This window comes from Schistocerca cancellata, chromosome 8, assembly GCF_023864275.1.
Source record: "Schistocerca cancellata isolate TAMUIC-IGC-003103 chromosome 8, iqSchCanc2.1, whole genome shotgun sequence".
NCBI classification, from domain to species: domain Eukaryota; kingdom Metazoa; phylum Arthropoda; class Insecta; order Orthoptera; family Acrididae; genus Schistocerca; species Schistocerca cancellata.
Genome location: NC_064633.1, coordinates 257,375,179 through 257,519,357, shown reverse-complemented (window position 1 = coordinate 257,519,357; position 144,179 = coordinate 257,375,179).

Below are 144,179 nucleotides of genomic sequence, written 5' to 3'. Positions count from 1 at the left end.
TCTGTCCTTCCGACAATCATATCTTTTTCGATGTCTTCACATTTTTCCTGCAGCTATTTCGTCTTAGCTTCCCTGCACTTCCTATTTATTTCATTCCTCAGCGACTTGTATTTCTGTATCCCTGATTTTCCCGGAACATGTTTGTACTTCCTCCTTTCATCAATCAACTGGAGTATTTCTTCTGTTACCCATGGTTTCTTCGCAGCTACCTTCTTTGTACCTATGTTTTCCTTCCCAACTTCTGTGATGGCCCTTTTTAGAGATGTCCATTCCTCTTCAACTGTACTGCCTACTGCCGCTATTGCTTTTTGCTGTATCTACAGCGTTAGAGAACTTCAACCGTATCTCATCATTCCTTAGTACTTCCGTATCCCACTTCTTTGCGTATTGATTCTTCCTGACTAATGTCTTGAACTTCAGCCTACTCTTCATCACAACTATATTGTGATCTGACTATATCTGCTCCTGGGTACGTCTTACAATCCAGTATCAGATTTCGGAATCTCTGTCTGACCATGATGTAATCTAACTGAAATCTTCCCGTATCTCCCGGCCTTTTTTAAGTATACCTCCTCGTCTTGTGATTCTTGAACAGGGTATTCGCTATTACTAGCTGAAACTTGCAACAGAACTCAATTAGTCTTTCTCCTCTTTCATTCCTTGTCCCAAGCCCATATTCTCCTGTAACCTTTTCTTCTACTCCTTCCCCTACAACTGCATTCCAGTCGCCCATGACTATTAGTTTTTCGTCCCCCTTTACATACTGCATTACCCTTTCAATATCAAATGGTTCAAATGGCTCTGAGCACTATGGGACTCAACTGCTGTGGTCATAAGTCCTCTAGAACTTAGAACTACTTAAACCTAACTAACCTAAGGACATCACACGCATCCATACCCGAGGCAGGATCCGAACCTGCGACCGTAGCGGTCGTGCGGTTCCAGACTGTAGAGTCTTTAACCGCTCGGCCACTCCGGCCGGCTTTCAATATCCTCATACACTTTCTCTATCTGTTCATCTTCAGCTTGCGACGTCGGAATGTATACCTGAACTATCGTTGTCGGTGTTGGTCTGCTGTCGATTCTGATTAGAACAACCCGGTCACTGAACTGTTCACAGTAACACACCCTTTGCCCTACCTTCCTATTCATAACGAATCCTACACCTGTTATACCATTTTCTGCTGCTGTTGATATTACCCGATATTCATCTGACCAGAAATCCTTGGCTTCCTTCCACTTCACTTCACTGACCCCTACTATATCTAGATTGAGCCTTTGCATTTCCCTTTTCAGATTTTCTAGTTTCCCTACCACGTTTAAGCTTCTGACATTCCACGCCCCGACTCGTGGAACGTTATCCTTTCGTTGATTATTTAATCTTTTTCTCATGGTAACCTCCCCCTTGGCAGTCCCCTCCCGGAGATCCGAATGGGGGACTATTCCGTAATCTTTTGCCAATGGAGAGATCATGATGACACTTCTTCAAATACAGGCCAAATGTCATGTGGATACACGTTACGTGTCTTTAATGCAGTGGTTTCCATTGCCTTCTGCATCCTCATGTCGTTTATCATTGCTGATTCTTCCGCCTTTAGGGGCAATTTCCCACCCCTAGGACAAGGGATTGCCCTGAACCTCTATCCGCTCCTCCGCCCTCTTTGACAAGGCCGTTGGCAGAATGAGGCTGACTTCTTATGCCGTAAGTCTTCGGCATAATTGAAGCTTTGCGTGCCTACTACAATTCCTGCCTCGTTCATGACCATCAGAATGGATGAATTTCCTTCACTGAATAAGCCCGCTGCTAAATAAGATCCTAATTCAACGACTTTTGGTCCGTAGTGCAAGTGTTTAGGAGCTAATCGCCAAATAGTGGAATTAAAACTTTCATTCGCATTTTGTGTGTGGCCCCGAAACGTCTCCCCAGTAATTCATCCCTTGATAAATCTTCATATATTGGAAGAATTTCCTTCAAGACATCGGGGCGCAACGGAGCAGGTTGAGGTTCATGTTACATTCCGAGGGCTGTTCGTTTCTGCCACTCATAGTAGGTGTGTTCTCCCTCTGGGCAATACTCATGTCGACGATTTTCATCCGTGGAAATCATATGACAGTATGTCGCCGTAACAGGTATTTCAGATCTTGCACACTATTTGTATGTCTTCCAATCTCTAGTCCATATTAAGTGCTACGCTTTTTTCCCTAATGACTGTGTTTGCGTTTTCCACCACGCTTTATAGTTTTTCGAATGTTTCGGATTCGAGTCCGCATTCTCTTCTGGACGTGATCTACACATTCGCTTTTTAAAACTCTTTTCTATGCTCATAAAATCTAAACGAATGCGGATTTCGCTCTGTAATTTTGACAGCGTATTCTTGGATAGTTAAGCTAACGATTTATGCAATGGAAACATCGCAGTTTTTTTAACCTCCTAATGTGGTCCCCCCACCCCGCCACACCCGCCCCCCCCCCCCCCCACCCCTCTCATGTCCGTTGTAAGGTTGGAGGAACGCAACACTGTAACACTTCCCATTGAACCATGTCTAGTAAAGCACTATCTGGTTCCAATCTACCTTCAGGGTGATGAAAGCTTTACCTTAACAAATTGTGAATAGAATACAGCTGTGCTGTTTTGTTACTCACGCGTCATAATTACGGAATATTAGTCTATGGCTCTTTAGAAGGATCTACTGAACACATTCGCGCGAAAAACAGCACACATGCTACTCTTGTGAATCACACACACTTATCTTGCAACAGCGGTGACACCACAGCACTGCAGCTTTAGTATTCTTTGGGCTTGTTGCAGCTTTAGTAAAACGTTAGGATCATTTGATACTGGAATAAAAGCTCACACCTGTCCATACGAAGAAAAGCGATGTCCCAATCAACAGTGTGTGGTAGTAACCATGGAAACCTAAATTGGGATCTTATTTCATACCGACGTTGAACTATCATATTGACGCACCCTTTCCACTTTAAAAAAATTGTTGTTTATGAACGAACACTTCAGTTTCACGTAATCGAAGCTTCTCTGTATCTGAATTTGTAGGATAATAGAACATATTTGGCAGACCGTGATTCGAACCCGAAATTCCTAATTATCTCGAGCAGCCTCTTTCACTATTAGGCTATCTGCCCTGATCTCCAGCCCTGACTCGAACTTGAACTGTCGCTGATACATCCACCGACACGCAATGACGTCATTTCAAGTCATTGCATCATCTTATGTATTTCATCCCCATAGATCTATTAATTTTGAGTGCATTTAATTCATTTTCATGTGTGTGTAAAGTCCCTTAAAATCTCACACTGAATTAAATATCAAACGAACAGGCAAATTTCATTATACAAGATTGCAGGGAATGACATTAGGGAATGTAAAACCAATTACGGTTTTAAAATTTCATCACTTTCGTCTTAACACCTATCTCTATCTTCTAAACTGGCTGTCTTCTTGAAATTAAAGTCATTTCTCGATATGAACGAAATTCCGAGTCCTAATAGATGATGTAACCGCAGAACATGGAATTCTGCGTTTTGTTTATATTGATTTATTACTGATTATAGAAAAAGAGAGAGAGAGAGAGAGAGAGAGAGAGAGAGAGAGAGAGAGAGAGCTGTCAGTATCTATTTCCTCCGAACTGAAGCAACAAGTTTCAGTATCTCCCCTTCCCCATCCAGCCCCATTCTGCACTGCTAAATTTCTCCGACATTCCTGTTCCTGGCCTAGTCTGTCAACATTCTGTTCCGCCTTTTATCGTAAGAGAACAAAGGGAATACTCGAAACTAATCCCCTCTCTTCCTTCAGCCTCGACTTGTCGATTGACAAACTAATCTCCGGCGAGGACCATTCATGCGGTCAAAAGCTGAGGAAACAAAGGCTGACCGTAATCCTTTTATTAAGGGTTCCCGCACACAAAGGGCCGGAAAGTACTTCTGGTGGGAATTAAATAAAGAATAGAGAAGACTTTGGCGAGGGGAGAAGAGGAGTGTTCTCTTCCTCACAGGGCCGCTGAGAAGTTGTGTAAACACCAAGCCCACTCAGTGATAACTAGGTCGATGTGGAAAACAGCGGACAGTAAGCTTGGCACGAAATCTACGGAAGTGAAATTATCGGCAATCCGTAATTGCGTTAGATTCCCTAATTATTTTCGAGCAGAGAATTGACTTCTAGCAAGGTTTGATCTCAGGACTGAATGCGTTTGTCATGACTGACTTCATTAACAAGAGCTACAAATATGTTCAAATATATAAGCAGACTTCACAAAGGAACCGAATTTGAGGTCAATGTAATGGAATAGAATAGAATATAAAGCAAATCAAACGACAATGGAGGACGCGCTAGCCGAGAAGAATTTGACAGAGCGCTGAAAGACCCACTTCGAAAGAACTAAGCCGAAACGAGGCACCTGGAGTAGACGACATTCCCTCAGAACTAATGATATCCTTCGATGAGTCTACCATGATTGGAGTATGCCACCTGGCGTGCAAAAAATGCGAGAGAGGCAAAACACCCGAAGAATTCGAGAAGAACGTGGTAATTGCAGTTCCAAACAAGGCAGATGCTGACGTGTAAACGTTACAGAACCCTGAGTTTAAAAACTCGTTGTTACAAAACGCTGACACGAATTAGTTAAAAGAATGGAATGGCTGGTAGACGCCGATCTCGAGGAGAATCAAGGAACACTGGTAGTATGACGTATTTTACAAGACAAGTTCCAGAAAGGAAAATTTACGTTTATAGCATTTGTATATTTAGAGAAAGCTTTGACAACGCTGACTTAAGATATACAAATTCTAAAGGTAGCAGAGATGAAGTGCTCAGAGTGAAAAGTTACATGGAAGCAGTCTGTAGCTTAAAAGCGGGTAAGACAATGTGGTTACCTATACCCCAAATTATTCAATCCTTATATTGAATAAGCAGTAAAACTAAAAGGATTTCGAAAGGGTAATAACAAGGAAAAGAAATTCCTTAACATCTACACTACTAAATAAATACGAGTCGTCGTTTAACGTTGTTACCAAATCTCTCGAAATGCCTTACCAATTTACTTTAAATTTTTATACAACACTACAGAACCGTCGGAAAGGCAGATGTTGTCATCTTTTGATAATTGTAATTTACAAATACACTTACATACTACTGTAATTATCAAGGTAACTACTTTGTAGTCAAAAACCTAGAAATGTATTTTTACTTCACATACTTTCATGATACTGTTATAAACACTTGAAGACTGCTTATTTTCTGTACTATAATGTGAAGGTTTGTGTTAGAAACTGCTGCGAGAAATAGAATGTTATTCTGCGCTCTACTGTTAGAACGTTCGGTTTTTGTTTCCTTACTCGTAGTTCGTTGTAACTATGATAGCAAAGCCATTTAAACTATTAGATGAGTTGTTTCCCTGTGCCTATTCTTTCTCAAAATCGTGTACACAACAATTTTCTGTTTTGCTTCTTACTCCCTGTCGGTTTTCACAGGAAACAGGGAAGTTGTAGAATGCTACTATGGAAACAATTTGCTGTAACAAACAATTAACAAGGCTCAAGGCCAGGGAGAAATGGGAAGGAAACATGGATAGGGGGGATGAAATGGAGAGAGAGAGAGAGAGAGAGAGAGAGAGAGAGAGAGAGAGAGAGAGGGGGGGGGGGGAGAAGGACAGATGGCAGGGGTAGAGGGGGGGCGGGGCAAGAAGGAAATTAGGAGGTATATCCAAATCCTATATACGTTTAACGTCATTTCTTTCCTTTTTAGTCGTTACTTAACTGCGTCGAAATTCATGGAGGTATGTTTTATCTTGCAAATAAAAGGCAGTTTGTGATTCGCTTTTTTATAAGCATCTTCAGTGGCGATTTCCAATGTTGCCAGTGAGCGAAGAAAAGCGGAAATCGGCCATCTAGAGTACGGGGACCGAGAGAACACACTGAATATGCTTCATAAATAACAAGAAGCGAAACGCGTATGAGAAAAAACAACCGCTTTTCGTTAAGTTGCGAAGACTGAACATGCCTTCATGAAAATATTCAGCAAATTGTAAAGCATTGCCTGGTCCGTACTCTGAAGTAAGTGTACATGTTAAATGTCTTTTCTGAAGGTATTCGTCTGGGAATTTGCCCGTAAGTGAAACGAATGGGAAATAGCACAGACATTTTTTTAAATATAGACAGAACGAGTAAGTACTGGATAGGTACTGAATCGAATGGGGAGAGTAAATTAGTGGCACAACTTGACCAAAAGAAGGAGTGTTGACAGGACACATGCTGAGACATCATCAAAGAATCGGGGACAAGGCGACAATCTTACATGGAGACCAAGACTTGACTACAGTAAACAGTTATGCACAGATGGAAAAGCTTCCACAGGACGTACTGGCGTTGAGACCCTCATCGAAGTCTTCGAAATAGTGAGTACATGTGCAAAATAATACGGTGAGAACATTCTCCTGTTTCGGCTAGCAGAGCACTTCATAAATTAGATACCTTGAAACTATTTGGCATTAAATAATTGAAACAAGAAACAGTGCCGTTAGGGAGTAGTTAAATCTGTGCTTTACGGATACAGCTTATTTGTCACTGCTTCGCAAACGAGAGGTACGAGAGGTGCGAGATGGACGTGATTTTTGTCCTGACAACTTTGATATCTTCCATAATCAGCCCGGCCTGTGACATTTTACCCTCGATACTATGAACGCAAGGTGACAAAGGAAGCTTCAGTTTAACGTCACGTCAACATCCTTTTCATTAGGGACTGAGCAAAAGCGCTGTGTCAACAATAGAGAACGAAATCTGCCTTGCCGTTTTGAAGGAACCATCCCGGCATTTGCGATTTATGGAAATCATGAAAAACGTAACAACAGATGACCGGACACGGGTTTAAACCGTCGTCCTCCCTAATGCGAGTCCAGTGGGCTAACTACTGCGCCCCCTCGCTCGGTGAATTATCTTTCTGACAGCCAGCCTTGATACTGCAAAAATATTGATTTTGTGTATTGTTTCATACTGCATCTCTACGTGAGTTGGAGAGATGTGCGAAATAAACATGTCAAACAAGGTTTTCGCAGCTGTAGTGTTCTGTGCGATTTCTTCAACTGAATAAAAACGAACACCAGACCATTGTTTTGAATGGTTTACCACCAACAAATTGACAGTAAGCTGATAAACATGCGTGAAAAACTTCAGTTGTGCCGTTCCTCCTTGGGAAATAATCCGAATGACGTACACTGTAAAAAAAAAAAAAACAAAAAAAAACGAGGTGAACCAGGAAAGAATTATCTGAATGGGATGGAAATCGGTCGATGTACATATACAGAAACAAATTACAATTTCAGAAAAATTGGACGATTTATTCAAAAGAACGAGATTCACGAATTGAGCAAGTCAATAAGGCGTTGGTCCACCTCTGGCCCTTATGCAGGTAGTACTCTGTTTGGCATTCACTGACGTAGTTGCTTCATGTCCTGAGGGATATCGTGCCTAAAGTCTGTCCAATTGACAAGTTAGATCGTCAGAATATCGAGATTGTTGGAGTGTCCTGCTCATAATGCTCGTAACATTCTCATTTGGGGAGACAGATGGCGAACTTGCTGGCCAAGTTAGAGTGTAGCACCAATAGAAACACTCGCATTGTGCAGACGTGGATTATATTTTTTAAATACACACATGAAAAAAGTTTGGCATCACCCCAGTTCCCAGAACTCGGGAAGATGCACGTTGACTGGATATTTTTTCACAGACACAGTCCCTTTAACTGTTCAGAGGTGTCACTAAACCCGCCCAAAGATGTAAACAACCTTACACGAGCAGCGCTTATTAGACGGAGGGGGTCCGACAGCCATCAGTTCCATTCATACCACCAGGAAGGAGGTACACGGCTCGTGTTGTCTGTATTTGAACCATGCCTAGACGGTCTATACCACGGTTCGAACACCCCCGCATTGTTACTTTGTGCCAGAAGAGCTCTCAAAGAAATGTCCAGGCGTCTCTGAGCGAACAAAAACGAGGTTGTTCGGACATGGAGGAGATACAGAGAGACAGGAACTGTCGATGACATGCCTCGCTCAGGCCGCCCAGGGGCTACTACTGAAGTGGATGACCGGTACCTACGGATTACGGCTCTGAGGAACCCTGACGGCAACTTCACCATGTTGAATAACGCTTTTCGTGCAGCCACAGGACGTCGTGTTACGACTCAAACCGTGCGCAATAGGCTGCATGATGCGCAACTTCACTCCCGACGTCCATGGCGAGGTCCATCTTTGCAACCACGACACCATGCAGCGCGGTACAGATGGGCCCAGCGACATGCCGGATGGACCGCTCACGATTGGCGTCACGTTCTGTTCACCGATTAGTGTCCTATATGCTTTCGTCGGAGAGGTGTTTGGAGGCAATCCGGTCAGGCTCTATACCTTTGACACATTGTCCAGAGAGTGCAGCAAGATGGAGGTTCCCCTGCTGTTGTTGGGTGGCATTACGTGGGACCGACTAGCCGCTGGTGGTCATGGAAGGCGGCGTAACGACTGTACGATACATGAATGCCGTCCTCCGACCCATAGTACAACCATAACGTCAGCATATTGCCGAGGCATTCATCTTCATGGACGACAATTCGCGCCCCCATCGTGCACATAGTGTGAGTGACTTCCTTCAGGATTACGACATCGTCTGACTAGAGTGGCCAGCATAGTCTCCAGAAATGAACACTATCGTACATGCCTGGGATAGATTGAAAACGGCTCTTTGTGGACGACGTGACCCACCAACCACTCTGAGGGATCTACGTCAAATCGTCGTCGAGGAGTGGGACAATCTGGACCAACAGTGCCTTAATGAACTTTTGGATAATACGCCACGAGGAATACAGACATGCATCAGTCCAAGAGGACGTACTATTGGGTATTAGAGGTACCGATGTGTACACCAATCTGGATTACCACCTCTGAAGGTCTCGCTGTATGGTGGTGCAACACGAAATGTGTTGTTTTCATGAGCAATAAAAAGGGCGGAAATTGTATTATTTTTTATCTCTATTCCAATTTTCTGTTCAGGTTCCAGAACTCTCGGAACCGAGGTGATGCGAAACTTGTTTTTTATGTGTGTAAGCCCAGTAAGGGTTGCCATTAAAGAACGACAAAACGAGTCTTGCAGTATCGTCGACGTAACGCTATGGTGTAAGTGTGCCGCGGGCAACAACCAAAGGGGTCCTGCTATGAAAAGAAGTGATTGTTAACGTGGGGGCAATGGAGATTGTCTCTCAGGAAAGCGTCTAGCGAATTTTTATCAGCTTTTTAAGTAGATACGTTTTCTTCTATTTCTGGAGGATCTGGCAGGTACAGTATTCTGTCTCGCTACAACAACCTTGCATTCAGTATTTCCTGCAACCGGGACGACCATCGACCTGGTGTAACAACGAACAGGATTCATCGGATCAAGTGACACGTTTATATTGGCCTGTGTTCCTAACTTCCTTATTTCGTGTCCACAGCAGTTTTAATTTACGATGTCGCTGGGTCATTACGGGAAGAAGTCGTCTGCTGCGGAACCACCATGATAACGATTTGCAGTTGTGCCTTGGCCTTTAACACTTGTGTGTGCACCAGCAATGTACTTTTGCAGTCAGATTTGCCCCACAACGCCGCCTATCGTGCTTTTTGAGTGAACAAGTATCCCACCTCCACTTTCTGTAATGAAGTGTGGACATCCAATATCTTGTCGCTACCTCGTGGCGTCACCGTGCTTCAACCACTTTCCGTAGATGCTTACAACTTTAGCAAGCGAACAGCCGATCAAATTCGCCGTTCTCGGTATGATCGTTCTCAGGAGACGCGCCATAACGATCTGCCTCTTTTGTCAGTTGACCTCCGTATTTCTGTCTCGTATAGTAGGTAGATGATTTCCCATCCTTCTCTGCTCCGCTTGTATACCCACGCTGTCTTGTACCGTTTGTGTCCGTTCTCGATGTTCCCTTTTTTTTCCTGCTGCATAATCACAGTTGTTTGTGGCGATACGTTGCTGTTGCCACGGAATGCTTTCAACGGAGGTGCCCTCTTTTCCGCCGCACGCACCACTACACTTGGCGCCGACAAAATGCGCCCACTGCGCTTAAGTGCCGGCGCAGGCTGGAGCGGGCGACGTGGCCACGTGTATGAATACGTTTAACCTACTCGCTTGCATTATTCAGGACCTGCCTCACCTTCCACCAAATCATAGCCTAAGGCGCCCAGACTATTAGATTTTTAAGGAAGTGCACTGACGCATCTCTGAAGGTTACGAATCTCTCTTCCAGTATTTCTATGTAGACCGATAACCTCAGGGTCATGCAGGTTATAATCATTTTGCAGTACTTCATTGAATTAAATAGTATGGATTGCTACTGCAATGGTATGTTAGCTGTCTTCACAAACAGATAGCTATCCGTGTTGTCAGAACGCCGTTTGGAATAACCCTTCCGATCTGTTTCGGAAACAGCCTAGGATACAATTCAAAAGGCATTTACTGTTAAGAGTGCGCGGGAATTTTATCAATTCAGTTTTTAATGCAATTTTAAATCCCTGTGCCCTGTTTTTATATGAGAAGGTTCATTGGTTGGTTGATTTGGGGGAGGGGGCCGCACAGCGAAGTCATCACTCCGATAGGAGGATAGGATAGGATAGGATGGGGAAGGAAGTCGGCCATGCCCTTTCAAAGGAACCATCCCGACATTTGCCTGAAGCGATTTAGGGTTATCACGGACAACCTGTATCAGGATAGCCGGACGCGGGTTTGAATCGTCGTCCTCCCGAATGAGATTTCTGTGTAATAACCACTGCGCCACCTCCCTCAGTACGTAAAAAACATTTTACTGATGTCTGAGCAGTATGGATGACAGCTTTTCTTTTTAAGTAAGTGTACAATAGTTCACACCAGCAACCACAATGCGCGCATACTATACGAATCACGTCGTTCATTTAGTTACTGGGTTTATACTCCCTCCCTGATCTTTCATGTGTAAGAGTGACTAATGTATTATCTCTCTTTGGTTTAAACGTTGTCTGAATGTCTGCGCCCTCGTAACAAGCAGGAATTCCTTGTTTCGGATGTGCTTCATCCTCTTCAGCGTCTTGACATCTGAACGTAGTTGGTTAAGTCTGCTGCCAGTTACCATAGTTTTGTTGACACACTGCCAAGCTTTCTGTATTTTCTTCTCTTCTCGCCGTCCTTTAATCGACTACGTTGTGGTTTCTTGTTGGGTATGCGGCAGTATGAGTTATCTGGAGACTCATAAGTATTGGCGTTTTTATCTTCTTTTAACTCGCACGTTATTTGCCCCATTGTTATGTGCATATCAGAGATACCACCATTTCTAGGTTTAACGTATTTTCAGTTTAACAATTCACAGGAAGTCGCAGTTTTAGAACTTCGTTACTTCGTTAGTTTCAGAACAGTAACAACAGATCGCATGCTATCTAAAAATACTGCTACTACTACTACTACTACTACTACTACTACTACTACTTTACTGAACAAATTGGCAAAGGAAGTGATCACAGATCCATTGTAGGATATACTACTGCACACAAAAAAAGGCAAACGGAGAGATACTCTTGAATCCGTGAAAACAGCATAACATAGTATTAAAATTTAAATTTTTCAGGAACTTCCTAGCGAATGAACCCTAGGGCGCGAACAGGGTGACTGAAAAAGCATCAACACCCTTTGATGTTTCGGATAGCGTTTAAATTGCGTCTACTAGTTTTGAATAGTCCCCATTTGCTCCAACCTCTACACTAGAGCAAAAATTGCGGTCGCGCTGAACTACGCTTGGGTGCAATCACCTTCAATGGGGATGCAACCACACTCTGTCCTTGGAGAGAAGGCAGGAGATGCGAACGGTGTGTAAGGTCGTGAGAAACATCTACCTGCTGCCGATCGTACTATGAACTATCGTTTCCGACCGTTAAATGCGTGGGAATGAATATCCCACGGATGATTTAATTTACGTCCTTTAAGCCAATCCAAAAGACTTTTTGTTTCGCTTCTCAGCGGCGGTGTGTCTGAAATATTTTCCTCGGCCAGCCGTATGAAAACCACGTTACTTCAACGCTAGGTGTCGCGGTTCTGACCTAGAACGAAGGCGGCGAAATGTGGGTAAGAATACTTTGACGACGTTGTCATTGTGTGGTTTTTTTTGTGGGGTTTAAGGGCGCTCAACTACTGAGGTCATTAGCGCCAAGTCACAGTTATTAGAGCACAGGGAATCTAGTAAAACTCAAGGGGAGGGGGGACACCAGAAAGGCTTGACAAAGACGCAGATAAAATAAGTAAAAAAGTTAGATGTCTTTGGACAAGCCAGTCAAAGTTATAAAACGCAGAACACGAGCAGCTGCTCGAGCGTCATCAGCTAAAATATCCGGTAAAGTAGATGGCAGGGACAGGACAACACGAGATTGACTAAACCGGGGACACGACAATAAAACATGGCGCACTGTTAATGCCTGACCACAAGGGCACTGCGGGGCTGGGTCACCGGAGAGCAGGTATCTGTGGCTAAACCGGCAATGCCCAATCCGCAACCTGGTCAGAAGGACCTCCTATCGCCGGGATGGTCAGGAGGAGGTTGTCCAAGCAGCCGGGAGCGGTTTTACTGCCCGGAGCTTGTTTCCTTGGAGGGATGACCAAGCATCCCACCACAACGACACAAGCCTCTTACAAACGTCCCCACGAATGTCAGATGACGGGACACAATGGGAGGCTGGCCGAGGCGGGAGGGGGAGGACTGCAGCCTCGGCCGCAGCATCCGCAGCCTCATTCCCAGGCACTCCTACATGTCCGGGAACCCACAGAAAGCGGACAGGAGAACCATTATCAGCGAAAGAATGAAGGGACTGCTGTATCCGTTGAACCAAGGGATGGACCGGATAGGGAGCTCCAAGGCTCTGAAGAGCACTGAGTGAGTCAGAGCAGAGTACATACGATGAATGGCGGTGGCGGCGGGCATACTGAACGGCCTGATGGAGAGCAAAAAGCTCGGCCGTAAAGCTGGAACATTGGTCGAGGAGCCGGTATTTAAAGGTGGCGGCCCCGACTACAAAGGCGCAGCCGACACCATCGGCAGTTTTGGAGCCAACGGTGTAAATAAAGGTGTGACCGGCAAGTCGAGCACGAAGTTCGACAAACCATGAGCAATATACTGCAGCCGGAGTACCCTCCTTTGGGAGTGAGCTGAGGGCGAGATAAATATAAACCGTAGCCTGGAGCCAAGGTGGTGTCGGGCTCTCACCCTCTCTGAAGGTGGTAGGGAGGGCAAAATCCAATTGTCGAAGCAGGCGATGGAAGCGGACTCCGGGGGGCAGCAGGGCAGACACATACAACCTGTACTGACGGTCGAGAGAATTGGCGAAGAAGGACTGGTAAGAGGGGTGGTCGGGCATGGACAACAGCCGGCAGGCATACCGACACAGCAGTACGTCGCGCCGGTAGGTCAATGGTAATTCGGCAGCTTCAGCATAAAGACTCTCGACAGGACTAGTGTGGAAGGCTCCGGTTGCAAGACGTAACCCCCGATGGTGGATGGAGTTGAGACGGCGTAAGAGGGATGGCCGAGCAGACGAGTAGACGAAGCTCCCATAATCCAGCTTCGATCGGACTATGGACCGATACAAGCGAAGCAGGACAGTGCGATCCGCTCCCCAAGATGAACCACTAAGAACTCTGAGGACATTAATGGAACGTGTACAACGGGCCGCTATATAAGAGACATGCGGAGACCAACACAGTTTCCTGTCCAACGTGAGCCCCAGAAACTTTGTTGTTTCCACGAATGGGAGAACAACGGGACCGAGATGTAAGGATGGAGGAAGGAACACGTTATGTCGCCAAAAGTTGATACAAACCGTCTTCTCTTCAGAGAACCGGAAGCCATTTGCCACGCTCCGTGAGTATAGGGTGTCTAGACAACGCTGAAGGCAGCGCTCCAGGAGGCATGTTTGCTGGCCACTGCAGTAGATCGCGAAGTCATCGACAAAAAGAGAGCCTGAGACATCAGGTGGAATGCAATCCATAATTGGATTGATCGCTATGGCAAAAACGGCTACGCTCAAGATGGAGCCCTGAGGCACTCCGTTCTCCTGGAGGAAGACGTCCGTCAATACGGAACCCACACGTACCCTAAACTTTCGATCTGTTAAAAAAGAATCGATAAAAAGGGGCAGGCGACCGCGTAGACCCCACCTGTGCATGGTGCGGAGGATACCTCCTCTCCAACAGGCATCATAAGCCTTCTCCAAATCGAAACGTTTGGCGCCGTCGCAAAACGTTGTTCATGATGAATGTCGACAAGGTCACAAGGTGGTCAACAGCGGAGCGGCGGCGACGAAAGCCGCTTTGAACATTGGTAAGTAGCCGTCGGGATTCAAGAATCCAAACTAACCGAGCGTTAACCATGCGCTCCATCACCTTACAGACACAGCTTGTAAGAGAAATGGGGCGGTAACTAGAAGGAAGGTGTCTATCCTTCCCGGGTTTCGGTATAGGAACAACGACGACGTCACGCCAACGCATGGGGACCTGACCTTCGGTCCAGACGCGATTGTAGGTACGAAGAAGGAAGCTTTTGCCCGCCGGAGAAAGGTGTGCCAGCATGTGAACGTGAATGCCATCTGGCCCCGGAGCAGAGGGCCGGGACAGTGCAAGCGCACGTTCTTGTTCCCGCATAGTAAAGGGGGCATTGTAAGTTTCCAGATTCAGCGAGTGGAAGGAAGGTCGCCGAGCCTCTTCTGCCTCTTTCCTGGGAAGGAAGGCAGGATGGTAATGGGCGGAGCTTGAAACCTCCGCGAAAAACCGGCCGAATGCGTTGGAGACAGCCACAGGATCAACAAGGACCTCATTACCTGAGGTCAGGCCAGGTACCGAGGAGTGGGCCTAAATGCCAGACAGCCGGCGCAGGCTACCCCAGACGACAGAAGAGGGAGTAAAACTGTTAAAGGAGCTGGTGAAAGAGGCCCAACAAGCTTTTTTGCTGTCTTTGATGACTCTACGGCAATGCGCTCGGAGTCGTTTGTATCCAATACAATTCGCCAACGTAGGATGGCGGCGAAAGGTGCGTAAAGCACGTCGTCGAGCACAGATAGCGTCTCGACAAGCCTCATTCCACCAGGGGACAGAAACGCGACGTGAAGAAGAGGCAGTACGAGGAATGGAACGTTCGGCAGCATTGATGATAACAGCCGTGAGGTATTCGACCTGACTCTCACAACTGAGAAAATCGTGGTCCGGAAAGGTCGCCAGGGAGGAGTAAAGACCCCAGTCGGCTTTTGGTATGTTCCAGCTAGAAGGACGTGGGGATGGGGTGTGGTGCAGGAGACGAACGACACAGGGGAAGTGGTCGCTCGAATAGGTGTCAGAAAGGACATACCACTCGAACCGACGGGCATGAGTGGTAGAACAGATCGAGAGGTCCAAGTGGGAGTAGGTATGAGTAGAGTCCGAGAGGAAAGTTGGGGTGCCAGTATTGAGACAGACAAGATTGAGATGGTTGAAGACATCCGCCAAGAGTGAGCCTCTGACAGGATGCAGGAGAGCCCCAAAGGGGATGATGAGCATTGAAGTCGCCGAACAATAAATACGGCGGAGGAAGCTGGACAATCAGGTGCATCATGTCAGCCCGACTAACTGCGGATGATGATGGAGTGTAGACGGTATAAACAGAAAAAGTAAAGGCAGAAAGAGTAATACGGACAGCTATTGCTAGAGTGGGGTGGTCAATGGGAGGGGATGGTAATAGACATCGTCCCGAACGAGCAACATGACCCCACCATGAGCTGGGATACCGTCCACAGGGGTGAGGTCATACCGCTCCGAGGTATAGTGGGCAAAGGCAATACGGTCAGTCGGGCACAACTTCGTTTCCTGGAGACCAAGGACGAGGGGACAGTGCAGGCGGAGGAGCAGTTGTAATTCCTCCCGATTAGAGCGAATACCTCTTATGTTCCAATGTAACAAGGCCATCGCTAGTCAAAGAAGAGGGGGAATGAGACGGGGAAAGAGCTGGTCACCTCGACGGCTGCGGAGGGCCAGTTTTCGAGGGAACAACGCTACAACCGGCGGGAGGCGGATCCTGTTCCATCGAGTCGTCGCCAGCTGCGGCTGCTGTCCCTGGTGGTGTAGGAGGGGCAGCATCATTTGCCGACGAGAGGCCAGCTGAGCGCCTAGTAGCAGAGTGTCCTAGCGAAACTGAGGACGGCCGGGAGCAGCGACTCTCGGATGGACAATCAGACGAAACGCGCCGGGGTGGAGAGGGGGAGGGAGACTTCTTCTTGGAGGCCTTCTTGGAAGTCCGAGGAGGCACAGGGATGGTGGGCTGGACCCGAAGAAGGTCTTCACGCGCGGGGTCAGTTTTGGAACGCCGGACCTCGGAAGCTGGGGTCGCGAACGTTTCCCCAATGGATGCCTGAGAAGAGGATCGCTTCTCAGGCGGCGGGGGGGGGGGGGGAGGAGGAGAGGGAGGAGGAGGAGGAGGAAGGGTAGCCCCTGGGGCAGAGGAGGCGGGGGCCACGGGGGAGGAGGATTTGGGAGGCGGAGGCAGAGACCCCGGATGGGGGGAGGAGGCGGAGGGGGACAGGATAGGGATGAGGATACCGCAGAAGGAGTGGACGCAACTGAGGCAAACGAAGCGGTCAACGGCACGGGATGGAGGCAGTCATAATTCTTCCTGGCCTCAGAATAAGAGAGACGATCCAAAGTTTTGAGTTCTTGTATCTTCTTCTCCTTCTGATATGCGGGGCAGTCTGAGGATCTAGGCGAGTGGATGCCAGGGCAATTAACGCACCGAGGTGGTGGGGTGCATGTATGTTCCTCACGAAGAGGACGTCCACAATCGCCACAAAGGGGCTCAGCCTCACACCGTGACGACATGTGCCCAAAGCGCAAACAGCGAAAGCAGCGCATAGGAGGCGGGACGTAAGGTCGCACGTCGCACCGGTAGCACATCACCTTTACCTTCTCTGGGGGAACGTCCTCCTCGAAGGCGAGGATAAAGGCCCCGGTGTCGATGCGACAGTCTTTGGGGCCGCGCTGGACTCGCCGGACGAAATGCACGCCTCGGCGCTCCAGGTTGGCCCTGAGCTCCTCATCAGATTGCAGCAGGAGGTCCCGATGAAAAATAACCCCCTGCGTCCTATTTGGTGCTAGATGCGGGACAATGGACACTGGGATGTCCCCGAGGCGGTCGCACGCCTGGAGCGCCGCCGACTGTGTGGCGGAGGTGGTCTTTATAAGAACGGACCCCGAACGCATCTTGCTGAGAGCCTCGATTTCCCCGAAGATGTCTTCAATGTGCTGAACAAAGAACATGGGCTTGGAGGCGGCGAACGTCCCCCCATCGGTTCGAGAACAGACCAAATAGTGGGGGAAGTACTTCGCCCCAAGCCGGCGGGCCTGTCCCTCCTCCGAGGGAGTGGCCAAGGAGGAAATGGCAGGAGTACCAGAACTAGAGACAGTACCTTTTCTTTTGAAAGACTCGGCCGCAGAGCGACCTGATGTCATTGTGTGGCACGACCACGAGGGCATTGTGCAGAATTGTGGTGAAATTTGGTGCCAACGTGACATCACAAACTCACATTATAGCTCACATGCAATTTTAAGCTGTTGCCTATTTTTCCTGTGTGTTGACTCCTTGCTGTTCGAAGCCTCGCCAAGCCCGAGAGTAATGTCGCAGGGCATCACGCTTTTGCACCATTGCAGAGAGAGGTTGTAGACACCTTTGAGTCTAATTTCGAACTTACGCGTCGCAATGGGAGACAACTACACGGTTCCTAAAAGTCATCCTGTGATTTTGTTGCGCAGTGTTTAATACAAGACTAAGTGTAAGTGCATGACGTAGTTCTGACTGAAATATTTTTTGAATGGGTTTCTTACGGATAGCACTGCGGGCAGTGTGGTCTGAATGAAGGCTCCGCTGTAATCGGCCCAGTTGGCGGACAGTATCACGATACTGTCACCGAAAGGTTAAAAACTGAGTGTTGCGTAGCCGAAACGTAGAGCGAGAGAAAAGGTACCTGCCGAGCTATTACGGGGGGGGGGGAGGGGGCTGGAGTATTCATTTGAGAGTGCGATTCAGTTCCGTTTTGTTGCTGCAATACAACTCTACGACAACGCTGAGAGGCAACTCGCCTCTCGTAAGGGAGCGAGGTTTCAAGCAGAAACGTTTTAGACGGCTAATGGTCGACCACGGAGAGGTAGCAGCACGGAGCTAACTGAAGGATCAGCAGAGAATCCGCCAGAAGCTAGCAGAAGGTGGTTTATGAGCGCGGAAGTGGCCGGCCGTCAGAGAAAGTTACAGTACCGTCGCTGCAGAGGCTTACGTGTTATTTCAGTTACGTGACTTGCAAGGGCAACTTCTGGTCTTTTGAAGTAATTGTACGGACACAGTTTCCTGAAGCAGTAAGGACAAATTCTTAAAGCTCTAAGAAATCTGCTTTGAAAATTATAGAATTTTCGAACGCTGTAATGTAAAAAATTTGGTAATTGACACTGTCGGCGTAACTGAGTTAGTGAAGTAGAAGTTGATTCTAGCTTGCGAAATGCCTTTTCGTTAAACGAATAAAGTATAAACGTTAGCAACACTGAAACTTCGTGCGGCAGGAGGATCGAGACGGAAGTTTTGCCTTTTCCAGGCAAGTGTTGTATCGATCGAGCTATCAAAGTACGACTTACGACCCTCCCTCACAGTTCACAATCTCCGATTTCTGATCGCCTACCTTCCAAAATGGCATACAGTAACGGAAATCCAAGGCATGGGTATTTGCAGAAAAATTAACACTGTTGGTTGGAATAGTTGTGCACAATGTAGATGCAATAGGATGAAATCCATTATACCGACAAATGCAGTCAGTCAAATTGTGTCAAATTTGATGTCAGTAGACATAAAGTATGTAAGAAGACGTCAACGATTCAGGTGGTAGGGGGTGAACTCTGAATAACGGCAGTCGGCTCTGTGCGGTGTTAGTGTGTGCGTACGTGTCTTTATTGCAGATAACCAACGCACACCATTAGTGACATTACGTGTTGTGTACATAAACCGTAACTGTGACACTGCCAAGCGAAAAACAGTTATGTGACGAAAAAGCAATAATCGCGACGTACAAGGAAATGGAACACACTAATCGTCGAACAGCCAAGAAGCTGAAGCATTCAATAACAGTAATACATTGTTTCCTTAGACGGGGCGCATGATATGGACAGAACGGAAAATATGGGCGAAGTGGAAAATTATCCAAGGCACAGAAAAAGTAAATTTTGCGCAAAAGCAAGGGCCAGAAACAGTTATTCTTCTTAACTTGTTTCTAATTTACAGCTGCCATGAACTGTCAGATGTGTGTGCCAATTTTTGTTCCACAACTAACATCTTGCACTCAAGAAACGACTCTAGAACCCCGCTCTAGTATCTCAACATAGAAAGGCTAGATTGGAGTTTCCTGAAAAGAAGAAAAAAGAACATGTCATGGGCTGCAGAATGGGATGAAGTGATCTTCAGTGATGAGTAGACTTAATTTAGATGGGCCGGATGGATTTCATTATTGGCGTGAGCTAAGAACACAGCAGAAAATTTGTGGTTTGTGTGTCATGATTTGGGCAGCCTTCTGCGGTAAAGTTAAGTCACGCATTGACTGTCTAAACGCTGGAATGAACTTTAAAATCTACACGGAACTTACGAGAACGTGATGACCTAGGGGACGAAAATCCTATGTATCAACAAGGTAATGTTTCTTTCTATGTTCCTGCTACAATCAAAACGTGGTTTTAAGATAATGATATCTATCTCTTGTCCTGCCCTGCACGTCGCCCCGATTTGAACCCCATGGAGAACCTTTGGGGAATACTTGCAAGGCGTGTTTATCGCAATGGAAGGGACTTTGAAGCTGTATGTCAGCTCAAAAGAAAGATACGAGAAATGGGTTACAGTTCCACTGCAAGAACTGCAACTCCTAAAAAAATCTATGCCTAAGAGAATTTGAGGTAATTGGGGTGAACGGAGGTTGGACAAAGCACTAAGAATCCAGGAACACCAGAAGGCAGAGAGTGCCTTGAAACTCATCTCCACCCAGGAAATGGAACTGGCTTATTTTGTTACTCGTTATGAAAGGAACTGTAAATATATGTTGGTTATGTCTTATGTATGCTTAAAATGGCTCTGAGCACTCTGGGACTTAACATCTGAGGTCATCAGTTCCCTAGAACTTAGAACTACATAAAACTAACTAACCTAAGGACATCACACACATCCATCTCTTAGGCAGGATTCGAACCTGCGACCGTGGAGGTCGCGCGGTTCCGCACTGAAGCGTCTAGAACCGCTTGGCCACCGCGGCCCGCTCTTATGTATGCTTCACCAATTATATTATTACTTTCATGGAAGCCTGCCTTTATCCGATTCCACTAGTGCAGCCACGTCTATGCCTCCTCAGTATCCTTTCAACCTGGAGTGCTATTCACGTGAGATATGCAGGAGAGCTTATGTGAAGTCTGGAAGATATGGGAAGAGACACTGGCCGAAGCAAGGCTGTGAGGGTGGGTCTTTAGTCGTGCGTCGATATATCGTACGATCGGGCATTTGACCGCGAAAGACGAAGGTCCCAGTTCGAATCACAGTTTTAATGTGCCCAGGAGTTCCGAATCAGCGCACAGTTCGTTGCAGAGTGAAAATTCGTTCTTCGAATTATTAATGCTTTTCAATCTTTGGAAATTAAAAAAAGGGGTTTGTCTGTTGGACGTTTTGCAGTTTTGCATCTAATTTATTGCGAAAGTTAACACATCATGCAATTGGCGAGTAAAAACAAAGGTAATTGTCATTAACGAATTATAATTCACGATTTGTTCTATTAAGAGTAAAAAGTATGTTAGTACCAGCGAGATACCACCGACATTACGGTTACGAAACATTTACGATAAGTACTTATCTAGGTATGACTATGTTGTTAAGACACTATTTTCTACTTAATATCGTTTGGTTTTTAGAGCTCTTTTCTGCGTCGTACTACTTTAGAAAATTTATGTCTGGCGCTGACCTTAAAATTCTTGAAGTAAATACATACAGGAGGAGGAACAATGGTTCAGTGTTTAACGTCCCATAGACGACGAGATCGTCAGAGACTGCACAAGCTCGAATTAGTGAAGAATGGGGAGGAAATCGGACGTGCCCTTTGAAGCGAACCATTCCGCCATTTACCTGAAGCGATTTAAGGACATCACAGAAAACCTAAATCAGGATGGCCAGACGTGGGTTCGAACCGTCATCCTCCCGAATACGAATTCAGTGTGCTAACCACTACGCTACCGCCATCGATTAAACACGAGCAGTGCCCTATACATACCGGAGTTTTCGAACTAAATATTTAACTAGGATGTAATTCACACCCAACTTGCTACCTCGAGTCAACTTCAGAGCCTTTTTTATATTAACTGAATTTTCCGCCTGTGCTAGATATATTATGTTCTGATGATAATACTGAACAGGATACACTTTCTCCATGTTTGTGGTTGTATGAATGATGGGAGCTTGGAGGGATACTGTATCTGCATCTGCGTTTTTTTTTTCTGTAAAAGCTGAATTGTCTCTTTGTACTAATATCTATATGTTAAGATCCAACAAATTTATATCTGAGCCTCTCAGCTCCATTGTAAACTGAATTTTCATTTGTTTTGAGTTTAAACCAAGTAGTGATGTGTCTAATTCTCTAGTGGTACCAGTCCATAAACGTAACACATTATCCGCGTAACTGACCCAGTACTTGATTTTGGAATTCAGTTGCAATTTCTGTAGTAAATTTATTTGGAATTGTCCATGAATAGCTCTCAGCGGCCCCACAGCCACAAACGCATTGTTCTCCATTCGATGGTGCATGGTGTCTTATGTTTATCTGAATCAGCCTTTCAGACAAAACTACAGACCATGTAATATACAGCTTCTAGCAATGGCAACGGCTCTGCCCTGACTAGTTAAAAAAATAAAAAAGTTAAACCACTTCTGTACGCTAACCAACAGCAGTCAGTAGACAGACGGTCGCTACAAGAACTGCTGCAAAATCCCATATAGGGATAAACTGCCAACTACGTTGATGTTTCGCAGTTACAGACCTGCATTTTGTAAAATAAACAGCATATCAAACATTTTATTCAATAGAAAGACAAAGTACAACCCTTGGCATCGAGTGGAGTGTATAGAATCACATGCCAACAGTATGGAAAACTATATATTGGTGAGTCAAGCAGAGTTGTGGCGAGTAGGTTACCTGAATGTGAGAGAAGCTGGAGATGAAGTAAGAAAGATTCTATCTGTCGATAATCTGTTAACGAAAAACCTTTCATATGACGTAGAATGTGTCGAGTTTTACATTTCGTTAAGAAAAGCAGAAAAATAACCATTATAGAAATCAACATACATATGGCCCAGAATGCAGTATTAAATGATCAGATTCAGTTCCCATTTCCCCTTTGCTAAATTAACATTTCGTGAGAAATACTGCATTTAACGTGTAAACTCAACTTGGTTTCTCATAATTTGTTAAATTTATCTCCACATAAAAAAGCTTGTTCCCTCTGTTTTAGTGAACTTAATGATTTCTGTGTGACAAAAAATGATCTTTCCCTTTGCAAATGCTCTTTGTCCTTTCTGTATCTTTTGTACAAGTAATATCTGCGTAATTCACAGATCATTTTATCTGTGTGGCCGTTCAGCTGTCACCTTAAGATGGCCTAAGAAGCCGAACGTCTTTCAGTGAAGAAATAAATACAATTTTGCAAATAATTAGGAAATTTTTGTACTTAGTATTCAGGAATTTTCCATTGCACATCCTAGCCAAATACAACGGCATATTTGTAATCAGTACTGATTTGTGTTACTGTGACATTCATACGTAGTCATGGTATGGAAAGCTGTTCTTGAATACATCAAATAACCCAAGCTGCCTGGTGGCCAGTATCACACAGACTGTTCTATTCACGCTGAATCAACGAGCAGCAAGTACGGCCACTCCAGATGTGTTGAAAAGCTGATCACTTGACAGAATGAGACCACGAGAGGAGAGCAGGCAATGCACGTACCAGCGCTTCAAAAAGTCTTCCCATGTTATCTGGATACACAACTCACACTGTCACTGGAGCAGTTGTGGGGAGCATCAACATGCACAAAAACTCCCGTCGCATCGTCGCCGCTACTTAGCGTTTATTATTTTGCTTCGGAACTTAACACTGGGTCGAGGAGTGACCAAATGTCTTCTCTAAAACGTAAATCCGCGTCATTTCTCGGCGGAACTAATTAAAGAATTGCCAATATGTTCTCTCAATAATTCACTTCAGTGGGCATCGGCACTGGGGAAGTAAAAATTTCCTGAGGTTCAGAAGTAACAAGACAGACGTAATAGGAGAATGCTGGCCGCTGATGCAGTAAATTTGTCTATATTACTTTTGTAATTGTTTCCAGTGTTCGCCCGAACCATGTTTCCCTGGATCAAGCATGTACAAGAAAATGATACTGCCATATGAGGGTGTTAAGGGAAGCTGAGACAGTAGTGGAAATACAAGAGACAGCAAAACCTAAGTAATAAAGTTACGGTTAAGATACGAATTCAGCAACGTCTTCCAGTTGTTTCACGTTTAATGAACAAAGGTAAGGTTGCTTATGGATTTACACGAATTTTGTCATCTGAACCCGACGTTTTTATGATTTCATACAGAAGTGACGTTTTAGCTCCGATCTGGTGTATGTATAACACCATTTTTAATGAAACATTGCTCGGCTTTATTCTAAATATGTTCTACCTTCGACGCTAGGCGGGTGCAGCCGCTCACCTATAAAAATGAAGAAGATGGATTTATAGTAAAAATACAGTATTTCTTTTTTGAACTCTAAAGTTTTGTTTTGTAATTATCATTTTAATATATCCTCTGTTACTAAAGAAAGACAGAAACATGAAGTGGCATGGATAAAATTTTTTGCAGATAACTGAACACTCAACTCTGTCTGGATTAAGTCAGTCTGAAGTATCAGTAATTTGCTTTCAACAGCCGCCATTTACGTGGCTGGTCACTCATTACGAATATTTTAAAGTGCTGGTGGAGATGATGTTCGTGTGAAAACACCGTTTAACAATTGAAAAACTGAAATAGCCTTCGGTTAAGCAAATGATACGCTTCATTTAATGTTGATAGATATTTGTGTTGGTAATAAAAAGAGACAAATTGAGTATTTCTTTGTATATGGGGCCCATAGTTGGAAACGAAGTTAACCTTTGTTAGAAAAAGATATACGCGAGCCATCGCCAGTGTGATTTTGGAAACGTTATGTATCGACGGAAAGCACGTCTCTTCCGAAGCAAAAAATTGCAGATGAAAACCCAAATATCTGTGACGCCATCAATGGCGTTGCGACGTCTTCACTTCCGTTGTGGCGTTTCCCGCGTGCTGTATGCCTCGTGCTGCAGGCAGACGCTCCCGGCCCCGCGCGACAGAACGAGTTTTATTGAGTTAACAGACGCCTGCGCTGCGTGGCGTCAAAGGCATTGCCATGCGGCAGTGCAAAGCGCATTTCGCGACAGGCGGAGCTGCGTGGGAGGCTCGGCTGCTCAGGAGAAAACCTGCCGAAAGCCGGCAGTGGCGAGCGAGCCCAGGCTGCATCCCCTTCTCCTCCCCTACCCCTTCCGCCGGCCCCCGCCCGCTCCACCTCCGCCGCGCCTGGCCCTTTCGCCGGGCGTGACCCTTTCGCCTCGCCGTGCCTGGCGCCAAACTTTCCTGTTGCTCTCCGCGCCACCGCCGCCTCCGCTATTAATAACGCAGATCCGGGAAACACGGGGTGCGATGAGGCAACTCCCGAGTCCAGCCATCTTACAAAAGAGCACCAGCCTCCTCGGATCAGCACTCGGCCCTCCTTGTTAGTGAAGAGTTTTCCATTTTCAACGCCGAAAAAAGACGAGGCTCGCGAAACAGCCCTCCAGTGCTAGAGAAGTAGGAAGTCATCTCGGGTCACCTGTACAACAAACCGCTGCAGAGTTGGCTTTCACACCTAGTACTCTTCACTGCATGGCATGCAAGAAGTTCCCACCAGTTACAAAGAAAATGGTTACAACCCGCACTACCGTGAGGGAGAGGAAGTATGTGGCCGGCAGAAGGGAATGGAAGCATTTGACCGGACGACAGACGCTACTTCCCGAGATTGCTAACGCACGACTGCGCGATGGCGCTCGACTCGGAGGTACGCCGGTTCGAATCGTGGCGGTGGAGGAACTTGTCACTACCACTATTATTTGGCCGGCAAAGGAAAGTGGGGTGGTCAAATTAAGTTCCTGGTCACCGTTCTTTGCGTCGATGTCTTGGGTGAAATGCCAAACATGTCCGCAGTGTCATGAAGTGCGAACGAATGGGGACGTTTAACTTCAAGGTCCAACCCATCGCATGGTATTTATTTTAATCCACAGAGTAGGTAAAAGAAGCAATAAATAATTATATCAAAGACAACGTATGTCATTACCATATTAGTAGTGACCGTCTTGATATTGTCACATTGTTTAAGTATTTTGAAGTAATACTAAAAAGCGATGTGAACTGGGACGATCATATTAAATCATCATTGGATGAGGAGATTGTAAGAATAAGATTTGCTGGAAGTGCTCTGAACGATCAGGTGCCTCTGTGAAGGACGTCGCATACAAAACGCTAAGTGTGACCAGTTCTTCAACATCGTTGCAGTGTCTGGCGTCCGTATTAAGTAGGCATTACAATACATTCGGAGTCAATGAAGTAGGTCATCGTACGAAATCTGAGACGAATTGCTAGACTAGTATCAGGTCGGTACAGCCCACGTGAAAGCGTGAACAAAAACGATGGACCAACTTAAATGGGTACCCTTGGAAGAAAGACTTAGTTCTCGCGAAATCCAGTTGGTTAACTATAGAGAACCCGTATCACAGGATCTCTGTGACCATTATGCTGCATCAACGTGTATCTTACATAGGGACCATAATAAAAACGTCAGGCGCGTACAGAGGCATTTCAGCTTAATACTCGAATGGAATGGAAAAGGAAACGATAATTTGGTGCGATGTACCCTCCGCCGTTTGGTATTTAGTGGCAATCCGAGTATTTTCGTACATGAAGAGACGAATGAGTGGTCGTTTGAGAGAGACATCGGACGGGCACTGACGCAGTCTGTGCTGCTATATTCGTGAATTCTTCCAATAGTACTTCGTCTGAGAATATTTGTGATATATCTTGGTATGTATCTGATTCTACGAGAACTGTTTCGTAAGTCCGAAAAGATACTACAAGAAAAACATTTAAATATCAGGTTCTTCTGATATTCTTGTGGTGGGTTTAATGCGGCATCTTCTATCGTCCTTAGTAGCTAAGCTTCTAACCTGCCCTTGAGACCATACGTTTCTCTGTAGCCATGTCCACCTGTAGGATGTTTTTAATGTAGGACACATCGTTGTCTATCCCTGCAACACTCAGTAGTGTGACGCTATGCCGGAGATTTTCAGTGGAAAGTGGACTAGTCTGGATGTGCATCGCTCCTGCATCCTCATGCGAAGCAATCAATTTAAAATCAAATATTTCGGCACACTAGCACTTGGGAAAGAGGTTCAGTGATCTTGCTACGAATACGTCACCACAGCAAAATCCAGTCGTCCATGGACGGAGTCTTAGTAATTAGCAACATCTGGTACTTCAAACCCAAGGCCCGATTTCAGCTTTATTTCCTTCTCGTGCTCTTGGGAACATATGCTCAAGTTACTACATCTAATGGCAAGAATCGCTAAAAAAATTCACAACACTGATTAAAAAATATTGCAATAATATCTACGTTAAAGTTTCCAGTAAAACGCCCTGAACTACAGCGAGGAACTATGGCACAGAATAGACGTTATGGGCCACAAAGATTTGAAAATCTTTGGTTTCTATTCAGTTCTGGGAGAGGTTTACTGTAAGTGGAACCCATAGAAAAGGTCCTACTTTTCCCTAAAATTTTTCACGCAATTGCTATCCAAGTGTTTTTCTGGGTTTTACTTACGAAGCACTTATTGGACTTCCAGTTGGATCAATCCACATCTGTAGCCACACATCCAAGAAGTACCAATATATACCGCCGAGACTGCCGTCAAGTTTGGGTGAAAGACGCTTGCACTTGTCTCTGCTCTTTACGCCTATGCTATGCTATGCTATGAACTGGAGTGTTCAGTCATACATCGATAGAAACCGGTGTTTACGTATGTCAATGATTCTTGCGTCGAGCAACGCATTTTTGTTCCGTAGAGTACGACAGGTCTTGCCATCACAACTCTGATAAACTACACTATTTGTGAAATGGAACATCACGAAGCTATACACTTACGAAATTTATTTTCTTCACAAGACTGCTGGTAGGTGTGTAGGTCCTTCCATAGAAGAAGCTTCGCCATATCGATTGTACAGTGTGTCCAAAAAGTCTTTTCCTGATTACATAAACTCATAACTCAGGCTAGAAATAAGATACAAATATTAAACTGGTGTCTAATTGTCTACAAATTATCAGTTTTTTTTTCACACATCAGTAAACTTCCACATGAGCACCCTTGGTAGCACGTAGCACATCTAGGCGATATTCTATTTCCGTCCACACATTAGCCAACACCACTGGAGGGATCGATTGAACGACTGTGGTTACCCGTTGCCGCAGGGTTTCAAGATCTGGTAAACGTGTTCGGTAGACCTCGTTCTTGACATAACCCCATAAAAAAAGTCTAATGCGGTTATGTCTGGAGAGCGTGGAGGCCAAACCGTTGGCTTATCACTACCAATCCCTCGCCCAGGAAAGGTCATATCGAGATAGGATACGGACGTCCAAACCCCAATGGGGCGGTGCACCGTCCTGCTGAAACAAGACATCGGGGTGATACTGAAGCAGCTGAGGAACAGCACACAGTTGTAACATGTCCAGATGCATTGCAGATGTGATGGTAGCCTCAGCGAAGAAGAATGGCCCGATAATTCGATCGTGCAATAGCGCGCACCAAACATTCACCTTTGGACTGCCTCTGGTGCACTCCATGACCTCGCCAGGGGGTTGTGAACCCCAAATGCGCACATTATGGCCATTCACTACTCCACTGACAAAAAAAAGGTCGCTTCGCCGGAAGAGGCAATTCATCTGAGAACCATCATCGTCCTCAATACGTGATAGCATTTCAACCGCAAAGTCATATCGACGTGTACTGTCATTGGGCAACAATGGCAGTGGAAGTTTACTGATGTGTGAAAGAAACTTTGATAGTTTGTAAACAATTACACACCGGTTTCATATTTTTATCTTACTTCTAGCCTCAGTTATCAACTTATCTAATCAGGAAAGACTTTTCGGACACCCTGTATTTCAGGGAGCTGAGGATTTAACCTACCGATGACTACGTCATTAGAGGCTGGGCATGAGGCCTGACTGGTGAAGGATTGGGAAAGATGTAGGCCAGGGCCACCACCAACGTGGATCTGGATAGCAGCACTGGTACTTCAGCAGCATTTGAAGTACGGCATACTCTAATCAAAATACTGCCTTTTTGGACAAAATGCCTGTTTTATTTTTGAATCCGAGTCCACCTGCCTGTGATATATTAAATTCTCCAAGGCCTGTTACTCTGCTTGGACTTTTCTAACATATTAAACGAGGTTAACGATGAGCTGAAGTAGGCTAAGTAATTTTTTTTCTGCCACATCATGTGTGTCCCCTTTGATACATTAGCTGACGAACTATTTTCTTACTGAATACCTCATATACGAGAACTACATTTCATCTCCTCCCAAGTTGGACGTCGCACTACGCAGGATACAGGAGAAGACCACGGTTTAACGTCTCGCCCACGCAAGACCATGAGCGATGAAGGTAAGTTGTTTCACACGCTGGTGTCTGAAAACCTAGCGGGACATTTAAGAGAATATGAATGAGGAAGTCTCTGAAGGGTTTAACGTCTCTTCATTGTGAATAGTGTAAGCCCAATATTGGTAATGAGAAGCGAACAACGAACCGTAGCTCTTCTCGGGAAGAACTGAAGCTATCATCTAGGACGACTTAGGACAACTACAGAAAACCTTCATTACGTCGATGGGACATCGTTCAAGCCGTCTGTTGATTTATTCAAATGCGAACGAGAGAGTGAAAAAGCAATTATCAGGAAAGTGTTGCCAGTATTATGAGGTTGTTTTCACATAACTCGCCAAATAACGTGAGGGTTTATTCCATTAATTGTCATCGTATTTATGTTAGTTACAGCAGTGGTGCTTGTATTGAGGCAGCTGACCGTACAGATACGTTGTGGAGTCCACAGCTGCATGAATTTACAGTTCCATTAAGTGAAAAACGCGCCTGGTGTGTCCACAGGGGGCTTTAGCGTCCAGAGCGCGTTATTTTTCCGTTTGCAAATATGTTTAAATAACGACACGCGGCAGCGCAGGGACTGTTACACTCCCCACCAATCGGTGAAAAACTTAGCTGCTTGGCCAACAAATTTCATCTGTTATTTAAAAAATCTATCCCACGTCTCTCGGCGCAATTCTGCGGTAACGCACTGTGGTACTGTCAGTACTCGCCGAATTATTGACTTTTACGTACTCATGTGACCCTTAAATGGCTTGGTATTAAGCACCAAGCCGTGTCATCACGTTTGCGTTTAAGTATCTATGGCAAGAAGTGAAGTTATTAAATAATGGTAATTGCTTCCAAGCCGTTTTGAACTAGGTGGTCATCTTAGTTTTCCTACCAATATTTAACTTTCAAATTTAATTACCTAACTAATGAGCTATTTTCAAAAGTTTCCTCGTTTCTCCAGTTACGCGCTCTTTTTTTTCAGAGTTTAATTTCACTCCAACTCCCATCTTCGTTTACAAAATCGCTTGTCGAGCGGCAATGAAGACTGTCTCGCCAGTGAGCACTATTACGGCTTGGTAAGTACCTCGTTACACTTTGAACTGAGCGTTTTTCCGCTTTTACCGTGGAATTTTGTGGCTTTTCGTGTAAGTCTGAGATTACAAATCTGAAGGCGTGGCTCAATCCTGAGCAGATCCAATTTTTTTCAATCCATTCTCTTTTCTTTCATGATGTATATGAAGAATGCTGACCTACGTCTTGGTTCGGCGACCATGTTGAACAGTAGGTCCCCCCATCAAGCAGCAGAGTGTCAGTTCAAAGACCCCAGGGGAAGTAAAGGCATACAGTGTGTAGTGGGTCAATACCAGAAAAGCACTCTGGTGTCCGAACCAAGCTTCGGACCAAGAGCAGCCTTTTTCTACTTTTCCACAGGACTGAGTTGCGAGAATACTGGCAAGGAGACCAACAGTAGGCCTCTTGCAACTTGACGGAGTAACGTCTATGTAACGTCGAACTCATTAAAAAGTGCATGCTGGATGCTGGTAAAGTGTCACTGTCTAAGTGTAAACTAACAGTTTGTGTGGAAGTGTTCTGGACATCAAAATGGAGGCAGACAGATCCGAAAAAAGCCGCCTATACTGTCGCAAAACAGATCCCAGCATTATGCTACTACCAGTAATGATGTAACTTCCCGGACACTCCCGAAACCATCTGAAGATGAACCTGAAAAGGTTCGAAAACCGGTTCATGTAATAAAGCATTATTTAAAAAATGTGACTGGTTGCAGTTGTGTATAACTTATTTACATTCAATATACAGTCACGGTTCTAAAATATCCGTAATGGATAAGCATAATCTCATTAAAAATTAGCTAGAGAAAACGGTAACTGAGGATAACAGTGTACCACACCGGAAAGCGTCCGAACTGTTTCAGGAAAAGCACAAGAACCCTTATTAAATCGGCCCGAATGGAGCTGAATACTGTGCCTTGACCTTCATGCCAGCCCGCACGGTAGATACCGAGATGAGGGAAAACTTCCTTTGAAAATGTTTAGCGTTTTTATAGGACGCAAATGCGCGCTTCGAGGTACGGACTTAGTGTAATATCTTCAGTATACCGTAACTCCGCAATCTTTGACATGCTAAAAGGAGTGTAAGAAGTATTTTGACACATGTTTTGGTTTCAGACATGAGGTGAGACTATGCTAACAAAAAACTGAGTATCATATTCAGTTTCCATGTGAAATACGAATGAAGCTAAAAATACAACGTACAGCGCCGAATAAAATAAAACTCGGTATTGGCTTATTTTGGACGTTCAACAGCTTTCAAGGTCTTTTGACATTTATCATTACTAATGGACAAATTTGTAACATCAGCAACACCTACCAGTGTACTTATATCTGCCTTTAAGTATTTTACCCGTGCAACATGTTAGTAATTAGGCCTGTAACCGTAGGTCCAGTAGGAAGAAAACAAATACGTAGGCGATTTTCAGGTATACAGGGTGCGATATTCAGTACACAGTAACAACAGGTCTTAACTGGCATGGCATCGAGTCGATCTGAGTTTACTTGACAGACCTGAGTACATTATTTAATACTGCTACCACTTTATGCTAGAGTTCCTCAATCTTAGTGTCAGGCAAGTGGTGACGCCCCAATACCTCGGCAAACTATGAGCAGTTGTCAACATGCCAGAGATCACGAGAATGTGTTGACCAATGCAAGAGTCCAACACACACTGTATTGATGTAGCTCAGGGCTTCATGGGCAATATGCTGTCTTACGTTATATTGCTGAAAGATAACCTCGAAAATGTACCACAGCCACGAGCCCTAACACCTCGAAAATGTCGTGTCCGCTGTCCAAATTACCAGCTATGCTTATCACTGGTGACTCTGTTGTGTACCCAATGGCATCACATACCATCATGGCACTTGCTGGTCTCATATGACTGTGCCGAATGCAATTTGATAACATCCATTCTCCTCGAAGTCCCCACAAACAGATGTCAACGGTGTCGTCCTAAGCTGTACCACTACTCGTCTGGAAAAATGAGATGCCACTAATCCACCCACTGTTGTTGGACACACCTCTGTCGACGCACCTCTCCCTGCTGCAACAATGTCGCCGTGCAAATAGCCATGCTCCTGACGATGTCATAATGTCGATGTTACTTGTGTTGCAAACAAGCCTATTTCCTAACTCAAGATTTGTATTGTGACTGGAGGATACTGCACATGTCTCTGGAGTGTGTGTAGCGTGTGCATGCGCGTTTCCTCTCAGGCAACAGTGTCACTGAACACACTATTTCATCATATCTTCCTCCCTTTCCCTCTGACCACTGATCCTCCCCTTGTCTTCTGTCTGCATCTCTCCTGCATCATGCATCTCGCTCCCCCCCTCCTTCAATCTGCCCATAACCACCTCTACCCATCTCAACCTGTCTTCAGCCAACCTGTCTTCAGCCAACCTGTCTTCAGCCAACCTGTCTTCAGCCAACCTGTCTTCAGCCAACCTGTCTTCAGCCAACCTGTCTTCAGCCAACCTGTCTTCAGCCAACCTGTCTTCAGCCAACCTGTCTTCAGCCAACCTGTCTTCAGCCAACCTGTCTTCAGCCAACCTGTCTTCAGCCAACCTGTCTTCAGCCAACCTGTCTTCAGCCAACCTGTCTTCAGCCAACCTGTCTTCAGCCAACCTGTCTTCAGCCAACCTGTCTTCAGCCAACCTGTCTTCAGCCAACCTGTCTTCAGCCAACCTGTCTTCAGCCAACCTGTCTTCAGCCAACCTGTCTTCAGCCAACCTGTCTTCAGCCAACCTGTCTTCAGCCAACCTGTCTTCAGCCAACCTGTCTTCAGCCAACCTGTCTTCAGCCAACCTGTCTTCAGCCAACCTGTCTTCAGCCAACCTGTCTTCAGCCAACCTGTCTTCAGCCAACCTGTCTTCAGCCAACCTGTCTTCAGCCAACCTGTCTTCAGCCAACCTGTCTTCAGCCAACCTCATCAGGTGTAATCCTTGCAATACAGTTCAATAAAGCAGGCTGATACTACTCCCCCAACAAACTTCTCATGCCTGTAGGCAAAATATCACGCACTTTAAAGTTATTTATTTGCTCCTGACATGTAGGCTGCTCTCCAAAGGAACTTGATCTGGCAGGCAGATACTGCTCCCATACATCATGCCTGTCATGCAGCATAGCCTATACACCAGGGTATGGGAAAAAGTTTTTGCTCCTATCTCTGATCCTTTTGAAGCTAGGCAGTTATAAACTCCACAATGTTAATACTCATTAAGCCTGCAGTTTCTGTGCCAAATTTGGTTGGAACAGATCCTGGTACTTTAGAGCAGATACTGGAGATACATATCAACCTAACAGTTGTGTTATCCCCATTAACAGCATTATCATGGAACAATAAACCGCAGTCGCAGTAAGGAACTATCCTACCACTGTCTAATTCCAGTAAGTGCTGGTACATGCTTCTTAGAAAAATCTTAATCTTTTCACAACAAACAACATTCGAATGCTATTTATGTGTTAGAAACCCACTGTTACTTTTCTTTAAATAAAAAATAAGGATGGTGTTAGTACAATCTACTTTATACAGTTACGATGATATGCCGATTATTTACATATCCAATCAAACAGTTTTCTTCATGTTAATGTGATGTTTGGCGATTGCCGGTTTTGTTTATTATTATTTCAATGGCCAGCAATGGTAACGTAATTAGCCTTTCTGCTGTAGGTGAATGACTGAAGGAGTTAAACACGTTTGTGAAATACGACAAATTTTAGATATAAATGACTACAGTCATTTTTGCGTCGAAGATAAACAGCGCATTTGCATGTGATGCAGCTATCAGCAGGCCTCTTTACAGCGAAACTGACAAATCAACGCTCAGTCTGTGGGCTGAGAGGGAGCTGACGCTATTAAGTGAAGCGGCGTACCGCTACGCCGGGGCAGCACTCTCTGCTCCAGTTTCTTCGCAGGTGAAAACTGCTCGCTTGGCCGGGCAGCGCTCAGCTGCTGGGTGGCTGTAGCTCAGGCGGTCACCGCCGCTGCCTTGCCCAACGTGCTGCCGCGGCCGACGTGGCGTGACGCAACAACAGGCAGCTGCCGCCGTATGTGCCAGTTCCCCAATTCCACGCACAAACACAAACGCAGTCCGATCAAGCCTGGTGTGTGCCTAGCGACTGTCACTGGGCTTCGGAGGCGAACAGATAGATCTACTGGGCAGATTACAAATTTAGCACTACTCCCCCCCTCCAGGATAACCAAAGATTGATGGACCTAAACAGTCTTGGTACACTGTACTACCCAACCACGGCATTGCACTTTGTCTCTCGTGGTCATTATTGGGAACACGCAGTGCGTTGCAGTAAACAAGAAACATGTAATTTTTTGGCTGCCGCATACACTGTGTAAGTACGTATAACTTAAAGAGTAAGTTGCCTGGTCTTACAGTCGAGAACATTCTGATGGGCTTCAAGCGCACAGGTAAGTACACAAGCCGATCGAAGCGCCCTCACTTCCAGGTCGACTAATACCTACGGAAAGAATTCGGTTGCCACCCTCCAGATGTGCACAAGCCGCCAGAAGGTAAAGTATGTTGTTTATTTTGTTGTCGTTTATGGCAATGACAATGGTCGTTGTGGTGACGACGCCGATGGCATTGTTGCTACCGGTGACATCTTTGTTGACGCCGGTGGCACTGTTGAGGAAATCGATAAAAAAAATCGCAGCTGAGCCTTAGGGTGTGTTCCTCAGTGCTCAGCAATGGTGTGACCTGATAAGGCATGCTGCAAATAGACTCTAGCAACAGTTGCGCTGGAGTAGCCGAGACGTGTTGTCGGCGATCGTCTTTTGACAATCTGCACATGGGAAGGAAGTTCCATATCGCGGTGGATTCTGCTGAATAATCTACAATTTACTGAGCCCAAATCAGCAAACGCCTGATTTTGTTTTGTTCATGTTAATACTGAGTAGGTCACATAAACCGAGGCCAACGAGAAAGATCGCGTAGCGCGAGCGTGTCAAAACGTGACACGGCATGTCGCAACGACTGCCAGCAGTGGTCTTCGGCGGGGAGTAACTGTTTCAGAACTTGAATAATTCTTAAGTAGTCTTCAAGCGTATGCAAGCTCTCAATAGCACACGACGAAGTTAATACCTTTATCGAGTACCTTTTCGTAAACATACTGATTTCCCGTGGGCCCCGCACGGGGCAGAGCGTTCGCGAAGTATGGCGGACAAGGCAACTTGTTTGAGGTGACAAGCCCGTTGCGGGGCCCATATTTCTTGTGGACCCCGCTGAAACCGCAGAATCCGATATCGTATCAGACGAATAGTACTTGTTAATGAACAGCACAGTCGAAAGACGGCGTTATTCTCGCTAACAGTACCAAAGCGCACCTCCGGTCCTTAAACTATCGAGAGGCAGCCGTATATCAGCTTCTACAGAATTCATAGGCATTTAGTTCCGACAGAGCCCGGTAAAAGCCTTCTCTGGTCTGTACTTTTCTGGAGGAGCGCCCGTCGCCATAGTCTGTGAATCTGGAAAAGGGGCGCAATTGACAAGACAGATGACATTTAGTAGGGATGGGATTCAAACCCCGACCGGCTCTTTCTGAAAGTTCCCTTCATTACCTGAGGCGAAGTTTTATCACCGTTTATTCCCTGAAATATTTTTAATTCGCCTAACGCTTCGACCCTAGTAACGTCGATGAGGCATTAAACATTTCCTATTTTTACGTTTTTTTGGAACGTTAGATTAGCAGTACCTTCAATAATAAATGCAGTGTGGCTCGCTGTCTTACGTAAGCCACTGGCTTTGTATCACTCTCGTGCTTTGTGTGTGTGCTTCGCTGTTAATTTTCGCACATACTTGTTCAATAGTCCTCACGAGGCCGAACATACGGAGTGGTCACCAGGAATCGAACTCGAGGCCTGCACGTCGGGAGTCCGTGAAGCTAACCGCTGGCGCCCTGACATTCTCCACTGATGCACGATACAAGCTGTTTCTGCTGATTTTTCAACAGTACTGAATGTAACTTTTTTTTAGAATCCATAGACGTTACGTCTTTTCTTCCATCAGAACGTTTACTACTTGCCTTCCAGCTCCAACATTTTACGTAGTCAGCAGAGCAGTTCTCCCATCAGGTTTAGCGTCGAAATGCCTTTGTGCCGTTTTCGCTAGAAAGGAAACTTGGAAAAAGTAATTCAAACATGACAACGTAACCGTTTTTCAGATTACAGCGATAGAAATATAACAGCACATGCAGTAATTAATCACAGTTGTGGAGTAATAGAAACAGGTAACATGTGAAACACAAACAAGTTACTTCAGTTCTTTTTGCATGTATCAGGAAATAAATTCGTTGTAATGTTTCTATTAATTTAATCTGCAGCGAAACGGAAAAACTACCCCCGAAATGTTACATCACCACTAAGTCTGTTGAATCATTGGTAAGTTTGTCCCCAACGCGCCGGAACTAAGATAAGGCGTGTCAAGGACAAAGACTTCTGAATATCCAGTTTATGTTTAGTAACGGTATCTCGGAAGAATGAAACTGTTCGAACCTGTCACGCTTTTGTCATCCAATAGAACCAGCACACGTCTGCAGTACTTAGACCAAGCTTCGCTGGCATATACACGCAACAAAATCTTAGTAATCTTTTGTTGTTTGACGTATTATTTATGTAACTGTGAAGCCAATACAAAATTTTAGATGGTCATACCAAAGTGCAGATTCAAGTCAGCCAATATTTCCATTAATCACAAAATTTCAGATTCAACTTAGTGTTCATTAATTTCGAAGACGAAAGTGATTGCGATGGAAAAACAGGTAACTATATTGCTTACTTCACGCTGGAAAATTTAATTTTTTCATTTGTCAACAAGCATTTTTCTCGCTTTGTCGTTATGAATTGTATTACAAAATACAGTAATTCTGATTCTTACGAAGACCTCTGTGCATGGGGTAAACAAAAAATGAGAAAATTCTGTAGAAGTTTTCTTAGTACCCCTTGAGCTTACATTAGTGGGAATCTGTTTTTATGTGCTATACAGATAGCCGTGCACCGTCTTTCAAAAAATGCTTTTTCTCTTACCTCGTAGCTCAATGTGGGAAAAAAAAGCTTGGAGGATGTAGTACATAATACAGTGTTATGAAACCCTGAGTGCAGTGAAATTAATCTGCAAATTAAGTTACGCTTGCACCAGATTGTATTAACTTTTTACATTATTACTTAGGAGCAACAGCCATGAAATGTATATTCGGAATACGTTCATCGCGAGACCGCATCAAAACACTGGAGCTATCACATGTTCTGATTTTCGCTTATGAAAAGACTGAGAAAAGTGAGCTCTAGCACTATGATACTCCATCTAAAGCAATTTTCATTTGCCTTTAGCACGTCACCACAACTTCATTCGAAACTAGCGTCGTCCTCGCCCAATATGAATGAACCAGAGCTGGCCGGTTGCAACTGTCATTGCAAGTTTGGGGTATTGACGAAAATAACTTCCTGAAACAACCTTTTGTAGAAGTATCGACTGACATACTCAAATCCTCGGGCGGTAACTAATAATTTATGTAGCATTCACATTATCTTAATTAGGCGATGTGGTAATTCAGATTCATCACTATTATATATATCTCTCACTATTTTCTGTGTATCTCTCACTATTTTCTGTGTATCTCTCACTATTTTCTGTGTATCTCTCACTATTTTCTGTGTATCTCTCACTATTTTCTGTGTATCTCTCACTATTTTCTGTGTATCTCTCACTATTTTCTGTGTATCTCTCACTATTTTCTGTGTATCTCTCACTATTTTCTGTGTATCTCTCACTATTTTCTGTGTATCTCTCACTATTTTCTGTGTATCTCTCACTATTTTCTACATATCAGTGACTAACATAATGAACACGTACTAGGCCTGAAGTCAGAACCCACGAATAATGTAGAAGGCATGTCCACCGATTTGGTGTTTTGTTTATTGTTGGGCACAGAGCTGAACCGAAAAATACATTCGTAAATCCATTCACTTCAGCCACTTTTGCAAGTGATTTATTACGGCAGTTTTTAATGTGAAACGTTGGAACGCAATTTTAAACCACTTGATTATCACGAAGTGTATAAAACGAACGGCTTTCAATGAGCGCAACGAGATGTACATTCATTTCATCACAGAATGCTCACACGCCATAAACGCAGCTGTGGGAGTGATAACGAGAATAATTCCACGAAGCCTTACGAGCGATGAAGCGGGGCATCAGCGATGCGTACAATGGAATTACCATCCGTTGCAGAGAGGAATATTCCTCTTATTCACAGCTGATTTAGCCGTGAGATTCTGTGAAATATACACAAGGTAGCTATCAAGTTTACGAAAACACAAGCAGATGTTTGAACGTTTCTGTTTTTAGGAAGTCCACGCAGTAACGAAGTACGGTGAATCTGTCATCCTGTCGGAACTATGAGCTCAATAAGAGAACGGTCCCTAGACACCAAGTTGCGATTTTTTGAATTTTATGTTCGATCAAAAGCACATAGAGGTTACATCAGACCATCTTTTCGGAGCAGGGCAGTCACGAGAACGTGGGCAGTATCATGTTTCCTCTGCCTGTGAGACTTCAGAAAAAGTACTGCTACCCATATGATCGATCTGGACATTGAACTATGTTCTCATAAGCGAAGCGATGGTATGCACACAGTAGCCGGTCACTGTAAACTTAGAAGCAGAGACAGCGAAGATTCGTTCGCTCCTAACCAAACTCTTCGTTTTTCAGGAATAAATGATGTAATTATTAGGAATCAGCTATCACTCTGCTTTCTAACATAGGAATCCGATTCATTGTACAAGCTGACAAATGTTCAGAAAATGACGCAACGTTTTAATTCGAACGTGTCTAAGGCAATAATGCATCGAAAACGGGTAATCTGCTTAATTTTTAAAGCAATAGCCACTATGTTGACAGTGGATATATCTGGCGAGGGATAAACGAACCGTCATCTCTTCTATTCGACATCAGTTGTTCAGTAGAAGCTACACAAAATTTTAAGGCATTGTTCTCTCACAGAATCAATCACAGCTAATTCTAGAAACGCAGTCCAGGGGAAAGCAGCAGTTAACCGTTGCTGCTTCGTACGGTAGGTATCTCGTATAACCAGCGAAGCATCAATATCTGTAGGTGTCCACTAGCGTTGTCCATGAAAACTTAACTATAGCGCCAATTTAAATATTCAAGTAATTTCACGCTTCTTATATATTGTGCTGCCGCAGGTTTTAATACTGTGGAGTATGTAAGGAGCATCGCCTCAAACCGTTGTAAGAAATACTTAAATTTCCACTACCGTTCACATTTGAACATGATCATTTCGCCTGTTATTACGACCAGCAAAGGCCATCACATCTGTAATTATGAAACGGTCTTTTCAAGTGGCCAGATCGTAATTCCATAAATAGACGTATTGCATTTAGTCTTACGTTCCACAACACTTATTAACGTGAAAAATTGATGCTGTGACGATGTTTATTTTATGAAGTGCTGTGAAGCCAAAACACGAAATGCATCATATTTATCTGTAGCATTCAGATCACGGGTGTTCTACATACACCTCAATTTTAGCACATCAGAAATCCATGGTAGAATTCATGTATTTTTCCTGTTTACTGCCCTGCGAAATTAACATCAAACGGTCTCGCTGTCATTAAGGAACATACTCCATACGAAGGAGTGTCAATTACAACCACGTCCCACTCAGTTATGATTTGTACTGACGTGTATCATCCAAAAACACGAAAATGAAGGAGGCGCTCTTTGTCAATGAAAGGACAATGTCAGTTGTATTTACAATGGCGTAATTTTAACAAAATTTATACTGTCGTAACTGCGTTAGTAGTATCAGGCCCACGATGTCGCTACACGGATAGTAATACAAAAACGAACTTCGTCATGAGTGAACATTTTTTCCATCACTAAAAACAGTGAAAGTCATAAAATATCATACAAACATGCCTCGTTTACTGTTTAGCATCATGAACAGTCAACATTGTCAACAACAGTTCTTCATGAACCACACAAGTTTCTATTCATCTCAATGAGACACAGTGACTAGAGTTGCGTTCTACCAAAACTATTGTTTAGTAGCTTTGGTACATTACATAAATGATGGCCGGCCGCGGTGGGCTGCCCATGGCGACTCCTACTCTCACCGGTGGTAGCGAATTTGTGCATGGAGAACTTCGAGGAGGAAGCCCTGTCGTCATCCGTATGGAAACCTACTTGCTTTTTCCGTTACGTGGACGACACGTTCGTCATCTGGCCACATGGTATGGATAAACTCCTTGACTTCCTCACACATCTAAACTCCATACACCCCAATATCAAATTCACTATGGAGACTGAAACGGAGGGTAAATTACCTTTCCTTGACGTCTTGGTCAAGAGAAGGGCTGACGGCACCCTAGGTCATGGGGTGTATCGGAAGACAACGCACACTGATCTGTATTTGCACGCAGACAGCTGCCACCACCCTTCACAGAGGAACGGGGTTCTTAAAACTCTACTACATAGGGCGCGCACTATCTCTGACGCAGAGAGTGTACCCCAGGAATTGGAACACCTGAGAACTGTATTTCGAAAAAATGGGTACTCAGAGTGGCAGATTCAACGTGCTCTCCGCCCAACCACTGCAGCACAACCTGTTGAGATGGATGAAGTCACGAGGGAGGAGGTAGGCACTGCATTTATTCCATACACAGGCGCACTCTCGGGGAAAATCGCCCGCATTCTGAAGGAACACCAGGTCGGAACTGTGTTTTGTCCTCCAAATAAAACTCGTGCACTGGTGGGGAGCGCCAAAGATGACCTCGGTTTGAGGAAGGCCGGAGTGTACCAGATTCCGTGTCAATGTGGCAAGTCGTATATTGGTCAGACGATGCGTACCGTCGAGGATCGATGCCGTGAACACCAGAGGCACACTCGACTGTTGTATCCGAGCAAGTCGGCGGTCGCTGAACATTGTTTGTCGGAAAATCACGCCATGGAGTATGACCGCACGAGGATTCTGGTACAGACGTCGAGATACTGGGACAGCGTTGTTAGAGAGGCCATCGAAATTCGCACCAATGACGACCTCATAAACCGTGACTGTGGCTATAATCTTAGCAAGGCTTGGGAACCAGCGTTTGGGTTAATCAAGAGTACATCGAGCAAACGTATAGTTGTGACGACCACGGCGGACAGAGCCATCACTCCGACGTCATCTCAGACGCCGTCGCAATCTGTTCCACCGCGCGACCGTGGCGCGGGGCGCGGACGGCGGAGGGAGCGAGCCGCGGGCGGAGGGTATTTAAATCGGCCGCCGCCGCGCCCGAACCCAGTTCCCTCTGAGCACAGCGTACTGATCTCCGTGCCGGCACGTTCATAGGAGCTCAGTCCGTCAGTTCACTTGATGATGGCGACATGTATGATCGCCGAAATATTGTGCCCGTTGGACACTATAGACCGGCAGCACACCCGTGGATATTTTGATTATGTTTTATATAAGCTCGCAGTATCGAATCGATGTTTGATATTTTTGTTTTGCGTTTTTGGAAGTTTAGCTATTTTTGAGGAAATTGCGTTTTGTAGCGCTATATGATAAATCCGAATTTTTTGTTTTTACTACAACCTTCCTCTGTTCTACATTACAAATCAACTATTTTCGAATAAAACCTGAAACATTCACAATTTTGCTTTAAATGCTGTTGATTTGTAATTGACAGGAGCATAACTGAGTAAAATAATCACGTTCCGTACGTAGCTGTGCTTCATGTACCCTCACACAGTTCCTTGACTTTTGGTTTCTAGGGGAAGACACTGATCGCATACGTAGTAAGAGCAATAGGTATGAGTTGAAGTCCGATAGGCACACGACACACATACCGTACAGGTAACATGGGTACAATCCCAACTGACCGAAGATACTACGGGAACTACCTACGACCACGCTTCCTTACGATGGTCTACAGTAGTTTTACAACTCCAACAGCGACGTATGAGCAATACACAGAAATTTCGACATTTTTTACTCCACCGGAAGTGAGTCGAAGCAAAGAATTACTCAATATAGATTACTGTAATAGGAACGCGTAGGGTGTTGCGCGACACAGTACACTGATCAGTGTTGCATCACAACCGGTTTCTCATCAGTAATTGCCTTCTATCCATGATAGAATTCACGACGTCTTGTTCCCGTGCGGATCCGCAGCCTTTAAGTACTTTATGAAAGGAAACCTCGCCCTTGTAGTGCCGTAATATACGTGTGCTGTATTTAAATCGTACGACTAGCTAAATTCGACCATACGCCATTTTGAAGCACTTAATGGTAAGATTCAAATAAAGAACTTTCACGAGAGCGCCTAGAACGGAACACGTCTTCTTTTTAAAACTATACGTTTGGTAGCCAAAATGTCGCGACCCTGTATAGTGGAAGCAAACGACCACGTCAGCCATCTTCAGGTACTGCGATCAATCTAATTTTGGTCATTATGTTGTGTTAACGACCTGCGAATTAGTTTATGTTTTAGGCCTTTCCTATATTTGTAATAATTTTTCAGCAATTAACCATAATTGTAACCCGTAATTACGTATACAGTAATAAGAACCAATTCATGGATGTTAGTTTCCCTTGTCCATGCAACAGATTTAATATTGTCTCCTTCCTTTTTGTAACTTAAGATGGTTTATCGACTCTGACGAAAAAATTAATCATTTTTTCCCTGCGAAACTATTCATGCAGATAGAGCCATGATGTGCAGCTCATTAAACTGTCGTGGAATCTTTTAGTCTCATTTTCTCTCACTGTGCTAGATTAATGGCGTGCTTTTGTGTGTGAACCGAGTTGGTTTTTTTTTTTTTTTTTTTGCAGAAAAACCGAATCGACAATTCGCTTAACACCCGAGAGTACGCTGTTAGTTGTTGCACGTTGCTACACTGAAAACTAAATAAAGGCGGCAACAATGAGAATGGGCCTACGTACTGCGTGCTTGTATCCCTGAGAATTTCCTTGTCGAGATTCCTTGTACTATGCTTCTGCTGCAATAGGGTTCAAGGAATTCCTCGGGAGTGCGTAATAACCAGTTACCTCGCGAACAATTATCAGCTGCTGTTTCTCCTTATTTCACAGCTGTTTCTGATTAACAGTTGCCGAAAGCAAGAGTTCCGCGATAATTATACGTTAGTGAAGAGCCTGAGAAATGTGCAGTCAGTAACACTGCAGAAGCACCTGTCGCTCTTATTACGAAATTTGCCTGGAGACCCGTCTGCGGCAGGCTTTTCCTATTTAACGCCGCAAATGGACGGAAGACTCAATTGCAAGAGGACATTTCACAATTAGACGCGGACCGACAGTTTCCTCGAGAATGTATCATCTGTTGGTTTTCCATTAATGAACGTTGAACAACAGCGTATAACACGAAAATTCCGCTCACTATACAGAAATGTAACTGCGTAACCAAGCTTTATTTATGTAATAATTACCACTGAGCTCGCCTTCTAACTTGACGAAATTTAACACAGATGTGTTTCACAATAGCAAAGATGAGAGCGCTCGTAGTCCCACATGCATGCATTTTAGGGCCCATGTTTACCTTACGTTTTTTCTTGGAATGATCGTTCCGGTCATATCCCTCAACATCGACCATCACTCCTGGGGCATCCTGCATTCCTAATACTGAACAATAATGGTAGAGAATGAAACTGATGAGGAGGAGGGTAGGGGAGGGGAATCACATCTCAGGAAGTGAAGGCACATAACACTGTTTATAGTGATCTGTCCGCCGAATAGGGAAATTAAGCTCAGCAGCCCCTTGATGTCATTGGAGGAAAGTAGGCTGTCTTGGTGCCGCTTTTAATTCCATCCCTCCTGTCACTATCACCATCAAACCCTAACGTCACACACACTATGCACATACTCAGAAACATTGAAAATAACGCACGAAGAGGGAAGTATCGGATCGAAATGAAATTTATTAGACATAATGACACAAATGAGAGACACACTTGATCCCAAAATCAAGACAAATACGGTGAGTACATGTAGACAAATACAGTGCAGCATCAGTAACGTGATTGACCCTATTTTGCTGCAAAACATGTAGCGACACGGTCTGGCATCGAGTTGATTAGACGCCTGATGATGTCCTGAGACAGATTGGCCCCCAAATCTTTAACAGCCGTCTCCGAATCATGTAGAGAGTGACACTGCGGCATCTGACGTTTCAGCGTCCGACACATGCTGATAGGGGACAAGTCCACGGAGCAGGCAGGCCGGCCGTGGAAGAGTACAACTCGAGATGTATTACCCCGCTGTGAAAGTGCCTCTGGTGGACTATGTAGGAAGGGCCGTCCCAACACTGAAAGGATACACTTAAAAAAGGAACTCTCATGAGCCAAGTGGAGAAGGGCCACTGGGCGACGAGAGAAGAAACCTTTTCAGAGTACGTCAGGGTTTCCCAAACCGTGGTCCGCGCAACACTCGAGTCCCGCGCGAAGTGTGTAACGGCTCCGCGAGAAACTTAATAACCGGAGTTTTTTCCGAAATTTTGACAATACTAACTAAAAAATTTGTTACTATTTTTCCCATTTTAAAAATTTTATTAGCCTTCAAAATAAAAAGTTGTTCCGTTAAAGTATCAGGATTCTCAAAGTGTTGGGTTAGAGGGAAAGTTCGGGAACCGCTGGACCATGTGGCTTCACAACTTCTCGGAGTCTCGCAGCAAACGGTTAAAAAACATGTAAAATGGAACTTAAAAAGGGGCAAATACGAGCATCCACAAAAAGTGCAAGAAATCTTTAAATATTTTAATGAAATGGGTTAAAACAAAATGTAGAGCCCAGCACTGAGTGTTAATTCTGAATTTCTCTTCGCACCTGTTGAGTACAGTTTAAATGAGCAAGTTCAAATCTTGGGCTTTAGTTTTACGTGAAAATTTACTTGCTAAGAGGTACTGTAATTTTTCAGAATGCAACATTCAGTTCCCTGCCAGTTTGCTTATGTGTAGTATTTAAAAATACGCGCCGAAGTATGTGATCTTGCATGATTAGAAGTAAAATTCTGGGCTTTTTATTTAGTGCAATCAAGTGAACAATGACAATTTAAACAAGTAATTGTAATAAGTGTTATACAACTTAAGTTAAAATTTCGGAATAATTTAATCCTTAAACCCGTTTAAACCGATGGGTCCCAGAGACCGAACCTCTTAGTATTTGTGACAGAAAATTCACCTGGTGATTTAAGACTACTGTTTCTTCAATGACGGTATACGTAAGTCGTAACAAGATGACACCTCTGGTTTCAATGGGCAGGGGAAATTGACACTAAAGCTTCAGCTACGGAAATAGAAGTGGTTAAACAAGTAATACCCGCGTGGATCGTTGTGCGTAACAGCATGCCAATTCTAGGATTCGGGCAGGCGTCTGATAAAATCCGCCTGACGCATTAACGACGAGAACATGTGCCTGCCAGCCAGCGTCACACATTCACATTACACGCAGACAGGGTACATGAACTCCGTCCTGCTGGGAAGGGGGGGGGGGGGGGGGGCGAAGGGGTGGAGACATGAAGGGCATCCAGCCAGCCACTAATATTAACGATGCCTAATCCGATAATAACTATGTCGACCCCATGAGGTACGGGGTAAAGAAGAAATAACAATAAATAAATAGTTTGGGTGACATTGGAAATTCTTAACTGCCCCTAGAAGCAAAGCCGGTTCCTAGTAACATTTCGCGTGAAAATAATTTTTGGAAAAAAACATGTTTTTGCAGAGCTGATACCATGCTAGAGTTAAGCGAGATATTCAACCGAGTGTCCATTTTGCTGAATGCACAACTCACAGCATCTTATGAACAACCTGCGGACGAAGTGTAAACACAGCAACCACCTTTGTACATGTGCTGTTTCAAGTCATTTTAGGTTATATGGTAGAGAATATTCTTACACTGCCGTAGACAAGGCAGATCGGAATGCGCAAGAAACTAGGTTCAGTGTGCCATCTGAACACAACCAGTAACGTGCAGTATATCGCGTGCATCCCTTATTCTAGTTCGGTAACTTAGAAATTTGGTATCAGTTGATTTGTACACAGTTTGTTCAGGTCCACATCTGCTCAACCACTCAGCAATTCAGCATTTAGTGCTTGACAGAGTTCATCGCAACACTTTGAACCTGTTTCTCTACCATTCTTATCTCTAACAGCACACAGGAAAAAGGATCCGACTTTCAGTGCGAGCTTTTATTTCTCGTATTTTATTGTGATTATTATTTCTCCCCATGTAGGTGGATCCAAAACAAAATGTTTTCACATTTGGAGGGGAAGTTCGTGATTGAAATTTCGTGAAATGATCTCACTGCAACGAAGAAATAGTTTTAGTGATTGCCAACACAACTCGCGTGTCATATCTGTGACACACTCTTCCCTACAATACTACTATGCGATACGTAACTAACGTTCATTTAAAGAAATACACACAGGGCGTTGGTGCAAATATTTACTTATGACTGAGGACAGTGTACTGAACAATACTGCATCAACATTTACTTAATTTGCACACTAATTATAGCTGTTGGGTGTAGTATGATTTTAGGTTGATTAGTACCTGCACGTATGCGAGGCACATGCAAACCATTGATGTTTTTTTTCCCCTGGGCAGGAGGACATGTATTGAAGTGCTGAGATGTGGATGCATGACGTGTAGTCTAATCTTACAGGCACTGTTCATTTCTGATGCACTTACGACTTTGCAGAAAACTTCATGTAATAAATTATGTGATGAGTTCGCGGGAAGGCTGTTAGACACAGACAAAAAACAACTAACAGTGATGTGGGTACATAGTAAGGTACCAATGATCAAAATATCTATACCTACACCTCCAACATCCTGTTTAACTCGTTGCTTTAACACTCTGGACGACTATGTTCCCAACTTCCGAATTCGGGAAGAAGAAGAATGTCTCTTACGTTTATTTATGTAACTTAATATCCCTTTGACAGAATATTTTGGAACTTGCAGAGAAAAGCCACCTGATCTGTAGCACCGTATGTTGCTAGCTCTGAGGAGGATGTATGGTCTATAAAGACAATGGCGCCTTCGAGCACGCAGCCCACGCAATTAGCAGCGCCAGAATCGGGAATGTGGCGGCGACAGCCAGTCTGCGCGGGGCGTGACGGCGTGTGAACTGACCTTACGCACGCTCGCCCTGCAGACACCAGCGGCGACGCCCCAGCCCGGCCGAACCGCAGTTACGGGCTTCGCCGAACGACACGAGCCGAGTCGCCCGTGTCACAGCAGATCGGAGCGACGAGTCTGCCGCGGTCCTTCACCCCGCGTCCTTCATAAGCACCTCGGCGGTGTTCCAAGCAGGAAGCGCCAAGAAATAGCCGCCGTCACCGGGTCCCTGCCCCCGCTATCCAAACTCCTGCACCGGCCGCGTCTTTCTGCTTTCTAGGCTAGCTGCTCCATTCATTTCACGTGGTCGCTGCAGGTGACCACTATTACATTTCTCTTTGAAAGGTCTCTGCATGAACTATTTCATTATGTCTTACTCAAATTAACTTTATTTTCCAAATCATTCGCACCCCACACTTTCGGTGCATTTAGTAAATCATGCAAAGATAAAAAATTAGCAGCTGAGTATCTCTATTAACCAGAGTTTCACGCATTTTCACAAACTGCATCTATTTCGTAACTGGTTTACGCTACAGACGTTGGCTCTGATGCTGTGGAAGTTTAGCCGACTTCTACAAAGACTTAGAATGGAGCAAAGAGGTTTGGTCCTGTAGTCGAAGAGCTATTGTGGTTAAGTTGACACGGTGCGGAAACTGTTTTCTCTGGCCACTGAAGTTACCGTCGAAGGTAATATTTCCAAGACGACCTGCAAACGAAACGTCATTTTGACGTCACACGCAATACTTGCAAACGGGAACTGCTATCAAGTTTCGTTAGTGTTCGATGCGGGCCATTCTCACACGAAGAACTGTCACAAGCCTTCGTTTACACATGACTTCATTGACGCCACATGCGGCATCGAAGGCTTTAGAGAACGTCTCGTTCTTTGTTCGATTTATTACTATTATAACTAAGCGCCACATAACGAGTTATCTGCGATTAGAGCTATTATGAGATCTAAGTTACGGCACAGAGTCCAAACTTCTGCGACGTTAGCGTCGTGTAATTGTTCTGAGTGTACGAATGTGTAGTGGGAGCTTGCTAGCTGCGGGTTCGCGTCTAACAACTTCAAACTTTTTACCCGTATCTGGAAGATTCAGTGACTGCCTTATTAATTTAGTAGAAGTACGTTCGGTAAGATTTGATGTTACATATATTTGGAGTGCTCTCTCAGGAGAGTTGCGACCGTCAGCGATTTACAAATTCAGCGCTGAACGCAAAAAATACGAGTAAAATTTCGTAACACGTCGGTCATAAGGTGTAAAACTGTTAAACAATAGAACCCGTAGAAAAGACTGACATTCGCAATAGAATTAAAAGGTAACAGTTTCAGCCGTCTATTAAGTTTAAAAGAAAATTTACGAGCTACTTGTTTTAGGTCACTTCTTTGACGAAGAAGAACGACTTCAGTTAAAATATGTGTAGCTCCAGTATGACGTTTCTAGTTATTTTATTGCAATAAACTGTACCAATACAGACGCGTTTTCGAGTCATCCTCGATGTGTTACGTGGAACGTAAGTCAAAGAAGTTGCCACTTTAATTCGTCTGCTAGAATGCCTATCTAACCCTTATAATTACACACAATCTCCGAAACTAGTTTTGAGAGTTTCTAAAAATAAACTTACGCTGTTGAGATATCTAAACGGCCAGTGTTTTGTATATACGCCGTACGTTGTATGGAATCAGTGCTGGCTGGCTTCTGTTTGTTTTATTACTTGTAAATCAGCAAGTCGACTCAATGTGAATTAGTGAAGAGGTATTACGAAAACCAGAACATTTTCATTAAATTTCGAAATTAATTCTTGCAACACTTTAAATCCGTCTATCATCCACAGTCCCGTTCATATGAACGCGGAACTAAAGACACTTACAAACAAAGCAACTTTGAGGTTAATGTACTTTCAGTTCTTTCTGAGACGAATGTTGTTACCAACACCATATTCGCCTCACGTGTTGTGAAACTTAAGGTAACGAAAATCGGTAGACAGCTCTTCCCGTGTTCGACACTGAGTGTGACGTCAAAATGACGTCTTGTTTGCAGGGAGTCTTGTGAGGTGTCACCCGCCTGTGTAGGCCTTTATTTTCCTGCGTGCTCAGGCATTCGTTCCCTGGCATCTTTGTGACTGAAGTCACTTGTGGGAGCTCGTAAAGAGTGTCTTCAGTATGGTGACTGACACAGTTAACTTCAGGGTAGTTGTATTAACCAATTATTTTACAGCGTTTGGTTTTGCTAATTGTGTGGTACAGTTCGCTCAACACAGGGAAAGCTAGGATTTTTACTGTTATTCGATTTGTATACGTAGTTGCTTTCTTCAGTTAGCTTAGGTATCTGGAAGCGTCGAGGACGAACTATGGTTGGAATTGCAAGTTCTCTTGTTTTCTCAGTGTGGAGGTGGGTGTGTTTCTTGCGTTTCAGTTTCTTTTTTAATTAACTTCATTTTACTCTGCTATTTCTGTTTCACAGGAGTGCCTTTGTCTGTTCGACTCCACATGTTCGTGAATGGTGTACACAGCCTCCAGTTTTCTGCGTTACGTCGTTGTTACTTTGAGGTAATTTTCCTACTCTCGGGAGTAACCAATTTTTCTTCATTTTCGTGTTTCCTGATGGTCTTGGACCCTAGTGCTTGAAAAAGCAATAAGCCTGTAGCTCTTCGTCTTACAGTTCCTTTCTTTGTCAATAAGTTTTAATTTAAATGCCATTCACTTGTTCGTTATTTCTGCTTTCTGTTACTGACCATTCGCAACTTCACGTAATTCATTTTCTTGCGTGGGTGCTTTACGTGACTGTACCACCGCAGGCGGCTAGCCTATGCTTGAGGTTGTGCTTATTTCAGCACAAAGATGACCCTTAACATCTGTGAGCTCTTTCCTGTTGATTACTGGCACGTTAGGCATGTGGGAACATACCTTTTTGCCGGTTATGTATGGTTATGGTGTATGTCTTAACTCTTCTGAACTATGTACGATTATTATGTATCTCTTAACTCCTCTCGTTTCTTTTTTCCTCTCTATGTTGTGCAAGCGTGAATGTAGAACTGCGTGTGTGATACCTGCCAACAAAACTATCCTTATTTTACAAGTAATTGGCTGTTCATGAGCCCACGAGGCAATGGTTCAAATGGCTCTGAGCACTATGGGACTCAACATCTTAGGTCATAAGTCCCCTAGAACTTAGAACTACTTAAACCTAACTAACCTAAGGACATCACACACACCCATGCCCGAGGCAGGATTCGAACCTGCGACCGTAGCAGTCCCGCGGTTCCGGACTGCAGCGCCAGAACCGCTAGACCACCGCGGCCGGCCCACGAGGCAATGCATTTTAATTATTTTTGTACACGCTTGCTTAATGAACCAGACCCAGCAACGTATTACGTTGTAACATAATTGTTTCGCACTCTTTCTAAAGTTCTAGAATTAGTAAATGTTCAGTCAAAGTGTAGGCAAGTTTCACCGTTATAGCTAGCAAATTATTCCACACATGCCTATCTATGATTCTTACGATAGATCCTACGGTGTTATCCTTTGAGTAAATAAATTCAAGTCCACTGATTTTCTTTATTGTGTAATAGATTGATGATTTTATGCTGATCTAAATGCTGATCCTAGAGGCGGATTTTTTTATGTGATTAATAGCGTAATTACTTAATTAGCCACCTGCTTTCAGCGTTTCATACGTCCGGGACTAAGTCATTTTGAGTGTGTACTGTGATTTGCTGGATGCTTATCCTCTGCTCGTTAGTTATTTCATCTTTATTTCTTTAACTAAGAATGTCCGGTGGTTTGGATACATATTCAGTCTGTTCTAAAAAATATATTGAGCAATTTACCACTGGCTCCGTTTATTCTACCATTTTTGATTGATTCAAGTTATCAGTCAGTTTTTATATAATGTGAATTCCTTCCAACACTTTTCTACATGAAGAACAATATTTTATCTGGCATATCAGAGAAGCATCTCCCTTATATACCAACAACTACCTACCTTCCGTCATATTACGGGGAACTCCATAACGTTGCGAACAGGTCGTGATATTTATAGAAATAATGTACATTAGTACTGTTAATGAGTGTTCACCATGATCCTAGCTGTTCTATGAACAAAGATGATACGACAGCGCTCGGATTGTAAGTAGCGTTGTGGTAAAATACATTACGTGAGAAAATGAAGGTTTTGCTCTAAATAATAAAACGGAAGGGTCCTGCTATGAAAAGAAATGGCACCCAAGACCATCAGTTCTGCTTGTCGGGCCGTATGGCTGGCGACATAAGGATGGTATCCTACCAGTGTCCGGGGCGTCTCCGGACTACTATACGTTTGTCATCGGAGCTCAGTTCGAAGTGGGACTCATCACTGAATACAGTCCTAGTCTAGTCAACGAGATTTTGGAGATGTCCCGGACAACTGGCTGTCATCTGATATTGGGCTCGACAACCGGGGTGATGGTTTGGCGTCTCATTTCATTTGTCACGCGCGGCACCGTTAAATCACTGTGGTGTGTCGATGCTACACTCCCCGTTTTGTTAGCCTTTGTGGCAAGCTATCCTGGGCTTACATTTCATTTTATCAAGATAATCGCCGCCCACACACGGCGACAGTTTCTACTCTTCTCTTCGTACTTGACAAAACCTACTTTGGCCAGCAACGTCGGCGGATCTCTCGCCAATTGAGAACGCTTGGGTTATTATTTGACGATCTAACACGCCAGCTGGACAGAATCTGGCACGGTATCCCTCAAGAGGACACCTAACAACTGTGTTAATCAAGGCTAAGCCGAATAACTACTTACCTAAGGGCCAGAGGTGAACCAACGCGTTATTGCTCTACTTGTGAATCGCTTTCTCTTTAACAACTCATCCGACTTTTCTGGAATTGTACGTCCCATTTACCGACTTCGTCCCATTCGGATAATTCCTTCGTGATGCGCCTGTTTTTCCTTAGAAAATATTGACAAGAAATGCAGTAATCTATGCACAACATGCACGGGGAGTGCAAGTTGCATAATGATTTTACTATGAGTAGTCTTTCCCTTAGAGATTCATGGGTATTATTCTCTCTCGATGTCAATATTCATTCATATATCGAAACAATCTCCATAAAATGAGAGTAATGGGCGAACTTGCGACGACGCGCTGAAAAGCAATGCCTCCGATTTTTTGTGAAAACTAAGATCTTAAATTACACATTTCTAATATCCTATAAATTTATTCTTTATGTCTGTGTGTATTTCTCTATATAATCACTACGGCGACGAATATATACTGTTTGTTGATACCGTGACTGTACGACGTTTCACATTCTTGCCTTAGCTACAACCTCACCTCCGCTTGCACCGGTTCATCACTGTGAAAGTGAAGTCCTTCAAGGTGTTCTGTAAGTTTTGGAGAGAGACGAAAACCGGATGGGGCCCGGTTGGGACTCTATGGACGAAGACTGACGGCGTAACTGTTACAGCACTCTCTCACGCACCGAAGCAGTTACGTTAGGCAGCACCGTGTCACACGCTGCAGTTCGGATGCCCTCTGGTGGCGGAGGGTTGCGACCGAGTCAGCCAAGCGGGAAAGCCGACCGATCACATGCACGGCACGTTATACCTCATCGGTAATGAGAACATGCATTACTTTTCATCCCGCTCTCATGTACTCCCATTTGTCTACCACTACAAACTAGTAACGGCACGTCGAATGTACAGAAGAGGATGTTGTGAACTTACGTTAACACACTCACAGCATAAAGGTATTGCCGGGAGGTGGTTTTGCTGTTCATGGCTCCACATCCGGACTCGTTCTGACGGTCACTCTAGAGTGGGAAATCGTTTCATTGTAGACGAATACGCCGCGTCAGTTCCGCATTTCTCACAATGTACACTAAATTAACTTGGTGCCTCAAGTCTCACAGTCTGAGGCAAACACACGCAACGAGCAGCACACCTTTGAAAGCAGGAGTGAACGGAACGGCGTGCCTGTGTGTATGACAATGAGGTCGCCTTCGCGCACGGCTGTAGCCACAGATCAAAGTCCGTACTCACGCTCGCGATAGAACTCTAAATCGCGACCCTTGTGTTAGTGACAACTTGTCCTAGCGAACTGATACTCAGGCAGAAAAATACTCACGTGCTAGGTACAAATTCTATTGTTAGACTTAAAGTTTGAATTATAATAGTTTAATTTCATTATTTAAATGTTTACCCAGAAGCAGTAACAGCACCCAAATTGATTTGGGAAAGTGGAAGAGGGTAAAAGGAATGGGCATTCACACCGAAAGAGGAAACGAAAGAAACCAACAAAAAGGGAGAAACGTACACCACAAGGAAAAGTAGTGGAAGGTATTCAAACCATAGAGCCGATGGTCTGGGCTGGCTGATCACAAGAAAACAAGAGGATGAGCCAGCCACTCTGCAACATACTAAAATATCCAGCTCAAACCGCATGATAAGATGAACACACATAGGGAAAAGATGAACAACAAGGCCAACAAAATGCAAAGAAAGGGTGCGGGTGGGGGGCAAGGGATGTAACAATGACACAAATAACACATTTGTCTCAATAACAAATTATAAAACAAAAATATCGTGTTTAAGAGGGGGCTGGACAGCTTCGATAAATATTAGGAATTGAGTATAGTTATACTTAATTGTATCTATTGTTATATTAGGACTATCCATTTCCGTCAAATGCAAATCATCTTCGGATCATAAAACCTGCGAAGTTGCGTATTCCACAGCTGCAGTGATTAAACATTCAGAAATGTTTAAGTATGATGCACAATAACAAACATGTCCTTTGTCTCGTGAACAGTGGACTGTTAATGTGAAGCACTTTAATGTGAAAGTTGCAGGTCTGAGGATAAGGTTGCTGTAACACATGAGATACTTTAACAGAGCATTTCAGAAAGTTCGGTCATTACGATCGTGGAATAAAGGACTGAACAGGTTTTATGACCCGAAAATGGTTTGAATTTGTTTAAAATCTGTACTCTAAACGAAATATGAAGTATATTTGTGTATTATACGATGCTGTTCTTAAGACAAACACCCAACGTTACGTAAGGCCAAATTCTATATAGATAAGCGCACAGTTATGTGACAAGAGTAAAATACTGCGAATGAGTCTGTACAATAAGGAAACACGTTTGTAATATAAAATCGAATTATATATATTCGCCGAAGTATACATAAGAAAAGCTTGTCAATATTTGAAGTTCCCTTTTGTAAGAAGTGGTGAAATAGCGAATACGCCTGGTAACGAAGTTAAATTAAGATAGTAGTTTGAATGATGCACGTATTCTACGTAGTTCCCCTTGTTCAGAATGAAGTGCAGAACGTTCATCCAACCACGTGAAACTGTCAGGAAAGTCTTTCTTTGTGATGCTTTTCAACTAGTGCGTCACATTGGCTTCAATGTCGGTTATGTCTTAAAAGTTTTCACCGTTCACATGAATGTCTACACTGTCGTTTTGTGATAGGGTGGTATTGGTTACACCAAACCAGTTACCGGTGACTATTCTGTCTTAGTAAGAACTGTCTGCGTTTTGCCGTTTAACGCAGTCGCGGCAGGCGTCAACGCCTCACTGTTTTTGTCGCGAGTGGAGGTGAACGGTACGAACTTTGCACTCGCTTTTCTTCTACATTACGAGGTGCATTCAAGTTACAAGGCCTCCGATTCTTTTCTCCCGACTGGAAAGAGATAGAAACATGCGCATTGTTTTAAAATGAGGCCGCGTTCATTGTCAATACGTCCCAGAGATGGCAGCACCGTACGGCAGATGGAATTTTACCGCCAACTGCGAGAATGAAAACTGTTTTAAATACTTAAAATGGCGACGTTTTCCTTACTTGAACAGCGTGCAATCATTCGTTTTCTGAATTTGCGTGGTGTGAAACCAATTGAAATTCATCGACAGTTGAAGGAGACATGTGGTGATGGAGTTATGGATGTGTCGAAAGTGCGTTCGTGGTGCGACAGTTTAATGAAGTGACAACAAACCGAAACAACCTCGGGCTCGCACAAGCCGGTCTGACGACATGATCGAGAAAGTGGAGAGAATTGTTTTGGGGGATCGCCGAATGACTGTTGAACAGATCACCTCCAGAGTTGGCATTTCTGTGGGTTCTGCGCGCACAATTCTGCATGACGACCTGAAAATGCGAAAAGTGTCATCCGGGTGGGTGCCATGAATGCTGACGGACGACCACACGGCTGCCCGTGTGGCATGTTGCCAAGCAATGTTGATGCACAATGACAGCATGAATGGGACTTTCTTTTCGTCGGTTGTGACAATGGATGAGACGTGGACGCCATTTTTCAATCCAGAAACAAAGCGCCAGTCAGCTCAATGGAAGCACAGATTCACTGCCACCAAAAAAATTTCGGGTAACCGCCAGTGCTGAAAAAATGGTGTCCATGTTCTGGGACAGCGAGGGCGTAATCCTTACCCATTGCGTTCCAAAGGGCACTACAGTAACAGGCGCATCCTACGAAAATTTTTTGAAGAACAAATTCCTTCCTGCACTGCAACCAAAACTTCCGGGAAGGGCTGCGCGTGTGCTGTTTCACCAAGACAACGCACCCGCACATCAAGCTAACGTTACGCAACAGTTTCTTCGTGATAACGACTTTGAAGTGATTCCTCATGCTCCCTACTCACCTGACCTGGCTCCTAGTGACTTTTGGCTTTTTCCAATAATGAAAGACACTCTCCGTGGCCGCACATTCACCAGCCGTGCTGCTATTGCCTCAGAGATTTTCCAGTGGTCAAAACAGACTCCCAAAGACGCCTTCGCCGCTGCCACGGAATCATGGCGTCAGCGTAGTGAAAAATGTGTACGTCTGCAGGGCGATTACGTCGAGAAGTAACGCCAGTTTCATAGATTTCGGGTGAGTAGTTAATTAGAAAAAAAATCTGAGGCCTTAGAATTTGAATGCACCTCGTACATTCTGGAGAATGCCTTCAACATTTGATTTAGAATTGTTGTTCCTTTATGACCTGTGATAACTTTGATACACTACGGTCACACGTCAACTATTTAACACTGCCTGCTGTCAACTGACGGGGCGAATGATCATCTGCTGTTTACAGTTGTTAGTTCTAACTCCCACGAATGTCATTTTATTAGTATTAAAGTAATCTGATTGTAATCTGTTAGTAACGACATTTTTTCCGTAACACATGTCTCCATACTGAACTGTGAAATTAAACTGAAAAATTTACAATCCAATCTTCCAAAAGCTGGCATACCATACGTTGATGGCAAATGGTGAAACAGAAGCACATTTTGATGAAATAGCGCTGTTAGGGTAATTAAGAGAATCCTCCCGCGTTCCCCTGCATGTTGACGTACTGCCGCAGTTGTAGGCGCCTTTTGACATTTTAAACTTTGTCCCACCATTGGGATGCTGCGCTTAGTGTTTCAGTCTATTTCTGATACGCAAGAGAAATACAATTTACCTACTATTCATTTCCTATACATATTTCCAAATCGTATACGACTTTATTAACAGTGTGGTCGCGGTACTCGACCTGCTCCCAACAGATCGCCTGACTACGTTTTTGCTGCGGCAGACGGGGCTTCCAAAACACGTGATGTATCATGAACGACTTTAACGTTTTGCGCTAGAATGCGGAACGAAACCACATATTCTGTAACGCTGGCAGAGATGCGTGCATCAAGCGAAATCATCTGATACACCCATAACCGAACATCATTGCGGTATTATCAACAGTTCTGTAACTTCACGAAAAGGCGCTGCCAAACGTGAAACTCACATTAATCGAGACAGAAGAACTTTTATTTACACAGAGTGTTTAATGCCAGTGCATATGAACTGATCTGATATAGAATAAATCTAAGTAAATAGCCGATAGCTGATGTATGTACCTCAAACTACATGGTGCGTTAAGACACGCAGGAAACTTTTTTTGTAATATCTAAGAAATTCAGGAAGGTCTCCTATGAGATTTAACCGTTTAACAGTATGTCCCTCTTTCGCCATATCAACGTTAACAACAAGTAGTGAGAAAAGTTGAGATCGGCGAGCGCTCAAGGAAACGTTTCTACAAGTGTTTCCATCGAGTTTTCAGAGAGGTTGTCTGGCTATGGGACAGTGAATCGTAGTATTGATTGCGACTGTACACGTTTGTGCAACAGTATCTTCAAAGTCTCCTGTGCTTCAGGTGTGTCCATTGGATCTTTTGCATCCAGGTGGACTCAACTGTGTATGACAATTTTGCAGTGTGCCACATGTATAGGAGAGCCAACATAGAAGGTGCTACTTCACAGTCCTGTAGTTCTACAGATAACTACATGTTTAATGTACAGAGATAAGGTACAGATTACAAGAGGGCTGAGACAACGCTGTAGTATGTAACCCCATCTAAGTCAGTTTATACATAGGAGTGGCTGTCCGGAGATGGAAGGACAGCTGTGGAGGTATGTAATTCATTAGTGACGCTTAGGGGTTTTTGTTAAGTTTTTCTGATGATTAAGTCATTCTAGCACAAGATAAAAGCGATTTTGTGTCTCTGATACGAGGCTTGTGTAAGGAGTATGGCAAATTAGAACTATAGTTGATTCTAACAAAAACTAGTAGTGAATAGTGATGCAAGATTTGAAGCACAAATCAATGAGTAGTTACGGGACAGGTGGAAACACTGAAATATTTATGGGCATATACTGACAAGCGTAGATTGGGTAATACAGAAATAAAATACGAAATGCAACAAAGAAGCGAAACTATGGAGTGTATGAATTCTTTTTGGAGGGACAAGAACAGTTGGAATTTGTTCTGTTCTTTGGATCACAACTACGAATTCTGTATGTGGACCTCAAAAGGAGACTGATGGCTGTGGAAATGAATTATTTACGAAGAAGTACCAGAATATCAAGAATGGAGATAAAAATATTCTTTAGAAGAGCTACAATGCGGGCGAAAGAAACAGTGATGGGACTGAACAAAAATTATTTAACTGGTAAGAGAATGTCAGATCATTTGTGGCCAATGAAAATTATTACATGGTAACCACCTGGGAGACAGAAACGTGACAGATCCCTATGTTCTTGGAAAGATCACGAAAACGGAATAATAGAGCATAGCTCTCTACAAAAGTAGGACACCCAGAATATCGAGGTGCGATAGAAGGTAGCGAATACAGCAAAATAATGTTATAAATTGATTTTTATATTAGTTAATCATATGTACCAACAGCAATATCAAGAACAAAAACAACAACGACGACAACAGACTCAGTGGCAGAGCACCTCTTGTTCCTGCTGCTAAGAAGGCGAGTACACCATTCGTTTGTTGTATATTTTTACGAGCTTCGAACAGGAGCGACTGCAGTAACGGATAGGAACTGTGATTACTATGTACAGATATGAGGTGAGTTGGCGACCCTCCACTCACGGCTCCAGGCTGCGCTGGCTTCCGTCACACAGCTTGAGGCTGCTGCCAAGGGCTATCACTGTGGTGGGTCGGACGCGGGGATGCGAGGGACGTCGAGCACGTCCCACATGACCCCCGTTCGGTCCACTGCTGTAGCCGCCACGGGTACTGCCTGCACTGAGGTTGACCCCTCACCCGTGGTCGAGTGGGATATCATTCCAAAGGCTGGGAGGCAGTGAAAAACTTTCCAAGGGGCCGATCGTAGTGCCTCCCAGTTAGTTTGACGTAGGTTTCGGGCGTTATCTGTGGCTGACGTGTGTGAGCTGGATGCAGTTATCCACCCTGTTCCAGAGGCAGCTTCTCATCCCGCAAGGTCTGGGTGTTCACAGAGAGTGCGTTTGCTGGCAATTGGGAGCTCCAACGTTAGGCGCGTAATGGGGTCCTTTAGAAACATGGCTGCCAACGAGGGGAAGGAAACCAGTGTGCACTCCGTGTGCATACGGGGGGAGGGGGGGGGGGAAGGTCATTCCGGCTGTGGAACGGAAAAGCTGCTTCCGGATGCCACGAAGAGTACAGGGTGCAGCCAAGTCCAATTGGTGGCTCACATCGGTACCAAGGACGTTTGTCGCTTGGGATCAGAGGAGATTCTCTCTGGTTTTGGGCAGCTAACGGAAATGGTAAAGACTGCCAGTCTTGCTTGCGAGATTAAGGTGGAGCTCATCATCTGCAGCATTGTCGATAGAACCAACTGCGGTCCTTTGGTGCAAAGCCGAGTGGAGGGTCTGTATCAGACGCTCAGGTGGTTCTGTGACCGCGTAGGCTGCAGATTCCTTGACTTGCGCCATCGGGTGGTGGGTTTCCGGTTTCCGCTTAATAGGTCAGGAGTCCACTACACACAGGAGGCTGCTACACGGGTAGCGGGGCTGTGTGGAAGGGACTGGGCGGCTTTTTAGGTTAGAGAGCCTCAGGGAAACATAGAAAGGGCATCCTTCTAAAAGGGATTAGTAATTTAGTTGTAGAAACGATCGGTATTGTAGTTGTAAAATGTCGTAGCTGTGTTGGGAAAGAACTAGAGGTCCAAGCCCTAATGGAAAGCACTGAAGCTCAAATAGTTATAGGTACAGAAAGCTGACTAAAGCCGGAAATACGCTCAGCAGAATTTTTTGTAACAATCTAACGATGTTCAGAAAGGATAGATTGAATACAATTGGTGGAGTATTTATTGCTGTCTTAAGTCGTTTGCCTTTTAGTTAAACTGAAGTAGATAGTTCCTGCGAAATAGTATGGGTACAGGTTATGCTTTACAATCGGACTAAACTATTAACTGGGGCGTTTTACCGACCCGACTCAGAAGATATAGTTGCTGAACAGTTCAAAGAAAACTTGAGTCATTTCAAATATGCAACCCATTCATACAATTATAGTCGGTGGTGACTAATCTACCCTCGATATGCTGCAAAAATTATACGTTTAAAGCCGGCGGCAAGCATAAAACGTCATCCGAAATTGTACTGAATCCGGAAGACTGGAAAAGTGTTGCGGAAGTTCGAAATACAGCGCGTACTTCAATGCGAGATGATTTTAATACTTTCCATAACGAAATTGTCTCGAAATCCGGCAGAAAATCCAAAGACATTCTGGTCATACATAAAGCACACCAGCGGCAAGACGCAATCAATGATTTCACTGCGCGATAACCTTTGAAGTCACTGGTGACAGTGCCACTAAAGCAGAGTTAATAAACACTATTTTCCGAAACTCCTTAACCAAAGACGACGAAGTAAATATTCCTGAATTCCAATCTAGAACAGCTGCCAAGAAGAGAAACATAGAAATAGATATCCTCTTTGTCGCAAAGCAGTTTAAATCACTTAATAAAAGCAAGGCTTCCGGTCCAGATTGTATACCAGTCACGTTTCTTTCAGAGTATGCTAATAAAATAGCTCCATATTTTGAAATTATATACAACCACTCGCTCACAGAAAGATCCGTACCTGAAGACTGGAAAACTGCTCAAGTCAAACTAATACCCAAAAAAGGAAATGGGAGTAATCCGTTGAATTACAGGTCCATATCAATAACGTCAATTTGCAGTAGGGTTTTGGAACATATACTGTATTCGAACATTATGAAGTACTTCGAAGAAAATATTTTATTGACACTTAGCACGGATCCAGAAAAAATTGTTCTTGCGAAAAAACTAGCTCTTTATACTCATGAAGTTGTAAGTGCTATCGACAGGGGAGGTTAAATTGATGCCATATTTTTAGATTTCCGGAAGGCTTTCGACACCGTTTCTCACAAGCGTCTTCTAACCGAACAGCGTGCCTACGAAGTATCGCCTCAGTTGTGCGACTGGATTCGTGATTTCCTGTCAGAAAGGTCACAGTTCGTAGTAATAGACGGAAAGTCATCGAGTAAAACAGAAGTAATATCCGGCGTTCCCCAAGGAAGTGTTACAGGCCCTCTATTGTTCCTGATCTATAGTAACGACATAGGAGACAATCTCAGTAGCCGTCTTAGATTGTTTGCATATCATGCTGTCATATACCGTCTTGTAAAGTCACGAGATGATCAAAACGACTTGCAAAATGATTTAGATAAGACATTTGTATGGTGCGAAAAGTGGCAATTGACCCTGAATAAGGAAAAAGTGTGAAGTTATTCACGTGAGTACTAAAAGTAATCACGTAAATTTCGATTACACGATAAATCACACAAACCTGAAGGCTGTAAATTCAACTAAATACTTAGGGTTTACAATTACAAATAACCTAAATTGGAACGATCACATAGATAATGTGGGTAGAGCCAACCAAAGACTGCGATTAACTGGCGGAACACTTAGAAGGTGCAACAGATCTAATGAAGCAACTGCTTAGTTGCACTACACTTGTCCGCCTTTTTCTGGAGTATTGCTGTGCGGTGTGGGATCCGCTTGAGATTGGACTGACGGATGACATCGATAAAGTACAGAGAAGAGCAGCTCGTTTTGTACTATCGCGAAGTAGGGAGATAGTGCCACAGTCATGATACGTGAATTGTTGTGGCAATCATTGAAAGAAAGGCTTTTTCATTGCGACAGGATGTCCTCATGAAATTTCAATCACCAGTTTTCTCCCCCGATTGCGAAAACATTCGGTTGGCACCCACGTGCATAGGGAGAAATGATCGTCACGATAAAAGAAGAGAAATCAGGGTTCGCACAGAAAAAATTAAGTGCTCGTTTTTCCCGCGCGCCGTTCGAGAGTGGAACGGTGGAGGGACAGCTTGAAGGTGGTTCATTGAACCCTCTGCCAGGCACTTTACTGTGAATAGCGTAATCACGCAGATTTAGAACAACCTGAAAGTGCTGCTGTGTCAAGCGCAAGGGCGTATCTCAAAATATTTTTGTTGGCAAGCAACTGTAGCGATCGACTACGGAAAGAGTTAATCCGCAAAGGCGTATTTTGAGTTAGTGTGTGTGTGTGTGTTGTGTTAGGGTACGTTCAGGAACCTTAACTTAAATTCAGCAAGAAGAAATGGATTATGGAGTAGACCTATCTCTCCAGCAGTACATACTTGCTACCAGCATGTGGTGCATTCGAAAGTACAGCATATAATGGGATCATACTATCCTTTCTGAATTGATTAGAATTGTCTTCCGCAGACCCCTTCAATTTTCTGTGCTACTCCTTTGTACACCAGTGATTACACCTACGCAATTAGGTGAAAAACATTTGGGCAGAAAGGGTAACGAAAATTCAACAGGAGAATTCTAGTGGAAGTTATACTTGTCTTTGCGTAAATAGCACGGAAATAACAGTGAGGAACAATAGCTGCAAATACTAACACTGGGAATACTATGTTTTCCGTGCTGATACCGACTACGTGGTGACTATACAGGGTGAACAACGTATGGCGTAACGCACCTATGTTATTTCGTGAACTGTTCCAGATACAGAAACTAGGTGTACGGCAGATGATAGTACGTTTAGGGACATATACTTTGGTTTATGATAAATAGTCTTAACTTTTGTTTCGATCGAGATACGGAAGCAAACTTTTTTTTAAATGGAATGAATTTTTAACGGCAATCTAAAGCGCTTGAGAAGACGATTACAATGATATATGTACGTTACTGTTGATGTTTACATTCTTCGCAAAACAGTCCGAGGAATATTCTAAAACTGGAAGACAAGTCGGCCGGAATTCTTTATTCCACTGTGAACATGCTCCGTGCCAGGCTGCGTCGTATCAAGCCTATCATCTGTTTACTTGTCTTCATGACTGAACTAGCAGGAACTGTCTTCTTTCGGCATGTCACTTTATCGTATGCCTAAGCGCATGTCCATTAGTATGCTATCGCTTGCCGTAAACCTAGTTTTGATACCTGGAACCGCTCACGAATTAGAAGTGGTGTTACGTCTTAAGTGATTCACTGTATATAATCGCCCTGTTTATCGAACATCTGAACCGTTGTGGATACGTAAAGCGGTCCCTGGGCGACGGTTCGACCAAATACACTACTGGCCGTTAAAATTGCTACACCACGAAGATGACTTGCTACAGGCGCGAAATTTAACCGACAGTAAGAAGATGCTGTGATATGCAAATGATTAGCTTTTCAGAGCACTCACACAAGGTTGGCGCCGGTGGCGATACCTACAACGTGCTGACACGAGGAAAGTTTCCACTCAATTTCTCATACTCAAACAGCAGTTGACCGGCGTTGCCTGGTGAAACGTTGTTGTGATGCCTCGTGTGAGGAGGAGATGCGTACCGTCACGTTTCCGACTTTTATCAAAGTCTGATTGTAGCCTATCGTGACTGCGGTTTATCGTATCGCGACATTGCTGCTCGCGTTGGTCGAGATCTAATGACTGTTAGCAGAATATCGAATCGGTGGGTTCAGGAGTGTAATCGGAACGCCGTGCTGGATCCCAACGGCCTCGTATCACTAGCAGTAGAGATGACAGGCATCTTATCCGCATGGCTGTAACGGATCGTGCAGCCACGTCTCGATCCACGAGTCAACAGATGGGGACGTACGCAAGACGACAACCATCTGCACGAACAGTTCGACGACGTTTGCAGCAGCATGGACTATCAGCTCGGAGACCATGGTTGCGGTTACCCTTGATGCTGCATCACAGACAGGAGCGCCTGCGATGGTGTACTCTACGACGAACTTGGGTGCACGAATGGCAAAACGCCATTTTTTCGGATAAATCCAGGTTCTGTTTACAGCATCATGATGGTCGCATCCGTGTTTGGCGACATCGCAGTGAACGCACATTTGAAGCGTGTATTCGTAATCGCCATACGGGCGTATCACCCGGCGTGATGATATGGGGTGCCATTGGTTACACGTCTATCACCTCTTGTTCGCATTGACGGCACTTTGAACAGTGGGCGTTACATTTCATTTCAGATGTGTTAAGACCCGGGCCCTACCCTTCATTCGATCCCTGCGAAACCCTACATTTTAGCAGGACAATGCACGACCTCATGTCGCAGGTCCTGTATAGGCCTTTCTGGATACAGAAAATGTTCCACTGCTGCCCTGGCCAGTACATTCTCCAGATCTCTCACCAACTGGAAACGTCTGGTCAATGGTGGCCGAGCAACTGGCTCGTCACAATACGCCAGTCACTACTCTTGATGAACTGTGGTATCGTGTTGAAGCTGCATGGGCAGCTGTACCTGTACACGCCATCCAAGCTCTGTTTGACTCAATGCCTAGGCGTATCAAGGCCTTTATTATTAGGGCCAGAGGTGGTTGTTCTGGGTACTGATTTCTCAGGGTCTACGCACCCAAATTGCACAAAGATGTAATCACATGTCAGTTCTAGTATATTTGTTCAATGAATACCCGTGTATCATCTGCATTTCTTCTTGGTGTAGCAATTTTAATGGCCAGTAGTGTATATTTCGGACTATTTCTTTTTTAGTGTCAAGTATCGCCAAGGAATAAAGCGGCCAGAGCAGGCGATGACGAAGTTACACAGTCCCGCTGCTGCCACAAATTGGTGCACCTCTTGCAGGGACCATTGTTATGGAAAAATCACTTTCACGAGGTAATGAAAGTACCTTTCACGTCAGTCGGAGCGCAACTGTTTCGCAACGAGCCGCTTCTACGAGGCAGCGCGTGCACCTCCGCCGGCCCGTTACGTACTAGCTAGCTGGCTGGCTGCTGCTTGGAAGCGGCCTATCCGCTTGCACGCCGCGCTGCAAGCCGAGCGCAGCGGCAACACGGTAGTCGTTAGGCCAGCGCGTTCGCCCTTTCACTGAAATTCCACTCGCTGCTTTTCCTCCAGTTCCGAGACGATTACTGGAGCAACTGGAGCCGAAATTTTTCTCCACGCAGATGGATCCCCTCGATTCAGATCGTAAATTATTACAGGGATTTCTGTTATAGTTCGTTGAGAAATTTAAATTCGTGATAATTATGCTGAACAAGCTTCGCTTATTTATTGGCAAAAGACTTATCAGTGGAGATTTTCAACAGAAGTAGTACTTACACGACTGCCGAACTGTCTGCACTTCTACTGTAGACAATGTTTGCCGTATCGCCGCATGCACGGATTTATGTCCGATTATGTATCAAACTACGGTTGCCCTATCTAGCTGGGACCTCGTCGGGACACAGACTGGGATTGGAAGTGAGGTAACAAATTTAACGAACATAATTTTTTTTCATTTAGAGCACAATTACATGGAAGTTCTTGCGCCAGCAGTTGGTAGACCTTATTTTTCGGAAGATTTTACCTCTTTGAACAAGTTTTTTTTTTCCTTTTACGTATTTATGAAACTGAATCCAAGTCAACTTGTAGTTGAAGTGACACTTTAATATTCCACGGTTCCTGGCAGCAGGGCATTTCTTTTATCAGTCCACTGGGCCATCACCGAAAACACTCTCTCCACAGCGGCGTTGTATGCAGGAATGGAAAATAAATTTATCGTATTATTTTAGCAGTTGAAATTTGCGTTCAGGATTTTCGGTTTTGCTTAAGAAAGTTAACCCATTTTTCCCTTGAGTTTTTAATCTTTAATTTTTCCGAGTCACGCTTTGTTTCTAAAAAGCTATTTGTGTGTTCCTGAAAGCGATTGTCATCTGAAACCTTCGCACCATTTTAGTCAGATATACCAGGTGATCAATGTGTCAGTATAAATCTTAAAACTGAATAAATCACGGAATATTGTAGATAGAGGTACTAATTGACACCTATGCTTGGAATGACATGGGGTTTTATTAGAACCAAAAAAAAAAAATAATGAACTTCAAAAAATATCCGACAGATGGCGCTTCATCTGATCAGAATAGCAATAATTAGCATAACAAAGTAAGACAAACCGAAGATGATGTTCCTTATAGGAAATGCTCGACAAGTCCACCATCATTCCTCAACAATAGCTGTAGTCGAGGAATAATGTGAACAGCACTGTAAAGCATGCCCGGAGTTATGGTGAGGCATTACACTTGCGACTTCAGATAACCTCAAAGCCAATAATCGCACGGACTGAGGTCTGGGGTCCTGGGAGGCCAAGCATGACCAAAGTGGCGGCTGAGCACACGATCACCACCAAACAATGCGCGCCCGACATCTCTCACGTGTCTAGCAATTGGGGTGGAGTGCCATCCTGTATAAACATCGTACGTTCCAGCAGTTGTTTATCGCCAGGCTGGGAATGATGCAATTCTGGAACACATCGGCGCATCTCTTACCCGTCACGGTAGCAGTTACAAAACCAGAATCACGAATTTCCTCGAAGAAAAAATGCCCGATAACGGTAGATGTAAATCCAACCCATACCTTGACTTTCTCGTCGTGCAATGGAGTTCCCACGACAGTTCTAGGATTTTCGGTAGCCCAAATTCTGCAGCTGTGGGCGTTGACAGACCCTCTGAGTGTGAAATAAGCTTCGTCGGTCCACAACACGTTACTCAACCAATCGTCATCTTCCGCCATCTTTTGAAACGCCCATACCACAAATGCCCCCAGCTTCACTAAATCGCCAGGCAACAGTTCATGATGCCGATGGATTTTGTACCGACAGCATCGGAATGTACACCTAAGTGCCAAACAAACAGTAGTTTGCGACGTGCGACTGCACGAGCGCTGACTTCCCCGTGCATAGACGAACCCGCTACAGTCTCCATTTCTTCCTCAACTGTCTCAGCAACATTACGCCTTGTGCTCAGTCGGCCACTACGGAGTCTAACGTCTAAACAACCCGTGGCTAAGAAGTTCGGTATCATTCTCGCCACAGCTGCATTTTTCAACGGACCTTTACCCGTTTGAATCCCCTTCCTATGGCGATAGGATCATAACGCTGAACTAGCACATTCCCCTTTCTGATAATACAGCTTCACTAAAAGCGCCTTTTCAGGTAACGTCAACATGCTGCGACTGCTGGCGCATCTGATTCTCTCTCTCATTACTGCTCCTTTTATACACGATTGTCATGCAGTCACTGACGTCTTGCTGTCCAGGGCCATCTGTCGGACTTTTGTGAACTTTGTCATTCCAAGCATTTGTGTCAATTTTTACCCCTCTATCTACATTATTCCGTGGTTTATTCAGTTTTCAAATTTATACTGACTTTTTGATCACCTAGTACAATAGTGTTTTCGATCACCCAGTCAGAGGTTTCAGATAGCGCCGTACATTTAAATACATGTTATTTATTAAAAGAATTAGCTCATTTCTCGAAGTAATCAAATGCTACGGTACACAAAGCCATTGTGTCTTTCTCATATTACGGAATCAAATTGTTTCTTGGTTACAGTTATTGTTTCATTTCTTCAAATTCAACTTGGTTTGCATGCTCGTTTTTAGCCAGGATACTTTGTGCAAGAAGATCAAGTGTGTTTTCACAACTGTTGACTATCAGCGTGGGCTCATGAACTAACTACTCGAAATAATTTTCGGAGAATGCCTTTAGCACAATTACAGATAACGTTTAATCCGTACCTCCGTATTTAAACATGAGAGTAAACATTGAGAGTAAAATAGAGTTACAACTAACTGTAACTGTGTTCGTCGGGTACTCAAAATTTAATGGTGAAAAATAATGGTGCAGAATCGTATTACATAATGTCCGACTCTTCTGTATTTTGCGTAGACATACTTCCTTCCAAAATAGTTGAAATGCGCGGACGAATCGCGCAACTTTTTTTGACAAACGCTGCTCAAACGCCGCTATTCTTGACAAACGCCGCTATTCTTGACAAACGCCGCTATTTTCATGTTGAGGGCAATCTCCATGACCTCTTGCCCAGTGCAATCTTAATTTACAATGCCGACAGGACAAGACGGGGGGGGGGGGGGACGACAAATGCCGACAGGACGACACGGGGGGGGGGGGGGACGACGACAAATGCCGACAGGACGACACGGGGGGGGGGGAAGACGACGACAAATGCCGACAGGACGACACGGGGGGGGGGGAAGACGACGACAAATGCCGACAGGACGACACGGGGGGGGGAAGACGACGACAAATGCCGACAGGACGACACGGGGGGGGGGGAAGACGACGACAAATGCCGACAGGACGACACGGGGGGGGGGAAGACGACGACAAATGCCGACAGGACGACACGGGGGGGGGAAGACGACGACAAATGCCGACAGGACGACACGGGGGGGGGGACGACGACAAATGCCGACAGGACGACACGTGGGGGGGACGACGACAAATGCCGACAGGACGACACGGGGGGGGGGGGGACGACAAATGCCGACAGGACGACACGGGGGGGGGGGCGACAAATGCCGACAGGACGACACGGGGGGGGACGACGACAAATGCCGACAGGACGACACGGGGGGGGGACGACGACAAATGCCGACAGGACGACACGGGGGGGGACGACGACAAATGCCGACAGGACGACACGGGGGGGGGGACGACGACAAATGCCGACAGGACGACACGGGGGGGGGGGACGACGACAAATGCCGACAGGACGACACGGGGGGGGGGGACGACGACGACAAATGCCGACAGGACGACACGGGGGGGGGGGGGAAGACGACGACAAATGCCGACAGGACGACACGGGGGGGGGGGAAGACGACGACAAATGCCGACAGGACGACACGGGGGGGGGGGGAAGACGACGACAAATGCCGACAGGACGACACGGGGGGGGGGGGAAGACGACGGACAAATGCCGACAGGACGACACGGGGGGGGGGAAGACGACGACAAATGCCGACAGGACGACACGGGGGGGGGGGGAAGACGACGACAAATGCCGACAGGACGACACGGGGGGGGGGGAAGACGACGACAAATGCCGACAGGACGACACGGGGGGGGGGGACGACGACAAATGCCGACAGGACGACACGGGGGGGGGGACGACGACAAATGCCGACAGGACGACACGGGGGGGGGACGACGACAAATGCCGACAGGACGACACGGGGGGGGGGACGACGACAAATGCCGACAGGACGACACGGGGGGGGGACGACGACAAATGCCGACAGGACGACACGGGGGGGGGACGACGACAAATGCCGACAGGACGACACGGGGGGGGGACGACGACAAATGCCGACAGGACGACACGGGGGGGGACAAATGCCGACAGGACAACACGGGGGTGGGGGACAAATGCCGACAGGACAACCGGGGGGGGGGAACAAATGCCGACAGGACAACCGGGGGGGGGAACAAATGCCGACAGGACAATACGGGGGGGGGGACAAATGTCGACAGGACAACATTGGGGGGGGACAAATGTCGACAGGACAACATTGGGGGGGACAAATGTCGACAGGACAACATTGGGGGGGGACAAATGTCGACAGGACAACATTGGGGGGGACAAATGTCGACAGGACAACATTGGGGGGGACAAATGTCGACAGGACAACATTGGGGGGGACAAATGTCGACAGGACAACATTGGGGGGGACAAATGTCGACAGGACAACATTGGGGGGGACAAATGTCGACAGGACAACATTGGGGGGGACAAATGTCGACAGGACAACATTGGGGGGGGACAAATGTCGACAGGACAACATTGGGGGGGGACAAATGTCGACAGGACAACATTGGGGGGACAAATGTCGACAGGACAACATTGGGGGGGACAAATGTCGACAGGACAACAAATGTCGACAGGACAACATTGGGGGGGACAAATGTCGACAGGACAACATTGGGGGGGACAAATGTCGACAGGACAACATTGGGGGGGACAAATGTCGACAGGACAACATTGGGGGGGACAAATGTCGACAGGACAACATTGGGGGGGACAAATGTCGACAGGACAACATTGGGGGGGACAAATGTCGACAGGACAACATGGGGACACGTGGCTAATCGTCTGCAGTGGAGACCCTTCTCAATGACGTGCGTTCAACAGTGTGCTCAGAAACGTAGCTGCACCACCACTATATTCTGTCATCGTATCTGCCATAGATCGCCCCTTACCCTGCTTTATGGACCAGGCGTCCCTCAGTCCTGGGCGTTCTTTGAGGCGGCGTGGACGACCTACGCCTCGTCGCCTACTCGTTCTTCAACCGCTTTCAACAAATGCTAAAGGAAAATAGCTCGCAAACAGGCGACCAACTTCGCCGTTTTTGCGGTGCTCGTTCGAAGGGCCCGGCCTTAACAACCTGCCTTTAGTTAAAGACGCTTATATCAGCGGATTTCCCCAATCGCGGCCCGTATTTTCGCTCTAAGATCTGAGTCGAAACAAGGCCCCTAGGGTAGACAGCATTCCGTCAGAATCGTTGATGGCCTTGGGAGAGTCAGCCATGACTAAACTCTTTCATCTTGTGTGCAAGATGTATGAGACAGGCGAAATAACTTTAGACTTGGGGAAGAATGTAGTAATTCCAATTCCAAAAAACATCATTTGCTGACAAGTAGAAAGTTACGTAGAAATCAGTTGAGAAAGTCATAGCTGCAAAATACTAACACGAATTCTTTACATAATAATGGAGTAATTGGCGGAAGCCGTCCTCGGGGAAGATCAGCTTCGATTCCGGAGAAATGTAGGAACAAGCGGGGCAATACTGGCCCTATAACTTGACCCTACGACTTACCTTACAAGATGAAGAAAGACAAACCGACGTTTATAGCCTTTATAGCCTTAGAGAAAAGGCTTTTCACGATGTTGACTGGAATGCTCTCTTTCAAATTCTAAAGGTGGCAGGGGTAAAATACAGGGAGCGAAAGGCTACTTACAACTTGTGCAAAAACCAGATGGCAGTTGCAGGTGTCGAGGTTTATGAAAGGGAAGCAGCGATTGAGAAGTGAATGAGAGGGGGTTGCAGCTCATGCCCGATGTTATTCGATCTGTACATTGAACAAGCAGTGAAAAAAGTCAAAGAGAAATTTGGAGTAGGAATTAAAATTCAGGGCGATACACTGGAACAGTACGTGAGTTTTGGTATTTGGGCAGCAGAATGATAATGGCCGAAGTAAATGGATATAAAATATAGACTGGTGATAGCACGAAAAGCATTTCCGAAGAAGGGTAATTTGTCAGTATCGAATATTCATGTAAGTGTTAGGAAGTCTCTTTTGAAGGTATTTGTATGGAGTGTTGTGATCTACGGAAGTGGAACGTGAACGATTAACAGTTTAGACAAAATGAGAATAGAAGCTTCCGTATGTGGTACTACAGAACAATGTTTAAGAGATAAGATGGCTCAATCACGTAACCAATGAGGAGGTACTGAAGAGAAATGGGGAGACAAATTTGTGGCACAACTTGACCAAAAGAAGGGATCGGTTGATAGGACACATTCTGTGACCTCAAGGAATCATTAATTTTGGCATTGGAGGAAAGTTTAGGGGAGGGGGAGAGGGGTAAAAATCTTAGAGGGAGACCAGGAGATGAATACATTAAGCTGGTTCAGGATGATGTTCGTTGCCGTAATTATTCGGAAATGAAGCAGCTCACATAGAACAGAGTGGCATGGAGAGCTGCAGCAAACCAGTCTTCTGACTGAAGGCAACAACAACAACGTCGCTAGAACAATTCTCCATTCGTCTGCTCCGCTGATGTAGCACACATACTTAGTCACGTGCTGGCACCGCCATCGAATAGTATTCAGTCTCGCGATAGACAGTGACCATAATGTTTTGGCTGATCAGTGTGTATTGTCATCCTGTGCTCCTGAACTTTAACGTGAACACTGGGGGGACAATCTGAATCACTGCTGTCTAAAAAGATCTGGTGACATACAATATCTTTTCGATCCTTCTGTGTGTGTGTGTCTTCGCTCTCAGACCCAACGCATCGTAAAATGCTTGTAGCAAACAATACGCTCTGAAAGACAATGTACACACCTTTTCATGGTGAAATCATTGTGTCATATCGGTAAGTATTTTGTAATTCACGAATTCACTGATAATTCTCACCTGTCTCTACAGCACAGGTACACCAAGAGACATAAGCCAAAGGACCAGTGGGGAAACCTACTTTTTGTTAGTGCCGTCTATCTCCATAGACGCGCTGCAGCAGTAACACAGTATTATGTTCTTTAATGTTCTTTGTGTTCAGCTGAACCAGTGATGCATTTGAAATATATTCCTGATTTTGGACGTACCGTACGATCTGTCAACAGCACATGTATGACTATGTATACGAGCAGTTTAAAATTGGAGCATTTTATCGTTGAAGTGGGCAATAGTGCTGAATATAACATTTAATTCAAATGAAGTACATTCTCTGCGAAACCATTACTTCTTTCAAACAAGTTTTAGTTGTTCGCTGTGTGATAGATTACATGAAAAACATCTTTATGCAAACATATGAGATACTCCTGACTGATAATACAACGCTCATGTATTTGGACATCGATGTCCAAATCTGTAAACGTTCGGCCGATGTGAGCATCCAAACACTCAGAGGATGTTTGGGAGGCTGGTTGGTCGACAAGCTCATACAATTACGTATACTTGGCGCCTGTTGAATCTTATTGTTTATTTTTCACATGCGTTTTAGTTCCTGGTTAGTCAATCCCACGAAAGTTGTCACAATTTTCGATACACCGGTATCAGAAGTATTTCGCGACTGAAATACTAACTGTAACCTGTCACTTTCTTTAATACTTCCACTAAGCGTTTCGGATAATACATCGTTAAGTGTGAATGTCACATGTTACTATATTTTAATTGTCTTAGTATTGCGATTTAAAGGATAATCATCCGAAACGCGCAGTAACGCGAAGTAATTGGTTGAAGTTATTTGCTAGTTTGATGTTCATAATACTTAGGGTTACGTTTTACCTAAAATCTTTTCTTTTTGACTGTTTTATGTGTTTGGCCATGGGCGTATGTCACGAGTAAAAATGTAAGCTCAAATTCAAGGAAATTCTTCAAAAAAATGCTGATATGTTTCTATACTACAGCCGTGGTGTTTCCCATCCCCATCTTTGTCCAGTCTGTGCCATTTTAATAATGCCTATACGTCGGTAGGATGGTAACAAATTTCCTTTTCATGTTTGCACGATTTACACATGCACAGTGCACGAGCGCACATACAACTGGGAATGACTTACTTTATGGTTTAATTCTTCGGCTGTTCAGAGCACCAATGTGAGCATTTAAAAGCTGCTATGAAGAAAAATGCATTTTTGAATTGGTAATAGCACCGAATTACAGAATACGGAACAGGAGCTCGTCGCATCTTTGCAAAAAGGTGACGGAGGGACGAACCAATCCAAATTTTTCACCTATTATGCCTGTAACGGAGTAAAATGGTGAAGTTTAACACATGAGAAAAAAAATAGTGAAGGTACAAATGAACACCCACAAAACAGAAAATAAGTGAACACTGTAAGAAAATAACTGGCAGTATGATTAGATGCGAACATTGTTTGTCTAGACTTCTGACAAAAGTCTAGTCTTTTGTTCACGCTAATGAAAACGATACTGCTATAAAACACTGCCATCTGGTATTAGTGATATCCTTTTTTACCGATGTGTGACTGAGTGAGCAGTGCCTCCGAAAGGCTCGCTGGAAGAAACTGCGAGAACAGACTTCAGACAAGAGCAAGTAAAGCCGCCTGCCTTCCCCGTGTGAATTAAATAACATGAGCAGCTTAGCGCGACGGCCAAGGATCTGTGTACATCAAAAACAAATTGTTTACGGGATGGTGCTCTAATAAAAATTATTTTGCATAATTGAGTTCGCGTACGTAAACAACGGGAGGAAACCGCAAAATTAGCAATCAAGCCCGAAGCAGCGGAACGAAGCGGCTTCATTCGGAACATTTCAATATCGGATGCGATTATAATCGTCCGTGGTGTTTGCGAGCCCGTTATATTAAAACAAAATATTAATATCGGCGCTGTGGTGACATTTCTGGATATTAATACGTATCAGCGACAAGTGTAGACTGTCAACAGCAGGCGATAATGTTCAGAGTAACGGCGAACGCACTTCCACCAAATACTCTCGTGTTGCCTCGAATGCTGAATCAAATGTTAGCGGCCTGAGACTATTACGCTTGACCATAAGATAACTGTAATTAATGCCCGGCTGAGCCGAACAGAGCACTGATTAAAGCCACTGGACTGTCATGAAAGAGGAGCAGGGTTCAAATCTCTTTTCGGTCGTCTACATTTAGGCTTTCATGGTTTCGCTAAATTACTTGAGGAATATCCGTCACGGTTCCCTTTGAAAGGCCACGACTGATTCCCCGCCATTTTCTAGTGTACTCCGAGCTTGTGCCACGTCTATGCTGACCTAGCCGTAGTCTGCCTTGCTTTATTAAGCTTCCAATTTCCACGCGCGGACAATGTGCCGACGGTAACATCGAAATGTTTTTAAGCGAATGGCTAGTATCTATTCAGTGAGTTTTACTTAAAACAAACCACACTATTCAATTTTATAGCTATCATAAATTGGCCTCATAATTTGAGAAATCCCAATGGCTACTATGTTTAACGTATTTAGTAGTTTATTGGTTTGCGGTAATTCTATTTCGTCTACAATGCCATTTTGTAGCTGTCTGCGAATAATACGCAATTTCGCTTTCCTTTGTTTCTAGTCTTATGTATAATTATTGACAATATTGGGTGATTACACAATAGTACTTACGTCAACTCGAACCCGTTTGTGTAGATGTCACCTTGTACGTTTTCACCAAAATGGCTTAACACACAGATAGGTAGGGAAAGAAACAGTCACCCATTATTACCGATAGGCGAATAAATGAAACAGCAAGAAACTACCGTGACTTTTCAGTCGTGCCTGACTGTGTGATCCTAAATAGCTTCAAGACGGAAGTTTGAATTCCAGACTAACTGAATGATACCTGAAGTAAGACAGAGACAACCGATCATGCAGAGACTTCTCGTTCGCTTTAAGATATTCCTGTGAAGCCCAAGCTCCTGGATACTCACTAATATACTGTTTACGTGGAATCAGACTTTGCTGTCCGGTTTTACAAGAACCAGCCTCTCTCTCTCTCTCTCTCTCTCTCTCTCTCTCTCTCTCTCTCGCTAGCCCCCCCCCCCCCAACTACGTACATTAACAATCCAATGCTAACAAGTCTAGCTTCAAAGTCTCAATTTTCACGTTTCTAAGAGCAAACCTGGATGTTTGAAGACCACGTTCCGTGTCCAATTTCTGGATTGTAAGCTCTGAAGGACATGGATTGAGACTGTTGGATAATAATGGAGTTATTGTAACAACAGTTCATCAATAAATGAGCTTGAAGTTTGAAAATATAGGCGTTTATCCGCGGTTTTCTTTTTTCCCCAATTCCAACCTTCCGTTGCCTGATTCATTACAAATGTCCTACTAGGGTTATTGTAAAGGGCGTTCAAAAAGAAACGAGCCGGAGGTAGAATTATAGAAACCAGTACGTGTACTTTAGAAGTATTGACCCTGCCTGTTGGGACACTTGTCCCACTGTGACAAGGCGGTGAATGGCTATCTCATAAAATTCTCGGGGCTGCGATGTTAACCATTTCCACACGTACAGCTGGAAGTCGTCGTCTACGTGAGTACAGCAAACGTTATGCTGACGGTCTTCTTTGACCCAGACTCACTTTCTGCAGCACGGGACAACAGTGAATGCCCAGCATTACTCGTAAACCTTGACCACCCTTCGCCTAGTGATCAAATCAAAAGGACCAGGCAATGTCGCCCGTGGGGCCATTCTGCTCCACGACAATGCACAGCCAACACAGTCGCGACACACCTGTAGAGATTCAAATGGGAGGTTCTCGGCCACCCTCCCTACGGTCCACACCTCCCTCCCTGTGATTACGCCATTTTTGGTCCCCTTAAAAAGGCTCTGAGGGGGCAAACGATTCACCCCGGACGATTTACGTTCCTTTGCAACAAGCGCAGTGCACGGTCTGACAAACATACTCTAACGGCTTTAAAATCAGGCGCGTATTCTAGGCTCAGTTCTGTTTTTCATACATTTCACAGCATGTATGAATGATCTACTGAAGCACGCTGATTATCACTTATGATATAATACCATCGGAAATTTTCTTAGTTTACAAAGGCTCCGAAGCTGCAGGAAACCTCTGCCAGAAGCAATAAATGACAAGACGGTAATTGCCGATGACGTGATAGCAGCTGAGGCACTGAAGAGAGACTCCACTCAAAGCACAGGTTCTGCGAATCAGAAGCTTTCGTCTCAGTATTAATGTGACACCCAATAATAACGTAAGAGGTATTTTCTTACTGTCATAAACCTAAACAAATCCACTTAGACGTTGAAAAACTTCAATCTGTGGGCAAATGCTAGTATATGGTGGTACTCTGACGTAAAAACCTTTTATGTTCAAGTTAATAGCTGCACTGGATGAACAGGCGCTGAGTTTGGTGACTTAAGTTTGTGTCTCTTCCTCTTTCACATTCTGTAATTATTATGCAGTTCCCTTAATACAACGCTGTCGCACACACTGCCTTTCGGGCAGTCTTGCATCTGTGTGTCCATACTGGAGACACGTCAAGAAATTGGACCTTTTCCATCTGAAATTTCTCAGGTCCTTTCTTGAAGCAAAGGTGAGTGACAATGTCATCAATCCACTCACATCAAGGAGAGCAAACATGTCAGGCACTGATATAGTTGTGATGAAAATCCAGCTCAGACAACACAGCGGATGTTAAGCGCCAAGAAAGGTGAAGGACAGGGTATGAATGGTAAGCGCCAATGAAGGTGGAGGACAGAATACATTTATGTACAACACATGTTAATACGAGCACGACACTTCAGAGCTAGAACAGTTGACTGTTTACCGAATAAACTGGCGCTATATGATAAATGGCGGAAGTGTACGCAGCAGTAAGATTGCGAATGTTATCCGACAAGCAGACTGCTACAGGAAGTAATGAAGTAACAGCACTTCCTGAAGTGCAGTACAAACAAATTGCCAGAATGTTCGACCTGCAGACGCTTCTTCAAGCCGGAACTATAGCTCATAGGCCACGATACATCCCAATATAGAACGAGGGGTTCTTTTGGTTCTAACGTGGGAATATTCGACACAAGTTTCGTAGACATTTTTCTTACGTTAAATTTGTTACGTAAAATTTCCTTACGCATTTTTGTCAATTCCTACAGTTCCAGCAATCTATAGAATACTCGCCCGACGATCAGATCGAATGAGATTACCTAGTTATTCGATATTTTCATCCGTTTTTGATGTCGAGGGGCATCCCAAACATGTTATCTTCAACGTGATCTGGGCATTCTTGTAAGCGCTTGGATATCTTAAAAACTGGCGTGCATGATAAACAGGCTTCGCCATACGTGTCTTTTCGTAAAAGATGAGTTATCAGCAGTTTTTCCAAGCTTCACATGAAAATTCACGATAGTTCGTTGTGCTGTTATTACACTTACCCCTTTTCCGGTGAAACAAAGTAACGGCTTTTACACAAACTAAGGCCAGGGACACAATGGATTGTCTATGGACAGCATAAATGCCACATTCGACTGAAGGCTTCACAGCTGTTGGGCGATCATACTTGGCGCATGCTTGCTTACTCTGTGACGCCATCGATCCAGATATTTTATAGCCATAACCTGTCTCTAAACATATCCCCCCCCCCCTCCTCACAAAGAAACCTTAATTTCATGCACACCGGCCTCCCGTTGTCCTAAATTATTCTTCACAGCCGAAGTGCTTTCTAGTCTTGGATGGTGGATGGAACACGTCTAACTTAGCATGTAAACGTGACGGCCAGTAGTCTTTGACGAAGACCGGCCGCCACGGATGTGCCAGCGAGACGCGCGGCTGAGGTGGCCCGTGGCCGACAAGAAGCTGACCTGCGGCCGCTCTCTCCCTTCCGGTTTGACGTCACACCGAGAACAAGAAGCAAGACTGCATTCTAGGCCGCAGGGCGCCTGTACCTGCACCGAATCGAATCTGAGGAACCAAATGCCTATTTTTCAGCGACCGATGAGAAAACTCGCGACTCAGTTACTTCGAAGTATTAAGGGGTGGTTCGGTGTAAGAGTCACCGAGCTAACTCTCTTCACTCAAACTTGACACCATTTTGCCATTTCCCCACTGAGAAGTATCGAATTCATGCATAATCTCAGAACATAAACCTCTCCTTGTGTGGAAGACGTATTCGCCACAGGCGTAGTTGTTTTGGTAACTGGAAAGTTTTGTTAAAACATTTTGTTCACAGGGGTAAAATGCGTTCCCACTGCACCATCTCGCTCGGTCCTACCGTTCTCTTCCCTTAATACTACCGTTTTATTGAGTTTATTTTATTCGTAATTTAGTTATGTACGAGCTTTAAATTCTGTGTCATATTATATTTTGGTATCTATTTTATTTATTAGCTTCCTATTACACCTGATCAATTTGTGATGAATCACGAAGATGGCGTTAAGAAACTATTTCACGCCTGATTTATCTCCTGCTCTGGAAAATCTGAGATACCATTTAACTATTTCCGACCACATTATTCTTCCCAAACAAGTCGTTTAAGAGAATTTGCCACTTCCTCCTGTCCCCACTGAGCCTGTTTGTAAGTCTGTATGATTTGGACAGAGAGAAAAATTTAACACTGCTTCGAACCTACGAAGAAATATATTAAGACAAGGGCATTACGACAAAATGAAAGTTGGTCCTGTTTAAGCACTTTCAAATCAGTATTCCAGCAGCAGTTAAGTAAGCAACTGAACAACATACTTTAAGGTTCTGTTGCGTGAACTGCGTATTTTATGGGCGTAATTTTCCATGGTTTAAATTAATGACCTGTAGGAACAGAAAAACCGCGATGTGTAAATCTGTTGAAAGTAAACACGTGCCTGAATATTTGATAATTGAGGAAAGCTGAAGAACTCTAGCAATTCCTGAAACAAGCGCAGCAGTTTATCAGAATTCTACCCGAACTGAAAAGTTCACACTGCGTTTTGTTGAGAAGACTTTCACAAGTTGTCTTCTCATCGTAGTTTAAGCAAACGGTCTTCTAGATTTCCTCAGTTTTAAGGCAATTCTGCAACTTACTGCTGTGTTACAGTACTTCCGTCCCAGACGCCACGCGAACTGTTTTTAAGTTTCTTATTTCAGAAACATAAAAATCTTCGTAGTTTTTAAAGAACGAAGAGACCATACACTCATCAAATTTTGGAAGGTTTTCACTATCATTCATAGAATTACCTTCCATTTTTACTTAAAAGTTGTAAATGCGTTTTCAATCACCTGATAAATAAACTGTTTGCAGACAACGTACGGAAGAAACGGTAGTAACTTCGGCTAACACTCCAGTAACAGAGGCATAGTCTCGTCTTACTCCTAGCCTGTGGAATCACTAGCGTTTCAGGCCAGCAACAGCACTTCCGATCACGAGACCGAATCTTTAAATTTAACGATTTTAGGCTTTAATTACATAAAAAATGACTTTTAGGAGAATACTGACCGCAAATGTTATCTGAATGATGTAGAACAACAAAAATGCGGAACATATTTAACACATGAAGGAAGGCTGTTCAAAAATACCAGATTATGTTGCCAGACGTGTTACCTTTTCATCACCGAACGAGTAGTCTGCTCAGCTTCTCAGCTGACACGTCAAACCGGCAGTGAGGTTACGAGGCGAGAGAAGGCACAGTATGGCAGCTTAGTGCGAGAAACACCGGAGTGTTTTAACTGGCCAATCTGAATTGAAACCGTGCCTTGCTGCATCAGAAGTTGATGTTTTAATAACAGGAGCAAACGTGATGTACGCTGGATGTTAGAAGAGTATAGGACGCAGCCAACAGTGGGGAAAATTAGAAGATAAAACTACTGCTTTCACATTACTGCCACGCAGTCATGCAATTGAGTCATAGAAAGGAGTGGCGCTGGCAGTATACATGGTACATTCAGATGCTTTGGATAAAACTTTGTGACTGAGCAATACAAATAATAATTCCGTCTGACACAAAGCAGCTGCCACAAACTAAGCAAGAAACAGCGAATTCGAATTACCACTAGTAATTACCAGTAGTAATGTGAGCATCTAACTACATGAGGTTTTTCCTGTTCGCTGTAACCTGCCTTCTATTGTTCATTTTAAGCAGGGGCGATGAAGATTTCGGCTCACGGGCCGTGCCATGGAGTGAGTGCCATAGCACTCAGCGTCGCTGCCCATCTTTCCCACCTCCACGCCACTCTCACTGAGCAGAGGGAGGAGGGACAAGGCGAAAAAGTGCCAACGCGCCGCTTTTAAATGGCAGTGCTGTCGCACTGCGTAGGACTTCATTCTATATTTCACATATCCCAACGACATAGATCACAAACAAAACCTATTTCCAGTTTTATTCATTTAGTCGTGCTGAAGACAAATTTTATATGGTACAAGCTGTCGACTTACGGACAGACGGAGACAGTTTCACGGATTCTCGCAATTACGTTGCCACATAATCTTATACAGTTAAGTGATCGAAAAAGGTCTTTCACACACATACAGGGTGTTACAAAAAGGTACGGCCAAACTTTCAGGAAACGTATTTTGTTGCTGTGGGTTTCAGCGGAAGTTGCTAGAAACCAACTGGAGGTGGTGTAAAATACGTTAGCGGTAAAAACTAAAGGCTTATAGCACGACTCGCTGGGAGACCCCGAGGGCCAGGCTCCGCCGTCCAATTAGGAAGGTTTTTCCTATCTTTCGCTGACACCAGTACCTTTCCTTCGCGAAGTGTGGAATTTATGTGTTAAATTGTCTCTGATACGTGTAGATGACTAATCAGTTTGCGTTGTATGATGATCGGAGAAAGGGGAGGAGGAAACTCGGCGCCTGCACAAAGCTAACTCATTTCGAAAGGCACCAAGGGGCACAACGGGCGGACCACCATCGACTGTCACGTGGCCTCACTCCATGAGACACAGCGGACAGGTTTGGAATTTAATCACCCCGCCTCCCCTCTGCCTGAAAGGTAAATGGAAAATTTGCCAGAAGCGTGTGATGTATCCGGGCGGCCATCCATTCAAGTACTGGCCACTGCTTAACACCGGTTACCTGATGGGAACCGATGTATTCAACGAGGCAAGGCCGTTGCAGTTCAGAGGTGTACATATGCTACCCAAGTAGTTGCACCTCGGAATGTCTCTGGAAGTAGTGAAGTAGCGAGCTACACATTTGCATCCCACGCTACAATCGTTGCGCAACAAGAGGGCCCCGTTCTCTGAAGAGTGAAGAGTACACAAGAGACAGTTACGCTGTGGCATGGGTAACAGTTGCATCATAGCATACGATTGAAATAGCGCGGCACGTGAAAAAGTACTTCGAAGTTGAATTACGCGGGACAATACCATTCTTACGGCCATAACGACTAAATTGCTCACAGATACATCGTAAAATTCTGGAGGTACATGAACAAAATAAAATACGGCGCTCTAGCCGTAGTGAAATGGTGGTAACAATTCGACGAAGGCCGTGCAGACGCAGTTGTTACAGACAGGCATGTCCACATCTTTTACCACGTGATTCCTATCTTCTCTGTAAGCTTAGAGCATCGGTGGAGGAGAGATTCTTCAACGAAAAGGCCATTGACAAATCTGTTTTCGAATGGCACCGTGGTCGAAGAGCCGGTTTCTATCGTCGAGGAATTCAGCGTTGGTACAACGTTCCGATCGATGTTCACAGAGCCTTGGTGACTACGTTGAAAGAGTTTGCGTATCCACGTTACTCTGACGTGTAGTGCAGCTTTCAGTAAAAGTAACTTGGCATCCCCTGGCAATGTGTAACGAATTTTTTGATGTCCCCTCCCAGACAGAGACTGGGCTTTTAATTAACGGCTTTGGATTAGTGGGAAGTTCAACGCTGTCCCTGTGTCAAGCGTGGCTGGAGACCCATACTTCAAGGATTTCAACTTGTCTCATTAGTTGCTCAGCCAGTTTGCGCAGCTTCACATTTCTTAACAATAAAAATACACGATATATCGGATGACACTGCCTCGTAGATCAATACTTCTATATAAAGAAAAGTTGTTAGTTCAAAGTTGTCGCCAAAATCTCGAAATCCTTCAAAGTTTTTAGGATTCGGGTGGGCATAGGCTCTATGTTTTAATAGACCCTATACAGGGTGTTACAAAAAGGTACGGCCAAACTTTAAGGAAACATTCCTCACACACAAAGAAAGAAAATGTTACGTGGACATGTGTCCGGAAACGCTTACTTTCCATGTTAGAGCTCATTTTATTACTTCTCTTCAAATCACATTAATCATGGAATGGAAACACACAGCAACAGAACGTACCAGCGTGACTTCAAACACTTTGTTACAGGAAATGTTCAAAATGCCATCAGTTAGCGAGGATACATGCATCCACCCTACGTCGCATGGTAGCCCTGGAGAATGGCGTATTGTATCACAGCCGTCCACTATACGAGCACGAAGAGCCTCTACATTTGGTACCGGGGTTGCGTAGACAAGAGCTTTCAAATGCCCCCATAAACGAAAGTCAACAGGGTTGAGGTCAGGAGAGCGTGGAGGCCATGGAATTGGTCCGCCTCTACCAATCCATCGGCCACCGAATCTGTTGTTGAGAAGCGTACTAACACTTCGACTGAAATGTGCAGGAGCTCCATCGTGCATGAACCACATGTTGTGTCGTACTTGTAAAGGCACATGTTCTAGCATGATAACGTGCTCCATTGAGCGTAGGTGGAAGAACATGGGGCCCAATCAAGACATCACCAACAATGCCTTCCCAAACGTTCACAGAAAATCTGTGTTGATGACGTGATTGCACAATTTCGTGCGGATTCTCGTCAGCTCACACATGTTGATTGTGAAAATTTACAATTTGATCACGTTGGAATGAAGCCTCATACGTAAAGAGAACATTTACACTGAAATGAGGATTGACACATTGTTGGATGAACCATTCGCAGAAGTGTACTCGTGGAGGCCAATGAGCTGCTGATAGTGGCTGCACACGCTGTACATGGTACGGAAACAACTGGTTCTCCCGTAGCACTCTCCATACAGTGACGTGGTCAACGTTACCTTGTACAGCAGCAACTTCTCTGACGCTGACATTAGGGTTATCGTCAACTGCACGAAGAATTGTCTCGTCCATTGCAGTTGTCCTCGTTGTTCTAGGTCCTCCCCAGTCGCGAGCCTAAGGTGGAATGTTCCGTGCTCCCTAAGACGCCGATCAATTGCTTCGAACGTCTTCCTGTCGGGACACCTTCGTTCTGGAAATCTGCCTCGATACAAACTTACCGCGCCACGGCTATTGCCCCGTGCTAATCTATACATCAAATGGGCATCAGCCAACTCCGCATTTGTGAACATTGCACTGACTGCAAAACCATGTTCGTAATGAACAGTAACCTGTTGATGCTACGTATTGATGTGCTTTATTTTAGTACTGTAGAGCAATGAGTCGCATGTCAACACAAGCACCGAAGTCAACATTACCTCCCTTCAACTGGGCCAACTGGCGGTGAATCGAGGAAGTACAGTACGTACTGACGAAACTAAAATGAGCTCTAACATGGGAATTAAGCGTTTCCGGACACATATCCACATAACATCTTTTCTTTATTTGTGTGTGAGGAATGTTTCCTGAAAGTTTGGCCGTACCTTTTTGTAACACCCTGTATATCGCTCGAAATTGTGTAGCACTGTTTCAGCCTCACTATGGAGGCGTGAAAACTACTTTTGGAAAACGATGTAGATGTCTGACACTTAACATAGGATTTGTCATTAAAATGGGATTTACCCTGCAGATCGATCCGTTACATCTGCACCAGTTTTAATTGTAACTGATCTCTAAAATAGCTCGACAACAGAGATGAGACAGTGTCCTCAAAACGTTTAGGAAACTATCTTTGTACTTCTTTCAAGGCCACAATGAATCCTCCAAACCTCCGATTTCCCTTAACGGCAGTCAGCTTAGGCAACTGAACTCAGTCTGTCAAAATGTCGCCCTTCTAAAACGCGATTTTCTTTTTAAAAGCATCTCCGTCGTATCAGAAATACGTTCTCACCTTGCAATGTCTTACTGCTGGTAATGTGCAGTGAAGTCCGCTTAAAATGCGAGGGCTACAGTTCTTCCATTCATAATTTCAACACTAGCGTGTTTTAAATCGAAAAATCGTTCCCAGCTTGCTTCCTGACTTAACTGTAGTAACATACAAACTCGTTGAATACATACAAACTCGTTCAATTCCATGGAAAGAGAGTCATCTGATAGCGGAATAATGCGCGAGTCATCAGTTATTTCACTATTCATACCACCAATACCTTCACGTGCTGCATACTTGCAAATTTTACACTAAGTAATTCTTGATGTACTGAGCAATGAATCCCGTCTATCAATCGTTATTCTTTGCTCTTCATTGTGAAATATTTAAACCCTTTCTGCACTGTAACATCGTTCGTAGCAAACTTGCAGCACCAGTCGTTTAGGTGACAGGGTAATACGATGTATTAGTAACTCTCTTCCCTCTCTTCCCTCTCTTCTGTCATTCATTTTTAAAGGCTTGTGACTATAGATCGCTAGAATGGCTCTTTTGAGGCAAACAACCACTGCACCTGGGAACGTCCCTTATACCACGACGAAGTAGCAAAGGGTAAACAGCGGCAACACCACGATTCTGCCGAACTGAAGACATTTGTGCCGACCGAAAAGTGCCACACCGCAGTACGAAATGAAATGTCTCGCTGTCCCGGGCACTTCCGGGTAGGAACGAGCGAAGGTGATACAGACGGAGCCTTGGCCTGGTGGCCGACCCTGATTTTAAGGAGTGTGAAAACACACACTTAACACTAATCAACACTCGACTTGGATGTAAGCAGTATGTGGCGATGACGTCTGATGCGTCTGCTATTTGATGCTTAAACTATTTAGTTTCTTACAATTCCAGTGATTTCTCGAGGACTCTGCAACTCTCATGAATATCACTTTTGTAGTCCACAAACCTTCACAATTGACAAATACAGCTGGCGTCTTCAATGAAGGCGACTCGTTAATATCTAAACTGTACAAGATAGTTCACAAATAACTGGTAGCTATATTGTCTCGATGTAATTGACTTCACTAACTGTGAGTGTTCAGGCCAACATCTCCTACTTACCTTGTCTAATACCAAGTGCATATTAACGGCAACCTCCTTCCATTCTATATGAGCGCAGACGTTGCTCAGAGGGCACTAACTATATAACGTTGCTCACAGCGTACTAAGATAACGTTCTGACGACACGTTAAGGAACATCTACTACGCAGTTTTCGACAAGCTCTCTGGGATAGTGATATTGCGTTATTTCCTTCAAAGCACTAACAGCAAGCGATTAAAGCGTCAGTGACGCTTTAAGAGTACTCAATACTCCTTTAAGCATTTTAAGGAACCTTCGGGAACAACGCAGTCTACGGAAGCCTAACACGAAATCATTTCCGGTTCATATAGCGCACATGAAATGCCAAACGTGCAATAAATGCCACTGACTTTTAACCTTCTATTTTGCTCGGCTGAGGGAGAAAGTGGCCGTGACATTAATGAATTTGCGATGTAAGGCGCAGATACACGAGATTCAACGTAACAGGTCTAAACAGAAAGAGCAACTCCGCCGCCGTTCCAGGTACACCCATTTCTTAGGTTTCGTTTCAAGACTGTCTTTGCACACATTGTCCAGGTCTTACGAAGCGCAATTTTTGTTCCACGTCATACCGCTTTTGTAGGGCAGCTGCTGCAAGTTTCTTTTCTGTTTACTAACTTTGTGTATGTATTATTTACGTGTCAGTTTTTGTTGCTCTATGACCTATGCTAAGAAATAACGTCACTAGACAAGCTGCAGTAAAAAATCAACTAACACTTGTAGTATAGTGGATGTTATCACGCACGTGAGTTGAAGTTAAACGCTCAATTATACTTCCCGTACCTAAGTGTAATTACATCGCTGAAAATCACATCTCATTCCCTTTAACACAAAGTAGAGCGAATATAATTTTCGACTGTGGGCCTCCTGGTAACCAATAATGACTGGTCTAAATTAACATCCTAATTCCTTTGGTAGGAGGACTTATTTGACTATTACGCTTTTAAATTTTTTCGTGACAATCTGTGAATCAATTTGAGTCATGTTATTCATTAATGCCACATGTCAGCCACTCACTTCTTGCCCGCAAGCAATGAATACAATGCTCTACAGCATTGTATGTTCTGTGGGTTCAGGTACACTAACCCTACCATGAGCTCTTACCAACTGAAATCTGAACTCATCTGACCTGGCTATTGTTTTTCAGTCGTCTAGGATCAACCGATATGGTCACGAGCCCACGACGGGCGCTACTCGCGATGTCGTGCTGTTAGCAAATGCACCGTGCCGGTAATCTGTTGACATAGCCCATTAACGCCAGATTTCGCCGCAGTGTCCTAACGGATACGTTCGTCGTACTCCCACGTTGATTTCTGTGGTTATTTCATGCAATGTTGCTAATCTGTTACAACTAACAACTCTACACAAACGCTCCTGCTCTCGGTCGTTAAGTAAAGGCCGACGGGAATGCTTAGAATTTGGTGTTCTCGGCACACTGTTGTCACTCTCGATCTCTGAGCGTTGAATTTCCAAGCGATTTCCGAAATTCAGTGAGCCACACGTCTAGCTCCGTCTACGGATTCAAAGTCGGAACTTCCGTCGTGCGGCCATCACCACGTCGGAAATCTTTCCACAATAATCAACTGAGCATAAACGACGGCTCGGACAATGCACTGCCCTTGTGTACGCGATGCTACTGCCATATCGCTATCCCATGACTTGTCACCTCTGTGTAAATGGTAGAATTGTCGGCAGGTAGTATTTGTAGGAAAAGAGACGTAAATCCATGTGTAAGAAAGGAACTGGGAGACTACGATTTCTTTACTTTTTGTATTGCACATGATTAGAAGCGCACGTCAATCTATGTTACTACATTGTGTTTTTTGATCTTTAAAGAATATAAAATGCGTTTCCTTAGTATGAAAATTAGTTGATAGTATAATTCTGCGCTATTATATAAGTAATAGCAATTACTTTTAATTTAAGTACAGTTTACAAGCGCGACACAAAAACTGTCGTTTTTGTTACTTTGTACTCAACCGACCTTTCTTCATCACGATCAAAGGCCATAAGTTTCCTGCGTAAGTTCTTTCATGAATAGCTTAAACATGTTAAGTTCGAAGTATTGAAGCGATGTTTGATATATTTTTGTTTTGCATAACCTACGTTATTTTCATTTAGTTTCTACAACATGCCTCCGTTTCGCATTGAAAATGAACAATTTACGAACAAAACTGGAATTATACATTAAGGAGTTCAATTATGCTTTAAATACTGTTTACTCTGAAGTAACTGCCTACAGTTTAACTATGTAGAACAAAAATGTTCCGTAGGTTACCCGGCCCTTTATACATCCTCACTCTGTTTCTAGACGGTTTACCGCTTAATAATGACACGCTGGTCACATATGTAAACAGAAAAGATCGTTATAAGGTAACGCCTGATACCTTGCAACACCATTACAGTACATATAACGCGGTACTATCTTAACTGCCCACAGCTACTAGGGAAACTAACGCAGTCTACACTTATTATAGTCTACGGTAACCTGCGGTAGTTTTACGACTATAAACAAAACCGAACGGATGTTATTGTAGCGCACATTTATTTGTAATCCGTACACGTCCTCTTTTCCTTCAGTTGTGTCCGAAGGGTTTAAGAAGGGGTAGTCGGTTGTTATATGCAGTGTGCGCCGTCAGACACGGCTGGACTGTCATGAACACAGAGTGCCAAACGACAACAGTCCCCAATTCTTCACCACAGTCTTTGTCAGTCGCCCCTGAGTGCAATTTTAACACCGAAGTCACACGGATGCCTTATCAATCCGCCGTAGTTACGCTCTGACGCCATAGAGAGCTATGGGAATGGGGATTGCATCCAGCTTCCGCCTGGCGTCAGATAAATAGTTCTCAAATTAATCTTTATGCGCCGACCGGGGGTTTAAAAGGATGCACGTCTACACTCGGCTACTCACCAGTTATCGTATGTTGTCACCTTGCCGCAGCCACCGTGTCGCAGTAACCGGCTTATGTCCCCCGTATACATATGCTTCAAGACTTTGATACTGCCACCGAGAGCAGAGCCAGACTGGAAGTACTGTTAGGTTACTCGTCCTCACGTAATTAGGTTTAGACCGGTCATCACAAATTGAACCTCAGTGGCACACCGTATCATCGAACAAAAGCTGATTATTTGTACATATTCTTTTAACAAATTACTTAATTTTACCTATTTTGTTACCGACGTCATTAAATTTTAATCTGCATTCCGGCGTGCGAGCATGCCACCTCATTACAGCAACTACTGGGCGAGTCAGAAAGGACGCCCCTTTTCAGTTGGCTATTTTGACCACTGGTGTGCGCGCAGGTACACGTTAGCAATAATGCAAGGGAGTGAGAGATCCACTTACAATGGAGAAGTGGAGTGTGCAAGACCTTGTCCGTGTGGTACAGCTTTACACTGAAACGAAGTCAATCGTAGCGACCCAACGAGCTTTCCGTAGATTAAACCGTCGCAGACACGTCCCAGATAGGCATAGCACGCGGCATTGGGTAGCTAAGTGGCGCAGGATGGATCAGTGCGTGATATCAAGTCTTCTGGGCGAGCCCAAAATGTGAGGACACGGGGAAACGGTACAGGCACGGGCATCGGTTTACCCGATCTGAAGGAGCCCGATTTCTTTCTCTGGCGTACCGTAAGTCCGAAGTTTTCGAAAATCACCCTGCAAACATCGAAGCGCTGGAGGCCAACGTCCGTACAGAAGTCGCTAGTAGTCCTGTTGCTGTACTGGAGAACCCTTTGCGTTGGAGCTTCATAGCTCGTCTGCGTGAATGCTCCGACTAAAGGCAGCGCTCATTTGAGTGATGTGATCTTTAGGAAGTGAGTGCTATATGCAGCATTAAACTACCAAGGCATAGTAACACGTCTGCGTTTTTATATCATGAAGACCTGTGTTAATAAAGTTTTTTGTGAACAGTTGGAAAGTCGCGTTCTTCTGGATCGGTTTGTACTTTCTATGGTAGGCGGTTCGCTGCCTGCTACGTTTATGTTGGGCGCCTTACACATTTGGTAAATAACACTATAAAACAAACCACACACAATAAACGATTCTATCATATATAGTTATACTGCATTACATAATTTTCCGCATGTAAAAGCAGTTGTAATTCTGGGTGACAGCAGGACAAGGAAAGAAAGAAGGTAGGTAGAAAGGAAATGAGGTAGTGAGGGAGAAAACTGAACGAAGGCCGGGAGGGAAAAGAAGAAATTAAAGTATGTTCAAATATATGTTGACATACGTCATCCCGTAGTGTTCAAAGCTGAAACAAAAACAACGCAGTGGAAGATATCAATACACGGCTGTTTTCACTACAGTCTAAGCCGAACGGCAATTTAACAGTGCTGGCTACATAAAAACATTTCAAATACTACACAAATCTGCGGACGTGTAAGTAACTAACACGACTTATTTCCTTAGTATTTCTGAAGTATGAAAACTAGGAGATTATTTAATGGAGCATTTGTCAGTAAGGATACGCAGCAGTGACAACCGCTTGCACTCTCGGATCAAGATAAGGGCATTTTTTGTAATTTTAACGAACTGCCTATTACTAGTGTCGCACCCGCGAAATGTCTGTCACTACTACGCCTAAAATGCAATGCAGAGTATTCGTACACCTAAAAAGGGGCCTCAATACGCTTTTGTTACTGTGTCCTAAATAAGTATCAACATTTAAAAATCATACCCCAGAAAGCGGAATAAAGAGAAGCAAGAAGGCACCACGATGCTGCATATGTAAGAATGAAGATGGGTAACTGCATTCCTTTCGTTGAAGCTGCGGCTTACAGGCAACGGATATCATTAGGAAATATTCGTAATATACTCTTCTCTGCTTTAACTATTGACATGGTAAATAGTGTAATAGTAACCAAATCGGCTGCTTCAAGCGTCAACTAACACGCAATTTTTTGGAAACAAAACGCTAGCATAAATATAGAATATTTTTGAAACAATGTTCTGTTATGGAGGGTTAAGTGGGCATTGTAGTCTCGCAATATCAAAGCTGATTGAACTTACTGACAGAAGGCTTCTTTGTTTTGGAGAGTCGTCAGATACTCAGCTTACCTGAAACAGAAAGAAATAAAACGTCAATAACACAGATCAATAAAGTACACACTAAACGTTCAAGGAAGCTTGGGTATACTTTAGGGGTTGCTATTTATCAACGTGACTTGTTTATGACAAGATTCTTGGAAATTACTAATATCGAGGAATATCATAATTTAGCAAGATCACTTAGCTGCTGGTGGTAGGAGATGGAGTTTAGTACGTTCAAGATATATCACTGGGCAATGAACTTAAACACTTAAGGTTTCTCAAGAGACATGCAGCCTGTGCTGTAGTTACATCTTTATATAACGTAATTTGAGTTTAGCTTTAAGGAACGATGAGAGGGTCAAATCATACTGATTAATTCCAATCAGCGCTTTCCAACAGTAATACCCGTAATCTATCAATACGATACTCGGAGAGCAGAGGAGAACAGTAATGAGCAGCCATCTTAATATTCAACTTGCTATGAATTAAGGTGAACTACTTGATTTTAATATAAATTAATGGCAGGGGAGAGGTCACGCATGTGACACGACAGAACGGAACAGTATAGGGGAAGAGAAAGAAGCGGGGGCCCGCTAAACTGGAGTTGTCGCGCCGTATCAAGGGCACCTGGGAATTTACGAGACACTTGGCCTCGCTTCCCAAGTTCTCAAGCACCATGACTCCGGCCGCAGCCTGCACTTTCAAAGTTCTGCCACCGAGGAAAGGAGGCGGCGGCAGCGGACTCCGAACCACTTCCGATAAGGCCGCCGTGTTTACAGAGCGTTCCAGCGACCAACCAGAAGAGTTTGAATAAAGCAACAAAATCCTGCAAGTTACGAGGGACGTCATTCTAATGAAAGGAGAAATATGTTATTTGAGCTAAAATTGAACTGGCAATGGCACGAGATGAGGAGCATCAGGGTCTAACAAAAACGAGAAAATATACATACTAAAAGGACCACTCCAATTAAAATATATTGATATAATGAAATGATGGTAAAATTAATTCAGAGTCCAATTTTCCGCGTTAGTCGGTATACTGTAGTCGCTCTGGGACTGATCTAACTAGTTTCATACCATGCACGTACATCCGCAAGTGAATTTCTGCGAAAAGAATTTTATACAGAACTTTCTAACAGCTATACTACAGCCTTAGAAGTTAGGAATTAGTAATACTAGAAAATTAAAATCATGGCACGCGAATTAATAACAAAAGCCATGAGCCGCTACCATGAAATTAATTAAATGGTCTAATGTCCCGTGTTATCTAATTGGCTTAAAGCCTGTTACATGGTGCAATGAGGAGCATTAAGTGACGCAACCACCAACGGTAGTCAGTATTACTTTCACATTTTATTTCTGGGGACTTCTGGCGCTCTCCGAACGTACTTTATTATTGACAACTGGCTTTATGAAGTTTGACTATCGTTGCTGGTTGCGTCAGAGCTGCTCATTGCATCTTGGATAGACGCGCAAGTCACCGAAGTGGCGTCATCTAAAAAGAGTTGCACCAGGCGACCGACGGGAGGCCCTAGCCGCACGATATTTCATTTCATTGCATCTTGGGGGCAAGCATTAAGCGATTGAAGTAAAGTGATATTAGACCTTGAAAGGATTTTTTATGGTAGCGGCTCACGTCTTTTGTTATTAATTCGAGTGCCATGATTTTAATTTTTTAGTATTACCAATTCGGAACCTTGTGTGTCTGTAGCGCCGCTCTCGTAAAGTTACGAACGAAATTTCTTTTTCGCAGAAATATATCTGGTGATGTATGTGTAAGGCAAGAAATCTTTTTTACCAGCCTCTGAGTGACTGTAATGGAACAGCTAACGCGGCAAATCTGACTCTCAATCAGTGTTACTACCATTTTAACATCAATGTATTTTAATTTGTTTGAGTCTTCCTTTCAATATGTATAATGATTTTAGCTGTGGAGGCCCTACTTACAGGATTGTTTGCAAGAATGAGGAAACTACTACACACTGACGAAAAAAAAGAGCTGAAATCCTCTCGTTCTGTATATTACATAGGACAATATCACATCAGCATTTCACAATGCCGTGGAAGGTTTAGACTAAACGGTGGTCACCTTCAAACTGCCAACAGATAAAGAGAGATACAAACCATGATTTTAGAATCTGCCATCTATGTAATAAGAAATATATATAACAATGTACTGCAAGCGATCATGTGACGTCTTCACGGCGTCTTCAGAAATGCTGAAGGCATCAGGATGAGGTCGATGTTTCATACGTGGCCCGACATTCTGTATTTATTCATAGTTGTCTATATTCGCGAATCATACTATTTCTGGTAGCTCTCAGATCAATATGCTGTTCTTCAGCAGTGGTTTTACGTCTTCATTCTATGAACTTTTTTATGGAAACGATATCTGCCTCTTCCTCGCGAACGAGTCCTACTCATAGAGAGAGGATGCACTATGCTAATGCGTCCTGATTTTTCGAGGATGTTTAAAACCAACGTTTCTGGTTTGGTGCTTTCCCGTAATGTAACATACAGTCTCCAGTTGATTTCTACAGTAATCGAACGCTTCAATACACGTAATTGATTATTAAGATCCCTATCAATTGGAAACTTTGAAAATGGTCTCAACCAAAGATAGTCAGCGATTTATTAAGACATCTGGTAAGCAAAGAAGATTCCAGACGTATGGAAACTGATATTTTACCCACTGCTATTTATAACTGCACGTGTTTTCTACTTTTATCAGTTGGATGCAAGATATTAAAAAAGTTGCTGACAAAGCTATCGTGGTTACGACGAATGTCTGGTTGGGAATATAAAGTGTTACATTTTATTCTGAGCACATACAGGTTAAGTCACGAGTAAAGGTACATGCTATAGTGATTATGAATAAAAAAACTTCATATAGTCGTAAGTCTTATTCCAATGGTTTCAGAGACGCAACACATTTAATATCACCATTGTAAATTTTTCTTGAACAACTCCAAAACCACACCCTCTAACGGAAAAATGTCTTCGTAAAAAAGTATCCTACATTAAATATTCTACAAGAAAGATCCTATTCGTTTTTCTCTAAGATCAATAGTTTGCGCGAAGCGAGTACGAAAAAAATTATCTCGTGCGACGCGCATGCGCTATAGCTGAGGTAGTTTTGTACGCCAATTCGATAAGTGGCGTGACTTGAGAGCGCAGGTGTCTTACCAAATTTGTAGTCTTAACTTCCTCTAGACTACCGTGGTACGTTGTCAAAAAGGAGGATGTTTAAATAGTACAGAAAATAATGTACGAGACATTAAATACTTTCTATGTCAGATATCATGCGGAATAGGCCCACATTAATTTGGATATAAATTGATATAAATTTAAATTAGCCAACTAGATACTATCTAAAATGTAATCTTCAGGAACAGGGGAGCAATCAACAACCATCAAAGTAAATACAGCAGTACGACAAACTGATCTTTTACACCCGATCCTCGTCAACTGTATCTACGTGATTACTCTGCAGTTCACAATGAAGTGCTTAGCACAGGTTTCATCTAAACACCTTTAAGCTATTTTTCTACAGTTCAAAAAAATGTTCAAATGTGTGTATTCCTAAGGGACACAACTGCTGAGCTTATCGGTCACTAGACTTACACACTACTTTAAGTTAACCTGATGCTAAGAACGGTACGTACGCACTCACGCGCACAAGGACACACACGTCCGAGGGAGGACTCTAACCTCCGGCGGGAGGGACGCGCAATCCATGACATGACGCCTCAAATTACGCGGCCACACCGCGCGACACCACAGTCCCATTCTCGAACGGAGTGCGGAAAAACAAACTTGTCTATCTTACTGAGAGAGCCCTGATCTCTCTTATGATGATCAGTTCTCCCTATATGTACGTGGGCATCAACATTATTTCCGCAATCTGAGGAGAAAGCTGGTGATTTCACGAGAACATCCTGCCGCAACGCAAAACGCCTTTGTTTCAGTGATCGCCAAACCCGTTTCACGTAAGTCCGTGGAACAATCCTATTTTGCGATAGTACGAAACGAGCTGCCATTATCTCAACTTTTTCGATGTCCTATTTGATGCGGATTCCACACCGCACAGCATCTGGGCTATGGAATGATAAAGCGCCAGAAAATGATAATCAGTAATACTGTGAAAAATGAGCAAAGAGATAATCCAAGAAACGATTCTTCACAGCGAAATACAGAATAAGCTACCAGAAATTATCAAGGTTTTTGTGTCTTAGCCTGACATCGTAGATTTATCACTAACGCGAACTTAACAGTGTGTGGAGAAACAAGATCGACCTTAAGATGACCACCGAAAAACATTGAACGTTACGACTGCAAATTACGTGAGCTCCGATCAGTAGCCGTGAACAATGCCGATGGGTATTTGTTGCCAACTATCACTCCCTTGTGACATTTGTAGCGACCTCTGGAGATGCGGCTGCTGAAAAATCAACAATGCGTCAATCATGCTATTATCGGCACTCCAACGAGTCTGCCTCCATATTGCTGGAACTGTGGGTTATTAGAGACGTAGGACATTCACGATTCTTCCAAAAGGAAGCGAACAGAACATGGACTTGGAAAGGATCTAATAGGTCGAAAAACGCAGCTTACTACATTTCACGAAAATAAAGTAACTTCACAGTATGTAACAGATCCCATCAACTTCATAACTTTAATTTATGAGACCCGCAAGGTACATAGCAAACAAGGGACATAAAACTATAAAGAAACACTTCAAGAGGAAGTGCAGATTATGTTGAAGGGGAAAGAGGAAAGATACACAATGTTAGTTTAAGCAGTGTTTTGTCTTCTTCTTCAGTCCAGAGACTGGTTTGATACAACTCCCCATGCTGCTCTATCGTGTGCAGGCTGCTTCATCTCCGCGCAGCTACTGCAACCTACACCCTCTTCCTCTATCTGCTTAGTGTATTCTCTTTGTCTCCCTCTGCGATTTTTACCCTCCACGCTTCCCTCCAATACTAAACTGGTGAGCCCTTTATGACGTTTCGTTTGTGGGGGCGCTCAAATGCGCGCTGTCATCAGCGCCCGTACAATGTCCCAATTTTTACACAGTCCAATTTTTTTTACACAGTCCAATATCGCCATTGTCACGAATGATGATGAAACGATGAGGACAACACAAATACCCAGTATCCAGGCAGAGAGAATCCCAACCCGGCCGGGAACCGAACCCGGGACGCCGTGATAGAGAGGCAGCAACGGTACTGGTGATACTTTGATGCCCAATAACGTGTCATAGCAATCAATCCTTTCTTCTAGTTAACTTGTGCCACGAATACCTCTTCTCCCCAATTCTGTTCAGTACTATCTCATTACTTACATAATCTACCCATCTAATCTTCAGCATCCATTCTCTTCTAAATTTACTTTCATAGAATACTTCCTGATGTTTAAATCTACACTCTATGTTAAATTTCCTCCTTTTCAGAAACACTTTCCTTGCCATAGTCAGTCCACATTTTATATCTACTTCGAGCGTAAGTTATTTTGCTTCCCAAGTAACAAAACTCATCTGCTACTGTAAGTGTCTCATTTCCTAATCTAATTCCCTCAGCATCATCTGATTTAACTACACTACATTCCATTATCCTGGGTTTGCTTTTGTTGATTATCTTATACCATCATTTCAGAACACTGACCATTCCCTTCAACTGCTCATTTGAAGTCCTTTGTTGACTGACAATTGCAATGTCATCTGCAGGCGTAAGTTTTCATTTCTGCTCACTGGACCTCAGTTCCTACTCCACATTTTTCTTTTGTTTCCTTTACTGGTTGCTCAATATACAGATATAACAACATCAGTGATAGGCTACAACCCTGTTTCACTCCCTTCCCAACCACTGCTTCCCTTTCATGCCCATCGACTCATAGCTGCCATCTGTCAATATCTGGTTTCTGTACAAATTGTAAATAGCCTTACGGTCCCTGTATTTTATCCCTGCCACCTTCAGAATTTGAAAGAGTATTCCACTCAACATTGTCACAAGCTTTCTCTAAGTCTACGAATGCGAGAAACGTAGTTTAGCCTTTCCTTAATCTATTTTCTAAGATAAGTCGTAAGGTCAGTATTGTCTCACGTGTTCCAACATTTCTACGGAATCCAAACTGATCATCCCCGAGGTCGGCTTCTACCAGTTTTTTCCATTCGTCCGTAAAGAATTCGTGTTAGTATTTTGCAGCCGTGCCTTATTAAACAGATAGTTCGGTAATTTTCATATCTGTTAACAACTGCTTTCTTTGGGATTGGAATTATTATATTTTTCTTGAAGTCTGAGGATAGTTCGCCTGTCTCATAGATCTTGCTCACCATAGTACAGTTTTGTCAGAGCTGGCTCTCCCAAGGCTATCAGTAGTTCTAATGGAATGTTGTCTACTCCCGTGGCCTGTTTTCGACTTAAATCTTTGAGTGATCTGTCAAACTCATCACGCACTATCCCATCTCCCATTTCATCATCTACGTCCTCTCATCTCCATAATATTGCCCTGAAGTACATGGCCCTTGTATGGACCCTATAAATACGCCTTCGACCTTTCTGCTTTCCCTTCTTTGCTTAGGACTGATTTTGAATCTGAGCTCTTTATGTTCATAGAGGTGGTTCTCTTATCTCCAAAGAGCTCTCTAATTTTCCTGTAGGCGGCATCCATCTTACCGCTGGTGATATATGCCTTTACATCCTTACGTTTGTCCTCCAGCCATCTATGCTTACCTTTTTTACAGTGTGTATAGCATATTAAATAACGCATCTTACAGACACTTACTATCGACTCGGAATAAAAATCTCGTATTTAGAAATGTGTATTGCATTACTGGTTAGAAAACCTTATCTCCACAAACTATTAAATTATCGAAGTGCTGCGCTCTGGCGCAGTTGTTATCGGTTACTGCTACTACAATGGAGGTTATGAAGATTTTAGTTAGTTTTAACGTGGTGTTATAGCCGGCACACGAGCGGTGGGAAACATCTCCGAGGTACCGATGAAGTGGGGATTTTCCCGTATGACCATTTCACGAGTGTGCAGTGAATGTCAAGAATTCGGTAAAACATGAAATCCCCGACATCTCTGCGGTCGGAAAAAGATCCTGCAAGAACGTGGCAAACGACGACTGAAGAGAATCGTTCAACATGACGGAAGTGCAACCCTTCTGCAAATTGCTACAGATTTCAATGCTGGGCCATCAGCAAGTGTCAGCTTGCGAACCATTCAACGAAACGTCATCGTTATGGGCTTTCGGAGCCGAAGGCCCACTCTTGTACCCTTGACTGCACGACACAAAGCTTTACGCCTAGCCTGGGCCCGTCAACCCAGACAGTGGACTGTTGCTTACTGGAAACACATTGCCTGGTCGGATAACTTGTTTCAAATCGTATCTAGCTAACGGACGTGTACGGCTATAGAGACTACATCATGAATCCAAGGACCCTGCCTGTCAGCAGGGGACTGTTGAAGCTGGTGGAGGCTCTGTAATGGTGTGGGAGCGAGTGTAGCTGTAGTGATATGGGACCCCTGATACATCTAGATACGAATCTGAAAGGTGCCACGTACGTAAGCATTCTGTCTTATCACCTGCATCCGTTAACGTCCACTGTGCATTCCGACGGACATGGGAAATTCCAATAGGACAATACGACACCCCACACGTCCAGAATCGCTGCAGAGAAGCTCCAGAAACACTATTCTGAGTTCAAGCACTTCCGTTGGCCACCAATCTCCCCAGACATGAACTTCATTCAGCATATCTGGGATGCCTTGCAACGTGCTGTTCAGAACATATCTCTCACGGATTTATGGACAGCCCTGGAAGATTTATGTTGTCTGTTACCTCTAGCACTACTTCAGACATCAGTGGTGTCCATGTCACGTCGTGTTGCGGCACTAATTCGGGCTCGCGGGTGCCCTACACGATTATTAGGCACAGTTTCTTCGGCTATTCGGTGTACATACAACCAGGTGAGAATGCGAAGGGAACGTTATTTGCTGGACCGCAACGACGGAGTAAAGATCGGCAGTTCATCCTGATGCAAGATCGTTAGATAACATTAGAAAACAAGCAACGCGGATGCACGTAGCTGGACGTCCTAATGCACGGAAAAAAACAGATGCTAAATGGTGTATTACATTAACTGTGTCGTGGAAGTAGTAGTAATTAACATGTATAACAGAATAACTGCAGATACACTAACTCATGTACAGGTTGTCTCAGAAATAGTTTTACCACCATCGGGGACAAGTTCTTTACACCAAAACAATAAGGATGTTCAAATGTGTGTTTATATATCCTTCGTTTTCCAGTTACTGAAAGTTTACAATTTAGCTGATGGAATTCATGAACACGAACTCAAGTGAGTGCTCCAAATGTCCTCCACATGCACTCGTCGAATCATCGACTGTCACACCGTTTCAAATACTCCCTGACGATTTCGAATAGTTTCGCAGGCTTCAATGACACGTCGATGAAGAATTTCTGGGTCTGGGTGATTGCTACACATACGAAAGGACTGGGGCGGGGGGGAGGGGGGGGGGCGTGCAGGCAATCTAAATGGTCCTCCTACCTACCCATGCACCATGGTAGGTACCAGCAAATGAACCTATAACAGCAACACACTGTCTTCCTCGACCCATTGTCTGTGGAGCTACGGATCCTGTCCCGGCAGCGCGACGATACGTAGCAACGAAGATTACATGACCCAGCGATCTTCGACCTGGAAACGCCATTTGATACAGCCGCGTAACCTCTTGCTTATTGCCATTCGCGCGGCCCTACATGAAGATCTTGTCTGCCTGCTTACGAAATGAATATCCTAGCGTGTTTGAAAGGAGCACCTTCAGTTAACTCACTACCTCTTGTATATGTACACAATGGACACGTTGAATTCAGACAAATGAAAACAAGTCTCCCTGGCAACAAAATGACATTTACAATACCATGAGTCAAACAGTTCCACAGGTAAGTTGTTGGGTTGGACCTGGAAAGCCGTTGAATATCAACTTTCATTAAGAACTAGAAAACGAAGGATTTTCGGAGATATGTTTGTAAGAACTTTCTTCGTTGTTCTGGTGTAAAGAACCAGTTCCTAAATGTTGTAAAAGTATTTCTAGTGTAATCTGTACTCCAGCAACGGACGAGACGAAGACCTTCAGGATGAGAACATATCTGAGAAATGGTAATTTTAAACGAAGTCGTAGTGCAAGAGCAATCGTTGCACGATATGTCCAGCTTGCTATGCGCTATAAGGTAACATTTCCAATATATGTGATCTCTTTTCTGTATGCTTTGCGCTTCATTGCAGACAGTATGTGAGGCTGTATTGTATTTGCGCAATGTCGTCCTCAGGTTTCACTCTCTTATGCCTAGAAGACAATTCTAGACGATTACTATCAAAACTGTGTTTTATTTCTATGTATTATCAAAATGTTAATGTTAACGTCCCTTTACCTTCCGTAGGTATCGACTTTTACTTCTACTTGGCGGAAGTAACAGATTCGCTGTCTACGGTTTGAGAATTTTTGTTGGATTTTAGAGAAAACCACATGGCCCGACTTTTACGTTGAAGTAGCGCCTGGTTTTCTTAATTTCGCTAAGTACGTATTACTTGATCTCGTTTCCAGTTAGGATAAATCGACCATGATACAGCTTATGTGTACGGTGGAATAATACAGCATTTGAGTGTGTAATTTATTTTGTATAACGATACTTACAATCAAAAGGGAAACAGCTTGCCATCTTATGTTATGAAAATTCTGCTTTCAAGGCGAATTTCTTACTGGATTGTAAGAATAAAGCCAGGACCACAGCAGACACACGTATTTACATGATTGAACAGTTGAGTTACTTTCAAATAAAACTACCTGCATAAGAAAACTGTATGGAATTTTAAGACAAGGGTGCAGCACCCTCGAAGTGACATCAGCCCATCCACTTGTTAAACATGTACACGCTCCACACTTGGCACTAAGCCTTAAGCCTTTAATCTACGGAATTTAAGTGAACAGTTCTAACCAAATAAATGTCGAGAATTAGACTTCCTGGCCTTTTAACGACTACGCTTTCAACTTCAGAGTAAACAACAGTCAAGACGTGTGTTAATTAGCGGAGAGGAACTGAGTTACCACGTTTGTAACTGTATTAAGCCTAGTCTAAAGCAGAGTTAACTTTACACAGAGAGCTGGAACTTAGTTTACGTCCAAAGCAAGATTTAGCGATTTTAGCTGATGATTATTACGCAATTTACGTTGTATATGGCTTAGTCGAAGCTTAATTCGATGTCGCCACGAAAATTTAAAAGCCGAACGGACTTCAGGGGTCTCTCTCTCTCTCTCTCTCTCTCTCTCTCTCTCTCTCTCTCTCTCTCTCTCTCTCTCCCTCCCCTCGTACTCCATATACGTGTTTCCCAGAGCGTGCACAAGCTGTCGAAATTTAAGAAACAAGTTATAGTCTGAGTGAGTTTAATAAAGCAGTCAGCCGTCTCAGAGCGTCGCATACTGGAACACCGAATTTAAAACTTTATAATATATTTTTTAAGAAAATAAAAATTTAATAATTATCTCCTCTGAGAAAGTGTTAAATGAAATTTCCCATCTTAGTTCCTTCACCGAATTTCTTTTCAACGTTGTAAGTTACTCCCAAGTAGTACAAATGAACTGTCCGTTAGAATAGCTTTTTCTCCACGGTATTTTGATTTAAGATTGGAAACAAAAAGTTCATGGGGTCTAATAATTGAGAGGCGTACGAAATACCAGTAGTCCCAGCTCAACCACTGCCCATGTAAAGAGCACCCTTTTGCTTATGTCTTTTGGTAACTGCGTCTTCAACTTAGCACACAAAGAAGTAAAGAAAATAAGTTACTGTCGCTTTTCTCACAGCCACACCACTTTTCACCTTCGTTTTAATGCAATTTCACCTCAGACAATTCAATATTTTGACGGCAGTTTGTCCTCATAATGTAACGAATCCTCTAAGCATGCGGTTCGTCGGTTTGTACCTGAACTATTGCGTGCCCTTAAAAGTAAACGACTTTGGTTTCCTGTAGTTCATTCTCACAGACTTCTGTGTTACGTAGTGAGTGAAGATTTGTCCACAGCTTGTTTCTGCGATCTGTATTTCATGTAAAATACGCTATCTATATCGTGATCATTCTTTGGCATTAGATTGTCAATGGTGTAGACAGCTGTTGTCTGCGTAGTTTTTCTAATTTGCAAAATACTGCACGTACACAAATAACTTTTTTCCAATAGTTTTCCGGAATTTGCACCAATCAACATCAACGTTGCTTTTCTTAGACTTATCATTCTTTTGGGTATCTCTTGCCCTAACAAACGCCGTCTGTTTTTGGTTACAACGCCTAGAAAAATTAAAGTTACCACGTATAGCAAAGCAGTAACATCTTTTACAACGTATCTGTTCAAACCACTTCCGCAAAAACAAATGTATGTATAGAAAACCGATGACTTTACTGCAAGGGCATGCTCAGAAATAATGCCTCTGAATTTTCTTATGTGAAACCCAACTTTTAAACTAAAACAAAAGATAACATTCTGCATCATTATTCTTAATGTTTACCTATTTATGCCTGACTCTGGTTACAAACACGAGATTTGGAAACAGATGAAAATCGGATGGGGTCAATGCAAGTCGGGACTGTATGGAGAATGATCGATGACAGTGAGCCCAAAGCATCTGACTGTCGCAGCGCTTTGAGTCGTCTGGCACTGATGTGGTCGTGCATTGTCAGGTTGAAGGAGACTGTGCTCCATGTGCGGACGAACTCTCCACATTCGTGCTTTCAATTTTCTGAGGGGCTGTCTCGCACCGACATCGTTACGTTACGACTCAGACATCTACGGTAGACGGTTGAAACTTGCGTCAGCGAGGCGGGAAAGTCTAACGATTAATGTGCATGGCATGTAATAGTTCAACCGATATTGAACAAAATAGGAAATCAGAGGCATTACTATTCAAGCACGTCCTCGTATTATGAACTCTACGTAGGACAATACCGGTAAGGTCTGTTCATATATGCGATACTACAAAGAAAAGGACTCTCATACAAAGGCAACCTTTTCCCCGTCGGGCAGAAACGGCAGTTTAATGACCAGCGGTGAAGCAGCTATGGAGACAATGTACAATGGAATGATTTCTTCACAAAGACACGTTTGTGAAACCCTCGTAACTGAGTGCCGCTTCCGCAGTTAACGGGAGGAAAGGTCTTTCCACGAAACATTGGAGTTGACATTGCATCCGCAGCAGTATCTCATTCGCCCTAGGCTATTCTCGACCCGTTTTGAGCTCAAAACATGACAACGAAGCCCGTTACTGCTTGTTAGAGAGAGCGTCACAACTCTAACATCAATGACTAAGCTCTTTCGCTTTGCCAATTTTTATTACAGGGAAGTACGCTGGGACCTAATTTCCACTCATTTTCCAATTCCATTACGAAATATGCTGAGTTTCTTGACGTTCCATAAACGTCAGTACTTGATTACTCTGGTGTCAATAGACAGGTATATGCAGCATGTTGAATCTACAGAGATTCAAATCCTCATCCACCTCTACCGACTTCAGTGTTTCATGAGTTACCTAGTTTAATTAAAATGGTCGGCGGGATTCTTGCTTTGCAAGCCAACAGATTCTGTAGCACACTCCTTGTTGAATTAAGTCAGTCTCCAGTCATCTCCATAACGACTCGACCTTTAGACACGATTCCACCAGACTGTATTTTAAAACTGAACTTTATTCAGCACTTTGAAGTTTCAGGCCCAGTCTGTTTTCAAGTGCATCTGTAACATCTCATGCTTTGTTTCTCTCTGAATCTGTCTATAACCAGTCCTCAAAAGCTGGTGTTTTTCATTAGACATTTTCCACGAACAATCGTTTCAGTCATTCCAGAAGTAATGTTTACACGTCAGAAGGGATTGAACGTTATGTTTAACGGACGATTTTATTCCCAAACTTCGAGCCGCACCCCGAATACGATCTTGGTGTGGCATCTTCAATTAATTGTAATGATTCACGTAAGGAAATAAAAGAAAGGTACACGAGTGGGATTAAATTTCAGGGCCAAGGATATCGATGTTAAGACTCTCTGATGACACTGCCATCCGCCAAGACAGTAAAGAAAAATTGGTGCTGTTGAATGAAATGAAGAGTCGAATGACTACAAAAATATGGACAAAGTATATCTATGAAAGACCAAAGTAATTAGATGTAGTAGAAATGATAACCGCGAGAAACTTAACGTCAGAATTGAGGATGAGAAATTGGATGAAGTTAAGGAATTCTGCTACCTACGCAGCACAATAACCCACGACGGACGGAGCAAGGATGAGACAAAAAGCAAACAAACACTGTCAAAGAGGGCATTTCTTGCCAAGGTAATTCTGCTACTATCACATATAGGTCTTAATCTGTAGAAGAAATTTCTGAGAATGTACGTGTGGAGCAAAGCATTGTATGGCACAGGATATTGACTGTAAGTAAACAAGAACAGAAGAGAATCTAAGCATCTGAGATGTGGCGTTACAGAAGAATGTTGGAAATTAGGTGGAGAATTACGGTAAAGGAAGAGGGAGTTCACCGCAGAATCGGCGTAGAAACACTGGCAAGAAGTCCTAAGATGATGGAACATCTGCAACGAGTACGAAAGGTGAACGTGTACTGCGTGATGGGTTTGTGGGGCGCTGAACTGCGCGGTCATAAGCGTCGTAAGAAGTCCGAATTTGTACACAGTCCAATTTTTACACTATCCTACCGTCACAAATGGTGAGAACACAAAAATCCAGTCCCCGGGCAGAGAAAACCCCCAACCAAATCCGGAACACCGTGATCCAGAGCCACTAGACCACGAGTTGCGGACCTGAACGTATATAGGTGGATTGGGCATTTATTTGCGGCTAGTTACAGATTGAGTGGAAATTTCATGTTACGGGAGCGCAGCAGTCGTGTGTGGCATCTGTGGAATAGTCAACTTAACGGCAGTGACATTAGTATCCCTGAACCTGTGTATCTTTGGCTCAATTGTAGATCGGAGCAGAGTCAATTGTTGCACATGGAGAAAGCTGGCAGAACATTTAGCCTAGTGCATATTGGAGAAAGGTTTTTCTGACGCAAATTGTTAGGAATTATTAATCTGACGTAAGGACTTACAAACTCAGCATTTATGGAACAGAGAATCGATTAGCATTTTGGACATGTTTTTAAGGTAATAATTTTTGCTGGTGCGCACCTATGATTTTAGCGATTCCTGAAACAGAAGAGCCCACCTCAGTTTAAGACATTTCAGTTTTAATTCATTTCAATTTGCATAACCGTTGAAGTAATGCCTTGTAAGACTTCTGTGAAGAACGTCATGTTTTTGGTTCTCTGTGAGTTTATGTTCTTGAGGAATGAGAGTTTAGAACACAGCATTGTCATCATGAACGGATTAGTCTTTAAATTTCAAGTTGTAAATTTTTCTTTAGTATGAGAACATCACCCCCGTCATTCTCTCAATAGCTTCGTTTTACTTTAGCATATGTCAGCTGGTGCGATTTCTTCGTACTGCGCTGTTGCTGCTGATTATGCCATAATTTTTCAGGTTAGATTGGTTTCATTTTTTGTTGGTTCTTTCGTTTTTTATCTCACGTTTCCACTGTGCAAATTTTAAGTATGTTCTTTGAAATGCAGATTTTAAATGGGTCAGTGAGCGGTGTGTGTTTTATGATGTTGCTACCTCATTTCAGAGTTTCAGCTTTTTGGGCAGTACAATTTGATTTTGACAGTACAATTTGATTTTGATAGTGGTTCATTTAATTTCCTGCACAGTGAACGCCAGTTAATTTTGTGTTCATGTAAATGTATGCACTGAGACACGCTGTTCGCAATAGTAATTTCAGTTTAACTTCTTATAACGGAGGACAGTACATTCAATTTTGGGTAAAAATCAGGCAAACGTTTTAATGCTCATGTATGAACGAACCAACGATCATGTCGTAACAAGGAACTTTCTGCCAGGAAATAACATCCGTGGTACAAGAGGGAGCTGTGGAGGGGAAAGAACTGTAGATGAAGACAGATTGGGATACATCCAGCAAACAATTGAGGATGTTGGTTGCAAGTTTTGCTTTAAGATGAAAAGGTTGGGGCTGGAGAGGAAGTTGTGACGGGTTGCATCAAATTAGTCAGATGATCAAGGACGAACGACGACAAGAACAGCAATCAAGCTATTCATTCACAATGAATATATACCACTATCGTTAGCGATGGATCAATAGAATAGAAGTCTGTTCAGTGTCACTTAACTGAGTAACTACGTATTTCCAATCCAGAAGCAGGGAAAGGAAAACAATGTAGACAAGTTATCCGAAAAAAAAATGACATCACGTCACTGTGGGATGATACGAACCGCGAATCATCATCTACGCAAATCGTCTAACACTCCCCATATTACGAAGGGTCTAGCAATACGCTAAGATGTAAATCTGATAAGTTTTGGGTAGTAAAAATCCGTTTTAAAAACATGCAGCTGCTCTGGATGCTTTATTGATCTAGGTGGTAAAGATGAACACAACAATATTTTATCGTTTTATTTATAAATCCTGCATTAATATCATGCATACCAGGCGACAAAGAAGAGCGAACGCCTTGCAGTTTGAAGGTGTGTAGGCAGTGATGTTATACGACATTCGAAAACCTACTAAAGAATTTACACGCCTAGCACACAGGGAGCATGTAGTGTAACAGCTATGGCGATACGCGTGCACGACTCGAGTTCCGAAAAGAACTCTGCATCCAAACCAGTCTACGTGGTCCCAGAAGTGGCTAACTCTACTAGAAACCTATCTACCGGCTCCAAGCTGTAACTCCATTCTATTTTCCGCTCGTGCGAACGGCGACGTCAACAGTTTTTAATTTCAGATTCTTGTCAGAGGTCCAATAGATATATGGCAACCAACAGGAAAAGAAAGTTCGTTTCTTGGACGAACGCCCGGCTCCGCCTACATGGTACTTCGATAGTAGCGCCCACTGTTTTTCCAACACTGTCTTCCCCATGAGCTATACACAACGCACTACCCAATAAGTGAGTATTGTACCCCGTACGAAGAGCACTGTGTGACTGAAGTCCTAGGATAGCGACATGCACATATACAGGTGGCGGTAGTATCGCGTACACAAAGTATAAAAAGACAATGCATTGACAGAGCTGTTATTTGCACTCAGATGATTCATGTGAAAAGGTCTGCGAAGGAAATTAACAGTCAACGTGGAATGGTAGTGGGAGCAAGAGACATGGGACATGGGACATACCATTTAGGAAACCAATACGGAATTCAATATTCCACGAGCCACAGTGTCGAGAGTATGCGGAGAATACCTAATTTCAGGTATTACCTCTCCCACCGGCAACGCAAAGGCCCACGGTCTTCACTTAACGACCAAAAGCAGAGGCGTTCGCGCAGAATTGTCGATGCTAGCAAACAAGGAAAAATGCGTGAAGTAACCCCAGAAATCAATGAGCCATGTACGACGAACGTATCCGTTAGGGCAGTGCGGCGAAATCCGGCGTTAATGGACTAAGACTGGAAACTACCGACCAGAATGCCGTTGCTAACAGCACAACATCGCCTGTAGCGCCTCTCCTGGACCCTAGACCACCGAAAAACCGTGGCCTGGGAGTACCGATTTCAGTTGGTAAGAGCTAATGGTAGGGCTCGAGTGTGGCGCAGACCCCGCTAAGCCATGGATCTAAGTTGTCAACAAGGCTCTGGGAAAGCTGGTGTTGGATCTATAATGGTGTGAGCTGTGTTTACATGGAATGGACTAGGTACTTTGGATGTTCAGCTACTTTAACACCATTTTCAACTATTCATGAACGTATTTCCAAACAACTATGGAACTTTTCTGAATGACAATGCGCCACGTCATAGGACCTCAACTGTTCGCGATTGGTTTGAAAAATCATTCTAAGCGGCTCCAGCGAATGGTTTGGCCACTCAGATCGCCCGATATTAATCGGGACGCATATTTATGCGACATAATCGAAACGTCAGTTGGAAGACAAAATCCTGTACCTGAACACTTTTGCAGTAATTATGGACGGCTGAAGAGGCAGCATATCTCAATATTTCTGCAGGGGGCTTCCAACAACTTTTTGAGTCCACGCCACGTTGTCTTAATGCACTACGCCGGGCGATACGAGGTGCGACAAGGTGTCAAGCGACTATCCCATGAATTATCGCCTCTTTATTAAGAAGTTTACGTCTTCGTGCGTTCTTCGTATTACTGATATAATTACATGAATTACTGTAGGCTCCATCCAATACGCGTGTAACCTATGACGACCAACAAATGCACGAACAACTACTGATTGTATCCACTTACAACGAAGAAAGTGGACGCAAATCTTCCATGGAGTTTCAAGAAAGTAAATGCAATTTGGTCAGATGATGGAGCGTCTTAAAGTAATGTGTGGGGAGCTACATAATTTTATAATGATGTCCCTGAACTACTTTAACTGAATTTGGATCTTGAAATATTCCTGCCTAAGGATCATCTTGGTTACTGTTTTATGAACGTGTGAATCATCAGTGGAAATCTTGCAGCGATCTGTTGAATGAACATACACGTTTAGTGACTAAATAGAAATAGTCCCGTCTACTGGTCGCCTGCGGACATTTAGTAGATCAGTAACGACCGGCCGCCATGTCATCATCTGTCAAATGGCGCCATGCCGATGGGATCGCAGGGGTGTAGTGTCAGCACACAGCAACCGAGGCCGTTGTATGCTTCCAAGACGTTGGAGCTGCTACTTCAACTGAAGTACCTCTTCAATTGGCATCAGGAGGCAGAGCGCACCCCGTTACTGTCATCCTACAGAGGAAAAATCCCTGGCAATACTCTTAGTCTAACCCTAGTCCACCGCATAGCTGTCAGACACGCTGACTACTTAGCTACGGAGGCTGATTTAGTGATTAAATGACTAACGCATTTATTCTCGAGAAGCTTGGTTGAGGCCGGCACCCAGTCCTCCAGATATAGTAAATTTACAGAACATTTCTCGTGGAGAAACGGCGATGTGGTTAAAAATACTTTAAAAATGGATTAAAAAGTCTTCAGCGCAGTAAAATACTTTTCTGTAATGGTTACCAGTTTCGGTCAGAATGTGACCAACTTCAGACCGTTTATACAACGGTGGACGGAGCAAGCGTTATGACTCCACGAACGTCAACTGCTCGGTTGACTTTCTTGGAATCCTGAAGCCTGCTCCGTTCACCGCCACCGCTTAGCGTCACGGTGTAAATGGTCTGATGATGGTGACGTTCTGATCGAAACCGGTGACCATCGTGAAGTATGTTATTGGGGTCACGACTGTTTTTAATACATTTCTAAGCACCTCTATTTCTTTTTCCGTGGGTCCCACCAATACTTCCGTCTCTCCACTAACCTTACACTGGCCGTATGAATTACATATTGACAATATAGCCCGCAATATTTAATGCCAAAATTGCCTGCAATGTCGTCCAGCAACGTTAGCGGCAATGCATTTCCTGATCAGAAACGTTTACACAGGCGAAATGCACGAAACCAAGCTACTGGAGGCGACAGTGGCTCTCCTCAGCAAGGGAGAGAAATATGACTGTATAAACAATTATTTTTGAAGTAAGCGAACAGCTTCCGAACTAACTCGTGAACTGAAGCTGGACGTGAAGATCGTTGAAGTTCGATTTTGGGTAACAAGTTTACGTGGCCCTCCTCCACAGCAACTATATAAATATTTAACGAATTCTGGTTAGAAAGTTTTCGATTCCAAACAGTTCACATTTTGATATAATTATCTCAAGCTTCCAGCCGCGCCAAGTGGTTTAAAATCCACGATCTCTCCGCCGAATACTCCTCGGCCACAGTCAAAACTAGTTACTGTCTGTTGCTGCTGCTGCCGTTTTTATAGAGTCTCACTACCTTCTGTGGCGTCACTGGTGCTCGCTCGTTTGCCGTGTAAGCCAAGGCAATGTTTTCGCCGCGCGACCACTTCAACCTCCCGGTGGGCGGATCCCAAGCCGCGCTTAGACGGTCGCCACTTTAAATGGCCGATGAGTACTCGGCCGAAAGCGCGTGGATTTTAAACCACTTGACGCGCCTGGAAACTCTTAAGAAGTTTATCAGTTTATCTCCGCAAGACCATGCATTCGTAGTTCACATTTTCTTAGACAAATGTTGTTCTGAGTTACTGGATTCTTACTTAAATCTAGGTTTTCTCTCATCTGGTCATAGGTTAGATAGCTCCCTTCCAATGCATATGCCACTGTTTTCTAAATTTATTGTAAGTGCGTCCTCTAACCTGTAATCAGGTGAGTGGAAATGCAGATTTTCACAAGACAGGTGAGTAACCGTTGAGTGCCACTTTACTCAAGTGAAAAATGTTTGCGTTAACTTTTTCGGATCTGTACGTTTATGTGAATCCGAATTGGACTGTGCATGTAACTGCAACGTGCATTAGGTCATCAGCACCTCCCCATGCACTACAAAAATATAAAAAGCTCTTTCCTCATAATCTGGAAGACTTTTACAAACACTTTGCCTCCCAGTAACTTATTACAGAGATACTTTCCTGCAAGATGGTTCTCAAGAAAGCTCACAGCTCCTAGAACTGACTGAATGCCTGTGCTTTGTATCAGTGATAATATTTAACCATCATGGCTGTGTACATGCAATTGGAGTGATTTCCCTACCCTCTGCCTCCTCAACGAATACTGTCCCTCATATCCCTCCTCGACATCAACGATCTCGTCGGAGTGAAGTGGCAGAAACATCCGTTCTCAGAGAAAAATTCTCTCTTCAACTCCATCGTTCAACCACTTTCTCGAAGTCCTCCTCGGTAACTGGAACTCAACTCTGGAATAACCTCCAGGGAATTAGAGAACTGAGTAACGCCTCCAGATTCAAAAGACAGTTAATAGCTTATCTACTAAAGCAACTATAACGACTACTATTGTCCCAGTACACACCCGTTACCCTTGTAAATCATCCTTTCCAACGAGGTCTTATTTTCTTCCCCGACAACTCGCTGTATCAGAAATTAACTTGTGCACCCACAAATTACTTTTGTATCTATTATTATTATTGTTCAGCAGCGGAACTGCCAGGATGAACTTAATCGTTTCATAGTGAACATTATTTACTCACAAGGTCTCCATAGACACTCTAATCACTTTAATATTATTTTTCATATTAAAATCAACTCTTAGGTAAGTGTAATTTAAAAAAAGGTACTGTACGTGTGAAACCCTGGTCCTATCAACGTCCGAACAGGCCTTCAAGGCCCAACGGCACCGATCGGCCGCCAGGTCAGCCTCAGCGCGAATTAGTCTAGTTGAACAAGTACTTCATGTTGTCCATGAACCCAGAGATGCACGCGATGTTTTTAACAAATGCAGGAACACTAAGAAACTATGTAGAACATAATTATACCTCGTTGTGGCAGGTAATCTACTACGAGAGTAGCACAGAGCATGACCTTTGTCAGATTGTACTCTTTGGAAATATTGCTTTCTCTGTTCCGTAATCCTCGCTGTAGATGTACTTATCACATTTACGAAATTCATGGTTCTCTCGTTTATTCAATAGTACAGTCCTTTAGAGAAACTGGGTGCCACTAAGCAACCATGTTAACTTCCCACCTGAAGCGAAAGAATAATATTTCACTGCTCAGATTATTTGAGGTTAGAATGTCGCGCTGACAGGACTAAAGGATGGAAGTGAGATGGAGGCAATTACAGACAAAGAGATAGGTATCACTCGGCCATAAAACGTATGTTTTTCACCGTTGGTGGAAAATACCGGCAACACTTCGCCCACGCTTTGGTAACTACCTGCAACACCCATGTCCACCAATCACATCGCCCGGTCATACCGGAATACAGTCATGTATTGGAACCACACTGCAAAACTGTTGACAGTAACTCTAATTCGGACACTTACAGCCGTAAAACATTACCGTGTAAAGGCACCTTAAATACCCTGACTGTGGAAGGCTTAACACTTCAAAATTCGAACTTTCGGAGAATCTTACTATCAACTAGTGTCCTCAGTGATGCCCCAGTAGAAAACTGCTAGATACTGTGTAAGTAATTTTCAGTTTAAGTAACTTCAGTATGACAACGTCTCTAGAGTACTGTAGATTCAATGTTAAGCAGGCGTGCGTGTAGGATATACGAAATGGCAACTAATGCGTTATCTCTCATGTGTGAGCAACGCTCTTCACTTGCACAGTATTTGTTAAGCTACTGCAATCCTACTCTGTCTCCTATTCTCTTTCTCGTCCACACAGTTTATCTTTCACTTCAGCCAGGTGATCATCGGAGCATATTCGCAGAAAAAAAGGAAACTGCATAACATTATCCAGTCATAATCGTGAGTATCAATACGGACCTGCCCAAACTGAACCTACAGATGCTCAGCCTTTCATTTTTCAGTTTATGCGGCGTGAAATGCATACCTAAAGACCGCTTTGATATGGTTATATTTGTGTCAGATCTTAGACAAATCCGTTCATCCAATCGTAACAGTACTGTTGTCCAATACGAAACGTGTCTTCTACAGAGCAGTGCAGCTACGCCTAGTTGCCTGGGACTACACTTTATCTTGCCAATCTGAGTTGGCCTTCGCTGTCAATAGCTTTAAACTTCGTTATTCTTCTCTATACAGTCGATATGAATTTCATTAGAAACAAAATTACACTGGACTATTCACGAATATTAAATGTTAATTTTACGCGATTTGTGACAGTACCAAAAACTGGATCTTCAGGATCAAAATTATGCATATTGTATAGGACTGTAACACGAATACTTTGAGATAGGGACAAATGAAGGAAAATTAATCCGGAGGTTTTATTTGCATAAACAACCTATACCTTTTAACAACTTATGCTAATTACTACTGTTAAAGGACTGCCAATCTCATTGCATGTAGTGACGAACTAATTTTCACGTTCAAAATGATCACGTTCCCTCTCTCCCCCACCCCCCAAACACTTGCAGAAATCGTTTACGATAGAGGTAGTGCAATCTCCAGGAGTATGTTCGGACTGTGTTCTTTGAAAAATGAGTGTGACGAGCAAGTCGACGGATACTCATTGGCAAATCTTGTTACGAAGGGGAAAATTTCTTTGCCGACTCCTTGGCCAACTCTTTGGTTTGGACGACCAGCGTCTCTTATGTTTTCATCCACAACAATAAATTTATTCCAATTACGATAAAGCCCGGTGCGAAACCTATCTGTTGATTCGTTCTGTTTTCCGGGTACTACATCTTTCTGGACCATACGAACATTAGATGTACGACTAGAACCCAATAAAGCTAAATCATTTTTCACAACCAGTCAGTCTGTAAACAGTGGCGAATCTCATTGTGGGAACGTCATAGACTGTTTGCATTTTTTAAAAATTAGGGTCACCAACGTGAATTTGACGGGTTCTTTGTTCAGAAATAAAATACACGTGCCTCGGAATGCTCATTCAACACGTCGTACCACCTTGAATTGTGATTTTCGACTATTATGACGAAATATCAAAATATGGTGCTTAGGATCCTCTGGAGTCTAAACAATTTCGACACTCTAGGTTTGGATCCCAGAACAATTGCTCGACTGCGAATGCTATTTACACACTCACTCATCAAATATTACAGGCCTTAAAATACAGCCAGCTGGTATTTCGTGTAGACTTTAAACGCGGTTGATTGCGTAGATCACGTCACTCTCCCAGAAGAACTCAAGTTTTGTGAAACTGGGTGGCTTCACGAACGACTAGCTTGAATCACACGTAGCATAGTGCAAAACGTTTCGCTGAATAATTCAAGCGATGTTGGGAGTATCGAAATTTTAATTACCGAGGAGAAATCACGTATCTCCAAAGGGTTCAATTTTATGTACGCGAACAACCTTCCACGAAATTTTCTTTAAGCAGTATTTGTCCTTTCCGCAGACGATATTTGCGTTTAACTATTCCCGTTAGGAAGAAACTAACAGAAGGAATTATTAATGATTTTTCGAAGAATTAAGAGGTTCTCTAAATATGTTCTTTCCCTTAGTTCTGATAAAACTCGCTACTTTTTATTCCACGCAACAGGAAGAGTCATACCAACAATTTATGAACATGAATAGGAGTCAATGAACATGGCAAACTTTCACATTTCTGGGTGCAGATATTGATGAAAAATCTATGTGGAAGAAACAGGTTACTGGGCTGCTCAAACAAGTTCAGTTACTTCTGCTCTTCGTATAATTGTTTGTATTGAAAGTAACCGTATCATCCTGGTAACATATTTTGCACATTTCCGCGCAATAATGTCTTACCAAATAATTTTCTGGTTAACTAATCGCTTGCAAAATACTGACTGCAGGAAAGTAAGTAGTGAGAATAATTTGTATTCACCAGTAGTCACTGCATACGTCCATCTGTAAGATGTTAGGCATTTTAACTGTACCTTCACAAAATTATGTACACAGTGGTTTGCAAACCTGAAGGACGAACGTGACTTGTCACTGCCACATAACATATCTCTATGAACCATTCATAGAAGTAACTGCTACAGTATACGAGGGTGAGTCAAATGAAAACCTCAAATTTGTAATAAATCGAAATTTCGCGCCGTTATCCTGTATGTTGGTAAGCCTGCTACAAACAGCGTGCAGAATGGCCTATAGGTGGCAGCATAGTGCAGATGCACACATACCATCGCAGTATCAGTATAAAGATGGCCGCCCAACTTGCGACTTGCACCAGGGAAGAACAGCGTTCTGTTATTCGGTTTTTTAGTGAAGGTGTGAAACCTATTGAGATTCATCGACGAATGAAGGTTCAGTACGGTGAAGCATGTTTGCCACAGCAGCAAGTCTGCGAATGGAGTAGGAAGTTGGCAAATGGTGTGACTTCAGTGGAAGATGCTACACGTGCAGGTCAGGCACAACGAGTTGTGACTCCACAGAACATTGCAGCAGTTGAAGCCATAGTGAAGGAAAACCGCCGAGTGACACAATGACATTGCAGCATGTTGACAGATTAATCATGGGTCAGCACACCACAATGAGCATGATGTGCTACAGTTTTACAAAGTGTCTGCAAGATGGGTGCCACGGCAGCTGACTCTTGAAATGAGAGAACGACGTGTTGATGCTTGTGAAGAACTACTTCGGTGCTTTGAACGAGTAGGTGACGGCTTCTTCGCAAGAATCGTTACTCGGGACGAAACCTGGGTTTACTTCCACCAACCAGAAACGAAGAGAGCCAGCAAGGAATGGCGCCATTCCTCATCACCAAAACCAAAGATTTTCGAACAGAACCATCAGCAGGGACAAAAAAGAGGCGTAATTTTGGTGCATTTCATGCCTAGAGGGACCACTGTCACCAGTGCATCATACACAGATCTCTTAAAAAATCATCTGCTGCCTGCAATGAAATCAAAGCTACGTGGATTGCTGTCAGCAGGTGTGCTTTTGCAACATGACAATGCAAGGCCCCACACTGCCCGTACAACAGTCGCAACAATCACAGACCTGCATTTTGAGTGTCTTCCTCATCCACCATACTCACGAGACCCTGCCCCAAGTGATTTCCGTATGTTTGGACCACTCAAAGACGCAATGGGAGGAATGAAGTTTCGCTCTGATAAAGAGGTATACCACGCGGTGCATGAGTGGTTGCGCAGACTACCAAAAGAATTTTTTTCTGAATGAATTTATGCACTTTGTAAGCTCTGCAGGACTTGCATTGAGCGTGGGGGAGATTATGTTGAAACGTGATACAGCTTTGAATCACTTCTGCACAACAAATACGTAAAAAAATATTTAAGGTTTTCATTTGACTCACCCTCGTAGTACAGATGGTACCAAAAAAGAAGTACACAATGAGACGAACAGAGATGACACTTTTATTCAAAGACAGTATAGACACTACCGTCACGCTATTCATCATGGGTCCCAGGACACTGCAATTGGCGGGAAAGATTTTTAACAGGATTTGTTACCACCACGACTGGAGTGCGCGTCTACAACGCTCTTCCACGCTGGGCACGAAGTCGGTAAATATTTCTTCTAATAGGGAGTTCCCTTCCTCTACGAGCGCGGTTGGCAGCTGCTCGATAATCATTGAGTCATGTGGAATTGTTGCAATACGCCTTCTCAACGCATCCCACACGTGCTCGATGGGACTTAAGCCGAGGGAGCGAGCAGGCCAGTCCACTCGCCAAACATCCCCTGGTTCTAAGAGCTTCTCCCTATCGCTGTTGGATTCGATCGTGCATTTTCATCCATAGAAATGAAGTTCCGGTTATGCACTCCCAAAAATACGCACGTAAGAAAGGGGTACACTGTCACAATAATGTTGACCTGTGAGAGTACAGTATTCAGTGATTTGAAGGTCAGTTCGTCCCCACACCACACCATCTGTACCACCGAAAGGATCACTTACGGCTATGTCCCCATGTGAATTAGGTGTTTCCACCTCTAGCTTCATGAGGGTACATCCAAAATCACTAGTCAGACATTCTCATTCGAGAAGAGCACGCAACCCCATTCCTCCTTGGTTCAACCCTACGCAATCGGCACTATCGGCCAATGTGCATATGTAAACAAAACACAACGTACTGGTCATTCGGCAAAGAGACCCCTCCCATGCAGTCGCCAAGCCACTGGAGGAGGAGGAGGAGGAGGAGGAGGCTGCAAGCCTTGCAGTCCTGTTAAACGGAATTTTAAATTGCACCAGATGTTTTACGTCGGTCCCTTCTTGCCTGTTGCACTAAGTAGTGGTCGCCTGCACTCCTTTACATAGGTGTGCTTGTGGCTCTGAACGCTCCCCATCCACGTGTAACAACGCCGTGAGTGACATCCAACTCCTGTACACATCACACCTCGTCCTTTGTCCAGTACAAATTCGTCAATCTTTATATTTTAAGAATAATAGCGATGTCCACATGCACAAAATTAGGAGACAGGCCCTTATTAGTCACTACAAAAGCTGTCCGTGGCTCAGAAAGATTGTCACGACCCATCAAAAACTGTTGATCATTTTGTCCAGCAACAAATTCTCAGATGATAGTAATGCCAAGTTTTACATTCAACATAAAACCACTACTTCAGGACAACTCTTCCTATACCACAGCCTAATGTTTCTTAAAAACCGGTAGCCCTTTAAAAAAGCACCATAGTTCGAAGTGTAGTTTCACGTTCAGGACTGAAAAATAGACCGTTCATTAACGTTCTACGTGTATTAAGGAAGGTGGCCACCACCATAAATGTTAAGCCAGGATTTGAATGTCACAGCTGCAATCTGCCAAATATGTTCAGTGGCTGTGCTTACGTGCTTCTACAGCTAAACACGACTGTACTGTGACTTCCTGTAAGGTATTCATTGGAACCTTCAATGTTCTTTATTGAAAGGAGGAAAGCAATGTGTAACATCTGACAGGAGTATGGCTGATTACCGACAACGGGAGCTCTCACGGTACTTTGTGTGTTTCATTAGAATAAAGGAATGCCTTCTGGGTGGTTGATCATGGAACTGTGGTGGACAAAACACTGCATGAGACAGAAATTGAAATGGAAGACGACGATTTTGATCAGATGACAAAATATGGCATCAGGGGCATGTAGGATGTACCCATAATGGTTTCAATGTCATCCGCCAGCAGATGGCGCAGTGGGATAACTACCAGAGCGCCCTCTGTGCCTATCCATTAAAAGGTGATGTCCACGGCCGTAACGCTCATTGTGGTGCACACGTGCAGAGCAAAAAGAAGCTACCGAAAAGCACTCTTGCCTCATACAGCCAACTTATCAAGTGGGACGAGTGAAATTGTCTTTCTAGTGACGGGATGGTCGCTTCGTAGAATTGCTATCCATGTTGTACGTGCCACGCCTGTTGTGCGGCGATGCACGGAAAGTTACACATGATCATTCACACACTGGCTATGTTTTAGACGTCCACGTAGCACAAACGCGCACCAGGACCATATTATAGGAACAGCAATAGCAGGTAACACAGCTTCCATAGCACAGCGAAGAGCAAATGCGACGTAACAAGCGACAACACGTACTGTTGCGAACCGCTTACTAGCAGCTGGACCACGACCACAAGCACCTCTATTCCGTCTTCTCACGCTACAGCATCTACACGCTTGTCTCTACCGGTGTCGTCACGAAGGCAGATTCTCCCTGCATCCAAGTGACGGTCGTTCGCGCGTACGACTTACAACTGGTAGGGCTGTCCAGAACAGCGTATTCGTCCGAGACACACTGGCCCCACCTCAGGTCTTATGGTCTGGAGTGCGAAAAGCTAGATAACTCTCATTCAGCTTTGATGTTTGTGGGGCGACTGGTGACGAGCGCTCGATACGGAGTGTTGTTCTGCTACCATTCTTGCAACAGAAAATTTAAGTGCTATTCCAACAAGACAATGCCCGCCCACTCACTGACCGTGAAACTCAACATGCTCTGCAAGACGTGTAGCTGTTTCCCTGGCCAGCAAGACCGCTGTGTTTGTCTTCAGTCGAGCACGTGTGGTGACAATGGGGATGAGACGACAAGTCACTCGTGCGATTCGTTCACCGACAATTCTTGCTGAGCTACGCGGCCAGTCGAGCACGTGTAGAATACCGTATCCCAAGACAGCATTCTTCACCTTTATGACCAACTAAATACCAGAGTGAGTTCTTGCACTGCCGCCCATGGAGGCTACACTGCGCACTAATTTCAGCGTCGGTCCGTATTTGGTACCTCAGAAGCGCTACAGCTACTGATCTGTTATTCCACACACTGCATAGCGTTAAGTACTGTTTCTGCAGTAAATCTTTAATGAATTGGGAAACTCTAAATGGGCGTTCTAATTTTCTCAGGCACTGTATCTAGATGGTCCTTCGTTTCTATTTATGAAGGTACGTGAGTGCAGAGCAAAAATTACCATTTGCATAAAATTCCGGTGGCTGGTCTTTTGTAATTAAAAGTCAGTCATGTACCTCGGAGCCTTTACTTGACGCCACTGCAGTGTAAATTCTGGTAGCATACAGCAACTTATCGAGAGAAGGAAGCGTTATCTATAGTGCATGCGCTTTCAGGACGATCGAATATACATATTCATTCGTGTCGGTGGCTCCCACATTCAGAATGATTCAATGGTGTATTGTTGCCAGTTGTCAACAGAGAAATTGATAATGCAGCAGTCCACTCACTAAAAACTGTGATGATTTTATATATATATATATATATATATATATATATATATATATATATATATATATATATATATAAGGAGGCGGAAGTACAGAGGCAAAGATGTTGTTGAAAGACAGGTGAGGTATGAGCGGCGGCAAATTGAAATTAGCGGAGATTGAGGCCTGGCGGATAGCGAGAAGAGAGGATATGCTGAAGGGCAAGTTCCCATCTCCGGAGTTCTGACAGGTTGGTGTTAGTAGGAAGTATCCAGATAACCCGGACGGTGTAATACTGTGCCAAGATGTGCTGGCCGTGCACCAAGGCATGTTTAGCCACAGGGTGATCCTCATTACCAACAAAATCTGTCTGCCTGTGTACATTCATGTGAATGGACAGTTTGTTGCTGGTCATTCCCACATAGAAGGCTTCACAGTGCAGGCAGATCAGTTGGTAAATCACGTGGGTGCTTTCACACGTGGCTCTGCCTTTGATCGTGTACACCTTCCGTGTTACAGGACTGGAGTAGGTGGTGGTGGGAGGGTGCATGGGACAGGTTTTACACCGGGGGCGGTTGTAAGGGTAGGAGCCACAGGGTAGGGAAGGTGGTTTGGGGATTTCATAGGGATGAACTAAGAGGTTACGAAGGTTAGGTGGACGGCGGAAAGACACTAGGTGGAGTGGGGAGGATTTAATGAAGGATGGACCTCATTTCAGGGCAGGATTTGAGGAAGTCGTATCCCTGCTGGAGAGCCACATTCAGAATCTGATCCAGTCCTGGAAAGTATCCTGTCACAAGTGGGGCACTTTTGGGGTTCTTCTGTGGGAGGTTCCGGGTTTGAGTAGATGAGGAAGTGGCTCTGGTTATTTGCTTCTGTACCAGGTCGGGAGGGTAGTTACGGGATGCGAAAGCTGTTTTCAGGTTGTTGTTGTAATGGTTCAAGGATTCCGGACTGGAGCAGATTCGTTTGCCACGAAGACCTAGACTGTAGGGAAGGGACCGTTTGATGTGAAATGGGTGGCAGCTGTCATAATGGAGGTACTGTTGTTTGTTGGTGGGTTTGATGTGGACGGACGTGTGAAGCTGGCCATTGGACAGGTGGAGGTCAACGTCAAGGGAAGTGGCATGGGATTTAGAGTAGGACCAGGTGAATCTGATGGAACCAAAGGAGTTGAGGTTGGAGAGGAAATTCTGGAATTCTTCTTGACTATGAGTCCAGATCATGAAAATGTCATCAATAAATCTGTACCAAACTTTGGGTTGGTAGGCCTGGGTAACCGAGAAGGCTTCCTCTAAGCCACCCATGAATAGGTTGGCGTACGAGGGGGCCATCCTGGTACCCATGGCTGTTCCCTTTAATTGTTGGTATGTCTGGCCTTCGAAAGTGAAGAAGTTGTGGGTCAGGATGAAGCTGGCTAAGGTAATGAGGAAAGAGGTTTTAGGTAGGGTGGCAGGTGATCGGCGTGAAAGGAAGTGCTCCATTGCAGCGAGGCCCTGGACGTGTGGGATATTTGTGTGTAGGGAAGTGGCATCAATGGTTACAAGGATGGTTTCCAGGGGTAACAGACTGGGTAAGGATTCCAGGCGTTAGAGAAAGTGGTTGGTGTCTTTGATGAAGGATGGGAGACTGCATGTAATGGGTTGAAGGTGTTGATCTACGTAGGCAGAGATACGTTCTGTGGGGGCTTGGTAACCAGCTATAATGGGGCAGCTGGGATGTTGGGGTTTGTGAATTTTAGGAAGTAGGTAGAAGGTATGAGTGCGAGGTGTCGGTGGGGTCAGGAGGTTGATGGAGTCAGGTGAAAGGTTTTGTGGGAGGCCTAAGGTTCTGAGGATTCCTTGAAGTTCTGCCCGGACATCAGGAATGGGATTACCTTGGCAAACTTTGTAAGTAGTGTTGACTGAAAGCTGACACAGTCCCTCAGCCACATACTCCCGACGATCAAGTACCACAGTCGTGGAACCCTTGTCCGCCGGAAGAATGACAATGGATTGGTCAGCCTTCAGATCACGGATAGCCTGGGCTTCAGCAGTGGTGATGTTGGGAGTAGGATTAAGGTTTTTTAAGAAGGATTGAGAGGCAAGGCTGGAAGTCAGAAATTCCTGGAAGGTTAGGAGAGGGTGATTTTGAGGAAGAGGAGGTGGGTCCCGCTGTGACAGAGGACGGAACTGTTCCAGGCAGGGTTCAATTTGGATAGTGTCTTGGGGAGTTGGATCATTAGGAGTAGGATTAGGGTCATTTTTCTTCGTGGCAAAGTGATATTTCCAGCAGAGAGTACGAGTGTAGGACAGCAAATCTTTGATGAGGGAGTGGGGCTGAAGGTGAGGCCTTTGGATAGGACAGAGGTTTCAGATTGGGAGAGAGGTTTGGAGGAAAGGTTAACTACTGAATTGGGGTGTTGTGGTTCCAGATTGTGTGGATTGGAATTTTGAGGTTTTGGAGGGAGTGGAGCTGGAAGTGGGAGATTGAGTAGATGGGAGAGACTGGGTTTGTGTGCAATGAGAGGAGGTTGAGGTTTGCTGGAAAGGTTGTGAAGGGTGAATGAGTTGCCTTTCTGGAGGTGGGAAACCAGGAGTTTAAGGTGGAGGGTGGCATGCTGTTCTAATTTGCGGTTGGCCTGTAGGAGGATGCTCTGAACAGCCGGTATGGATGTGGGAGAGGAAAGATGGAGGACTTATTAAGGATAGGAGTTGACAGGTGTGTTGATTGGCTGAGTGGATGTGTAGGTGAAGGATTAGGTGGGTGAGGGCAATGGATTGTTCAGTTTGGAACTGGTATAGGGACTGATGGAAAGAAGGGTTGCAGCCAGAGATGGGAACTTTAAGTGTGAGGCCTTTGGGGGTGATGCCAAATGTCAGACAAGCCTGAGAAAATAAAATATGGGAGTGTAATCTGGCTAGGGCGAAGGCATGTTTGCGGAGGGAATGTAAATAAAACTTAATGGGGTCGTTGTGGAGGTGTTGTGAGGGTGACATGGTACTAGAAGGTGGAAAGTGTAACATGAAGGTTTTTTGAAATGAAAATGAAAATAAATATAAAAATATATGGGTAGAGATAAAGATGAACTAGAAAGCAAATGGAGATCCGGTGTGAAAAAAGGCGAAAAAGGGTTGGTTAGAGCTGGGCTATGTTGATCCTGTGGTGAACTTGTGTAGGTAGATAACGATGTGCATAAAGGTTAGGTGGTTGTGTTACCGCCAAAACACGTCGAAGGGTGCAGAAATCCGGGAAAATTTCGAAAAAACTACGTGAGGATGTATTAAAAGAAGTGGTTTGGTGGTGGCAGATTATGGAAATGAGGCTAACAATTGTCTGATGAAGAAATAATGACGTTAAAACCTGTGGGAAGCGGCTAAAAATGATCGGTGATGTGAGAAAAACGGAAATGGAAATAAAGCAAAAGTGGGGGGGGGGGGGGTTACGTGAAACGCTAAGGAATTGTTTCGAACTTCGCAAGATGTTACAATCTGCCTTCATACGTCAGACAAATGGGAACGGGCTATTCGACGTCAGTAAGCGGAAGATTTCTCTGTAGGTATCAGCAGAAACAAAAAGGAGTTAATTTTTCAGAGAGGAAACGATAAGTAAATTCATACTAAGACCATTCATTTATGCTACGAAGTACTTTCTTTCCTCAAATCGTTGTAAATGCAAAAGCCATCAATGGGGAACTGCACAGCAAGCCAGATATTTAAATGCTTTCCAGTCAAATCCCTGAAGCGTATCTTATTGTTAGTTTAGAAATGTACTGGCGAGCGAGGCCGTTCCGGCTGGTTAATGGTCATTCGACAACATTGAAGGGGTGATTGCTGTGCTACGTGCCTTCACTTCTGATGACGTCATCAAGGTGGTCCGCACTAATTATTGTACCACGCTTGAGGGAAGTGAGGAACACTGGGCTCACGCAGCAGAGCAAAGGTCGCCACGACTTTTTTGAAACGTGCGATTACCGTTTACCTTCAGCGATGTTGCATTCACCGTGCGTTACTGAGCCTTTTAGTTTAAAAACTTAGTATTATCTGCTGTCCTGTGGGTCGTAATAGGACGGACAGGGTTGCTCCCTCAGTTAACATTTTGCAGATTATCCTACAATGCAGAGATTATGTTTCTTTTTCAGTGAAATTCCTGTTACACACACACACACACACACACACACACACACACACACACACACACACACCCGCAGATTATCCTACAATGCAGAGATTATGGTTCTTTTTCAGTGAAATTTCTGTTACACACACACACACACACACACACACACACACACACACACACACACGTACGTTGGAGGTTTAATACAATAAGTCACATACTACCGTTAGGAACTGTACGTCTTGAGGCAGAGGAACTCACGACGCGCAAATTACTCAGGCTACTATATTCATCGAGCGTTTGCGAATGGGAACGCTTACCGACTTCGAACAAACTTTACACGTAACTTTAAACCTTTTCTGAACTCTTTCTCCTTTAAATGGTTGACGTCAAGTATTTTACACAATACATTTGTAAAGTAATCAGAAGCCTGAATCCGTCTTATACATGGGCGTTCGATTCTTTAAACAACCTGAAGTTTAATAATTCATATTCTAAACTGGAATCCAATTCATATTCTAAACTGGAAACCCCGCTGTCCCACTATCAGAACCGTGACCCTATATTACGCCTGATCTCAAACATCCTACTCTGCTCCTTGGACTGGAGAAAAATACCGAAGGAAAAGTTGTGTTCAGTTTGTTTTCGAGATTTCAGGAGCTTCGATGTATCTACTAAATACAGGAAGATTTTTCCACCGTGTAGGAACTCTAGGGATTGATCGATGAGAGGATACGGAACAAAAAAAGTAATGAACTTAGGTCCGGAAATACAAAGTTTCCATGCTAGAGACCATTTATGCAGTCACACGATGTTACAGAGACTGCCGTGTTAACATGCGCTGTGCAGTGCAGCCACACTTACAGTATGTGCTAAAAATAGTTTCCTTGTTTACTACTTTAGCACGTTAATTATAAATGGTTTGCTGGATCTGTGTACACAGTATCCCAAACCTTAAGTATCCAAATTATACACGTGGTAGAGGATGCAAAATGGATCACTTTCAGATATACACCCATGGGTCGGAAATGAATCTCTTTAAATTACTAATGTGTCAAGATGGACAAGTTCCTGCCTCACCGAGGTCGCAGGAACTACGTTGAAAACGCATCCACAGTCGTCATGATGTTCACAATCAACTTTAGCACTGTTTACGGTTCGTGAGTAGTTGCTGGAAACAATGTTCTTCCTTACGGGACATATAGTGCTTCTAAAGAATTGAGGAGAGGCGTCATCTTAACTGGAAGTAGTTTATAGCCGTGCATAGGAACATCCGAAGAAGTGGGAGCGTTCAAACCACTCACAGCTGACCTAGGTTATCGAACAATAGCTCAATGGATTGAGAATACTGTGTTGGATAGTATGGAACAAGAATCACCAGAAACCACCCGTCATCCTGTATGTGAAATGAACAGTTTGAGGCCTACAACGTGGGAAGTACTAATGGAGTAGCTGTAACAGTCCGATCATAAACAACGTGTGCAAACAATGTGGCCGAATGATTTTGAAACCAGAGTCAGCTGCGTGAACGGTTCAACATTGTAATGCATTCATTAAAACTAGCGGTCATCACTTTGAACGGAACTTGTTGGTATACGGTGGAAGTCTGAACATTTGAAAGAAATTGAATAGAGCAAAATATGAACTGCAAATACATTTCCCGGTAGTAGTTCCTTATCTAGAACTACTCCATTTGGGAGCCTGTGTAACAAAATTTCGACCTTAATGATTAGGAACTATGTGAAGATTTATGTTACACACACTTGGCCTATCACACGCATTTCATTGCCGAGGAAGGGATTGTACAGATATTCTCCTACCGATGTATACGGATCAGCCAGAAAATTGTTACCACCGACCGTGATGCAAACCGTCCGGGCGAGGAATGACTGTTGTTCAGACACACGCACAGTGCATGTAGTACCAGTTATCGTACCGTCCGTGTGCAGAGGGGGGAAGACGCGCGATCTGATTTTGACCGAGGGCAGATTGTGATGCCCCGAAGGGTCTGCACGACAATTTCAGAAACTGCATGACTTGTCGAGTGTTCGAGGTGCTATGGTGAGTCAGGGTGTGGCGAAACCAAGGTGACACCACGTCCAGAAGTCGTGGGATTGGATGGCCACCCCTCATTACAGATGTGTAACGTCGTAGGCTGGGCAGACTGATGGAACAGGAGAGGCGGAGAACTGTAGCGGAACGATCATCAGACTTCAATGCCGAGCAGAGTACAAATGTATGAAAACACAATGCGCCCAACACTCCTAACCATGGGCCTCCGCAACCGACGACCCATCATTGTGCCAATGTTGACACCGAGACATTGGCAACTAAGAGGGAAATGGACACGTGACCATCAGTATTGGACGTTGACCCAGTGTCAGAGCGTTGCAAGGTCTGATTAATCTCGTTACCTCCATCACGGCAATGGGAGGGCGAGAATCCTTCCTCTTCCAGGGAATAGCTTCTTGACACCTGTACTGCGAGACGGTGACAAGCTGATGGCAGCCACATTGTGCTCTGGGGAATTTTCACGTGGACATCCATTGGCCCATTGTGGCACGTGCAAGGCATCATGATGGTCACCGAGTATTGCACACTCTTTGCAGACCACGTACACCCTTTCACATGACCATTTTTCCCACCAGCAGTGGCATTTTTGAACAAAATAACGCACCGTGTCAGAAGGCCAGGAGTGTGATGGAGTGGTTCGAGGAAGACAGTGGTGAGTTCAAATTGGTGTGCTGCCCCCTTCCCCCAACTCGTCAGATCAGACTCCGATCTATCACATCTGGATGTGATCGAACGTGTCGTCAGAGCTAAGCCCCCCCCCCCCCTCGCCGCAATTTACGGGAATTAGGTAACTTGTGGGTGCAGATGTAGTGCGAACTCCCTCCAGCGACCTACCACGCCCTCGCTGGTGCTATGCCACGACGCGTCGCCGCTTTTATCCGTTGCAATGGTGAACACACCGCCTATTAGGTAGGTCGTCATGATGTTCTGGCTGATCACTGTAGTTAGCGATTCGAAGTACGAAATTTAGAACACAGTACGAAACTTTCAAGTAATCTCTTATGAGGATCCTTTTCATTACGTCATGCCTCACGTCATTACGGAAACGTACACGCGATATCCAGCGGATATGTTCTTGCTTCAGAGGGTTTTTAATGCGACGGCTGTCACTATATATAGACTGCACGACATGGGCAATAATGAGCTGCTTTTAGGCGGCGAATTAGGACGTTAGTTGGAAGCCAATCTTTCTGCCACTGACGAAGTTATCTTCTGTTTTCCTCAAATTGCCTCTCACAGCTGATAGCTTCTACACAGGCGCGATAATTTTCTTCGGAAGACAATCCCTTCAGTCCCTCGCCGATCGAACAAAACGTCCAAAGTAAACACAAGCGAAGCCTAATTTTCCCCTTAAGAACCGAGCACGACTTCTGTAAGTGGGTGTAATTACTGCAGTCAATAGATAGCGCTGCACAGTTGAGGCAGCAACTGTGTGTAACTATCGGGCAATTAAGTTTCTGCTCCGTCTAAACATCTCTTAGAGCTAACTGAAAGAACTCCCTTTAAGACTGTAACAGTTTTACCTAATTGCTCAAGACAAAAATTGTTTCCCTGACAGAGATAATTGCCTAGGAACCTAACAGTTTTGTGGCACTTTGTTGAATTTGGTGCCTGAGAGGCCGTCCTGCAATAGCGAAAGTACTGTTTCGCACGAAGACCATTAAAATAGTAGGAACTAATTCGAATTATTCATCTCTCCGGCTGCTACTAGCACGCCGAGTGCACTTCTCCGACTGCTGGATTACAATCGGAGGTAGAGCAGTTCTATGACTCAACAGTACGTCAAAAAACCGTATCAATTTTCCGGTACAATATCCTGCAAGTCTATTATACATGAAGTTTCGCAACGGATCTTCGGTCATTGTGTGAAATGGAAATCTACATTAACACATACCGCACCATCTCACCAACTGAAGTTCCACCACTGAACAGAACAGAAACCCGACACTTAAATACTGCTCGCAACTATAGCTGTACCTCCACTCTACATCAGTGCTCCGTAAGCCACTTTACAGGGTGTGGCGGAGGGTACTTTCTGGACTATTATTATTCTCCCCTTCTCCTGTTCCACTAGCGTATGCTTCGCGGGAAGAGCTATCGCTAGTAAGTCTCCGTGTGTGGTCGAATCTAACTTGATCTTCATGTTCTTTTCGCGAGATATAAGTAGGTGGAGGCAAATGTTTGTTGACTCTTCTAGAAATGTACGCGCTCTGAACTTTAACGGTAGACCATAACTTAATGTCGAACGCCTCTTGCAGCGTCTGCCAGTGGAGTTAGCTTAGTTTTTTGTTGGGTTTAAGGGCGCTCAACTACTGAGGTCATTAGCGCCCAGTCACAATTGTTAGAGCACATAGAATCTAATAAAACTCAAGGGGGGGGGGGGGGACACCAGGAAGTTCTTACAAAGAGGCAGATAAAATAAGTGAAAGAGTTAGATGTCTTTGGACAATCCAATCAAAGTAATGAAACGAAGAACACGAGCAGCTGCTCGAGCGTCATCCGCTAAAATATCCTGTAAAGTAGATGGCAGAGACAGGACAACACGAGATTGACTAAAACGGGGACACGACAATAAAACATGGCGCACTGTTAATGCATGACCACAAGGGCACTGCGGGGCTGGGTCACCGGAGAGCAGGTAGCGGTGGTTAAACCGGCAATGCCCAATCCGCAACCTGGTCAGAAGGACCTCTTCTCGCCGAGATGGTCGGGAGGAGATTGTCCAAGCAGTTGGGAACGGTTTTACTGCCCGGAGCTTGTTTCCTTGAAGTGAGGACCAAGTATCCCACCACAAGGAAACAAGCCTCTTACAAACAACCCCACTAATGTCAGATGACGGGACACAATGGGAGGCTGGCCGAGGCAGGAGGACTGCAGCCATGGCTGCAGCATCAGCAGCCTCATTCCCAGGCACTCCTACACGGCCGGGAACCCACAGAAAGCTGACAGGAGAGCCACCCTCAGCGAGAGAATGGAGGGACTGCTGGATCCGTTGCACCAAGGGATGGACCGGATATGGAGCTCCAAGGCTCTGAAAAGCACTGAGTGAATCAGAGCAGAGGACATACGATGAATGGCGGTGGCGGCCTGATGGAGAGCAAAAAGCTCGGCCGTAAAGCTGGAACATTGGTCGAGGAGCCGGTATTTAAAGGTGACGGCCCCGACTGCAAAGGCACAGCCGACACCATCGTCAGTTTTGGAGCCATCAGCGTAAATAAAGGTGTGACTGGCAAGTCGCGCACGAAGTTCGACAAACCGTGAGCAATACACTGCAGCCGGAGTACTCTCCTTCGGGAGCGAGCTGAGGTCGAGATAAACGTGAACCGGAGCCTGGAGCCAAGGTGGTGTCGGGCTCTCACCCCCTCTGAAGGTGGTAGGGAGGGCAAAATCCAATTGTCGAAGCAGGCGACGAAAGCGGACTCCAGGGGGCAGCAGGGCAGACACATACAACCCATACTGACGGTCGAGAGAATCGGCGAAGAAGGACTGATAAGAGGAGTGGTCGGGCATTGACAACAGCCGGCAGGCATTCCGACACAGCAGTACGTCGCGCCGGTAGGTCAATGGTAATTCGGCAGCTTCAGCATGAAGACTCTCGACGGGACTAGTGTAGAAAGCTCCGGTCGCAAGACGTAACCCCCTATGGTGGATGGAGTTGAGATGGCGTAAGAGGGATGGCCGAGCAGACGAGTAGACGAGGCTCCCATAATCCAGCTTTGATCGGACTATGGACCAATACAAGCGAAGCAGGACAGTGCGATCCGCCCCCCAAGATGAACCACTAAGAACTCTGAGGACATTAACGGAACGTGTACAACGAGCAGCCAAATAAGCGACGTGCGGAGACCAACAAAGTTTCCTGTCCAGTGAGAGCCCTAGAAACTTCGTTGTTTCCACGAATGGGAGAACAACGGGACCGAGATGTAAGGATGGCGAAGGAACGCTTTATATCGCCAAAAGTTGATGCAAACCGTCTTCTCTTCAGAGAACCGGAAGCCATTTGCCACACTCCATGAGTATAGGCTGTCTAGACGACGCTGAAGGCAGCGCTCCACGAGGCATGTTTGCTGGGCACTGCAGTAGATCGCGAAGTCATCGACAAAAAGAGAGCCTGAGACATTAGGTGGAATGCAATCCATAATTAGATTGATCGCGATGGCAAAAAGGGCTACGCACAAGATGGAGCCCTGAGGCACTCCGTTCTCCTGGAGGAAGACGTCCGACAATACGGAACCCACACGTACCCTAAACTTTCGATCTGTTAAAAAGGAATCGATAAAAAGTGGCAGGCGACCGCGTAGACCCCACCTGTGCATGGTGCGGAGGATACCTCCTCTCCAACAGGTATCATAAGCCTTCTCCAAATCGAAGAACACGGCGACCGTTTGGCGCTTTCGCAAAAAGTTGTTCATGATGAATGTCGACAAGGTCACAAGGTGGTCAACAGCGGAGCGGCGGCGATGAAAGCCGCATTGAACATTGGTAAGTAGCCGTCGAGATTCAAGAATCCAAAATAACCGAGCGTTAACCATGCGCTCCATCACCTTACAGTCACAACTTGTAAGAGAAATGGGGCGGTAACTAGAAGAAAGGTGTCTATCCTTCCAGGGTTTGGGTATAGGAACAACGACGGCGTCACGCCAACGCATGGGGACTTTACCTTCGGTCCAGACGCGATTGTAGGTACGAAGAAGGAAGCTTTTGCCTGCCGGAGAAATGTGTGCCAGCATCTGAACGTGAATGGCATCTGGCCCCGGAGCAGAGGACCGGGACAGTGCAAGTGCACGTTCGAGTTCCCGCATAGTAAAGGGGGCATTATAATTTTCCAGGTTGAGCGAGTGGAAGGAAGGTCGCCGAGCCTCTTCTGCCTCTTTCCTGGGAAGGAAGGCAGGGTGGTAATGGGTGGAGCTTGAAACCTCCGCAAAGAAGCGGTCGAAGGCGTTGGAGATATCCATAGGATCAACAAGGACCTCATTACCTGAAGTCGGGCCAGGTACCGAAGAGTGGGCCTTAATGCCCTACAGCTGGGGCAGGCCACCCTAGACGACAGAAGAGGGAGTAAAACTGTTAAAGGAGCTGGTGAAAGAGGCCCAACAAGCTTTTTTGCTGTCTTTGATGACTCTACGGCATTGCGCTCGGAGTCGTTTGTATCCAATACAATTCGCCAACGTAGGATGGCGGCGAAAGGTGCGTAAAGCACGTCGTCGAGCACGGATAGCGTCTCGACAAGCCTCATTCCACCAGGGGACGGAAACGCGACGTGAAGAAGAGGCAGTACGAGGAATGGAACGTTCGGCAGCATTGATGATAACAGCCGTGAGGTATTCGACCTGACTGTCACAACTGAGAAAATCGTAGTCCGGAAAGGTCGCCAGGGAGGAGTAAAGTCCCCAATCAGCTTTCGGTATGTTCCAGCTCGAAGGACGTGGGGATGGTGTGTGGTGCAGGAGACGAACGACACAGGGGAAGTGGTCGCTCGAATAGGTGTCAGAAAGGACATACCACTCGAACCGACGGGCAAGACTGGTAGAACAGATCGAGAGGTCCAAGTGGGAGTAGGTATGAGTAGAGTCCGAGAGGAAAGTTGGGGTGCCAGTATTGAGACAGACAAGATTGAAATGGTTGAAGACATCCGCCAAGAGGGAGCCTCTCTGACAGGATGCAGGAGAGCCCCAAAGGGGATGATGGGCATTGAAGTCGCCAAACACTAAGAACGGCGGAGGAAGCTGAACAATCAGGTGCATCATGTCAGCCCGACTAACTGCGGATGACGGTGGAGTGTAGATGGTACAAACGGAAAAAGTAAAAGCAGAAAGAGTAATACGGACAGCTATTGCTTGGAGTGGGGTGGTCAATGGGAGGGGATGGTAATAGACATCGTCCCAAACGAGCAACATGACCCCACCATGAGCTGGAATACCGTCCACAGGGGGGAGGGCTGACTGCACCGAGGTATAGTGGGTAAAAGCAATATGGTCAGTTGGGCGCAACTTCGTTTCCTGGAGACCAAGGACGTGCGGACAGTGCAGGCGGAGGAGCAGTTTTAATTCCCCAGGATTAGATCGAGTACCTCTTATGTTCCAATGTAACAAAGCCATCGCTAGTCAGAATGAGGGAACGAAACGGGTGAAGAGCCGGTCACCTCGACGGCCGCGGAGGGCCAGGCGTCAAGGGAACAACGCTACAACCGGCGGGAGGCGGATCCTGTTCCATCGAGTCGTCGCCAGCGGCGGCCGCTTTCCCGGGTTGCGTAGGAGGGGCAGCATCATTCGCCGACGAGAGGCCAGCTGAGCGCCTGGCAGCAGAGCGTCCCGGCGAAATTGAGGACGGCCGGGAGCAGCGACTCACGGATGGAGCGTCAGACGAAACGCGCCGGGGTGGAGAGGGGGATAAAGATTTCTTCTTGGAGGCCTTCTTAGAAGGCCGATGAGGCACGGGGATGGTGGGCTGGACCCGAAGAAGGTCTGCACGGGCGTGGTCCGTTTTGGAATGCTGGACCTCGGAAGCCGGAGTCCGGAACGTTTCCCCGATGGACACCTGAGAAGAGGATCGCTTCTCAGGCGGCGTTGGGGGAGGAGGAGGAGGAAGGGTGGCCCCCGGGGCAGAGGGGGCAGGGGCAGCGAGGGAGGAGGATTGGGAAGGGAGGGATTCAGGAGGCGGAGGCATAGACCCCGGATGGGGTGAGGAGGTGGAGGGGGGACAGGATAGGAGTGAGGAAACTGTGGAAGGAGTGGACATGACTGAGGCAAACGAAGTTGTCAACGTCACGGGATGGAGGCGGTCATACTTCTTCCTGGCCTCAGAATATGAGAGACGAGCCAAAGTTTTTAATTCTTGAATCTTCTTCTCCTTCTGATACGTGGGGCAGTCTGAGGATCTAGGCGAGTGGATGCCAGGACAATTGACGCACCGAGGTGGTGGGGTGCATGTTTGTTCCTCACGAAGAGGACGTCCACAATCGCCACGAAGGGGCTCAGCCTCACACCGTGACGACATGTGCCCAAAGCGCAGAAACCGAAAGCAGCGCATAGGAGGCGGGACGTAAGGTCGCACGTAGCACCGGTAGCCCATCACCTTTACATTCTCCGGGAGAACGTCCCCCTCGAAGGCGAGGATAAAGGCCCCGGTGTCGATGCGACGGTGTTTGGGGCCGCGCTGAACTCGCCAGACGAAATGCACGCCTCGGCGCTCCAGGTTGGCCCTGAGCTCCTCATCAGATTGCAGCAGGAGGTCCCGATAAAAAATAACCCCCTGCGTCCTATTCAGTGCCAGATGCGGGACAATGGACACTGGGATGTCCCCTAGGCGGTCGCACGCCTGGAGCGCCGCCGACTGTGTGGCGGAGGCGGTCTTTGTAAGAACGGACCCCGAACGCATTTTACTGAGAGCCTCGATTTCGCGGAAGATGTCCTCGATGTGCTGGACAAAGAACATGGGCTTGGAGGTGGCGAACGTCCCCCCATCGGTCTGAGAACGGACTAAATAGCGGGGAAGTACTTCGCCCCAAGCTGGAGGGCCTGTCCTTCCTCCCAGGGAGTGGCCAAGGGGAAAGGGCAGAACCAGAACCAGAGACAGTACCTTTCTTTTTAAAAGACTCGGCCGCAGAGCAACCCGATACATGTTGACGTTTCATCTGCGAAACGTCCACCCCGATACCACCCACTCCGACCAGGGGCTCTCCCCACGGGCGCCACCCAGCCTCAGCAAGGGCCACCTGGCAGGATGACCGTTGCCGGGAGTCCCGATGCCCCAAGGAGATGGGCATCTACTCCTTGGCCGACGTGGGGAGGGTGCAGCTCACGTATCGGCAGTACGATCCCTGTGTTGTCAGGGGCTACAACCTAGAAGGTACATGACGACCCTACCACAACGGGCTGGCTACCGTGCTGGAGGGTGCCATGGAAAGTCCATCATGATCGTAGGTGCAGGTGGAGACGCACTATGGGCGTAACTGGTGCAACCCATCAGGCGTTTAGGCCCAATTTGAGGAATAATGGGTGTGGTTACAACGCCGTTACAATGCTGAGTGCCATGGTCTTAGTGCACTGAGGACCAGTGATACACCACGTAAGGCGTCCTTCCCCAAAAGGCTCGTACTTCTGTAGAATTTTGAAAAAAGGAGGTCAAACCCCAAGGGGGACCATCACATGGAAGGCCGAAACGGTTGGAACTCCTTTTAGTCGCCTCTTACGACAGGCAGGAATACCTCGGGCCTATTCTTACCCCCGAACCCGCAGGGGAGAGTTGGCTTAGTAAGTGAACCTGTGACGGAACGTGCTGCTCTTCTTTGGACCTCCTATATTTTCAGTTGTGTGATACGGATCCCCCGCTGACGAGCAGCAGTCATGTATTAGTCGGACGAATGTTTGATAACTTACTTCCTTTGTTGGACTACGTTTTCTGAAAATTCTCCCAATGCATCCCAGTCTGGCATCTGCCTAACTCGCGACAAATTTTATGTGGTCGTTCCACTTCAAATCGCTCCATACACATACTCGTATATATTTGATAGAAGTAACTGCTTGCAGTGATGGTTCTACAATTTTCTAATCTAAGAATAAGGGGGTCTTTTTATCTTCGTATTCGGAATACGTCACATTTGTTTATGTTGAGGGTCAACTGTCACTCCCTACGTCAAGTGTAGAGTCTCTGCAGGTCTTCGTGCATTTCGCTGCAATTTTCTGGTGTCACGACTTCTCTGTATACGAAAGCATCATCCGCTAAAAGCCTCTTTGAACTCCCCGAGTAATCTAAGTCAATGATGAAAAGTGACTGACTTATAACACTACCCTGGTGAATGCCCGAAGTTATTTTGATGTATGAAGGCCCATTCCCGTTCTGAATGAGAAGCTTTATTCTGTTTACTATAAACTACTCAATCCAATCACACATTTCGACTGATATTCTAAATGCACCTATTTTGTTCATTAGGCACCCTTGCGAAACAGTACTGAATGCCTTGTGGAAGTCAAGGAACGCGGCATCTACCTAGGAGCTTTTATCTACCGCTTTCTGGGTCTCGTGGACGAACAGAGCTGGGTTTCACACAATCGTTTTCGGAACCATGCTGATTCCTGAAGGAATTCTGTCCCCAGAAATGTCTCAATACGCGAGCATAAAACATTCAGGCCTGTAGTTTGATGCGATTGTTCGACTATCCTTGGAAACGGAATTGATCTGTGCCGTTTTCCAATACCTAGGAATGTTTCGCCCCTCAATAGACCTACGGTAAACTACTGCTACAAGACTGTCAAGTTCTTTCGCCAACTCTGTGTAGAATCTAACTGGCATCCCGTCAGGTCCAGTGGCCTTTCCTCTTTTGAGAGACGTCAGTTGCTTTTCTATCCCTTGGTCACTAATTCCAGTGTGTTATTTTTGCCGTTCATGCAAAGGTTTGGCGGAGGAACTATAGCCTCAAGAAGTAACGGTGGGACAACTAACATCGCAAGCAACGGAAGACCAAACACTTGCCGTCGAAATTCTGCATTGTATCGTCAGAGACAAACTTTTGTTATAAATTAGACGACTATTTTCTTTTAAGTAACAGTGGACTTACTAATTATAACAGAAAAGCTTTCCTCCATCGGAAACTTGGTATGAACGTCACACTCCACTATTCATAGTGTTCTACTGGAGGGTTACGCCCTTTCCTTCCTCCAGTCTTTTAACTTAGTTATACGGAGACCCACTGTTCAACGTCGACTCAAACTAAGTTCAATTTGGCACTGCTGAGGCACACTGGTTCTGCTATGTTCGACGTAACTTGTCCTTCATGAACAGTAGAGCAGTGTACTGACATTTCACTGTTTATACAGTGAACAGATTGGCTTTCAATAACTACCGTTCGTTTTCGCTATACAGCTTGACTCATTCTACAACCCCGGAATTTCTCCCGTAGGACCGAATCCATAAAACATTGAGTTGAAGGAGTGCATGTTAATTATGCCTACGTTTTAGCTGTTATCGCCTTTACAATGGCGATTTATTGAATTGCTCTAACATACAATGCTGCCTGTCCGTGTTACAGTTCAAGAAAGTCACCGAACTCTTGTCGCGATTAAATTATGGGAGGAAGGCACATGAAGTGCTTAACTAATAGTTTTTTTAACTTAATGGGCAGTTTTGATTAATCAGCAATAAACTACTGTCGTAACGTCGCTTTGCTCTCGCGATACCCTCTTGCGGCTCCAAGCGTCAGCTTGTTTTATGTCTTAGCTGGAGTTTACAAGTCGTCCTGATAAAGGGCACCCGTGCGACCTCTACAGGCCCACATGCAGACTATTTCTGCCAATCAGGAATCCGCGTACTTAATACGTCATCAGACGGGACGAAGCAGCTAACGTTGACACGGGCCGGGAAATCCAACGTCACGACACACACACACACACACACACACACACACACACAGTCAGAGAGAGAGAGAGAGAGAGAGAGAGAGAGAGAGAGAGAGCCGTCGGCACACGGGACGAGCTGGTTTGTGAGATTCTCTGTAGTACACACAAACAAAAAAAAAACTTCAGTATCCATGACCGCGTAACAAAAAAGGGAGATTCATGGCCAGTCAGTAAGAACATCAGCTTCTGAAGTACAGAAAGTCAGACGAACGCACTCCCGACAGCGCACTTACGTAAAACGAAATATTACAGAAATTTCCGTCCCCCAACCATCACAAAACACGAAGAGGGGAGAAATCTGAACCCAGGAGGACGCGTACCTGCCATCCTCTACTTCGTAATGAGGTGCCCCAGGTTGCGCTGAAGTACTGCAATGAGTGACCTTGTATTTGATGTTACGGTCTTCTGAAGACTTTAATCGCCGTCAAGTTATTAACTGACATAATTATAACAATTCCTACCAAGAACGACTCATTCTTGTTGAATCTTTAATGAGCTGCTGCCTTAGGAAGGTGTACTCGAGTTGTAACACGAAAATAAATGCGAAAATTTTTATCCACAAATATGACCTTTCCAGTCATTTTATGACAAATCGCACTAGTAAAGACGCGTTCTCTAGAGATTCTGTTCGCAGCTGCAGAGAAATAGCTTACAATCCTTGTGTGTAAGTTGCAACGTACAACCCACCAAATATGGACTTCAACTGAACGCGACAGTCTGAGCAGGCCGTTTGCTTGCTTCTTATTGGTACTATTTAACGTGACACGTGGCTGAAATATCGCAGAATGTGTGTTTCAAGTGACGAAATTGCTATTCGAAGTGTAATAGCAGGAAACGAGACAAACGTATTGCTATTTGGGCAGCAAATTAACTAGTGATGGTCGAAGTTGAGAGGTTAGACCGGCAACGGCAAAAAATGAGTTTCTGAAGAGAAATCTGTTAAAATCGACTACAGAATTAAATGTTAGAAAGCCTTTTCTGAAGAAATTTTCCTGGAGGGTAGCCTTGTGTGGGAGTGAAACGCCGACGGTAAAAAGTTCTGACAAGAGACGAACAGAGGCTTTTGAGATGTGGTGCTACATGAAGATTAGATAGGTAGATCGCCTAACTAATTACGAGGTACTGAACAGAACCGGGTAGACAAATCTGTGGCACAACTTGACTAAAAGAAGATATCGGTTGATAGGACACATTCTGAGACATCAAGGCATCATAAACTTAGTATTTTTGGTGTGTGTGTGGGGGGGGGGGGGGGCAATCAGTGGGAGACGAAGAGATGTTTGCAGTAAGGAGATTCAGAAGGATGTAGGTTGCAGTTGTTACTCTGAAATGATAGTGTTTGCACAGGATAGAGAATTAAGAGCTGTATCGAATAGTATTTTAAATGAAAACAGCAACTTGTTCAACCGTAATTACGTATTTGATGACAGTCGCCGAAATATCGTTAATAAACGAAAATACATTAAGCTATGTAGACAGCTTTATACAAAAAGTCTTGAGACAAATTCGCGAAGAAAAACGATACACCGTTTCGGTAACATTTGCATTTCATTTCGAACGGTGAGAGTTCAGCCGCCATAATGGAAGCCTGTGGACAACAGCTGTCTCGTGATTTCCATTAATTAACCGACCAGCATGACGAACCATTGACCTCCTTCGATGCTGAAGCGTATAGGTCATTTTGACTGCACATTTGAGCATTCAGTCTACAGGAGTCCAAATTACTGTCTAGGTAACTGCGCCCTAAAACCGGTCACATTTAAAAAGGAAGTAATATAAAGGATCCTAAACGGAGTACCTCGAGGTTAACTTAATATTGTTTCAGGTGGCAAAAGCTTTGAAATGAACAATACGTGAAATGATCGTTTTTTTATAAATTACTTACATTTATTAACAAACCACAGCCTGTCAAACTGGTGTTTGTGGTGGTGTCTTAAACAGTAAGGTGCAGTTGTCCCAGATGTTTGCACCATGGAGTTAACCACCGTTCGTCGAAGGTAGAGCATTACTCATTACAGGAGTATGGGCATTTAGTGTTTTTACATCACGAAGTAGTATTCGGAAAACTAAACTAATTCACAGAGAAAAGTTAAGCAAATGACATCGTCTTAACTGGTAGAAATTTATTACTTTTGATGCATAAGAAATAATTGATGGTTCAAATTACAGAGCCAGCCGAGATTATTAACGAAGAACTTACGGGCACGGAAGAACCCGAAAATATGTTTTGCAGAGCTTGGGTTAAGATTCGTCAACAAGCACCTGCCAACTTGCTCGTGACATGCACACTTCGAGCAATATTCCAGCTGTGTGGGAGTACTGGTGGAGCAACCATCACACCCTTATCGTAAGCAATGTAGACATGCTGTATGGGCAAATGATAATGAACCTAGATTTCCGTTGAACTCCCGCGCGTTAGCAGCCGTCGCTCTGAACGGTAGCCGTGAGCTTGGGCTGTTGCTACGAGGTGTGAGCTGTTTGTCGATCAGAAAACTATTAGTTGCAAATCTTGAAGTGCTCAATGTCAGATTGCCTGCCGTCAATGTTATTTTGACCCTAGTGGTTTGGAACTTCCTGTAGAAGTATGCGCAGGTCGACGTATAGTCACACGTCTCACGGAGCACGTACATCACATTGGGTCCAGACTCCAGACGATGGCACAACACCAGGAAGTTCAGACCCATTCAGTTCGACAGGGCCTGCTTCATTATTGCTTTGCTGTCACCTAACATCGAGAAACAGGTACGAGATGACTAAAGTAGTAAATAACGGTTAAGAAGAACAATTACGGTTGTAAAGCCGCTGTAACAAGGGACGAGTCAGCTAACGCTGACGTGGCGCTGACAGCTGCTTTGCTGTCTGACGGAATTACTTCATCAGCGAACCTCTACGTTTTTATTTCTCATCGTTGAACTTTAATTCCTGCTCCAAATTTTTCTTTGGCCCCGATTACTGCTTGCTCTTGTACACGTTGAATAATATCGCCAATAGGCTACAGCCATGTCTCACTCCATTCTCAAGCACTGCTTTCCTTTCACCTCCCACGACTGTTACTCCCGTCTGGTTTCCGATCAAATTTTAAATGGCCGTTCGGTCCCTGTATTTTACCCGTGCTACCATTAATTTCGAAGTGTGTTCCAGTCAACATTGTCAAAAGGTTTTTTAAGCCTACAAATGCTATGAACTTAGCTTTCTCTTTTCTAAACTTTCCTTCTATGAAGTCGTATGGTACTCCGTTTAGGATCCTTTATATTACTTCCTTTTTAAATGTGACCGGTTTTAGGGCGCAGTTACCTAGACAGTAATTTGGACTCCTGTAGACTGAATGCTCAAATGTGCAGTCAAAATGACCATATATCTACGTTTCTGCGTAATCCAATCTGATCTTCCCCGAGGTGGTCTACCAGTTTTTCCATTCTTCTATATGGCATTAGTGTTTGCAATTTGCAACCGTAACTAACACTGAATAAATCCGCTCGGACAGCCGCGAGTGTTAACATCCTGCCTCCGTGATTTGAGCAGACGCGCCGGCCCAGTATCGAATCCGCCCGGCTGATTAGCGGCAATGGCCGGTGTGCCGGCCGGCATGGTTGTGGTATTTAGGTAGTTTTCCACATCCGACTAGGTGAATACCGGGTTAGTGGCTATGTACCGCCTCAGGCAATTAGGAAACATTCGTTTTGCAAATAAAAACTGCCTTTTCTTGCTGCGGTGTATATTTCTTCCAGCCGCGTTTCGCTTCCATTGTTCTGTAAGGTATGTGTGTTTGCATTTTGCAAACGTAAATAACAGTAATAAAATTCGCCCGGATAGCTGCGAATGTTTAGCGCATAGTGGCCTAGTTCTTCCCGTTTTTGGTTGCTACCTGTGTTTCCTCTAATCTGGTTACATGGTAGATGTTGCACGATAACTTCACTTACGACACGTAAGCATGATTTCATGTTCCGAACTTTTTCTTCATTATTTTCATACTGTTTTCCCCAATTTCTGTGGAGTACTTTTCGTCTTATATCAGTAGTTGCAAATATTTTACAGAAAACTGTGCTTTACAGTTGTAATTACTGTGTTCAACATGAGACAAAGTGAACACAGTAGTTACGACTATGAAGCACAGTTTTCAGTGAAGTATCTGCAAATAGTGGAGAAGACTAATAGTGCTCCACAACAATTAGGGCAAACAATATGGAAATTATGAAGAAGAAAGTTCGTAACATGGAAACGTGCTTATATGTTGTAAGTAAAGATATAGTGCAACTTCTACCATGTTACCCGATTAGAGGAAACGCAGATGCCAACCAAAAACGCGAAGAACTAGCCCACTGACGATGCCTCAAAGTAAAAGCGAGACGCTTCATAAAGAAATGAAATACACTGCAACAAGAAAAGGCGGTGTTTACTTACAAAATGAGTATTTCTGTACCTTTGGAAACTTATCTGATGTCTTAAAACACTTATTTTTCAATAATCTTACGCGTTTCGAATTTACCTTACTTTCGAAGGCAGTGTTATGTTAGTCAAATAAAATTTCTCCTCAGATACATTGCATCACGTCATCATTCTTGATCCCGAGCAAATGATACAACTGATGATGAACAGTTTTAAATGACTGACGTAACACTGCCTTTGCAAATGACGTTAAGTCGAAACGTGTAAGATCCCTGGAAGAATGAAAGTGTGGTTAAGAAGTAAGGCAAGATATCGACGGGCATCCAAGTGGCCACATTGTCTCAGTGCTTTCATGCAAATTGCACGTGAATATTTCTGTGCTCGCTGCGGATGACCGCCACACGAATCATCACACTTCCACGACACATGGGTATCAACATGCCGACAGTTTGCGTACAGGAATTCCGTCAGAGAGGGGAGGGTGAGAGGAGGGATGGAGGGTCAAGGTGTGGAGGCATCCCGTCACCCACTAACGTTAGCAATTCCAAATCCGTTAAGAACCATGCCGACCCCGCACACGTACGAGATACGGGTAGAAGAATAGCTCTGAGCACTATGGGACTCAACATCTTAGGTCACAAGTCCCCTAGAACTTAGAACTACTTTAACCTAACTAACCTAAGGACATCACACACACCCATGCCCGAGGCAGGATTCGAACCTGTGACCGTAGCAGCCCCGCGGTTCCGGACTGCAGCGCCAGAACCGCACGGCCACCGCGGCCGGCGGGTAGAAGAAGAAAAGTACAGTAAGAACAAAGTAGACGAAGGGATGAATACAGAGATCAGATTGAAATGGATGTAGGTTGCAGAAATTATTCGGAGATGATGAGGATTGCACCGAACGGCTATCGTGGATACATGTATCGAATCATGTCTTCGGACTGAACACACAGACAACACATAACCCTGGAATTATCCTCCTGGCGGAAGAGTACGGTCACGTGAAAGGTGATGTGCTGGATTGCTGCCTGCAGCTAGAGACGGCACAGCACAGCCGCTGGCATTCAGGTGAACCCGGTGAGAGGCGACTTCGGCGGCGTAGCCCTTTCACTAGGCTGGATCACGTATCGGCAGCGAATGGCCTTCCTCCACCCGGTTCCACACAGCCAAGGCTCCTGTCCCTGCCGGTCTCGCCCTTTTACTTTTCCCCCCTCACCTGCTCCCGCCCAGGGCCCTCGACTCTCACTAATTTCTAACAAAACTTAACAGCCAGATAACCTTACTGTGAGAACGCTAAACTCGCTTGTCTAATGTGTGATGGCCGCTCCGCGTACTATCGAAATTCTAGATAACCTTCTCGAACCAACTGTTACTACTACTACTACCACCACCACCACCGCTACTATAGTCAGTCCGCTAACTCATGAGCGAGCAGCGCTTGTGAAGGGTGAAGCACTCTCTCGCAGAAGAACGCCGCAGCTGCCGTACAGTATCACTGCGTATCAGTTTACCGTCTATACCTTGGTTAAAATTACTTGACAGTTTACTTCTGTCACTTGCCGCTACGGTGCTGCCGCATCCGCCACAGGCTACGGCCCCGTTATAGGAGAAAAACAAACACGGCGGGTCAATTCAAAAATGCCGTTAACGTGTAATGCGGAACAATGCTGGAAGCGGCCGCAGCGTGGTGTCGCGGACATGGCATATTCCCTGTGAACAGCTGATTTTATGTGGCCAATGACTGAACTCCGGCGGACTACGCGATTTGTAGCCTTGTATTTGATATCACGTCCTAACCTAACCACATCCTCGTGATGTGCAGCGTATCAGAGGAAACGCCAGTCATCAATCTGCTTCAGAACCAACATCACGTTCGCTTTGTTCATGGCGTTTAATGCTAAACTCTACCAGCAAACTGAAGAGAGAAAAATTCCAGTTTCAGCTTTAAAAGAACAGCATTTACTCATTGTCATTGGTTACCTGAAACCAACCTCACACTGGCTACACAGGTTGCCGTGAACCAATCTATGGATGAGCAGTCCTCGTTAGCACTTTGTTGCATATTATAGGGACATAAGCAGATCCCGAACGAAAAAGGATAACACGGACAAAAATAAGAACAAACGAAAGTGTCAATACGATGATTAACTGACGTGGCAAGGTATTATAAATAAAAAATACATTTACACAAATTAACTGAGTAAGAATCAATTAGAAAAATCTTCTGTATTTAAGGTGATTGGAACCTACAACCTTCCATACTTCAGTTATATATGAACCACTGCACTAAGCCTTTGCACTGCGGAAGGTGGTGGGTTTTATGTATTTGGCAACCTAGTCGCATCGATTAGTATATTGTAGGCTTCAAAAATTCGGCTTCACGCAATGACGTGCGAAGCTTATCTAATGTTAAGTCTCTCTCCGTGGTTGTTATGTAACACTAACGCTGAATCGCGTCTTATGCGTCTGTTTGGTTAGTGCTGTGTATGAAACTCGTATATTTCATTAGCAGCCGGCCCGCGAGTGCGCTTGCGTTTTGAAATACGAAATAAAAGGGCTAGACCCGGGATTCGGGATTCAAACACATCAAGAAAGCCGGACAAAGAACTGGAAGTAAATTTATCTATTGTTGAGGCAGTTTGGAAACTGCAAACGTTTCGAGCGTGACGCTGAAGGTTCTGATTTGAGGAAAACAGTCCCAATGTGTTGTGAACTATCAAGTAATTTTAATCCGACCGTAGTAGCATTGCAGTTGAGTGCTGAGAGATTTACGTTGTTTCTGTCCGTACCATTTCTTGCGTTAGTTCCTTTTCACTATCTAATATCCGTATACCGTGAAATGTTTCCACATTTGGGGAAAAATAAACTCTTCCCGACCGTGTCTGCACACTGCGTCGGAACTGATTTAAAAAACAGCGTTGCAACAGCTACTTACATCCTGTAAAGCCCCTGTAGGTGCTCCTTGTGAAGTAACTGGGTAGAGTGAGTGGGGACTCACTCGCTCTTCACTTTGCAGACAGACTATACTCACCGACGAAAGCCTTTCCACAATGACCGCGTACATAAAAATTCTAGGCGGTTTTAAACGCAGTGTGTTAGCTGCTGACTTGGTACATAACCCCACCTGATTTTTTTATTTTATTTCAGTGTTTCAGCGGAAATCTGAAAACAGGTGGTAGCGTATTGTTCTCAATTACTGGAACAGGCGCAAATATCATTTACTGTGCTACATGGAGCGTAACCTTGTGCACTGTTAGTACTAATGCGTACGACGGACGTGAACGCAACGCTCATTAGCCTCATCCACGGTCTTCGTGGAAAGCAGGCTGTGTGCCGATACCTGGTTTCAACCTTTCCTTTTCCTTACGAACCAACCGCACGAGTCGTCCTCCCAGACAGCCTCAGGTCGAAGGAAGGACAACGGCTGATCACCGAAACCTCGTTGAAAGAACAATGCGAGTTGTCACAGATTGTCACCACGTTCATTACTGAGTATTAGCTCGATGCTTTTCCACGTTGCGCTGCTGTAAGCTAGGCCGGCAGCTGTATTCTTCATTGAAGAAAGGAAAGCGTTTGTTCCGCGCAGCTACCAAATTTTATTTATTTCCATACCGGCTTCAGGGCATATTAACACTATCTTCAATGCAAGTAATTCATTTGCTGTGGTACGAGTGGTAGCGCTAATGCCGTATGAGGGCACTCAGTGCCAGACACGTGAGAGTGAATGGGCCCTACACGTCTAAAAGCTCGCATAAGCAATGCATAATTCTGATCTCTCGCAGCACATTTTCCCAATCTCAAAAATGTATCGATAATAACATATGCCTAGGAATATGGATCAGATATACACTACTTTAATATAGGGCAATTCAGAAAACAGATCAGTAGTAGTCATTTTTGACAATGTTTATGGCAATGCTATAACTGGACACATTTCTTCCCTATATACATTTCCTGACTAATTTTAGTTTGGCATTACTTATTAAGGCGGACACAAACACATATTTGGATATAACTTCTTTAGCAAGTTTTACAGATACACGAAGTATTGAACGAAGTATTGAACGAATTTGAAATAATTAACCACAAAATTGTTTCAGTGTATTTTTAAACGATGTAGCCTGTTTCCGAAAAGAAAAGGCTCGTAATTTCAGGGTCCAAGGAAGAAGCAGAGTGGCTGTGATGCGAAATTTCAATTTTGCATCCTACCTGAATTTATCGTTTGTTCGTTTATACAAGAAAGCACAGGAGTGAATAATAAAGCATACTGTTTGTCGCAAATTCTGTTATTGATAATGAACTACAGCTTCACTGTCATACTTTATTACGGGTGATTCCCAAGTGTGGGAAAGCAGAAAGCATAACCCGGGAAAGCTCGGAGTATTAGACCTCATTACATCAATGTAATGCTATTTCCACGATCTATCGAGTGCTGTTGAAAAGAGACGCAGTCTCCGTTACGGAAACCTTTGTACGTCAGTTTCTCAGCAGATAGAAACATGTGCGTTAACCGAACATGAACATGTTAAAGTACTATTTGCAAAAAAGAGTTGTTTCCGTATATAGAGCCGCGTATTATATACACTGATGAACCGAAACCTTATGAAAAACTGCTTACTAATGTGATAGGTCCGTCTTCGGAATGCATTGCCCCTGCAGCAGCGATTCTGCGTGGCGTGGATTCGTGAAGTTCTCTGTAGTTTTCCGGAGTTATACGGTGCCAGGTATCTACACATATTCGCTGGTTTATGAGCGTGGAGCTGGCGGCCGATAGCGTCCCGGAAGTGTTGCATCGGGTTCAGAACAGGCGAATTTTGTGGCCAAGGCATCAACGTGAGTTTACAATCGTTATTCTCAAACCGCTGCCACACGATTCTGATCTTGTGATAATGACAATTATCCTGGTGGAAAATGCTATCACCGACATTGACGATATACAGGTGAAGGAATCCAGGTAGTCCGCAGTAACTTTCGTGTAGTGGAC